This window comes from Odocoileus virginianus, chromosome 29 (assembly GCF_023699985.2).
Source record: "Odocoileus virginianus isolate 20LAN1187 ecotype Illinois chromosome 29, Ovbor_1.2, whole genome shotgun sequence".
Classification (NCBI taxonomy): domain Eukaryota; kingdom Metazoa; phylum Chordata; class Mammalia; order Artiodactyla; family Cervidae; genus Odocoileus; species Odocoileus virginianus.
In genome coordinates this window covers 11,861,281-12,004,011 of record NC_069702.1, presented here as the reverse complement: position 1 = coordinate 12,004,011, position 142,731 = coordinate 11,861,281, and the positions used below count along the sequence as shown (strand labels likewise).

At 45.7% G+C, this 142,731-nt stretch overlaps 4 protein-coding genes across 9 annotated transcripts in view; 3 read left to right on the top strand and 1 right to left on the bottom strand.

Annotated features, from left to right (window-relative positions):
• The window catches only part of ZBTB49 (zinc finger and BTB domain containing 49), a 26,243-nt gene extending 11,246 nt beyond the window's left edge, over positions 1–14,997 (bottom strand). The window contains exons 1-4 of one of the 3 annotated variants that reach the window (XM_070458123.1): positions 14,909–14,997; positions 9,837–10,007; positions 5,401–6,503; positions 1,861–1,907 (exon numbers count right to left, since the gene is read on the bottom strand). In XM_070458123.1, the coding sequence (XP_070314224.1) occupies positions 1,861–1,907; positions 5,401–6,503; positions 9,837–9,988 (1,302 nt within the window). In that variant the 5' untranslated portion in view covers positions 9,989–10,007; positions 14,909–14,997. Of the gene's footprint in view, positions 1–1,860; positions 1,908–5,400; positions 9,693–9,836; positions 10,008–14,869 lie in introns of those variants that run through there. The other 2 variants (XM_020911162.2, XM_070458124.1) reach the window with 2 other exon arrangements.
• A 39-nt stretch (positions 14,998–15,036) lies between these two features.
• On the top strand, positions 15,037–41,645 carry LYAR (Ly1 antibody reactive). Of its 4 annotated transcripts, none has more exons than XM_070458120.1 (10): positions 15,037–15,209; positions 23,558–23,888; positions 30,575–30,756; positions 32,073–32,187; positions 33,021–33,128; positions 33,252–33,335; positions 36,910–37,321; positions 37,660–37,746; positions 40,730–40,815; positions 41,319–41,645. In XM_070458120.1, exons 3-10 carry the CDS (start codon positions 30,635–30,637, stop codon positions 41,451–41,453), a joined length of 1,149 nt encoding a protein of 382 aa, XP_070314221.1. In that variant the 5' UTR covers positions 15,037–15,209; positions 23,558–23,888; positions 30,575–30,634; the 3' UTR covers positions 41,454–41,645. The 4 variants fall into 4 exon arrangements, with proteins under 4 accessions (XP_070314221.1, XP_070314220.1, XP_070314223.1 ...); XM_070458121.1 differs by lacking the exon at positions 15,037–15,209 and adding an exon at positions 16,928–23,224; XM_070458119.1 differs by lacking the exon at positions 23,558–23,888.
• Positions 41,646–56,351: 14,706 nt separating this feature from the next.
• TMEM128 (transmembrane protein 128) lies at positions 56,352–67,110 on the top strand. The gene is made up of 5 exons (XM_070458118.1): positions 56,352–56,485; positions 58,002–58,143; positions 62,251–62,409; positions 64,720–64,828; positions 66,497–67,110. The coding sequence occupies exons 1-4, from the start codon at positions 56,389–56,391 to the stop codon at positions 64,817–64,819; spliced, it is 498 nt and encodes a 165-aa protein (XP_070314219.1). The 5' UTR covers positions 56,352–56,388; the 3' UTR covers positions 64,820–64,828; positions 66,497–67,110.
• Positions 67,111–80,251: 13,141 nt separating this feature from the next.
• On the top strand, positions 80,252–127,519 carry OTOP1 (otopetrin 1). Its single transcript, XM_020908695.2, has 6 exons — positions 80,252–80,654; positions 93,668–93,804; positions 108,357–108,415; positions 116,724–116,854; positions 120,750–121,681; positions 126,969–127,519. The coding sequence occupies exons 1-6, from the start codon at positions 80,252–80,254 to the stop codon at positions 127,137–127,139; spliced, it is 1,833 nt and encodes a 610-aa protein (XP_020764354.2). The 3' UTR covers positions 127,140–127,519.
• The last annotated feature ends 15,212 nt before the right edge of the window (positions 127,520–142,731 follow it).

The window sequence follows — 142,731 nt, the reverse complement described above, 5'->3', positions numbered from 1 at the left end:
GTATAAAGGACTTTCACATCCATTTTTTTTTTTCATTTAATCCTCCTAATATCCCATGAGGTGGTATTATCTCTAATTTAAGAATTAGAAAAATGACACCCAGAGAAATTGTGATTGCTAATTATTAATGGTCATTAATCCAGTTTTTACGCTTTCCCGTTATACCAAAGCTGGAAAAATTAAAGTGGCGGGGGGTGGAGTAGGGGGGTGCCTGCCTTCGGAAGACTGGTCGACAAGAGCAGAGAGGACAGAGAGATGAGAGGCAGTGGCCACAGGAGAGGGACACTGATGTGTCCTGAGGACTCACCATGGGCCAGGCGTGACGCTGGACATCTTCAGTGGCTCAGTGGTGTCTGACTCTTTGTGAATCCAAGGACTGCAGCCCGCCAGGCTCCTCTGTCCATGGGATTTCCCAGGCAAGAACACTGGAGTGGGTTGCCATGTCCTTCTCCAGGGATCTGACCTTCTTCTCCTGCATTTGCAGGCAGATTCTTTACTATTGAGCCACCTGGGAAGCTGACCATCTTATAAACTCATTTACTCCTCACATACCACGGGGGTCAGTGGTCCCACACCCTCGCTTTACAGATAAGGAAGCCAAAGTGCCAAACACATAGCTTGTCCGAGGTCAAAGCAGAAAACCAGAGGCTGGATTCAAATCTAGACTGTCTGGCTCTAGAGGCCAAGCTCTGACCTCCAGGGAAGGCTGGCAGGAAGCAGCACAGGCCTCAGCTCGAGTGCACAGCAGGTAGACCAGCAATCCCTCCACTCAGCTCCGCAGAGGCTTACTGAACACTTAGTGGGGGTGTGCAGTCCTGCCTGGACTGGTAACGCCAAGGACCCCACTGGGACATGGTGAATCACTGCTCACAGCCAGCAGGCAGAGTGAAAAGCAGCCGGATGGCAGGTCTGGGTGTGCGGGAGCTCCAGCTCCTCCATCGAGGCCCAGCTCCAAGGTCCTTCCCCAGTCAAGGAGCATCTGGACATGCTCTTACTCCCGGATTATCATGCGTGTGTAGAAACAGTTGTGAACTGTTTCCTCAGGGCACTGGGCCTTGCGAGCAGCTTCTGGGAATAGCTACCTTCTGCTGCAGAAGGATAAGCGGGTTCCCACAGCCATTCTCCTGTGTTCAGAATTTCCTCTGAAACCTTTGCTATGTTTGGTGCCAAGATCAGTACAGAGCCCACAGGAGGAGACGACACACACCGGCCGAGTGAGAGGACGTGTGCAAGGGTGGGGAACGCAAAGGGTGTGGTCTCTTCTCCAACACCCTAACATCTACAACCCCAGTGAGAGTAAGAAGGCGTCTGCCTTGCGTCCAGCCTGGCATAAACTGACGCGTGTGTTCAGTTGTTCAGACTCTTTGTGAGTCCATGGATTGTATCTCGTCAGGCTCCTCTGTCCACGGGATTCTCCAGGCAAGAATACTGGAGTGGGTTGCCACTTCCTTCTCCAGGGGATCTTACCCACCCAAGAATCAAACCCATGTCTCCCATACTGCAGGCGGATTCTTTACCACTGAGCCAGCTAGGAATCCCCCAGCCCTCAAGTGGTGCTCAATATGGTTTTTATCATGCACAGGAAGAGAAGAACTATACTAGAATTAGACCCATCCTTAATGAGGGAAAAGTTATTGTGAGAGTTCACAGTTATGCTTCTAAAAAATGGTACCCCTCACAATGAGCTAGAAATTTTTTTTCTTGAAAATTATTTTCTCCTGATTTAGTATGAAGTCTTTTAAGTTACAGATATCATCAGAGTCTGCTCTCACAAGTCCCAAAATTATGTCTCATCTGTAATAAAAATAAACACTGGGTTTCAGGTTTCCGATTATTAACAATAAATAAAAGTATTCCCACCTGAGAGAAGTGTTTCCCACAAATGTTACATTCAAAAGGTTTCTCACCTAAAACAAAACAAAAGAACAGCGGGTAAAATCATTAGTAATACCTGCACGACAGTTTTCCATTTACAATGTTTAAACTGCCTCCTGTGTTCCACCATTCAAAACAGAGCATAACATACTTCATCATCAGGGTACGAACATGGGGAGTCTCTGTCCTCACCATCTCTCTCACCCTTAGATGACAGGCAGAGATGATGAAAGTGAGATCTATATCTGTGTGTGTGTGTGTGTGTGTGTGTGTGTGCGCGCGCGCGTGCGTGCGTGCGTGCTCAGTCATGTCTGACTCTGACCCCCAGGGACTGTAGCCCGCCAGGCTGCTCTGTCCATGGGATTTTCCAGCAAGAATACTGAAGGGGTTGCCATTTCCTCCTCCAGGGGATCTTCCTGATCAAACCCAGGTCTCCTGCATTGGCAGGTGGATTGTTTACCACTGAGCCACCTGGGAAGTCCCAGTCTATATTTACTTCTCTCTTAAAAAAAAAGAAAAAGAAATGGTTCTTCAAATTTAAAGCTGTATTGAAATTAAACTTATTTATCTGCACTCAAATTATACTTAGGCTTTGGACATAGATTTCTCCTTCAGTCGAAAATCAAATGTGAGTTTTCTTGCTGACCAGCGCAAATCCATCCTTCAGCCTGGCTCCTGCACTGACCACAGGTGAGTCCTAACAGAACCAGGGGGACTCATCCATGTCACATGCGGTATGAACCTGGAACTGCTCCGAACAGAGCAGGGCCTCCTGGGTGTGTGCAGGGAAGAAGCCCCTCCCCACTGCCTCTCAGCCTTGGTTGAAACGTGCTAACAGCAGAAAAGAAGAGTCCACCATGGGACATGTTCCCTTGCTGACTGCTTGGCCCCTCTGATTCTAGTAACTCTGAATGATCACATTTTGGGACAGAACAGATGTAGAGAATGGAACTCTACTACAAAGAAATCACAACGGTTCTGAAGACAGTCTCCAGAAAATGGTCTGTTTAAAAACATACTTCAGGTACTGCCTTTAACCTACAGAAACCTTAATAAACAAACCCTGTGAAGGCCAAGAACCTTTCACTTTCCCCATTCCCCTCAAATCAAGTGCTTTCATTAAGATCCTTTCTAAAAAATAATGCTTCCCCTCCTACTGTGTTGCTGGAGTTGGCGAGCTTTCTGGGCCTCTGCTAAGGTCCTTTTGATCTTTCCCTGAAACTGTTTAATGGCTTCCCCAAGGATGAGGGGGAGCCCCTGAGCACAAGTACAGGTGACCCATGAACCACAAGGTTTTAGCTGTGCAAGTCCACTCTTACGTGGATTTTTTTCAATAGTAACTACATCATGGAGGTTGGCTGAATCTGCAGGTGTGGAGGGACTGGTACATGGAGGACCAACTATAAGTCACACCAGGATCTGACTGCTCAGATGGTCAGCACCCCTAAGCCCTGTGTTGTTCAAGGGCCAACTGTAATTATAATCACATGAATGCTGCATTTTGAACTACATTTATGTCTGAAGTTAAAGAGATAATAGACGATGCTACATTAAAGCCCCCACTATGAGATATGAGTCTGAAAAAAGAGGTTACTAGTCCTAAGAGTCTCAGGTGACCAGGGTTAGTAACCCTACACCAGTGGTTCTCACGACCCCTTCACACTCTTAACAGTTGAGGACCCTAAAGAGCTTTTCCTTATGTGGGCCATATTTGATGGTACAGTCTGTATTAGAAATCAAAACGGAGCGATTTTTGAAAAAGACGACTAGGCACTTTTCATTGGCCACCACTGATGAGGTGAAGGCCTCATCACACATCCTGCAGCCTTGAGCCGACTCCACTGTACACTTGCCCTGGAGGAGGAAACAGCATCCCGCTAGTCTTCTTGCCTGGAAAATTCCAGGGGCAGAGGAGCCTGGAGAGATACAGTCCACGGGGCCACAAAGAGTCGACCACCACGACTGTGAGGGCCTGAGCACTGTACACTTGAGGGGGAAGACCACGACTGTGAGGGCCTGAGCACTGTACACTTGAGGGGGAAGCAGGAGGGAAGGGCAAGGAGCATCCTACATGAGGGTGCAAACAGTGCTGGCCTCACTGACCCCCTGAAAGGGTTCCCCAGGCCATACTTTGAGAACTGCTGCCCTTCTCAATCTATTTATGTCCCAGGGAGCAACTGTGCCACAGAGCGGTCTGACTGCGATTATCCAAAGACGCTCTTGCAGAATAAAAACAATCCTTGTTTCCTTTTAAAGATAAAACTGGTAAGTTTCTCAAATAAAAATTATACTGATCTTTAGGCTCCAGAAAATTACAGAATGATCTAAATTAAGCTTTTTCAGGGCAAAATTTAGTCAATGGTACTGTCTTCGTATGGAATAATTTTGAGCAACTGGTAAAAATAATTATAGTATTTTATATTCAAATACAACAAAATTTATAGAAGGCTTTCATAAATATTAATTCAGTCTCAACAATGCAATAAGGGAGTGAACATCTAAGCCAATGGGGAATCAGGAGTGATAACAGGACATCACACCAATAGTCACAATCACACAAGCACCTTGAAAGCAGTTACTTTAGAAGCCTCCTGAACATACTCCTTCTCATGCCTCGAAGATAACTGACAATAACGTGTAATGTGTGCTAGGGTCATCAGGCTTGAGTGCAGGAAAGAAAGTAATATACACGTATTATATTACAGACTGTATAAATATTGCATAACACTTTTTCTAAAGCTTTGGAAAAAATAAATATTTTGGAAAGGGGAAGAGGTATGAGCTAAGGTAATAGAACGTTGAAAATTCAGTGTTCAGATAGAAGAATTTTTCACTTGAAAATACCAAATGGTGAAAGCTGATCCTCATTCACAAATTTACCTCCTGCCTCCCAAATCACAGTTTTCAAAATCTAACATTCAAAGAGGGAGGGAACATGTACACCTATGGCTAAGTCATGTTGATGTATGGCAGAAATGAAACCAATATTGTAAAGCAATTCTCCTCCAATTAAAAATAAATAAATTTTAAAAAACACATTAAAAACTAACAAAAAAATCTGACATTCAAATTACTTTCCAAAGCTTTCAGAATTACTCAAACTAAACTACTTTGGTCTGAATTAACCAACATCATGCTTAAAAAAAAAAAATAATATAATTCTGAAGAAAGAACTAAATATTGCTTATCTATTTTAGAATTAATTTGAAAATCTGAGTGAATCAAAAGAATCTGCCATACTTTGAGATGGAAAGCTTCTGATAGAAAACCACAATTAAAAGATGAAAAGTGCACCATCTTTTTTAAAATGGCTCTATGAAAGCATTTACTAACTTGAGATTATTCTTTAAACATCGCCAAAAACACAAAGCAGAAGATAGCGAACACTCTTTGATTTTGGGGGTAAATATCAATGACATCATCAAGCAACAGCAAAACTTCTTACAAAAACGGGAGCAGGCAGTGGTGTCTGACGGTCTGGTATTATTTCCTTTCCTTCTGCCTGCAGGGACCAAATCAGTGTACCTGTATGAGACCGTCTGTGCAGCTCCAAATTGCTGGGGTGTTTAAAAGGTTTCCCACACAATTCACACGCGTACTGTCTCTGTGACTGTGGCATCTGGGTCTGGTCTTCCAGGGCCTCGGGGTCTTCGGGCCTCTCCATCTCACTCACGCCATTAAAGTTCTCAGAACTGCTGAGTTCCTCACTTTCCTTTTCTTCAGCGCTGGGGCTGTTCACTTTCTCCACAGTGTGTTCCCTGGCAGCTTCCAGCCTCTTGGTTAAACTATCATCAGGTTTTGGTTCAGAGGTTTGCTCTGCAGATTTCTGTGACTTTAGGAAGTTGAGCTTCTTAAGGTGAACGGCCTTCTTGAGCCTCATCTGCCGGGTAGGCTGCTGGCCGGTGTGGTCGGACGTGGTGTCTGGGGCATTTTCACCCAAAGGCTGGGCCAGGAAGTTGGAAGGCAGGTGCTGGGAGGACTCCAGGACACAGTCAGTGTGGCTGACCGCACAGGGCTGGCGATCTGTGGCGTGAAGGTCCGAAGAGGTGCTGAAGGTGAAAGGCTGCTCGGTCACGCGCTCATGACTGGGACAGCCAGCGTGTTTATAGTACTGCTTACTGTACAAGTTTCTGAGCTTGTAGTAACAGTTGGGCTGTTTGAAAGGCAGTTCTGTGCAGCTGCCATCGAACGGGTCGGGGGCTTGTTTGGAGGTTTCGGCCGTGGGGGGATGAAGACCAACTGAGGCTGGAGCGTGAGAGTGTGACTCATCCACGGCCCTGCCCTGCTGGACGCCCGCGGAGCACTCGGGCAGCAAGTGAGGCGGGTAGTTTTCATTGAGGACACAGTTCGTGTCGGGAGTCAGGGTGCTCTGCAGGGAGAAGGTGCCGTGACAGGGCAGGCCTGGAGGCTGGTCGATGGTGGCTGACTTCAAAAAGGTGTGACACAGATTGAGGACGTTCTGAACCTGCAAACACTGGGCTGTGTCCAGCATGACTTGGATGTTGTCCTGGTTAAGATCCAGATGCGACGTGTACATGAAGTCCAGGATCTGCCCGATGCCGCTCACATTCTTAATATCCAAATGAAAAACATCATTCTTCTGGCCTGAAGAGTTCTGAAAAAGGCTCCTGATAAAAGAAAGGATATCTGCTTACAGGGTTAACAATCCATACATTCTGATAGCTTTTTCTTTTAAGTGATATCCATGCTGAAATGTTCAAAATGACTATCCTTCAATAAATGCTAAGATTAAAAATTAAGTATGCTTTGGAGAATTCCACAGCCAGAGGAGCCTGGCGGGTTAACAGTCCGTGGGGTTACAGAGTCAGACATAACTGAGTGACTAACACTTTCACACTTCTATTTACAATAGCTCGGACACGGAAGCGGGGCTTCCCAGGTGGTGCTAGTGGTAAAGAACCTGCCTAGAATGCGGGAGACACAGGTTCGATCCCTGGGTTGGGAAGATCCCCTGGAGGAGGAAATGGCAACTCACTCCAGTATTCTTGCCTGGAGAATCCCATGGACAGAGGAGCCTGGCAGGCTATAGTCCATAGGGTCACACCGAGTCAGACACAACTAAAGCAAGTTAGCACGGCACAGGACATGGAAGCAACCTAGATGTACATAGGCAGATGAATGGATAAAGAAGTTTGGTACATATACACAGTAGAATATTACTCAGCTATAAAAAGGAATGCATTTGATTCAGTTCTAATGAGGTGGATGAACCTAGAGCCTATTACAGAGAATGAAGTAAGTCAGAAGGAGAAAGACAAATATTCTGTATTAAAGCACATATACAGAATCTAGAAAGACAGTATCATCAGTGGTACGTGCAGGGCAGCAAAGGAGACACAGACATAAAGAACAGACTTGGGGACACAGTGGGAGGAGGAGAGGGCGGGACGATCTGAGAGAACAGCACTGAGACATATATGCTACCATATGTAAAAATAGACGCCAGCGGGCGTTTGCTGTGTGATGCAGGGAACACGAAGTCGGTGCTCTGTGACAATCTAGAGGGATGAGGCGGGGAGGAAGGAGGGAGACGGGGTTTAGGAGGGAGGGGACACATGCAAGCCTATGGACCATTTATGTTGATGTATGGCAGAGGCCATCACAACACTGTGACGTAATTATCCTCTGGTTAAAATAAATAAATAGGAAAAAATGGTAACAGTTGTTATGCGACATCAATAAGCTCTAGAGATCTGCTACACAACATAGTGTTTATAGTTAACAACACTGTATACCGCACACTTAAAAATGTGTTAGGTGTGCAGATATGTTAGGTGTTCTTACCACAATAAAAAATGTTAAGTCTGTCAATTCTGAGTCAAGATCCAGGTGTGTCTGTGATATTATTGATTCTCAATGTTTTTCAGTATTTTTCTAATCACTCAAAATAAAACATGTCCTTTTTAAAAGCAAAAAAAAAAGTATGCCTTTCAATCCTTTAAAAACTTTTTGCAAGCTATTCAATAGAGCAATTTGGATGAATCGAATTTGTATGCTGAATATCCAAACTTCCAAGGAAATCTCAAAGATTTTAAAACATACTCATTATTCTTTTTTTTCAAAATGTAATTATAACTATGCATTATTCATTGCATACAGATAGATTACAGAAAACTAAAGAACACACATTTCAATATTTCATGTTTAGTCTGACAAATTATCTATCTCAAACCATAAACACATACAAAAATACTTCTGTATCTAAGCGCCTTAAAAACATCCGAAAATGAAAATAGCTATAATAAACCAACTCTAGATACAGCCTCTTTAAAACAATTTTTTAAACTCTGTTAATCATGGCCTAACACACATAATGTCAAACACCTGGCTATATGGCTCATACGGTAAATTCAGTGGCACTTTGTACATTCGCATTGTTGTGTAACCACCACCACTACCCATTTCCAGAACCTTTTCATCATCCCAAACAGCAACTCTATCCATTGAACAATAACCCCTATTGTCCCCAACCCCTCAGCCCCTGGCAACCGCCCTTCCACTTTCCGTCTCTGTCAGTCTGACTGATCTAGGTACTTGATGCTTCTCAGCAACCCAATGGTCCATAAACCAGCAGTGAGAGAGCCCTGTAAGTTAATGCGGAGAAAAGGCACCATAAAGCCCAGGCACTTTATTCTGGCTATAAGTTAAGTTCACAGTGAATGAATTTGTCTCAGTATTTGTAAAACTACTGAGTCAGGTAAGTTGCCCTGCAAGTTTGTTAAAGACATTTTATCAAGTAAACTAGCCAATGTATCACAACATCTAGACCTAACTGTCCTGGAAAGACAGAAGAAACAGGCAAAGCCCAGTAGGGGCCCATTTCACACAGGGGCAGAAAGTCCTGCCACCTCAGGGGGTCAACCCACTATAATATGACTTGCAGCACATATGACAGCTGAGACTTAATTTGATGATTCGGGATTATCAAGGAAAGAGTAAATCCTGTTCCATGTATCATTTACTATAGTAGTAAAGTAGTATGCATTTTAGGGGGAAAGGTTCTGAAAAAGTGCTTGTGTGTGTGTGTTAGCTGCTCAGTCGTGTCCGACTCTTGGCGACCCCACAGACTGTAGCCCGCCAGGCCTCTTTGTCCTTGGGATTCTCCAGGCAAGAATGCTGGAGTGGGTTGCCATTCCCTTCTCCAGAAGATCTTCCCAACCCAGGGATCGAATCCTGGTCTCCTGCATCACAGGGAGATTCCTTACCTTTTGAGCCATAGAGAAGTCCTGAAAAAGTGCTTCAGGACAGATAAATCCAGTTAACCAGAAAATGTGTGTAGAATACTTAAACGAAATACTATTGCTATTATTGTTTATAAGTAAATCTTTCATTGAAGCAAAAACCATTATAGAAATAAGTAAATTGAGTTCAAACCTGTTTTCTTAGAATAGTAAAATATGAAACAAAAATGAAAATGTTTTAATTTAAAAAAATGGCATATAGGATGTTTTCCCCTCTCAGATTTCTTATCACAGAAATGTTCTTACCAGAAACTCTATTCCTCAATCTTTTTCCCTGGAAAGCATAACAAATGTATACAGAAGTCTGATATTAATTACAACTCAAACATCAAAGACAAACTGCCAAATTACTTTCATGGCCCTAAATATATTTTAGTTAAAAAGACTCTTTCCCGCTCGTGTGTGCATGTACTCAGTCACTTCAGTCGTGTCCGACTCCTCGTGACCCCACAGACTGCAGCCCAGCAGGCTCCTCTGTCCATGGGAGTCTCCAGGCAAAAATACTCGAGTGGGTTGCCACTTCCTCCTCCAGAGGATCTTCCCGCTCAGGTTACTCTAAACACAAAAGCAAAAAAAGCCCACAGTGTGCTACAAAAGATAAGGAGAATGAAATCTGAGGAGAAAATAAAATTTAGACAAAAGATCTCCATTCCAGAAAAGCTTTGTCTCTGTACAATTAGAACAGTCTAAAACACGTACCTAAAGTACTGGCTGAAAGCTGCTAGAACGTTCTTATGGGCTTTAAAGCAGACTCCTTTCACCACCAACATACAGTCGCAGAGCAGGCCTTGAATCCGCTGCTCGTGCAGCTGCTGGAGAAGGTGGCAGCTGTGGGCAGCAACTGGGTCCATGCTCCACCATTCAGGAGACCTAGGACAAAGGGCGCCGATAAGCAGTGATCCTTGATGCCGCGACTGGACGCTAAAGGGCACCCAAACCGACCGACTGATCTGTGCTTCACTGTCATGACGTCCTGTGCAACACGGACGCAGAAAGGCGAGCACTATGTCAGATGGCGCGGTGCGGTCCCCAGTGCCGAATTCTCAAGGGCGCTGAACGCCCAAAAGACCGAGTGATCGGTTACCTACACTGTCCCACTGGCTGCCTGAAAAGAAAAGCCTTCTTGGTTTATCATTATTATCAGCTATCATTTACTGACTACTTACTACAGACCGGGCACTGTGCTAGGAATATTCCAGCCATTAACTTGAAATAATGCTACAAGAATGCTTTGATCACCATTTTACAAGCGAGGAAATTAAGGAGTGAGGCGTTAAAGTAACATGGCCATGATCAGAGAACTGTTATATTCCAAAGCCAGGACTTAAACCCTGGTTCCTAAACCCCGAAGTCCATGCTCCTATGCCCATGAGAAAAGGGACAGGAAAAACACAACACAGAAGCTTCCTCCAGAGACTTAAGTGTTAAAATACAGCAAATATCCTGAATCTATATCACACATTCTCTGATTATACAGAAGTGACATGCAAAGTTATTCCACAATTTGACTATAAAAACTGTAACTACTGTATGTTACTTAGCATAGTTCTCTAACCGCTTCATGATATCCATCCTGTACCTTCTCAAGTATGATTATAAAAAGCTGCAGAAAGAGAATTTGCATCTTACATTTTTTATGTGTCTTACAAATAACCACCACGAATCATAATATATCATATACCTCATAAGGATAATCATGATATTTATCCAATGTTTCCTTTACATCAGGCACTATTCTACACATATGTAGAATAGTGTAAGCCCTCTACACATATGAACTCATTCGGTTCTCAGAATAGCTGTGAGATAGATACCACGTACCATTAGCTTCACTGTACAGACAGATGAGGACAATGAAGCACATGGCAGATTAAAGATGGCCACAACATCTATGACCCGAGGAGAGGTGGGATCTAGGTCTCCTCTCCTTGACTCAGAGCAGCCTCTATCTCAATCAACAGAACAGGTGAAAGGAAGGGTGTAAAGCTGTGGTCTTTTCTGGGCCGAGGCCTTTGAGCTGACAGTTCCCACCTTCCATCTTCTGGACGATGTCTCTGGGAGGCCTGCATTGCCAATAGGCCTGTAAGGCGCCCAGCTGGAGCCAGTATATGGGGCAGGAGAAGGGCCCTGTTGAACCCAGCCTTCCTGTCATCCCCTCCCAGGGACCAGACATGGGAGCAAAGTCATGCTGAAGGCTCCAGGCTGGCACCACCGCCAGCTGAACCCCATTCCCCACCCACACCACTGTAGGGCTGAAGAACCACCCGGCAGAGCTCTGCCTGAATTTCTGACTCACAAAACTGTGAGATAAAACAAAAGAGTTTTTAAGGTACCAAGTGTTAGGGTAGTTTGTCACACAGCAAATAGATAACCTGGCCAGAGTTAGAGAGGACCGACATGGCTAATAATAATAGGTTAGCAACAAGGGACAGAGTTAGGATTCAAACCCAGGGAATCTGACTCCAAAGCCCACATCACATGCTTAACTGCTACTCCAAGTTACATGCAATAGCTCAAAGGGCTTCCTTGGAATCCAATCAGCACCCTCTTCAGTCTATTACCAAGGCCTGGCTGTGCAGGTGACTCCACAGATAAGCACCAGAGTGAAGCGCAGCACACAGGAGGACGAGCATGTGCAGCACCGGCTTTGCGCTACGACACAAGGAGCACGGCACGCTCTCTGTCTCTGCGGCGCACTCCCTTTCTGACAAGTAACAAACACCTACTGTCTTATCAATTAGCATATCTTTGGTACCCAGAAGAGTGCCTTGGACATAGTGGGTGCTCAATACATGGTTTTGAGCTGGATGGAGACTCTGGGCCTCAGTGTTTTAATCTGTAAAAACAGAGGGTCCCCTATTGGGTTAGATAATCTCTAAGGTATCTTCCTGTTCTAAATGCCACAAATCTACATCAAGAATGTGATGGTGGACGGAACGGCATCAAAAGGAAGGGAAATATGGGAAAAGGGAAATAAGAAAAAGCTTTGATACATGCGAACGAAGAGGTGCTTCTACTGAGAATAAAAACCAGAATGGAATTTTATCCTGTAGCAGACAGCTCCTAGGGCAAAGGCCCTTCGGTTCCATGAGGTGATTGATCAATTGGCCAAATACCATAGGAAAGAATTTGGGAAGTCTGTTCAGTGGGGCCATTGACAGATTACTTCTCCAGGAATCTGAGGTTCACACACACTTCCCTTAGTGTGGTTCTGTCTTCTTCTCTGGTTGTTACGCTTTTCAAGTGGCTTGGCCCCCAGCCCCCTAACCCAACCTTAATGACAAAAGCACTGGCTATGTGCACACAAGCCCAGATTCCTTAGCTCTACAGTGACTCTATGATGCTCTGCAGACCAACTGAGTCAAGCTGATGTTGTGTGCCTAATACGTGCAAGATATCGTGGTGAGGATGGAAAGCTAATAAACTCAGAATGGAAGGTTCCCTGCCCTCCACAGGCTGTGTCTCAGTTTGAGTCACTCACATAACTTCAGAGTGCCCACTATATACAAGGCACTGAGGTGAGATGGTAAACAACTCAGATATAGTCATCCTATGCTTTCACGAAGAGTCAGTTCAGTGGAAGTAACAAAAATAGGGCTTACTGGAGATATTAAATAGGGAAGGTACAAATTAATTTGGGGGACAAGGGTCAGAAGAAAACCTTCTGGAGGAAAGACATCTATGCTGAAACCTGAAGGTTAAGTTTGCCAGAGAAAGAGCAAAGAGAATTCACCCTGAGTTTTCAGGGGAAGCAAATAAACAAAATGCAGAAAAGCACAAACAAGGAAGAGACTCACACATGTGCTCTGCACACAAACCCACCTCGAGTACCCAGCTTTTAAACCTAGGCAACCTGTCACTTCTGTTGGAGAATATTTCCCTCTCTGTCCACCCAGTAAAGTCCTTCTTTTGTGCGCTGAATTGTGTTTCCCTCCAAATCCATATGGTGAAGACTGTATTTGGAGATTGGGCCTTACGTTGGTAATTAAGTTAAAATGGGAAACTTAGGGTAGATCCTAATCCAATCTGACTCCTGTTCTTATAGAAAAAGAGGAAATCTGGACATTAGACCCCAGGGATGCCACACACAGAGGCAATATCACCAGAAGGCATGGCCAGAAGGTGTGCGGCTGGGAACCGAGGAGAGCAGCCTCAGGAGCAACCAAACCTGCTGACACCTTGATCTTGGACTTCTAGCTCCCAAGACTGTGAGGAAAATAGATGTCTGTTGTTCAGGCCCTCCAGGCTATGGTATTTTGCTACTGGAGCCCTTGCATACACCCTCTATTCCATTCCCGACACTGCTCACCTCCAGAGGGAAACCCTCCTTATTACCCCCACATCCGCATCCTAGTCCTAATTTAGCTTCTCACAGTTCTCTGTTCACACCCCGTTCAACCTTCATTTGCTCACCGAAGCCCGACAGTGACCACCACTGCTATGTGCAGGACCTGTCTTAAGGGTTGAATGAAAGTTGCTCAGTTGAGTCCGACTCTTTGCGATCCCACGGACTATACAGTCCATGGAATTCTCCAGGCCAGAACACTGGAGTAGGTAGCCTATCCCTTCTCCAGCGGATCTTCCCCACCCAGGGATCGAACCCAGGTCTCCCACATTGCAGGCGGGAGCTAAGCCACCAGGGAAGCCCAAGAACATTGGAGTGGGTAGCCTATCTCTTTTCCAGCGGATCTTCCCAAGCGGGGTCTTCTGCACTGCAGGTGGATTCTTTACCAACTGAGCTATAGAAGCTGAAGTCAGGGCTCCCACATCTCAGGCAGACTCCTTAGCATTGTGGGCAGACTCTTTATCATCTGAGCCACCAGGGGAGCCCCAAAGTGAAAGTGAAAGTTGCTCAGTCGCCTCTGACTCTTGACGACCCCATGGACTATACAGTCCATGGAATTTCCCAGGCCAGAATACTGGAGTGGACAGCCTTTCCCTTCTCCAGGGGATCTTCCCAACCCAGGGATCGAACCCAGGTCTACCCTCATTGCAGGGGGATTCTTCCCTGAGTCACCAGGGAAGCCCAAGAATACTGGAGTGGGTAGCCTATGCCTTCTCCAGCGGATCTTCCCGATCCCAGGAATTGAACAGGGGTCTCCTGCATTGCAGGCGGATTCTCGACCAACTGAGCTACCAGGGAAGCCCCTTAAGGGTTGAGAAGAGCAGTAAGCACTCTACTGAGTGCTTTGCAGGATATCCTACAATAATCTTATCGAGTTAAGCACGGCAGTGTAACACGCGTTTACAGACGCGGATCCGAGGCACGAAGAGGTCGCACGGCCACGGGACTGGGCTGGGCTATAGAAGCTCTGGGGTCTTCAGCGCTGACTCTCTCAACTTTACACGGCGATGGAGCGAGCCGGGCCGAGGAGAGGGCACCCGCGGCTCACCGCGGGCGGTGCCCTGGGAGGCGGGAGGGGAAAGCGGGTGCGGCGTCCAGGCCGAGGGAGCTGCACACGCCGTGAAGGACGCGCTCCCGAGCCCGGCCTGGTCGTCGCGTCTCCGAGCCGGAGAACCTCACGGCCGCGGGCGGACACGCCCGACCCAGCAGCAGCTTCACGGCCCCTCACGGCGCCAGAGGGATGCGCGGGGCGGCGGCCGGTCCCTGCCCTGCCCTGCCCGGCCCGGCCCTTCGGGCGCCCAGCCCGGGGTTCCGGGCCGTTTCCATCGCCCTCAGACCCGCACGCTCTCGCGAGGCCGGCCTCCCAGTCCGGCAACCCCCACCTTACCCTCAGAGACCGCTCCCCGCCCCGTCGCCTCTTTTTCACCTGCAGCCGCCACCGCCGCCCTCAGCGCTCCGGGTCGGGCTCAGCCGGCAGCGGAACCATCGGGACAACACCGCCCCTTCCACAGCATTGGACCCAGCGGGCTCCGCCCTCTGACTTCCATTTGCGTCACTTCCGCCGGGAGGTGTGGCCGTGGTGCGCAAACGCGCCGGGCGCCTCCGAAGCGAATTCTGCGCGCGGAAGCCCTGGAGGGAGGCGCAGGTTATAGAGCCTTGAGGGAAGCAGCGGTTCCACGTGCTCCTCTCGCGGCGGGTTGAAACCGTTGGCGGGCGCTGGCTGAGAGGTAAGGGGCGGTGGCCCAGAGGTCCGACCTGGGAGGCTGGAGTTCAGGCTGTGGGGCGGGGGGTGGGGTGGGGTGGGCACACTGTGGCAGTTGCCTGCGTTTCCACCGTTAGAGAGTCTTTCCTTTGGCTTAAACGCATGGAAGAAAGAAATGCATTCAAGTTTCATTCGTGCTCTGGGGGAAATGGAAGGAGTCCTGAAGTTAGAATGATGGAATAGTCCTGGAGTTAGTTCCTCCGGATTTTAAAATGGAAAAGTCGGTGCCGGGAACCCACGGAGGGGGTTCCAGCCGGGATGGTTGTCTGGTCCCCCCACCGGACTGGGGTGTGCAGGCTTGCTGCATGTTGGGGACGAGCGCTTGTCTTCTTTGAGTCTTGGGGAGCTCGGTCTCCAAGGAGGAGGCCCTTAGGGCATAGTGGTTGAGAGCTCGGGGCTTTAGGGCCGGGAATAGCCACGTTGTGAATCCACGTTTGCCACCAACTGCACGTGTAGCTTGCTGCCAGTTACTGAACCCCTTTGTGCCTGGTCTGTCAAAAGGGAATAATAATGGAACCTAACTCAGAGGACTCTTGTGTATTACAGGAGCTAGGGTTTCGCACATAGTAGATGATCCATCAGTGTCCGGATTTTCTGCAGCCCCTGCCTTTATGGAGAGGTTAGAGGCATAAGGTGGGGTTTGAGTGCTTGCAAGCCTACCATTCTTGCAGCGTGCCTACCTGGGGCTTATTCACACAGTGCCCCCAGTGCCTAACGTAGTGCCTGACGCATTGGCTTCCACAGGTAGTTATTACACCAGTGAATAGATGCTGTTTAAACCACTGCTGTTGATGTACCATGTGGGGAGGGTGTGAGACTGGAACTTGGGGTTTGAGAGACACGGCTCAGCTTCTGCGGGCCTCGGCTCATCTGTCGAGTGGAGATGGATGTACATTCCTTGAGAGTCTTTGCAGAGCAAGGGAGAGATCCTGCCTGACTATACACCCTACAGTCAGGAGCTTCGGCGTGATGCTGTGCAGTGTGTGCTGGTTTGTCTTTCCCTTTCACCATGCCCCTGGTTTCTTGGCGTTTTCCTCTCAGGAGGGGCTTGCCTAGTTGGCCTGATGCACTGTTTCACAGCCTGGAGGACTTAAGTCCCTAGGGGACAGTGACTTGCTTCAGGTCTCAGGGCTCACAGAAGGCTGTTGACAGCTTGGCCCTTCAGGTGGGCAGTTTTGGTGGTGATGGTGTCAGTGGGGTTTAGGTCTGTGTGTGTGTATGTTTGTGAAGGAATTTTTTTTAACAGTTTTTTTTGTTGTTGTTAAAAAAATAGATGATACAAAATGTGTAAGGAGGAAGGTTAATAAATAAATCACTCCAAATACAAGCTTCCCTGGTGACTCAGGTGGTAAAGAATCTGCCCACAATGCAGGAGACCCGGGTTGGATCCCTGGGTCAGGAAGATCCCCTGGAGAAGGGAATGGCAACCCACGCCAGTATTCTTGCCTGAATTCCACGGACAGAGTGTGAGGCGAGCAGAAGTAACGCCATGGCAGGCAGCTTAGATTAGGAGTAGGCCTTCCTACTTCTAGATGGTAAGATTATCAGGCCACCTGGATACAGCCAATCAGCTTAACACCGCTGTTTGCCGATTAGGAATGGGGCGGGACCCCCCCCCCCCCCCCCCGAAAGTCCTGCGCGTGCGAAAGTTTTGAGTATGTTTGACCAATGAAATTGCTTTGCAAACTTGTAACCAATCCGCTTAAACAAACTACCAACGGCGTGTGCTCACCCTATAAGTTTGTGTAACAGCTTGGGCTTGGGGCTGTCTGACCCCACACCACTGCGTTGGATGCGGCAGGAGCCCTGACTCGAGTCAGCAATAAACTTCCCTTTTTTCGAGTTGCATTGTCTTGGAGGCCTTCTCTCTTCCCGCTCGGGGATTCGGACATCAGGCATAACAAGAGGAACTTGGCAGGCCACCATCCATGGGGTCCAGAAAGTCAGACACAACTGAGCAACTTACACATTCACTTCACAATCCTAGAACCAATTTGAGTTCGTGTTATCAGGGAATAGGGTGGTAGTGTAGGCACCCAGGGGATGGGGAGCCAGCAGAGACTGGGGTGAGTTTATGAGGATAGATGGATAGATTGAGGGTCATATTTAAAGAAGCAGTGTTTGGCGGGGACTGGGAGCAATATCATTGATGTGCAAATAAATAGACTGCAAGACATTCTCCCATTGAGTAAGGATTTATTTTTCAAATCTGGTATCTTTAACTTTCCACACAATACTGTAAGGTAGCTATTAGAGCCATTTTATAGATAAGCAGATTCTGAGAAGCATAGGTACTTCCAGGTCATTTATGTTTTAATTGGCAGATGCAGACTCTAGCTCAGATCCTCTGGCCCTGAGTCCAGGCCCAGGTCAACAGAAGGTGGCCACCAGCTTGATAAAAGGAGACTGAGGTGCCTGAATTGCTTCACAGGTTCCCAGCTTCTAGAGATGCTGTCTGCTACCCATCAGCTCAGCACTGCTGTTCAATATCCATCATCCTCTGCTGTGACATGGGTGGTCTCCTTGTTCACTGTGGCTTAGCTTAAGAATAAAAGACCTTTAGGATCGTAATATTTTTAAATGATCCGTCATGACTTACATGGCACTTAGCTGGGTATATAGGTGTCATGAAAGTCTTAATGCAACAAACATGGTTTTAGCTTTTCTAATTTGTGAAGGCCAAATGTTACCAGTTTACTAAAACATCATTTGAAAATGTGACTGTTTAAATTTCTTTCACATTTATTGAGTCCTGTGAAGTTTGAATGAGTTGTCTTTTGTGTGTAGGAGTGTGAAATGTGAAAGGTAAAATTCAAACGGCTCCATTTTAAGATAATGCCGCCATTTTGAGCTGAACTTCCCCGAAGAAGGAGAAAAGACAAAGAAATTCAAACGAGCCAATCAGGAGAGGACAGGAAGTCCCTCACCCCCTTACTCTAACCCACCAATCAGTAGCTAACAAGACATCCTTAGTTAAAGAACTAACCAATCCCTTTAAGCTCCCCGCTTTCCCCACTATATGGTATAAAAATAGATGGCCGCCATCACTCGGGGCTCTGTCGCATGGCCATTAGGTTGTGTGGAGGGAGTCCCTGCTCGAGCTTGTAATAAAATTCCTCACTGCTTTTGCATCTGTCCTTGGCTCCTGTGGTGTTTGGTGGGATTCCGAGATCCGGGTACAACATTTTGGGGGCTCGTCCGGGATTCCCCGGACCCTCCAGGACCCGCGCTTCGGAGGACAAATGGCCCTTAAGCAGTAGCAGCAGCTGCATCTGTATCTGTAAGGGGGCCCCAATCTGTAGCTGGATTTAAACCTAGGTGGATGCGCCGATAATGGTCTTCAGCAGGGAGCCGGAAGAGACGTCTTCCAGCTCTCACTTAGTCTCGTGTATACATCTGGTACATCTGATATACTCTGTACCTTTTGTTCTCAGAATTGCGCGCTCTGTTATTTGTCTGGTGTGTCGTCTTGTTTGTTCATTGTGTGACTGACTGACGATGGGACAGACCCAATCTGGATGCTCTCCACTTACCTTAATAACTGACCATTTCAAAGAAGTTAGAGCTCGAGCTCATAATCTGAGTGTAGAAATTAAGAAATCTCGGATGGTTATCTTTTGCAGTGCTGAATGGCCCAGCTTTAACATAGGCTGGCCTTCTGAAGGGACTTTAGACTTAAAGACTGTTCGGAGAGTCCGAGAAATCATCCTCAGACCTCGAAGCGGACATCCAGACCACGTCCCATATATCCTGGTTTGGGAAGATCTAATAGTCAGCCTAGCCCCTTGGATCCAACCGTTTTTACCTCCACAGGCAGCAGCAGCCATGGAGATCTTAGTGGCTGAAGAAAAGAAAAAGCCTCCGGCTGCCCCCTCTGCCCCTGTTTTACAGGAAGACTTCACTCTTCTTGATCTCCTTATCACACCTCCACCATATTCTGTCCCTGCTCCTATTCAGCCCGAACCCCCACTTCCCCAACCTTCTCCAGAAGCGGCTGGGGGAGGACCTGCAATGAACACCCAAAATCGTAGGGCCGCCTCCCCCGGGGGGCCTGCCGACTCTACTTCCGCAGCTATTCTTCCTCTTAGGGCTCTGGGTCCCCCTGATCCTGATGGAAATCAGCCCCTTCAATATTGGCCCTTTTCTACTAGTGATTTATACAATTGGAGGACCCAGAACGCCCCATTTTCAGAGAGACCTTAAAGAGCTTATTAACTTGTTAGAAACTGTTCTGTTTACTCATCAACCTACGTGGGACGATTGTCAGCAGCTACTCCAGATATTATTCACCACAGAAGAAAGAGAAAGGATCCAGCTCGAGGCGCGGAAACTGGTGCCAGGAGATAATGGGCAACCCACGGCTAACCCTGCGATGATTAACTCTAACTTCCCTTTGTCTAGGCCACAGTGGGACTATAACACGGCGGAAGGTAGGGAGCGGCTCCGGGTCTACTGCCAGACTCTGTTGGGGGGTCTCAAAGTGGCCGCTCGCAGGCCCACTAATTTGGCTAAGGTAGGCAATGTACAACAAGGGAGAGAAGAGAGTCCAGTGGCGTTCCTGGAGAGACTGATGGACGCATTCCGTCAGTACACTCCCATGGACCCTGAGGTAGAGGATATCAGGTCAGCCTTAATGATGCATTTTATTAATCAGTCTGCCCCAGATATAAGGAAGAAGTTACAGAAGATAGATAGATTAGGTGAAAAATCTATTCAAGATCTGATGGCAGTAGCAGAGAAAATTTATAATAACTGAGAGACACCTGAAGAGAAGCAGACTAGAGCCGCCGACTGGCAGACCCAAAATATGGCTCGCATTCTCCTGGCCGCCACCAGCACCCAGCCTAATGAACGAGAGAAGAGATTGAGACAACTGAGAGAATGTAAGCCGAAAACTAACCCCCAGGAAAAACCAAAGTTAGGACGGAACCAGTGTGCATATTGTAAAAAAGGACATTGCGTTAAAGATTGCCCTAAGAAGTTCAAACAAGGAACCAATGTTTTGGCTCTGGGGGACCTGAGCGACTAGGGGAGATGGGGCCCGGAACCCCTCTCCGAGCCCAGGATAACCTTGAAAGTGGAGGGGACCCCAATTGAGTTTTTAGTGGACACTGGGGCCGAACATTCTGTCCTGCTTGACGCACAGGGAGAACTCTCTTCAAAGACTTCATGGTGCAGGGGGCCACTGGTATGAAAAAATATTCATGGACTATCCGAAGAAACCTAGATCTGAGCACGGGCTGGGTATCCCACTCTTTCATGGTCATACCAGTCTGCCCCTACCCACTGCTTGGCCAAGACTTGCTAACCAAAATAGGAGCCCAGATCCATTTCTCACCTAAGGGGGTGAATGTTACGGACACGGCCGATAGGCCGGTACAAGTTCTAACCATGCAAATAGAAGATGAGTACAGATTACACCAAGGCCCCTCCGAAGTAGCCCCTGAGGCTGATATGCAACAGTGGCCTAATGAATACCCACAAGCCTGGGCAGAAACCGGAGGCCCAGGCTTAGCCAAACATCGGCCCCCAATCTATACTGAATTAAAACCAGAAGCAGAGGCCATCAGAGTCAAGCAATATCAGATGCCACAAGAGGCCCAAAGGGGTATTTGCCCTCATATACGCAGGCTGTTGGCTCAGGGCATCCTACGGCCATGCCAATCCAACTGGAATACCCCCCTTCTCCCAGTCAGAAAGCCGGGGTCCAATGACTACAGGCCAGTGCAGGATTTGAGACAAGTTAACCAATGGGTGATGGACATCCACCCCACAGTACCAAACCCCTATACTCTTTTGAGCTCCTTGAACCCCAATCACCAGTGGTATACCGTACTGGACTTAAAAGATGCTTTTTTTAGCCTTCCCATGGCACCCAAAAGCCAGAAATTTTCGCCTTCGAATGGTCAGATCCAGAGGAAGGCATTCATGGGCAACTAACTTGGACAAGACTACCACAAGGATTCAAGAACTCGCCCATGATCTTCGACAAAGCATTACATGAGGACCTGGGTGAGTGCCGTATCCAACACCCACGGGTTACCTTGCTACAGTATGCGGACAACCTCTTGTTGGCCACAGAATCCCAACAAACCTGTCTGGAGGCAACCAGAGATTTGCTATATACTTTAGGCGAGCTGGGATATCGGGCCTCTGCAAAGAAAGCACAAATTGGCAGACAAGAGGTTCATTACCTGGGATATATATTAAAAGAAGGACAGCGGTGGCTGTCCAAAGCTAGAAAAGAGACTGTGTTAAAGATCCCTAAGCCCCAGAATCAACACGGAATTAGAGAATTTCTGGGTTCTGCTGGATTCTGTAGATTATGGATCCCAGGTTTTGCTGAAATGGCAAAACCACTATACCAGGCAACAAAAGAAACTATACCATTTGCCTGAACAGAGGAAATGGATAAAGCCTTCCAGGACATTAAGACAGCCCTCCTGTCGGCCCCTGCCCTAAGTCTACCTGACGTCACTAAGCCCTTCCTTCTCTATGTAGATGAGAGCAGAGGGGTAGCCAAAGGGGTGTTACTCCAGAGACTGGGACCTTGGAAAAGACCAGTGGCATATCTTTCAAAAAAACTGGACCCAGTGGCTAGTGGATGGCCTCCCTGCTTGCGTATGGTGGCTGCTGTGGCCTTGTTAGTAAAAGACACTGGCAAATTAACCCTGGGACGAGAACTGCAAACAACAACCCCTCATGCCATAGAGGATATATTGAGACAACCTCCAGATCGATGGATTAGTAACGCTAGACTGACCCATTACCAGGGACTACTACTAAACCCTACCAAGATCATTTTTCAGCCGCCAACTACTTTGAACCCAGCCTCACTCCTGCCGGATCCAGACCTGGACGCTCCACTACATGACTGTGCTGACATCCTGGCTCAGGTATGTGGGATCCGAGCTGATCTGAAAGACGTCCCCCTTCCGAATGCTGAACTGATTTGGTACACAGATGGGAGCAGCTTCATACAAAATGGACAAAGGTATGCAGGTGCGGCTGTGACCACTGAGACAGAAGTCATATGGGCTGCCCCTTTGGCCCATGGGACTTTGGCCCAAAAAGCCAAACTTATAGCATTGACTGAAGCACTCGAAAGAGGTAAAGAAAAAAACCTGACCGTTTATACTGACAGCAGATACACCTTTGCCACAGCACACATTCATGGGGCCATCTATAGAGAGAGAGGGCTCCTGACGGCTGAAGGAAAAACTATAAAAAATAAAGAGACAATTCTTGAGCTTCTACAAGCCCTCTGGCTGCCCAAGAAACTGGCCATAGTCCACTTCCCAGGCCACCAAAGAGGCGACTCCCCCGTGGCAAGGGGCAATCGACTGGCTGATCTTTCGGCCAAGGAGGCTGCTCTAGCATCTGTTACCCCAGTTTTGGCAGTTTGACTCCCTGATCCAGGGACTATGACTCTACCTGATAGCCCCGAAGACAGCGAAACAGATATAGAATGGATTAACTTCTTACCTATGACTCAATTTAAAAATGGTTGGTGGAAAGATGCTAAGTCAGCGCCTATCCTACCTGAAAAACTGGGGACAGAACTGCTCTGGAGAATTCATAATGCAACCCATTTAGGGGCGAAAAAAATGCAGGATCTCATCAGAACTGCAAAGATTGTCATCAAAGACTAGCGGGTGAAAATAGAAAAAATTGCCTCAGACTGTAAGGGTTGCCAGCTAACAAACCCAACCAAGACTTCAAAAGCAACTAAAGGAGCCAGAGAAAGAGGAGCACGCCCTGGAGCCTACTGGGAAGTAGACTTTACTGAGGTAAAACCAGGACAATACGGACATAGATACCTGCTAGTCTTCATTGACACTTTTTCTGGATGGTAGAGGCCTACCCAACAAAAAAGGAGACAACTCAGGTAGTAACATAAAAACTCTTGGAAGAGATCCTGCCGCGGTTCGGATTCCCTGCACAGTAGGTTCCGATAACGGTCCCACCTTTGTCTCCAAGGTAAGTCAGGGACTGGTGGCGGTTCTGGGGACAAATTGGAAATTACATTGTGCCTATCGACCCCAGAGTTCAGGGCAAGTAGAAAGAATGAACAGAACCTTAAAAGAGACCTTGACCAAATTAACCCTAGAGACTGGCGGGGACTGGGTGGCGCTCCTCCCCTTTGCCTTTTTCCGGGTGCGGAACTCACCCTACACGTTGGGGTTAACCCCCTTTGAAATTATGTTCGGGAGACCTCCCCCTATTGTACCTAGTTTAAAGACTGACTTAATAGCTGACTTGCCTGTTGATGCTCTGTTTTCCTCTCTCCGACTCCTCCAACGGGTGCACAAGGACATTTGGAAACGGCTAGAAGCCCTATACCTCACCAAGCCACCGCCTGAACCGCATCGTTTTTGGCCAGGAGATTGGGTCTATGTGCGAAGACACCACTCAGGCACCCTCGAACCACGCTGGAAAGGACCCTACTCCATCATCTTAGTCACACCAACGGCCCTCAAGGTGGACAGCATCTCAACGTGGGTCCACTTCTCGAATGTGAGGCCTGCTGATCCTTTTACCAACATCCACGAGGTTCTGCCACAATGGAGAGTCTCCAAGCATCCAGACAATCCACTTAAGCTAAAACTCTGGAAACGCCCCAAAGAAGCATCTCCCTCTTAAGGTACTTTGTACTCTGGGCAGTCTTCCAGGAAATTACCTTAGCCAATCCACACCATCCGGTTAACATGACCTGGATAGTCTACAACCCTGAGATGGGAGAAATACTCAATTTGAGTTCCAACGTAGCCCCCAAAGGGACATGGTGGCCCGTATTGACTTTCGATTTGTGCGTCCTGGCAGCTGATAATAACGGCTTCCATGGCCCCAGCCAACTGAGTGACTTCGTAGGGAGCCCTCAGTTCGGTCCCTTTGGCCTTTTTGATTGGGCCTTCCAGGGAGGTACACCGTGCACAAAACCAACACCTGTGTATGTCTGCCCAGGTGGGGGGAGGGATCGGAACCAAATTGCAAACTGTGGGGGAGTTGATTCTTTTTATTGCGCCGCTTGGGGATGTAAAACTATGGGAACGGTCCATTGGCTCACCAATCCTGGCAACGACCTCATTCAGGTAAAATTACCCCAAGATTCCCCACCATGTAAGACGCTGTCGTCTAAACCTGGACAATGTTTTCCATTACAGATTAAGTTCACTGATAAAGGGAAAAAGTTTACCAGGTGGGATTTTGGCCGAGCCTGGGGCCTCCGTCTGTACAAGACCGGATATGACTCTGGAGTCTGGTTTGAGCTTAAATTAAAGCTGGGACCACTCTATTTGGCCGCCAAGGTAGCTTTGGGACCAAACCAGGTGATAGCCCCAAAACCACCTTCCCAGGTGATAACCCCTAAACCTCCCTCCCAGAACCAAAGTCGGGATACTGGACCTACTCCACACACTCCCCCCATAGCTGATATGTCCCCACCTACAGGTCCCCTTATAAAAATGATCTCCTCAGCGTACCTCACCCTTAATGCCTCTCGTCCGGACTTAACAAATGGTTGCTGGCTCTGCTATAATATTAGGCCTCCTTACTATGAGGCAGTTGCTTTTTCTTCAGGATTCAATGTGGCTGCCGATATCTCAGCCTGTAGATGGCAGCAACAACCTGGTACGGGCCGCCTGACAGTAGGCTCCATTACTGGTATAGGCACCTGCATAGGGGCTATCCCTGAGACTTATCAACACCTATGTAATCACACAGTCCCTATGGCCAACCTCACTAATTCCACCCACTGGTGGATCATCCCACCAGAAAATGGATGGTGGGCTTGCTCCGCCGGACTAACCCCTTGTGCCCATCAGGCGGCACTAAAAACCTCTCAAGACTTCTGTGTCCTAGTCCATCTAATCCCCCGGCTAAACTATTATTCAGAAGAAGAACTGCAGCCAAGGTTAGAGATGCCAGATCAGTATAGGGTAAAAAGAGAACCAGTCACTGCCCTAACGTTAGCTGTCCTGTTAGGATTGAGGGCTATAGGAACTGGAAGTGGAATTGCAGCCTTAACGCTCCAAGATAAACAGTATAACCAACTGAGGGCTGCCATAGATGAAGATATTGAACAGCTTGAAAAATCCGTTTCCCACCTCCAAGAATCTTTAAGTTCTCTGGCTGAGGTAGTGTTACAAAATAGGAGAGGTTTAGATCTGTTATTCTTACAACAAGGAGGACTATGTGCAGACCTAGGAGAAGAATGCTGTTTTTATATTGACCATTTGGGAGTGATACAGAAATCTCTACAAAACGTTAGAAAAGGCCTAAGCAGGCGAAAACAAGAAAGAGAAAATGAACAATCATAGTTTGAGTCTTGGTTTAATACTTCCCCTTGGTTGACCACCCTGATTTCTTCTCTATTAGGACCCCTCATTCTACTGTTATTAATCTTAACTATGGGTCTCTGCATATTGAATAGAATTATGTCCTTTGTGAAAGATAGATTGAATACCGTCCACCTGATGATACTCAGATCTCAGTATTCGACTGTCCCCACAGATGATATAGAAGACCCATGATTGGGCCTTCCATAGAAACAGAGAGAGGGGGAAATGTGAAATGTGAAAGGTAAAATTCAAACGACTCCATTTTAAGATAATACTGCCATTTTGAGCTGAACTTCCCCGAAGAAGGAGAAAAGACAAAGAAATTCAAACGAGCCAATCAGGAGAGGACAGGAAGTCCCTCACCCCCTTACTCTAACCCACCAATCAGTAGCTAACAAGACACCCTTAGTTAAAGAACTAACCAATCCCCTTAAGCTCCCCGCTTTCCCCACCATATGGTATAAAAATAGATGGCCGCCATCACTCGGGGCTCTGTCACATGGCCATTAGGTTGTGTGGAGGGAGTCCCTGCTCGAGCTTGTAATAAAGTTCCTCGCTGCTTTTGCATCTGTCCGTGGCTCCTGTGGTGGTTGGTGGGATTCCCAGATCCGGGTACAACAGGAGGTGCTTGCTGTTTTCATTTGGAGGGGCTCCATTTTCACAGGGGTGTCTTTCTGTAAGTTTGTAGCATGTCCACTTCTGAAATTGTCAAGCCTGCACTAATATTTGCCACATTTTAGTCTGCTGTACAGTTTGGATGGTTTTGAGCTTGAGGTTGTTTGCAGCCCCTTTCTTCCACCGCAGACACACATACCAGTGTTTACGGCACAAAAGAAAGGTACTTCCCTGGAGGGCTGGGCGAAGAGGGACGGGTAAGTTCCTTACAGAGCTTATCTCCTTTGCGGGCAGGCGGCCACACTGTCCGCGGTGCAGATCAAGCGTCAGTATGCAGCCGTGGCTCTAAAAATCCAGGGGAAGGCCCTGGGAGACTGATTCCAGCTTACTGTGCAAGCTACCATTCTATCTTTGAAAAAAATCCCAATAGATTTCTGAATGTGAGCATATGCCACAAAAGACCAAATGAAAACGATTGGAGAGGTATCTTTCTGATGTACATGCGACCAAATTCTAATTCTCTCCTCAATTGATGTTGACTCTGTGTGTGGCTAATCACCAGAGAGAAGACATGTTTTGCACAGATATGCCGAGCATCTTTTTTTGTCAACATCACTGGCTTCATTCAGTCGAGAAATTTTATTCAGTCTGAGAAATCCAGCCGTCCTTCTCAGACCTTTTAAATTTCTGACCTTCCCTGGCGGGCTGCATCTCTCAACTGGATCTCATAGCTTGCCGAAACCTTCCTCCCCTCCCCTCTCTTCCTCAAACAAGATACAGGATAGACCTCAAAAATGAAGGCTGGAAAGCTCTAGGCCATTGCTGCAGTTTGAGGGGGTATTTTTTCATGGTTGACTCTCACTGTGAAAGTACTCTCAACATTGTCAGCAGGTAATTTAGTTTGTCCCAGCTGCTTCCACCTTGTGTATAAGATGGCAGTCCATCTCTTGGTGACTATGGTTTACTCTGGTATTGAAACCAAAGTGGCCTTTGTATGCATGTGCGTTCAGTCATCTCCAACTCTTTTTGCAACTCCATGGATTGTAGCCCGACAGGCTCCTCTGTCTATGGAATTCTCCAGGCAAGAATACTGGAGTGGGTTAGCCATTTCCTTCTTCAGGGCCTCTTCTTGACCCAGGGACCAAAGCTGCTTTGCAGGCGGATTCTTTACCACTGAGCCACCAGGGAAGCTCGGCTGCTCTCGTTGCCTGCCAGCAACCTGGTCATCCTTCTGCTGAGAGCAGAATGCTGGCTTCGGGGAAGTGGGTCACAGTCCAAGGGAGACCAACTCCCCCGTACCTGTGACTGTTCTCTTATGTCTTTCACCGTAACCAGGTGAGAAGCTGCTCTTGGTTGGTGCGCATCCCAGAACAGTCAGGCTTTCTTTCCTTGGGATTTGCTGCTCAGCTGTTACTGACCCCATGTAATGCTGATGGAGAGCTGAAGAAGGGGTCCCTGGGTCAGGGGCCCACGTTTTATATGTAGCACATTAGGCAAACTGCAGGGCAAGAGACCTCCAAGAGAGACCAGCTGAGCCTCTGTAAACAATGGAGTTGCAGCCAGGATGTACATTTTCATTCGAGGCTGAATGGATGGGAATAGCCCTGCTCCTTTCTTAGGTTTGTCCTGTCTAGCAGTGACTCAGAAGGTGGGAGTGCAGGAGAGATGGTGACCTCGTGCACGAGAATTTTCCACGAACCAGGAGTAGTCTCTCATTTGTGCCAGAGGAGTCTCAAATGAAGTCTTAACCCTGAACAAACTGTATTCGTGTACTTGACCCTTACCTTCATGATGAGGAAGAACATGCTGGGTTAAACATTTGTTCTCAGTATTTCTGCTGTGAAACTTATTTATAATGTAAAATGACAATCTAGTGATTAAAAAAATCAAGATCTTAATAACCCAGATAGCCACGATGGTGTGATCACTCACCTAGAGCCAGATATCCTGGAATGCGAAGTCAAGTGGGCCTTAGGAAGCATCACTAAGAACAAAGCTAGTGGAGGTGATGAAATTCCAGCTGAGCTATTTCAAATGCTAAAAGATGATGCTGTTAAAGTGCTATACTCAGTATGCCAGCAAATTTGGAAAACTCAGCAGTGGCCACAGGACTGGAAAAGCTGTTTTCATTCCAATCCCAAAGAAAGGCAATGCCAAAGAATGCTCAAACCACCGCACCATTGTACTCATCTCACATGCTAGTAAAGTAATGCTCAAAATTCTCCAAACACGTCTTCAGCAGTACGTGAACTGAAACTTCCGAATGTTCAAGCTGGATTTAGAAAAGGCAGAGGAACCAGCAATCATATTGCCAACATCCATTGGATCATAGAAAAAGCAAGAGAATTCCAGAAAAACATCTACTTCTGCATTATTGACTTTACCAACGCCTTTGACTGTGTGAATTACAACAAACTGGAAAATTCTTCAAGAAATGGGAATACCAGACCACCTTACCTGCCTCCTGAGAAATCCGTATGCAGGTCAGGAAGCAACACGGGACCTAAAACAACAGACTGGTTCCAAATTGGAAAAGGGGTAGGTCAAGGTTGTATGTTGTCACCCTGCGTATTTATCTTATATGCAGAGTACATCATGTGAAATGCTGGGCTGGATGAAGCACAAGCTGGAATCAAGATTGCCAGGAGAAATATCAATAACCTAAGATATGCAGATGACAGACACCACCCTTATGGCAGAAAGAAAAGAGGAACTGAAGAGCCTTTTGATGAAGGTGAAAGAGAAGAGTAAAAAAGCTGGCTTAAAACTCAACATTCAGAAAAAAGAAAAAAAAAAACAAAAACAAAAAACTCAATATTCAGAAAACTAAGACCATGGCATTGGGTCCCATCACTTCATGGCAAATAGATGGGAAAACTATGGAAACAGTGACAGACTTTATTTTCTTGGGCTCCAAAATCTCTGTAGATGATGACTGCAGCCATGAAATTAAGACGCTTGCTCCTTGAAAGAAAAGCTATGACCAACCTAAATAGCATATTAAAAAGCAGAGACATCAGTTTGCTGACACAGGTCCATCTAGTCAAAGCTATGGTTTTTCCAGTAGTCAGGTATGGATGTGAGAGTTGGACCTTAAAGAAAGCTGAGTGCCAAAGAACTGATGATTTTGAACTGTGGTGTTGGAAAGGATTCTTGAGAGTCCCTTGGACTGCAAGATCAAACCAGTCAATCCTAAAGGAAATCAGTCCTGAATATTCATTGGAAGGACTGATGCTGAAGCTCCAATGCTTTAGCCACCTGATGCGAAGAACTGACTCATGGGAAAAGACCCTGATGCTGGAAAAGATTGAAGGCAGGAGGAGAAGGAGACAACAGAGGATGAGATGGTTGGGTAGCATCACCGACTCGATGAACATGAGTTTGAGCAAGTACCGGGAGTTGGTGATGGACAGGGAAGCGTGGTGTGCTGCAGTCCTTGGGGTTGCAAAAAGTCATACATGACTGAGCAACTGAACTGAATCTTGGAAAATTACAGTGATTTCCGGCACACTTTTAAATGAATTTGTGTTTTGTTGAGGGCAGTAGCACCTCCATGAACTTTTTAAACAGTAGTTATGTGTAGGTGTGGACCCACTGAATCATGGAGCAGTGCTCCGGACGGCTGGGTTTGGGAGCCCACTCCAGTAGTTCAGCACCCAGCACTGGGATACCTGGAAGGGTTCTGTGGTTTCTGATTGATCCAACAGGGGGCCACTCCTGCTCCCGTCCACTGAAACTGAGGCGCACATCTGCATTTTTAACACCTGTGGATACATGGTTATGCCTGTATGGGTGCTGTTTGTGCTTATAGGAATGATTTTTAGGCCTCTTCTCCACTTTCTAAACCTTCCATGATTCCCCTTTGGCTGTGTCCTTATTGTATTTGGGGACTCGGCGCACTTTTCAGTGCTCACATAGAGGCAGTAGAGAGAAGGAGACTGCCTGTGTGCAGTTAAAGTTATTGGAAACGTCCCCAGACTTCATCTCTAGAGGCAGCCTGCCAGGTTTAAATCCTGGTTCTGCTACTGCATGACTTTGGACAGCTTCTTTAGTCTGAGTCCCAATACCACGTGTAAATTGTGAACGACGATAGTCCTTCCCTCATAGGGTTGCTGTGAGCGTTGAAGTCCACATATGTAAAGCTCATAGAATAAAGCCCAGCTTGTGGTGAGCACATATTCAACCAGTTTTAGCCGTGGTATTGTTGAATACAGTTTTACGTATGTGATGGTAAAGGTTTATGTAGATTGCGAATCAGCTTTGATTCTATTGTGTTATTTTCATGTGAAGAGTTAGCTGTCTGAGTCATATATTTGGAAAAGAAGTTTCACATTACAATGATAATTATCTTTTTTCCTTTTTAATTTTTTTTTAGGACAGGGCTTAAAACCCATCTGGGGTAAAAAAAAAAAAAAAATTAATTATTTAGCTAAAAATGGTATTTTTTACATGCAATGCATGTGGTGAATCAGTGAAGAAGGTACAAGTGGAAAAGCACGTGGCTGTCTGCCGAAACTGTGAATGTCTTTCCTGCATCGACTGTGGCAAAGACTTCTGGTAAGTCCATGTGGATCTGTACTAAATGTCCAGACCAGTTATGTGATCGTTGGTTCCACAAAGCATTAAAAAAAAAGAGAGAGAGCAAGAGCAAATTTGAGAAAAGAAAATTAAGAAAAAAATGTAGTGCCTGCCAGGACTGTTTGCTCTTTAAAGGTGATACAAAGAGAAGACTCAGAATAAAAGGGAGTCGTGGGTTTGGTCTTAATCTGATGAGTCCATGGCACTTGCTGTCCTGTCCTTGGCACCATTAGCGCACCCAGGGAGGTGAGCATGCTGAGCAGGGTTTCCGGTGTGGTGTGCTGATAACAGGGAAGCGCTGGATTTACAGACCAGAAAATGAAGTTATTCATTACCAGTGGAGATACCTGGGAGAAGAGACTCGGTGCTCCCCCAGAAAACCAGAGGTGACGGAGGGAGTGACGCTCCTGGTCCTGAGTGTGTCAGGTGCTCCCAGGGAAGGGGTCTCTGGAGAGGGGAAGGCTGAGAGGAGGGGGTGGCATGGATCCCGCCCATCCATGTTTCTCGGGGAGCGTCGTCTGCAGTTGGCTAATCTCATTCTTGCGCTGATTGCCTTCAGCTTCAGAGGGTTCAGCTTTTGGCACGTGGGCCCTACTGGCCTCTGTGGCATTTGAGGGATATTTGCAAACAGTCTCTTTTAATTTCATTCTAAAGCAGTGATTTAAAAAAAAAATGTCTGGAAACTGCTAAGTCTTTGTTCTTACCTAATCCTAGGAGGAAGGATATACAGAAACAGGTGAAAACTGGGCTGTCTCTCCTTAAGGGACTTTGCCCCGACCTTGTCCCAGCTTTTCCCTGAGGACCCTGTAGAGCTTCAGAACAATCATATAAGAAAGAAGTGTCCTTTTTTCCCAAGACTCCCAAGATCCAGAACTTTCTCATGACCTGATACGACTATTTTATACCACCTTTTAACTTAGTCTACAGCTAATTATTGATTGCCCGCTGTATATTACCAGGAAACCCTACCGGCATTGTAATTTAAGATAAAGCCACCCTGTTGCAAAGAATTCTTTTTTATTTAGAGACTATTCGCTTGTGACTTAAAAAAAATACTGCCTATCAATATGATTTTAAGACATTTGGGTGGATGGGTGGAAAGTTTGATGGTGGGATTTGAACAGTTGGCAAGAAGGAAAATGTGATGTGACCAGGAGGTTATCAACATAGTAAGTGAAAGGGGTGGGGTGGCCGAGCAGAGCACAGATGGAAAGGTAAGTGTGGACTGCGTGCTAGCTTTACACAGAGACTCCGATTTGGGAATCACTCTAATGGTGGAACTTTCTCACTTTAAGGGGCGATGACTATAAAAACCACGTGAAATGCATAAGTGAAGATCAGAAGTATGGTGGCAAAGGGTATGAAGGTAAAACCCACAAAGGCGATGTTAAACAGCAGGCATGGATTCAGGTAACGTCTTCCTAATTCATCAAGGAGCTTCATCTGTCACCTGCTTTCTTGAGAAGCCTAGGAAGCCAAGAATTAATGCATCCTATGCAACTAAGTACATTCACAGTGTTGTACATCCATCACCATCATCCATCTCCAGAAATGTTTCATCTTTTGATAGAGGTTACATCTGAACCTTACATCTGAACATCTCTTTAAGTGGTATTGACATCTTACAGTTCTTGGACATGGGATGTCTTTCCATTTGCTTGTATCTTTTTAATTTCTCTCAGCAGTGTTTTTTAGTTTTCAGTATATATGTCTTTTGCCTCGTTGCTTGGTTAAGTTTATCCCTAAGCGTTTTATTCTTTTTGATAGTATTATAAGTGGAATTGTTTATTAATTTCCTCTCCAGTTTGTTCTTTGTTAGTGTAGGAAAATGCAGCTTGATTTTTAAGTGTTGATTTTTGTATCCGGCATCCCCTGAACTTAATTAGTCCTAAAGATTCTTTCTGTGAAATCTTTTGGGTTTTGGACATGTAAGACCATGTTGTTGGGAACAGAGGTCATTTTACTTGTTTCTTTCCAATGTGGATGTGTTTTATTTCTTGCCTTAGTCTCCGGGAGGTAGTGAAGGAAAGGGAAGCCTGGCGGGCTGCAGTCCATGGGGTCGCAAAAAGTCAGACATGACTTAGCGACTGAACAACAACAATAAATTGCTCTGGACTTCAGCACTCTGTTGAATCTGTAAACATAGACATTAACATAGAATCTGGACTTGAGGTGTAAACCCAGTAGTTTGACTTTCATGAAACTCATCTGTCGACTGTTTATTGCTTTTATCTTTTCTGTAGAAAATTCATGAATTAATAAAAAGACCCAATGTCAGCCCCAAAGTGAGGGAACTGTTAGAGCAAATTAGTGGTTTTGACAACGTTCCCAGGAAAAGGGCAAAATTTCAGGTATGTATTTGACTGGACTTCCCTGACTGGAGGGGATGTGGGCACTTCAGTGACAGCTTATGTGTACCTGTCAGCATACGGGATAAGTGGGTTTTTTTTCTTTTTTCTTTTTCCCCCATACAGAATTGGATGAAGAACAGTTTAAAAGTTCATAATGAATCTATCCTGGAGCAGGTGTGGAATATCTTTTCTGAAGCTTCCAGCAGTGTAAGTCCGATCTCACTCTAGACTTGCAGTGTGGCAAAAGTGCTTAGTAAAAGTCAAACAGGAATGTCTTATTTTTGGGAGTCAAGACAGCCTTCTTTTCCAGAGAGCCTCTTTGTGCCTTCACTAATGGGAAGGGATACACTGAGTGCAGTGCAGAAAAGATTTCCTTATTGTGCAAAGAAAGGTGTTTAATCCTGATGTCTGACAACTCCTGGCTGACATGACTTGATCGGCTTAGACATGAGGTAGTGGGATGATCGGAAAAGAACAGGTGCTTTGGGTTTCTGACAGACCCGATTTGAATCCCTGCTTTGCTGTTTGCCAGGCGATTGCTCTCGGGCATTTTATTTAACCTCTCTGAGCCTTCGTCTCCTTGTTTTCGATAGAGGTGGATCGTTAGACTCAGTAGGGGCTTCCCAAGTGGCTCAGTGGAAAGAATCTGCCTGCGGAGTGGGGGACCTGGGTTTGATCCCTGGGTCGGGAAGATCCCCTGGAGGAGGGCATGGCAACCCACTCCAGTATTCATGCCTGGGAAATCCCATGGACAGAGGAGCCTGGTGGGCTACGGCCTATGGGGTCACAAAAGAGTCGGAGGTGACTTTAGTGACTAAGCAACAACACCAAAGACTTAGTACTTACTGTGCCCGACACATGTCAAACCCTGAACAAAAATAGGAAGACAACTCAGGTGGGTGATAGTGGACAGGCTGAGGACAAGAGAGGGTGACCAGGTAGGTATTCTGGTCGGTGTGGGGTGAGGGGTCGTGTCCTAGTGATAAAGCATATGAGGGAGTACAAGCCTCCCAGCTCGTGCCCAGCAGGGCGTGGGCGCTTAGTCAGTGCTGATCTCCTTCCTTCCGGGGGCCGAAGGGATTGCTTGGAACACATCAGTAGACCACCTTCCGAGAAGATGCTTTGATCCGAGAGGCCCCAGATGTGGAACACACCTGCAGAAAGCTGTAGTGTGGCATCTTGTAGGCACGTCCTTGCTTCCGTTGTTCAACATTTTTTCTCATTAATTCAGTTGCACTTTGCCCCTACTTGGAGCTTATAGCCCATCTGAAGACATATCATTAGTGTTTCAAGACAACAGTGGGGTCTGACTGGTCTTTTATTCTCCTCACAGTTGTCAGCAGTTGATGTGCTTTATGTAGAGAGAATAGTTTTGACCACAAATTGGGATTAAAAAATGAAACTTTCTCTTGGCAGTGTATCTACCATTTGTCTCTAAACACACAAATTGGCCCTGTGAAACCTTATAACCAATCATTCAATTGGCACTTATGTGGCACCTATTTTCGTAAAGGTTATTTCCATTATTTTGGGCTTCCCTTGTGGCTCAGCTGGTAAAGAATCTGCCTGCAATGCTGGAGACCTGGGTTTGATCCCTGGGTTGGGAAGATCACCTGGAGAAGGGAAAGGCTACCCACTCCAGTATTCTTCCCTGGAGAATTCCACGGACTGTACAGTCCATGGGGTTGCAAAGGGTCGGACACGACTGAGTGACTTTCACTTCCATCATTTTAACTAATAGTCATAAAAGTTTGTGGTTATTTAGCTTAACTCCAGAGTTTAAAAAACAGAGTTTTTCAATTTCATTTTGAAGCTGTGAATATATTAAGAATTAAATAAGATAACCATTAAGCAGCTCGTGGTAAACTCTGAGCTCTGCACAATGCAGATTGTCGTTGCTTTTGGGCAGTGAACGTCCCGGCACGTGCCTGGAGTTGGAGATAGGGATGGTGCCAAGGCCCTGGGGGTGTTGGGCTGGAGGCTTTGTGTCCTTCTCAGGTGAAACACTCACCACCCCGCTGCAAGGTGCAGCTGGTCACTATGGACCCAGCCACCCTTGGACCTGGGTCCTTCCCAGCGGGGGAGCTGTATTCTGGCAGGAGAGACCGACAGTTGCTCTAAGGGCTGATACTGTGATATCAGGTGGTGACAAGGGCCAGAAAGAAATGGGAGGCAGAGGTCAGGGCAGAGAGTGAAGAAGGGGAGAGTCTCGCTGTCAGGACAGAGGCAGTGAAATCGTATCTGAAGAGACCACGTTGGAGTAGAGCCTGGAACGAAGTAGGAAGCTGATGGGGAGTAAATCTGTTCACTCATTGATTGAGTGACTGCTTGGTGGGTCAGTGTGTGTCTCCCTCCCTCCTTCCTCCCCTCCTGCTTCCCCTCTCTCCCAGAATCTGGGGCGCCGAGGGCAGGCTTGGTTAGGAATTGGAGGCAGGGCAGCAGCTGGAGACTTGGCTAAAGGGGGCAGGCCTGGGGCTGCAGTGCTCAGACCCTGGTGGGTTGAAGCTCATGACACACCATCCCACAGGACAGAACTTGTAGGACAGGGCGAGGTGGCCAGGTCTCCCTTCCTCCCGGGTCCTTTCTGAACTCATCGCCTCCCCCCGCCGCGTGTGCCTGGATGATTTGATCTCTGAATTCCTCCTGAGAAAACTCCAGCTGTTTAGTTTAGTCTCAGTACCCTAAATACTACTCTCTGAGCCTGTGACTGGGTCTTACGGGCTTCATGAGCTCAGCAGAGTGCTTCTACCGGAGTGAAAGCCAGTCCTCCTCCATTTGGTCCCCTCGTGACCTCGCCTCTGAAAGGAGGAGGACTCGATGACGGTGTCAGTCACCTGGCCGCTTACTTCACAGAGCTGGAACTTGACCGTGAGTCCAGGGGTTTGTGGAGCACCTGCAGCTGCCCCGGAGCTGCCGACGCTGACCGTGGCCCTGCCCCTGCAGACACATCAGGGCTTATGGAGCAGTTCAGTGACTTGCCTCACGTCCTCTCTTGGGAAGGGGCAGGCGTGGAGGCCGCAGCACATCTATAGTCAGAGTGCAGCTGAAGTCACTCGGTTTGAGTCAGGTGGTGCAGTAAATGGGCAGTCTGTCTGATTCCAGCGCGTGTTTCCATGGTTCCTTACTTACCGTTCTTGACGTCCCACCCAGGTGTCCCTCCCTGACGTCCCTCTCGGGGTAGCCATCCAGCTGAACAGTGATGGTGATAAGGGCACCTCTGTCTAGTACTCGAGTTTACAAAACTCTCCCTGCACATCCAGCTGCTTTCTCAAGCTTGGCTTTTCTCCTTTCTCATTTTACTCATACATAAACTGTATCGGGTATGTGTCACCACCTTTTCTTTTTATAGATGAGGAAATAGGTTTGGAGCAGATAAATAACTTGACCTGAATCACCTGGCTAGTAGTGAACAGAGCTGGAAATTGAACCCAGGCCTGCAGATGCATCAGTCTGATGGTTTCTGCCACACCCACATGCTTGTCTTCTATCTGACAGGCGGCTAGTGAGCCAGAATTAAAGGTCTGGCTTTTCCATGACATAGAGATCCTTCATTTTTCCAGTGGAATGAAAATATCTATTAAATGCAGAGAGGAATGTGGGCTGGGGGTGGTTTTTTCTCACTTTGTGTATATATTGCTACGTGTAAGCTATGGGGTTGGAGGGGTCGCAGTTATAAAATGGTAAGTAACAACAGTTTCCTTAGAGAAATTTATGCAGTAGATAAAATGATGTGTGTCTGGAATGAGTATTTATGTGTTTCCTGGTTTTGCTTAATAATAAGGAACCCGTCGGTAAGGGGCCAGATCAGCAGCCGGCAGAGCCAGCGAGCAAGCCGTGTGCAGAGAGCGACCCCGAGGCCCCGCCCTCCAAAGCAAACAGCAGCGCGGGGGAGCGTGCAGAGGCCAAGAAGGATAAGAGGGCAAGGAAGGCAGACCGGCAGCAAAGCAGGAAAAAAGAAAAGAAAGAACTAAGACTCGAAAGCCACCAGGACAATGCAGAGAGTCAGAAGCCTAAAAAGTGCAAAGCGGCGCGGGAGGCTGAGCAGGAGGCGGCCAATGGCTCCTCGGGGGCGAAGAGCCAGAGGAAGAAGAGCAAGGCCGAGCGCGCCCAGGACGGGGCGGTGGATGGAGGCGCCAAGGCGGGGGAGCAGGCAGACGCCGGTCCGGGCAAAAGAAAGCGCAAGCACTCGGGAGGTCTGTGGCTCACTTGACGCTCCGAGGGTTTGTTAAGTGTTTAAGCTGTGAGTTGGGAATGGATAAAAATCTGTCAGACCTTGCCGTTTGAACCCACTAGCAGCAAAGAGCATAAGGTTTGGTGGCAGGCCAACCTGGGCTTAGTCCACGGCAGGCAACACCACCTCTCAACTGTCCCTGGAGGAGAAGCCCCCCGCCTCAGGGCTGGGGTGCTTGGGGGCATGAGCAAGGTGATGGGGTTTTTTTTATAGGAGCCTGGCCCTGTAGGCCTCTCATTAAATGGTAGGTGCTGTTATAAATGTGAAATCTTTTTTTTTTTAATCTTCCTAATGACTTAGTTGAATCAGCTTCTAAGAAGAAAAAGATTAAGCTCCCAGAAAATTCTGTGGATGGAGAACCGGAAAACCATGAGGCTCCTGCAAAAGGTATGGCTGCTGTGCTTTGCAGCTCTGCCCTCTCCAGGTTGGGGAAGAAGGGGGAGGGTTGGGCCTGTCGGGTGGGTCGTGCCCTCTGGATGCATGGGAAAGAGTCTGGAGCAAAATCCGTGCTCCAGGGCGTGACTGCAGAGTAATAGTGAGCACTCTTGTCAGTCGGTCTCACAAGGGTCTCTCCACCTTTAAGGATATAATGTAGAGCTGTCTGGATTGGAGATGTCTATTGTCTTTGGAGTAAGCCCCTTCTTGTCCCTGCTTCTTATCACGCCCATAGATGTGCCCTGAGGTCCAGGGTGCAGGAACAGGCTGGACTGTTCCTCCTCCCGTCTCTGGCTCTATCCCTGGTGTCCCCTTGCTTGGAGCTCCACGGCCACCCTCTTTCAGCCAGAATGTGTGCTTGTCAGACTCCAAAGTGGAAGCGTTAAGTCGCTCAGTCGTGTCCGACTCTTTGTGACCCCATGGACTACACAGTCCATGGAATTCTCCAGGCCAGAATACGGGAGTGGGTAGCCATTCCCTTCTCCTGGGATCTTCCCAAGCCAGGGATTGAGCCCAGGTCTCCCGCACGGCAGGCAGATTCTCGACCAGCTGAGCCGCCTGGGCAGTCCAGGGCTCCTCTTCAATGCTGTCTCCTCTGCAGAGCTGTTCCCACTGCCCAGAGCGGGCACACTCCCCAGGCCTGCCACTGAGAACAGTCCCGAGGGCTCAAATGGGATTTGAGACTTGATTCATGCAAGTTCAGTAACTGCCCAAGGGTAGTTAGATTTCTTAGCTTGTAACTTTGTATATGTGAAGTTGTTTTTTTAACTTAAAACTTCTAGTTCTGAGGTAATTGTAGATTCACATGCAATTTTAAGAAATAATTAGACCTCTGGGATCCTTCTGTGGCCTTACCCAGTTTCTTCTGAGGCCGAGACCTCCCACAGCTGTAGGACAAAACTCCCCTGGGTTCAACACCTTGACTGTTCAACACCTTGAACAGTCAAGAGACAAACATTCCCGTCCCGGAAAGGAACGCTCCCACTGCCCCATTACAGCCACACCCACTCCTCTCGCCCCACCCACCTCTACCCCAGAGGTCAGCCTGTCCCTTACTTCCATGTACCTCTCTGCTTTGAAATTGTGTCATTTCAGAATGTGACATAAATGGCATCGTTTACTGTGTAGTGGGCTTCCCTGATATGATAGCTCAGCTGGTAAAGAATCCACCTGCAATGCAGGAGACCCCGGTTCAATTCCTGGGTCAGGAAGATCCCCTGGAGAAGGGAAAGGCTACCCGCTCCAGTATTCTGGCCTGGAGAGCTCCATGGACTGCATAGCCCATGCAGTCACAAAGAGTCGGACACGACTGAGTGACTTTGACTTCACACTGTGTAACCTTTTGAGATTGGTCCTCTTCACTCAGCCTTATTCTAGGGAGATTCATCCAGGCCGCACATCTCAGTAGCCCATTCCTCTGCTCCGTGAGCAGTGGTCTATGGTGTGAGTGTCCCACAGCTTGGTTATCCATTCATCTGTTGATGGACATCTGAGTTATCTTCAGTCCGTGGTCCTGATGAATAAGGCTGCTGTAAGCACTCATGTAGAGGCTTTCCTATGTCGTGTTTTCTGGAAGAAATGTTCAGGAGGTGCAGTGGCTGTTGGTACATCACTTGCATGTTTAGTTTTTTAAGAAACAGCCAGGTTTTTCACGAGTAGCTGTGCCGTGTTATATTCCCACCAGCAGTGTGTGAGAGATCCTGTCTTCCTACACCCTGATCAGCATTTGGTGGTGGTATTGCATCTGTAGAGCAAGTTTTTGGTCTTGATGAAGCCTCATTTGTCAATTTTTCCTTTAAGAGATGATACTTCTGAAGTCGTCTAAGAACTCCGCTGGCCCTAAATCCCCAAAGGTTTTTTTGTCTATTTTCTGTTTTTTTTTTTCTTAAATATCTTGCAGTTGCAGATTTTACAGTCAAGTCCATGATCCATTTTGAGTTAATTTTTATGAGATATGAAACTTGGTTGAAGGTTTGTTTCTTTGCTCATTGATGTCTGGTTGGTCCACACCATTTAAAGAGGCCGTCTTTTCTCTCAGTGAAGTGCCTTTGTCAAGCATCGGTGTGGGTCTGTTCTGGGTTCTCTTGCATTGTGTGTGTCCGTCCGTCCCTCCACCACACATCTCGACTAGAGTAGGCATATCCAAAGTCTGGAAAATGGGTAGCCTTATCCTCACTTTGTTCTTTTGCAAAATTAGAAGATTTATAATAATCTTGCCTATATCTATAAAAAGTCTTGCCGTGATGATAGAGGAATTGAATCAGTTTGGGAAGAATCGATCACTTTATTTACTGTGTTGTCTTCCAAGCCATGAACATGTGGCATGTCTGTTGATTTAAATCTTTTGATTTCTTTCATTAGCATTATGTATCTTCCGCATACTCTTCTTCATCTTCCCAGATGAAGCAGAGGTTCCCTAGATGAGCCCTAGCCTACTGACAGTAGTCATTGGTGGCCGTCTTCTCTGGTTCAAGGTTCAGCTCCTTTTGCTCAGTCTTTGCTTTGCTTACTGTGTTTAGACAGCCCCTTGATCCTAGCGGATCCTTAGTAAATCTTGAATTCATTAGATATAATTCATGTCTTTCTACCGGAATTTGTAGGATGGTGGTACTTAATGATCCTTAGTTTTTCTGGTCATGCTGAGAATGAGTATTGCAGACGATAGTCAGTGCCTCTCGGCCACCGTGCTTGGACAGGTCAGGTGCCTGCTACACAGTACTGTGGCGTCCAGTTCATTCTGGTCTTGTTCATTTCCTGTGTAGCAAATAGGTGGTGCAGAAATGAGGCAAGACCGAAAACTAGCTTTACAAAAGTAGCACCACCACCAAACGTTGGCCGGGGTATAGGGAGACCGGATCTCTCACACACAGCTGTTTCTTAGCCCTTTGGGAGTGCCACAAACACAGTCGTTTACAAATTATTTTCTACACTGTAGGCAAATTCAACTGGAAGGGAACTATTAAAGCAGTTCTGAAACAGGCCCCAGACCATGAAATAACAATCAAGAAGCTAAGGAAAAAGGTATGAAGGGTGTGAATCAGGTATATAAGCTGGGGAGAATCCGTTCTTTATTTTAAAATGTATGGTTTTGTTCTGTTTTCTCTACATCTGAAATACTGTAAACTTGTAGGTGTGTGTATGTCTCAGTGACTTTCCAGCTGCTGTTTTTTGGTCCTTCAGGGTGCGGGTGGGGCTAGAGTCATACCCCATCCACACCTCCTCAGCCAGGGCAGCACCAGTGTTAAGTCTGAAAATTACTGCTCTAGCTATGTTACTGTCTTTTGATTATTCCAGAACAGTGTTTTTTCCCCTCTTTGTAATTTTTTTTCACTGGTGTCTGACTCAGGCAGCCAAGTGTCACACGTGTGCCTCTGTGTGAATTGCCATAAGCAGGACCCCCCGAGTAACCAGCACCTGGGCTCTTTGAATTGTTGCTGTCCGCCGTGCTGGGGGTCAGAGAACTAACACTGTGGGTAAATTTTCAGGACAAAGACCTATTTGATCGCTGTTTTTTCTTTGTGAAGGTTTTAGCTCAGTATTATGCGGTGACAAATGAACATCACAAATCTGAAGAGGAACTCCTAGTCATCTTCAACAAGAAAATCAGCAAGAACCCCACCCTGAAGTTATTAAAGGACAAGGTCAAGCTTTTAAAATGAACATTTTTTTTATGTAATAATTGAATCCATCCTGTTGATCTCTTTCCTTTCACGATTGTTTGTAAAACATGTAGTGAATTGTAACAACTCGAGTTTTGCTTTCCAAAGGTGTATTTTTAAGTTAAGAAAAAAGTATATTTTTGGTAGAACTTCTATGAGAAAAATAAAATATATTCTTATCCCACGTTCTAATTCTGTAGCAGTGAAAATTATTGTACTTAAAATATTCTTGTATGGGAAATAGTACCAGATGTGACAAGTCAAAAAATAACTTGATCAGACTAGAAAGCATTTGTTTTTATCACGTCATTTTTTAGACATTTAGAGAGTTTACGGGGGTTGATTTTTTGTGTGGTTTAAATGTATGTGTGAGTTGCAGTGTTTCCCCCAGGAGCGGTCCAAACAGTCCTTCGTGTGTAATAACCCTTGCCCAGCCAGGACTTCTGCTCTTCACGGGGGTTCCTGTGTAAGTCTGGCCTGTCCAATCTGACCCAGTTCATCTTCAGCCAAAGACAGATTGGTCGGTGACTAGATTTGGGGGTTCTGGGGTGGCCTGTGACCAGAGCTATAGGGAACCAGCTCGTTTGAAACTGAATCCATTGTTTAGCTGTAGTACCGTTTCAGTGCCCTGGTTAGATTGGTCTCGGTCCTCGTTCACTCTGCAGGAGGAGAGCCGGGCCACTTTCTGATACCTGAGTAGGTTCTGCCCACGAGTCCCTCAGCCGCTGGTATGTAGGGTAAGAATCACTCCTTTGGGGCTTCCCTGCTAGTCCAGTGGCTAAGACCCTGGGCTCCCAATGCAGGCGAGCTCGGCTCCATCCATGGTCAGGGAACTGGATCCCACATGCCATAGCTAAATTTCCCACACGCTGCAACGAAGATCGAAGATCCTGCATGCCGCAACTAAAACGGCACAGCCAAGTAAATTTTTAAAAAATACTTTAAAATATAATAGAATAAAATTTAAAAGAGAAGAATCACCCCTTTAACCAGTGTTAACTATCATCCTTAATACCTCTTGCTACAGGGGAAGCAGAAATGGGACCTGGAACAAGTGTTGGAAGGATTAGGCCAGGGGGGTTAACAGGAGGAAGGGCAGCGGGGTAGATGGAGATATGCTGTGGGCCTCTTGAGTCTCAGATAGGCCGGCTTACCCCAGACCGTCCCCATGTTCTGGTCTGGTTGGGGACGAGCTGCTATGTAGTGGCTGGATGCAGGGGCGCTGTGTCCAGAGGAAGGAAGACTCTTGGGAATCAGGCCTGGAGTCAGGCCCTGGCTTGGTCCCTTCATTGTTAACCACTTTGAACCTCACTCTTTTCATCCAGACAGTGAGATAGTAAAGGGTGTTCTCGGGTTGTGGTCGAAGGAACTAATTTGTGAAAAGCTGACAGCACCGTACCTGGAGCCCAGAGGCATCCGTTCAGCGGTTGCCATCACTGCTGTTAGCGAGAACAACTTCTGAGCCATGAGCGGCTTTAGACATTTTGGAAGTAAAGGGGAAAAAATGGGAATGTGAAGCTTGACCCAGAACACGTGCAGGCGTGCTAAGTCGCTTTAGTCGTGTCCCACTCTTTGCAACCCTTTGGACTGTATCCCACCAGGCTCCTCTGTCCATGGGATCCTCCAGGCAAGAATACTGGAGTGGGTTGCCATTCCCTTCTCCAGGGGATCTTCCCGACCCAGGGACTGAACCCACATTTCTTACATCTTCTGCATTGGCAGGCAGGTTCTTTACCACTAGCACCACCTGAGAAAACGCAGAGCACAGTTAGGGGCAAAGTAGAGCCCTGCATCCAGCCCAGGACGTCTTCCTGTTCCAGGGCTGCAAGGAGCAGAAGCAAGCGCCACTGTCCTCCCCGGGGCAGGGTGGGTATGCAGCACTATTTCCTGTGTGTACGAGTGCCACGTATTTCAGGATTTGTGTGGATTTTTATTCTTTTGTCAGTTTTGCTGTCATGCCTTTAAGGCAGAATGTGGCAAACGTGACAGAAAACACATACTTGAACTGGGGCGGGTCCTCACTTCTGCCGTTTGTGTCAACCATCACCCAAGATTCTCCTGCGTTAGAGCTTGCCGGCAGCACAGCACATGGTTGGCTGTATCCGAACACTAGCAGAGCACGGGGCTGGAGACGGTGGTAGCAGCCTCTCAACTCCCTGGTGAAGCAAGGCCAGCAGGCGGTGACTCAGGGTCAGAGTTACGGTCATGTGTCTCTTTGTTGGAAACTGCAGTTGGAGAGAATGGCTCCTGTGTCTGCTGTTGCCCCATGTCTCTAACTGCAAAGCACGACCCACAGATCCTTCCCGTGGTGTTAGCTCAGAGACCACCCTTTGATCAGTTGCTGGCTTAACTTGAACTCAAACAACACAATATTGGAGCCCCGGGAACTTCGGAACCATCTAATGATGTTTGTTTTGGGCTTTACAGCTTCGTTTTGTCTTGAGAGTAAGATTGAATTCTATGTTCTGCTGTCCCCTTGCTGGTCTGATGGGTCTGGTACTTGGGTTTCCGCAAACCTGCCAGGGATGCATTTTGACACGTCATTAAAATTTTTTTGACTCATTTCTTTCTAGCATTCCTGGTTTTGTCAGCTGACCGTTTTCTGTGATGCTGTTTACAATCAGGATTTGAGAGAAGATGGGCTGAATTCTGCCCAACAAAAGATTAAGATGTGTTGCAGGCTGGGTCCTCCTCAATGTCAGACACGCCAGGCATCTTGCACTCTGATGAGGAAACTGAGGCTCAGAACAGAGAAGGGAGGCCACGCAGAACAGAACCCAGGGCTACTGTTGCCTCTGATCGGTTGTAGGAGCCAGACTCAAGTAATGCAGAAGTCTAAAAATTCAAATAGCTGATGACAGGGGGCATTGAGGTGGAGAATGTTTAAAAATTGCAAAAGCACTGGAGTCTCCCCAGGTTCATTTTGCTTCAGGCAGGTATAAGTGACTTGTTAACTTGGTGTGAGGTAAGATGACCCCTCTGAGGAAAGAGGCTTTCAAGGACCCTGTTCCTGGTTCTCTGTTTAAACCCATCCTAACGGGGTGATTACAAGAATAAGGTAATAAAAGTCAAGATTAATAACATTGTTACAGATCTGCAGATTTTATGAATATCCTTAAAAAATTCCTATTATCCTTCAAAATGTGTCAGTTTTCTTTTGAAGTTAAAACTTGAACTGACCAATTCCTATTAAAACAATTTACTTTGATAGTATCAAAGCAGCCTGAAATTACATCTCTTTCCCAAAATAGATTTCTAGGAGTTTGAAAAAAAAGATTAGCAGTCTTTGGTATAGATTATTATTTTCTTTTAGAGAGCACTTTTGCAGTTGAATAAGGAAAGTTATAAGAAATCAGTGGTTTTATTCAAATTCATCTCCATTAGTGAAAGCACATTAATAGTGTATCTTAGTTCTTTATTCCACCACTGAAAACCTATTTCCTCGCTGTGTTTTGTTTGTTTTGTTTGTGTGCTTTTGTTGTGTTTTGTTTGGATTTTTTTTTTTTTTTTTTGGTCTCAGTGATGAACTTGGGACTCAGCATAAATACTTGTGTATTATTGACTTTTACTTGAATACAGAACCATGATGCCATAGCACTCTAAAGATTATAACTCCTTCCCTGTGGAAGGAAATTAAAATTATGCTTATCTCACATGAAAGAAACAGCATTTTATGTATATTTACCAGTACTTTATGGTTACTGGAGGGGCTTCCCCGGTGGCTCAGATGGTAAAGAATGCCAGGAATGCAGGAGACCCGGGTTTGATTCCTGGGTCAGGAAGATCTCCTGGAGAAGGAAATGGCAACCCACTCCAGTATTCTTGCCGGGAGAATTCCATGGACAGAGGAGCTTGGCAGGCTACTGTCCATGGGGTCACAAAGATTTGGACACAACTGACCAACTAACACACACATGGTTACTGGAACAGTGTATTCAGCCTTTATCCTGTGTTTAATATGGCTAAAATAGGCCTTCTAAGATTCTGTTCTCCTTAGTGAGCCAAGAAGAGCACATTGTATTTCTCCTTTACACGGGAACAGAAGTGTTACTTTATAGGGATTCCTAAACTGTACCTGGGCAGGAGGCTGGTTATGTAGTTCATCCTTGTTCTCTCTCCAGTAAGCTGGATTTTGGCAGAAAAATTGGCCCATGTGAGAACCTTGCCCCTTTCAGCTTCAGACAAGGAATCATTGATAAGCATGTAGTGGGATTTTCCTTGAAGAGATACTGTTGGGAAGTTGTCTTGTATACACTGATTTTTGCTTTTCCTCACATGTTTGGACCTGAATCCTCCAGTACCTGTAGGTCCTGTGGTTCTGCTCTAAACTCTCTTGTTGTTAAAGTCATTCTAAGTCACAGGAACTAATGAGATAATTCCAGAGTGTCCACCCTGGACTGGGCTATGTGCTGTCTTTAGGGAAAAGGAGACAGAAGACCCTGAGGCAATCTCAGAAGTCCTGGGGGGTGAACTGGTTATTGGGTGTGCCCAGGGAGGGAGGGAGTCATTCTGCCTAGCATGGGGCTAGAGTGGTTAGGTTATTACCAGCCTCCTGGATTAAGTGACATGTATTTATTAACTACTTGCTGAATGGGGTTGTCTTTCTCCTGTCTCGGCCCCCTCACTATAACCGAGCAGGACCCTTGAGGCCTTCCCTGAATAGACCCCCACCACCACCCATGTCCTCCACAAAGGTGGCAAAGAATAAATTTTAATCAGAGGAGCAAGAAAATGTCAAATAAGACAGAATAATCATTAGCCATTAAAGTCAAGAATCTTTAGTTCTTCCTCAAGGACTATGGTCTGAGCCACGTCTTTTGAGCTGTTTTGCAGATACTAAGACCCCCACCAGGTGGAAAAGGTTAACTGTATGCTGACCACAAGCACGTAGACCCCAGTCCAGTTGGAACCTAGAAGTTGATGATACTGACTCGTAGTGACCTCACCACCAACCAATTAGAATGTCCATGAGTTGACCACGCCCTGTTCCCTGAACACTGTAACTCTTCACTAACCCCTCCAATTGGGGACATGCAGTTTTGAGGACATTAGCCCACTGTGGGCCTCTTAGCCTGGCAAAGCAATAAAACTGTTCTTTTCTGAAAGTGAAAGTCGCTCAGTCATGTCCGACTCTTTGCGACCCCATGGACTATACAGTCCATGGAATTCTCCAGGCCAGTATACTGGAGTGGGTAGCCTTTCCTTTCTCCAAGGGATCTTCCCAATCCAGGGATCAGCAAAGCAAAAAAACCATTCTTTTCTACTTCACCCAAATCTCTGTCTCCGAGTTCCTAGTTGGTACCTGTAAACATAGGCAGAATTTTAGCAACATCACTTACCTTTTACCCAACACCCATTCCTACATACATGGGAGACAGCAGGAGGTGATAAACTCTATAGACTGTTTACTTTGCCCGAAATGCACTGAAACTGAATATTTCTTAAATTTCAATCTCTGTATCTTCACGTATGCATGCTGTCGTGTCCGACTCTTTGCAACCCCATGGACTGTAGCCCACCAGGCTCCTCTGTCCATGGGATTCTCCAGGCAAGAATACTGGAGTGGGTTGCCATCTCCTTCTCCAGAAGATCTTCCTGACCCACGGATTGAACTCACATCTCCTGCATTGACAGGTGGATTCTTTACCACTGCACCACCTGGAAAGCCCATCTCTGTATCTAGCTCCTCAAAATAGCTGTAAAATTCAACACTGTCAAGTATAATCTCTGGGGGTTACCACTAGGTTATAAAACTGGAAAACATCATCTCCAAGTTTTCACAGATTTCAGCCTTGAATGATGTTAAAGATAAATCAGAATAACAGTTTCCCTCAGTTAAAGGAAAAATACATCTACTTATTAATAGATACTCTGTGACTGCCCTTTTAGATTTTAGATTTTTAAATTTCTGTAATTTGGGGCTGAACCTTCCTTCTAACTTTCCGTCTTGCTTTCAAACAGTGAGGATTTCTGAGAAAAACTGTGTTCACCAGTGAAAAAAGAAGTTTCTTTGACCACAAAGGCTAGTTGAGTTCTTTTTGTTCTGGGATCCAGGGAAGCTTTAATTTATTCCCTTTGATAAAAGTGATTAAACTGCCCCTTTAGTAGCTTAAATTGTAATTGCTGAGAAAATACATACGTTTGTCAGAGTTGAAAGGTCAGACATTGATGGGAAGGTCAGGCCATTGTTTGTCCACAGAGAAGGTATTGTGAGCTGCTGAAATATGACCCTTTGCTGCTTTGCTTGCCTTCCTGGTGACCTGGTGGAGGCCTATGGTCATCCATATATTAGATTTCTCCACTGTAGATCAAAGGTAGGTAAAGACTCAGTTTTGTTGGAAAGTTTGGACAACACTGCTCTTGGGATCTGGCATCACATTGACATCGGATACTAATGGTAACATTATAGGATTGCCCTGCTCCACCCAATTTTATCCTGAACAGAGAGAGACTTTATAGTTAAAATTGGAATGATAATCGCTCTTCTCGGTTTTAGAGAAAGGTTAAGGTAACAGAATTTTCTCATTGTTAAGCTGTCCCTGCCAAAAATTTCTTCAGCCTCTTGGCCCTTATCACCCTCCATTCTAGTTTAGATGCTGTGAGAATTGACATAAATTTTTATAGGGTGTGGCTATTTTTATTTTTTGCTTTCTAATGAGAACCAATTCATTAGAAAAGACCCTGATGTTGGGAAAGATTGAAGGCAAAAGGAGAAAGCGATAACAGAGGATGAGATGATTGGATGGCATCACTGACTCAACAGACATGAATTTGAGTAGACTCCAAGAGATAGCAAAGGACAGGGAAGCTTGGCGTGCTGTAGCCTGTGGGGTTGCAAAGAGTGGTACACGACTTAGCTACTGAACAACAAAATTTTTTGCCTCATTTATCCATATTTCATGAGGTCCCCCCAAAGTGCTTGGTACTCTGCTAATTGAGGATGTTTGAGAATACTGGGTCTAGAAAGAGAGGGAGTGGTTCCAAAGCACTGTCGTGGTAGAGGGCGAGGGTGTTGTGCTAAGCCTTAGTGTATATGTATATGCATGCATATACATATAATTAAATCTTTCAACAACTCTGGAAGGGTGATATATCCACTTCATTGATGATGAGTTGCAGGGAGCTTAAGTGACTTGCCCCAGGTCACACTGTAAGTAGCAGAATCAAGATTCAAACTCAGGTGTTTCCCTGATAACTTAGATTTTTTCCTCTTAGGTCAGGATCCCCATCTTGGCTTGCATTTGCCTTTTCCTAGCACTGATTATTTAGATCATCATTATAAATTCCACGTAGAGCTTTAAAAAAAAAAATGTCCAGGCCAAGGATTTCCAAGTGGTTTCCATAATGGGTCATGAGATCAGAAAGCCCTTTAATGGTTTTATCTAATTCAAGATACTTTGTGGTGACTGGATCTCAGAATGTATTGCCTTTATCCCTTCTACCAATTAAAGCTTTCAAGAAATGGCTAAAGTAGGCCTTCTAAATTTGTATATTTAGTGGAAATGGATGACAGTGTGAGATAGTGAGGGAGGAAAGGGACAGGCTGAGCTGACTCCATCTTGAAAAAGAAGGAAACTCCATCTTGCACTTTCAGTGAGCTTTGGACTATATGCCTGGTAGCCATGGGGATAACATACCTATGGCCAATGTGGCCTCCGGGACTGATAAACACCAGATTCCATACCAAGATTTCCTGTCGCCAAAAAGAATGCAATAATCCCCTATGTAGTCAATCGCCTTTGTAATCTTTACAGCACCCATTGGTGTAGGCTACAGTGTATACCCAGCTGACCCTTCTGATTATGAATCATGGCCGTCACCTGATTGTATCTCCCTTTAACACTTTCCAGGTGAGGTTTAAGGAATGTGGGGATGTGGGCTTAAGCAGTACACTTAAGATATATAAGGTTTTCACTAAAGTCATTCGGGGTCCCTGGCTAAGAGGAGACTCTGCCCTGGATGGGCCCGCCGGTGTAATAAACGGCACTCCACTATCTGCATTGTCCTTTTGAGTCAGTTTGTTTCCCAAAACGTGTGACTGCAACAGTAGAATATATTATTAAAAATATAGGAGTTGTATGAAAGGAAAAAAAATTGTTTTATTTGATGACATTAGTAACAGGGCAAGTTCTAGGCTCTGAATAATCTAGATCGTGTCAATGGTATGACCGGCATTAACAGCCTGGAAGATTCTGGGCACCTGGGCAGGAGAGGCAGCCAGGACACACCTTCATCCTTCTCTGGGTTTGTAAGCCTGATAGCAGGTTTCAACAGCCATTTAATACAATGGACTGTCCTCCCACAGCACCCAGTGGACCCAAATGTAGTTCCCAAACTGGCCACACAGCCGGAAATTTTAGGAGTGTTTGCAGACACGCACCGACTAGTATTCCTGCCTACCTAGCCTCTCAGTGTTAGGCCAGTTCCCGCCTACCAACCTCCTTTCTTGTTTTAGGAATGATCCTTTTCTCTGTCCTGATCTTTTGGTTGAGACCAGCACCTGTCTCTCTTCTGCCTGATGAGCTAGCAGCCACAGGGAAGTTTCTCCACTCTTCTCCCCAACACCCTGTCCAAGAAAATAGCATGCTGCATGGCCTTAAAGGGTGCCTGAGGGCTTCCTTTGCTAGTTCAGTAGACATCAGTTTGGTTTCCCTTCTGCAAGAATTCCCTCTCTCTCTCTCACTACTTAAAAAGGATGGGCCAGAGAGAACCCCAGGCAGAGTGACATCTGAGCTGAGTCAGCAGCAGGCTGGCATGCACAGAAATGCTAAGGGCCAGAGGAATGGGGGCAGGCTCACTGCCATCTGCTACAGGCTTATTCTTGTTTGCTTTCCCAGAGCCATCCTGGGTGTCACCCTCACTCAGACTTGGTTGAAATCCTATTTGTCTTTCAGTCTTGTGAAATACTTCAGAGGCATTCCACTAAGTTTCTTTCTTTTCTTTTCTTTTTTTTTTTTTGCCATGCAGGATCTTAGTTCCCCGGCCAGAGATCAAACCCATCCATACCCCCTGCCTTGGGAGCACAGTCTTAAACATTGGACCACCAGGGAAGTCCCAAGGTTCTTTTCCTTCTGCTTTTTTTTTAAAAATTGTACATGTATTTTGTAAGGATTATAATTATGGCCATCATTATTGTTGCTTAGTTATTTTCAGTTGTGGTTAACTAAAATAACTTTTCCCAGTAGTTAGTTGAGTAACAAATGGACAGGGAATAACTAGGTCCCCTTGAAGAGGGTTCAAGTTGTAGTCACTATGGAGTGAATATATATGAGCACTGCCTGGGCACTTTCCGCCTGCCTGGATCATCCATTTAGACCCCCACTGGGCAAATTCATCCAAACTCTCCATCACAGACTCTGGAGAGTGAAGAAAAACAAAACAAAACAGAGGTATGAGCATGATCACCCTCAAAAGGTAAGTAATAAACTGGAAAAATATATACTACCCACAAATTTGATATTCAGTGATATCCCTGATCTATAAAAAAAAAAAAATAAGGGATGAAAATCCCCAAAGAAAAATGATGTACACATGGCCAATTAGTGTGTGAAAAGAATTGCTAATAAAAAATTGAAATGATAGATTTTCCCTCCAACTATCAATTGGGAAATTTTTTACCAAAATGATAAAGCCAGTGGTTGGTGTAAATGATGAAGATGGTTGCTCCTGCCCACTGCTGCTACAAGTTAAGTAGTGCAGTCTGCACTTTCTGAAAGAAGCTAATTTTAAAATGTAGATCTTTCTTTCAACTGAGTGATTCCAGTTCTATTGCTTTTATCAGAGAAATAGACACGCAGAGAGACATATTTCATTGCATTATTTATATAATAAAAGGGAGACTAAAAAAAACTGCCTTTGTCTTTGGAATAAAGGATTGTGTTCCAAATGATAGATATTATCATTTACTGAGCATTGTCCACATGTCAGGTGCTTTTCTAAGAGCTTTACATATATGAACTGACTCCTGGAGGTATTTGCATTCCAGTGAAAGACCAAGGGGGCAGGTACATGGTACAAAGAGAGAACATTGTACCTGAGAGGGTGGTATTGGTACGGCCTCACGATTGCAAGTATCAGAAAACCACTCAAATTAGCATTAGTTTGAAAAAAATCTTCTTTTATTTTTGGCTCAGAAATCTATGAAATGTCAACAATGGATAGTAACAACAGCTAAGACTTATTGAATTGTAGTTAGTATCCTGTGTATGTGTTAGTCAGTCGTGTCTGACTCTTTGTGATCTCATGGATTATAGCCTGCCAGGCTCCTCTGTCCATGGAATTCTCCAGGCAAGAATACTGGAGTGGGTTGCCATTTCCTTCTCCAGGGGATCTTCCTGACCCAGGGATCAAACCTGGGTCTCCTTCATTGTGGGCAGATTCTTTAACGTCTGAGCCACCAGGAAGCCCAAATATCCTGTAATAAACCACAATGGAAATGAACATGAAAAAGAATATGTGTGTGTGTATATATATATAATATATAATATATAATACATAATATATAATATATAATACATAATATATAATATATTATATATATATATGCACATGTATATATATGTATAACTGAATCACTATGCTATACGGCAGAAACTAACACAGCATTGTAAATCAACTATATTTCAACTAAAAAAAAGAGAAAGGCATACCTAGAGCTTTCTGTAGGTTAGGCGCTATGCTAAGCAGTTTGCATATGCTAATACTTTTAATCTTTACCCAATCTTGTAGGCAATGGACAGGACCCACGGCTTGCTCAAGGCTGAAGCAGCTAGTAATGACAAACCAGTTATGACAGCTGGCCAGGCAGCTGGTTCCAGAGTTCTTATTCTTAACTATGTCAGCTAGGTCTTGGCTGGATTTGGAAGTTGAAACAGTGCTATGAGACTTCTTAGCTTGGCTTGCATCTGAGATTCCTTCCTGGGTGGGTCCTCTGTGTGTCTCCATGGTGGGTGGCATCCCCAAGCCCACACCGACCTCAGAACCATCTTCCCAACAGCCCCAAACTGAGTCCTGGGGGCTACAGGTCTGGTCTGGGTTCTGAGCCCTCCCCAAGGACAGAATCGGTCTACTTAGAATATTACAGGGCTATTACAGAAGGGAGAAAATGTGTTTTCTCAGAGGAAGACACATAGGCAGACATGTAGATGTCTATATCAAAGGCCAGAGTTAATTGTGACAAGGATCAAACTGAAAACCAGGTAATGGAATCCTTGCTACATGCCAGGTGTTTGCAAGGCAATGCTAAGATGTGACTGTAGCCCCCAGTCAACTGGGAGAGCCCAAGCAAAAGGAAACTGCAACAAAGAGAAACTGGAGCCCAAGCAGAAAGGAAGAACTGATAAGGAGGTAAGCAGGAACCAGACCCAGAAGAACTGGCAAGCCCAATTAAGCAGTGAACAATGACTTAACCTGAACATAACCCTGCTTCACCATGGGAAGCATTAGGCGAAACAGTCAGCATACATTTATCTTCACTCTGGTACCCCTGGTGTCACTGATGAAGAAACTGATACCTAGGACAATGAAACTTGCCCAAGGAATCCGGAATGATGGAGCCAGGATTTAATAGTCTATAAACACCTTGAACCTAACCACATTGCTAAGGCGAGGCCAGCAAAGGTCATGGTCAAATTTATTTTCCCCCCACAAGTAATCCACATTGGAAATAGAATTTCTTGGTTGGTAGCAATCAGATATCATGTATCTATCATTACAGTGCACAGTACACACATTGAAGAACTTACTCAATGGGCCCCAGCAATGAAGATGTGGTCATTAAACACTGGATTTTTTCCAAGCTGTTTTTAGGTAACATCAACATGGTCTGCAAGCTGTGCATTTAAAATATTAGGTGGGGGGGGGGGGAAGGCTGAAAGGAGTTCAGATCCAAATACAAAGACTCTGAAACCACCAAAGGGGAAACGGATCTGACCTGAACATACTACATATGGAAACCCTGGAATGCCTGAGATGCTCTTGGGAATATTCAATTACAAGGGAGACCCAGCGCTGACCTTTTCACAAGGAGACAATCAACAGAAGACTGTATTTGATGAGGAATTTGCTTCCTATTAACAAGGCTTCTAACCTCGTACCAGAGAGAAGAGAAGGGAGGGCGAAGACCCCAGGTGGCTTTGAAGAGGTGAACTCTGGTTCTTCACGAGTCTGAAAAGAAAAAGGGGGGAAAAGAAAGCAAGACAGGAAAAAGAAGGTATTGTGTAGAAAGGCCATATGATCTACCCAGCTGTTAAATCCTTTGCACCGAAGTGTTTGCTAGAAAGGCTGAGGAAATGATACTAATAAACCTGTAGAAACTTGACATTCTTTTCTTGAATATTTATTACATTTCTTCTGCAAATACTCAGGACATACAGAAGGTATTACAAATTCAAATTTTACATCTGGGGTTACTTTTTGGACTATCCATCCCTGTATACAACCCACCTCAAGCCACTCTGTGATCTCCACACAGCCCAGCAGAATGAAGGGCTGCCCTTTATTCATCGAGTCACTTAGTCATGTCTGACTCTTTGTGACCCCATGAGCTGTAGCCCACCAGGCTCCTCTGTCCATGGGATTCGTCAAGCAAGAATAGGGGAGTGGGTTGCCAGTTTCTTCTCCAGGGAATATTCCCAACCCAGGAATCGAACCCAGGTCTCCCACATTGCAGGCAGATTCTTCACTACCTGAGTCACCAGGGAAGCCCTTTATTCAGCCCATATAAAGTATCTCTGTCATGGCCTTGGATGGAAATTGTCTCTTCCACTAGATCTAACTTATCTCTGTCCTCAGCATTTTAGCAGATGTAGCTGCTCAGAAACGTTTGTTAACTAAATGAATGAGATGCTTTCACACATTTATAAATACTGCTCTCTACTGTAGTAAGTCTCTGTGGTCATTTTTAGCCCAGGAGCTCCTCAAGTGCAACCTCATGTCTTATCCATCTTATCTCCATTGTCTAGCAAGGTGCCTAAGAGTTCCTAACAGAAGTAGGTGCTCAGCAAAGGTTGGAAGGGTAAAGAACAAAATTTCTCAACAAATGACATGGTAGGAAGGAGGCAGGAGAATAGTAAACAGGATTATTAATTCTTTTGCTTGTTTTTTTACAACTACATAACTATAACTTCATGTATTTGCCTTTGAAATCTTTTTAAAAAATTTATTGGCCATACTGCCGGGGCATGTCAGATCTCAGCTCCCTGACCAGGAATGGAACCCCGTGTCCCTGGCATTGGAAGGCAGAGTCTTAACCACTGGACTGCCAGGGAAGTCCTGTAAACAGGATTATTGATGGAGGAAAACTTCTGAATTAGTGACAAGAGCCTTTTTCAGGTTATGAGCATGACTGATGGGAAATCTTAGTTTTCTGAATGTAACTAAGATAAAAACTAAGATTTCCCATCAGTCATGCTCCATCACTTCATGGCAAGTAGATGGGGAAACAGTGGCTGACTTCATTTTTCTGGGCTCCAAAATCACTGCAGATGGTGACTGCAGCCATGAAATTAAAAGACGCTTACTCCTTGGAAGGAAAGTTATGACCAACCTAGACAGCATATTAAAAACCAGAGACATTACTTTGCCAACAAAGGTCTGTCTAGTCAAGGCTATGGTTTTTCCAGTGGTCATGTACGGATATGAGAGCTGGACTATAAAGAAAGCTGAGCGCAGAATTGATGCTTTTGAACTGTGGTGTTGGAGAAGACTCTTGAGAGTCCCTCGGACTGCAAGGAGATCCAACCAGTCCATCCTTTTTACTAAAGGAGATCAGTCCTGGGTGTTCATGGAAGGACTGACGTTGAAGCTGAAACTCCAATACTTTGGCCACCTGATGCGAAGAGCTGACTCATTTGAAAAGACCCTGATGCTGGGAAAGATTGAGGGCAGGAGGAGAAGGGGACGACAGCGAATGAGATGGCTGGATGGCATTACCGACTCGATGTACATGGGTTTGGGTGGACTCCGGGAGTTGATGATGGACAGGGAGGCCTGGCTTGCTGCGGCTCATGGGGTCGCAGAGTGGGACACAACTGAGCGACTGAAATGAACTGATGGGAAATGGCGGGTTCCTGGCCAAATACCATGTACATGAGTTTAAGCAAACTCCGGGTGATAGTGAAGGACAGTGGAGCCTGACATACTGCAATCCGTGGGGTCGCAAGGAGTCGGACACGACTTAGCGACTGAACAACAACCACCCGTTTAGCTCCCGCGATTCTGACTTTGGGCAATTTCTCACAAAAGTCGTAAGAAGGAAGCTAACACAAACCACACACAGGTGCTTCACATTTAAACCCCCAAACATATCCACGAAGCAGGTATAACCCCTATGGTACAGAAGAGCAAACAGGCTCAGAAAGGTTTTTATTTCTTGCCCGGAGTCCGTCCAAGCGGTCAGTGCCAGGCCCAGGCTCCACCGCAGGTTCCCGAACCCGGCCCAGCGGTCCTTTCCTCCTCCTGGGCGTCCTCCAACCCTTTCGAGTCTAGCTGGGCGATTCCTGAGGAGGAGGAAAGAAGCTGACGGGCTGAGACGCTATGCGCACTTGGGAGACACGAAGGGTTCCGGATGCAGAGAGCGGGAAGCAGCTAAGTACCAAGGCAGGGACCTACAGCCCCGCCCGCGCGCATCCGCCGGCACCGGTTAAGTTTGATCCTTCTGGCTTTCCGTAGCGCGGAATAAACAAACCTTTCCTTTGGGAAAGGTCAAGATTTCGAAATTCAAATCCTGTTTGCAATTTTGAGCACGGAGACAGCGAAGCCAACGTTACCCTACGTTCTTACCAACTAAAACCTCGAAGACAACATAGTCTCTACTTTTCATAGAAACATAGTCTCTACTTTTCATAGACGGGAACCCTCCTTCCGCCAGGATGTCGCTACAGGAAGTTCCGGTGAGGTTAACGTCACTTCCGTCTCGTTTTTGGGTGGTACCAAGATGGATGCTCTACGGGCTCGGGAGCAGCTCCGGCGGCGGTACCTGTTCCCGCTGGACGCGGAGGTCTCACTGGAACGCGAGGGCTATCCCAGTCCGGGTGAGGCGCTTCCCCCGGGCACGCTTCGAGCCGCCTCGAAGTTCCCGCAGGCGAGGGGCCCGGAAACGGCCGGCCCCGCCGACCTACCGCAGGCTCACCCATTCCCGAGGGACTGGGATTTGTTTTTATCAAGGCTTACGAAGTAGTTCTGCAAGTTAGGTATTTTAGGTATCGTAAAAGGGCGTTAGAGATCAGGTAACCTTCCGCATCTTCATCTCAGCTGCGCTTCAGGATTCCCCGGAGAGCTGGTTTAAGACGTATTTGGCAGTATCCATTAAAAAAAAAAAATCCACTCTTTGTGTCTCCAAGAAAAGAAGCATATTTGTAGCAGTACACGAGGACGTATGTGCGTGTGCAAAGTGTTTAATGTCAGCAGTGCTATTGCTAGTAATAGAGAACTACTGGAAGCATCTAATTGTTCGTCAGCAGGGAGCTGGTTAAATACGGATGTACGTCACACAGCAGGCCGACTTTATGTACCAGTGTGGGTAATTTTCAAAGGGAGGCGGAGAACAAAGTATGATATACCACCATTTGGATTCAACCAGATAAGATGCAGTGTATGCTCACCTGTAGATGCATAGAGTATGCAGGAACTCAGTAGACGTTGATACTGATAGCGGCTTTGGGCTGGGGAACTGGGGTTAAGGATCGAAAGAGATTTCATCTTAGAAGTTTTTGTCCTGTATGATGTTAAAACGTTGTGTATGTATAACCTTTAAAAAAATAAACACAGAAGACTTCGTGATCAGGCTTTCTTGTTTATAAATTTTGAGGGTGTCTCCAAGAATTTGTATTATGAGTAAGGTGCCCGGGAATTCTGATGGTCAACTAAAGTCAGGAACCTCGGATGCATACCAGTGGTTCTCATGCACTGAGAGAGACAGTGTGTCAGTCACCTGGGGAACTTGTTAGACCCCATTTGACCGAAAGCCAGCCAGTTGTTCTTTCAGATCATTCCCAGATGGAAGAAATTTGACTTGTCCATCACTAGTCTAGACAGCATGGTGTTGTAAGTGTACCTCCAGTGTTACCTTTCCACTTTTGAGCTGCCTGAAAACGTTGTGTTTGTTTAAAACAAGAAAAATATGTAGTGTTTGTAAGTAGTGGTTTTGGAAAATCACAAGTCCATTTTGTGTTCTAATGTTTGTCACTTGCATTTTTCTGAATTAACAGAAATAATCACTTTGCTAGGAGATATATGAAGCACAACATTAAAATTCCTACACTACCGGATGGCATTATTGTTTCCCCAAAAGACTGTATAAGTAAATTTAGTTTCAAAAATTCATTTGGTGGGAAAAAGTTGACAATACTGAACAAGTTTCATAGCAGCTCCTATTATTTCTAAAAATGTAAACCTATTTTGGTGGTTTTAAAGAAGAAATTGGTCCTCTAATAGAGAATCTGCCTGTTAGAAAGCTCTAGGAAATTATTTTATTTGACTTGAAATAGGTGTAATTTTTCCTGTGAAGCCAATGGTTACTTGATCAGTTGAAATCTCTCTTATTTTCAGAAACCTCTACAGCTGTTGAGAAAAAGGAGAAACCTCTTCCAAGACTTAATATCCATTCTGGGTTCTGGATTTTGGCATCCATTGTTGTTACCTATTATGTTGACTTCTTTCAAACTGTTAAAGAAAACTTTCACACCAGTAGGTAAGAAAACTTGATGACTCTTATTTTTTCACATTATGTTTTGTTCGACTCTTAGCAAGCACCTGCTTTCTGCTAGCCAGGGTGCCAGAGGTGCTGGTGATACAAAGTTGAAAAAGAGTGCACGTTCTGAGCATGTGCAACAGAGTGGACATTATTTCAGTGGGCCTTTTCAGCCTAGATGTTTTGTAGGATGAGGAAGGCAGTGAATTTAAGAAGGACCTAATCGTTTGTAAAATATGGAGAGAGAATAACTAAAGGTCTTTAGGAGATCAGATCCACAAGCCCTGGGAGGAAGGAATGAGAACTATGGTGGATGAGAATCAGGTCTCAGAGCTCGTTTTTAGAGAGTAGTTCGTGGCCAATGAGGTGCACATACAGGCTGTGATTGAACTAGAGTGAACCAGAGTTCACTGCTGTGAGAAGTCAGGAGCTTTGAAGTGGGATGTCAGATAGTGCATCATTCATGTGGATTGAGATCTCTTTCAGGAGCTGACGGTGGGGATGGTGGGGGGGTTGTTGATCACCCTCCCGAGTCCTCACTGAACGTTAGAGAGTGTTCTGGAGGCCCCTAGATAACAGAAAAAGCGGGGGAGGTGTTGGTGAGCGTTAGAGCTGGCACTGGGAGGGGTGGTTCTCTTAGAGAGCAAGTGTCATTTGTCTGGACATGTCAGTCAGATTTCCCTGGTGGCTCAGATGGTAAAGAGTCTGCCTGCAATGCGGGAGACGTGGGTTCAGTTCCTGGGTTAGGAAGATCCCCTGGAGGAGGGCATGGCAACCCACTCCAGTATTCTTGTCTGGAGTATTCCATGGACAGAGGAGGCTGGCAGGCTACAGTCTGTGGGGTTCCAAAGAGTCAGACACGGCTAAACGACTAGCACGCACACACATCAGTGAGGCTAGAAAGGTGCAGACAGGACTGCTGATCGGGTGTTTTCACTGGGGACGTGGGCATACAGTTTTTCTCTGCCAAGGCCTTCAGGAGGGTTGGTGACTGCTGGAGGGGTGCCTGAGGAGAGTGAGGGAGCAGGCAGCCAGGGGACAGCAGGGGTGGGGGAGTTGATGTAAACTGGGAGGGAGAGAGCGTGTTCACTTTCCTTATCTCCACAAGGAGGAGCTTTCCCCAAACACTCCCCACCACTGCTTCCCCATCCTTCCCCATCACTGCTCCTTCCCTGGGAGGTGCTGGACCTCCTGACGAGGTCTGGGATGAAGAACCAGACTTGTAACTCAGCACCTTCTTTCTCTTCGGAGCCAGCTGCTTACAGGAAGCATGGATTCTGGGATGCTTGTCTGTGCCATACTTTTTGTTGTTGTTTGTTTTTGTATTTTTGGAGCTCTTTTTAAAAACATTTTTTTTTAAATTTCAGTTTTAATTGTTTTCGCTTTGGCTGCCCTGCGGCTTTTCTGGTGTGGTGCACGGCTTCCTCCAGCCTCAGTGCGTGGGGGCGTCCCTCTGGCTGTGGCACAGGGGCCTCTTGTTGGCGAGCGCAGGCTCTGGAGCACGTGAGCTGAGCAGTCGTGGTGCCCTGGCTCAGTTGCCCTGAGGCTCGTTTGATCTCAGTCCCCGGACCAGGGATCGAACCTGTGTCTCCTGCATTGGAATTGGAAGGTGGATTCTTAACCACTGGACCACCAGGGAAGCCCCCGCACCATCATTCCATGGGGCAACCCTAAGATCAGAAGGCCTCTAGGTTTTCATTGTGTCTTGAAGCCCAGTGGCTAAGTCTTGTCTATCCCTGGATTTCAGTGTGAGGAAGCACTCTGTGACCATTCACCAAAGCCATCTTCTTTCCATAGCTCCATTAGTTAAAAAAAAAAAAAAGCTGACACTTGATCTTCATCAGCCTGGCTTCTTTGTCTCTCTCAGTTGGCTGGGGAAAGAGGGACCATTCACTTCAAACACCACCTGAATCAGCCGCACCTCCGTTCACTGAATATTTAATGAGAACCTGAAGTGTGTCCGATTTTGGTGCCAGTGATGAACAAGACACGTTTCTCACCCTCTACCAGTTCATTTTAGACTGTGATAGATGAACAGGTCACATGGTGTGTACTGTGTTAGCGTATGAGGGTGTGGGACGCCATAGGAGTATCTTGAAGGGGCACCTCATCTTGCCCAACCTCGGGTTGTTGTTGAGTTACTCAGTCATGTCCAACTCTTTGCGACCCCATGGACTGCAGCACACCAGGCCTCTCTGTCCCTCACCGTCTCCCGAAGTTTGTCCTAGTTCATGTCCGTTGCATCTGTGATGCCATCCAGCCATCTCGTCCTCTGACACCCTCTTCTCCTTTTGCCCTAAATCTTTCCCAGCATCAGGGACTTTTCCAGTGAGTCAGCTGTTTGCATGAGATGACCAGAATCCTGGAGTTTCAGCATCAGTCCTTCCAAGGAGTATTTAGGGTTGATTTCCCTTAAGATAAACTGATTTGAGCTCCTTGCTGTCCAAGGGCCTCTCAGGAGTCTTCTCCAGCACCACAGTTCAAAGGCATCCGTTCTTCGATGCTCTACCTTCTTTACCATCCAGCTCTCACAACCATACGCCAGCCTCGGGAGGTGGGCATCTTTGAGGTTTTAGAAGAGATGAGAGGATTTATCCATTTGTGTCCTTCTCTATCCTTCCATAAGAGAATACTAAGTATTAGCAGTGAAGGGAGGTGGGAGGTGAGGAATAGCTCCTTCCACTGTGAGATGTTTGGGGGCGCCTGCAGGAGTAAGAGGCATGCCCAGGTGTGTGGCAGAGCCTGACTCAGCCGCCAGACCAGGGCAGTGGGGCACAAAAAGGAAGTGGAAGTCATAGGTCTGTCCTCGAAAAAGTGTCATCTTAGAGGAAAAGAGACAGAAACGCCCACCCAGAGGCTGAGAATTTTGAACAGCGTTGTGTCCTTGCCGAGGCCTCAGTTCGTGGGGAGTTGGAACAGCCACGGTGTGAGAGCGCTGCCCAGGGGCGGTCCGCGCAGGCTGCCTCTGTTTCCTCGAAAAGGGTTCTTTCCTCTGATTTCCTCTGATTCCCGTGACCGGCCAGGGCTGATGAGGCTTCCTCACATACTCTGAGCCAGGTCTTGTGATGGAGTTGGAAGGAGAAGAAAGCCATCGCCCCTTGGGGGAGTACTGGGAGATAGTCTCCGAACGGGAGCGTTTCATTTAGAAATCTTTTGACAGGCAGTTTAACTCCTTCCAAACTGATTTTCATTATTTCAAGAAACCATGCCTAGTTTGGATAAGTTGATGGTATCTGTTTAAATCTTTATTAATCTCACACTCAAAGCTTCAGAAACAACCAGAAAGCTGCTATTTTTCCTGTATTTTTAAAGAAAATGCAGTACTATAACGAGGTTGGTTAGTTTATGAAAGAGAGAGAGAGGGTGTATGTTTAAAGTCTTCCTTTTTCATCCTTTTTTGTGTCTCACTCTCATCTTTATCACCCATTTCCTGCTAGATCTAGACTTTCTGAAAGCTGGGATTGAGTAACTGGGTCCCTCTGTGCCCCTTCCCCAGTTGACACTCTTCTTAGAAATAGGTATTTTTGTCTATTAATGAAAACTTTAAGATCCGTGATTTGCTAAGTGCTGTCATTCAGCACTTTTAAAAACAAATCATTGCAATTTTGTGTCCATATTTGCTAAACAGTCACAGAACTTCTAGGCCAGCTTCTGGGAACTGAAGAGCCTTTGTAAGTAGTTTATATTGTCTACACCCAAGTAATGCGCACACAGTTGGGAGCAAAATTGCAGAACACGGGTTTGAAAGTTCTGATCCAAAGAATCATAGAGACACTTCCTTGCTCGAGTAGCAGGGCTGAGTCACAGCTGGCTGGGTGACAGCAGACACAGGTACAGCCAAGAAAACAGGGCAGACCCCCCAAAACCAAGCTGTCCGCCCTGTGTGTGGTTCAGGGCTCACCATTCAGCCCGCCTGTATTCAGAGATAAGCTTGTCAAACCTTTGTCAGGTACGTACACTGTTACCAATGGGCTTGCTGCCATTGGTATGGTTAGCCAGCAGCTGTCCTGTGTCACGCTTGGGATGTGTCAGAAAAGACTGTCTGCCCTTGGGCCTCAGAGATGACGTGTGAGAGGATAACGGAAGGGTGTTATCTTATCTCTGCAGTTGGTTTCTCTTCGGCAGTGCCTTCTTGCTCGTTAGCGTGTCGATTGCGTTTTACTGCATCGTCTATCTGGAGTGGTATCATGGAATTGAAGATTATGATATCAAGTATCCAGCGTTGATACCTATTACAACCGCTACTTTTATCATAGCAGGAATTTGGTGAGTTACCTGTGGAATGACTAATAGGAATAAAGATTGTTTGATCGGGTAGTGATATACATGGTACAGAATTCACAGGGGAAAGAAAAGGAATAATGAGAAAGTCTCTGCCTCTTTTCAGTACTGTCTTTCTTTACTTATATACTAATTTAAAATAAAAATGGTAACATACTGTATATATTTTGCATTTTGCTTTTTAAACAAGTTTAATTGTGAAGTTTAATACAGAAAAGTGGAAGAATCTCCATTGTACAGCTGAGAGAACTATCATGCAGTGAGCCTTTGTGTAAACCCTAACGAGGGCAGGAGGAGAACGGTGCCAGCCCTCTGTGACCCCTCCCCGGCCCCCCTGCCCCGCTCATCCCCTCTTCCTTCCTGCCCACGGGAAGACACTGTCCCCACCTTCCTGGTAGTTCCTTTCTTTTGCGTCGCTTAAACACTTATTTTTTTTGTTGTGTCTATTTTTTTGAACTCTTATATATAGAGATGGGTTGCTGTAGTATGTGTTCTTTACGTTTGGCTGTTTACATGCAACGCGACGGATGATTCCTCCGTATTGTTGTGCGTAACAGTTGCTTATTTTCATTGCTCTTCAACATTCCATCCTTTAACTGAATTCCAGTTTATCCCCTCTGCTCCTGATAGAATTTGGATTGTTTCCAGTTTGAGCTTACCACGTGTGATGCTGTTAAGTAAGACGTTGGAGACATAAACAAGACATTCTTGTGTGCGTACCTCTGCATAACTGTTGCGTGTCTGTGTACACTCATACATATGCATATATAGGTCTCTCTAGAAGGAAAATCGTTGGCCTATTGGATATGCATGCCTCCAACCTCAGTAAATAGTGCCAAATTGTTTTCCAAAGTGATCTTTTTTTTACACTGAGTTTGTATTTCTTCCATATTGGTGTGTGTAGATCTGCCTCATTATTTTTAATGGTTACATGGTTATTACTGCATGGATATATCATGATTTATTTAACCAGCTTGATTTCTTTAAAAAATTCTTTTGCCGTTATAAAAAAATGCCACAGTTAATATCCCTTTTCATAAACTAATAGGTTGTCAATGAAAAAAATGTTTCTTTTTTTATGTTTATAAAAGTATTTTATAACTTGCTCACTAAAGAAAAATCTGTGAATTACAGAAAAACACAAAGGAAGTAAATCCCATGGTTCCTGCCAGCCAGTGAGGAAACTATATTGAACACGGTGTTTGGCCTTTTAGGGTTTTTTCCCTCCACTTATATTAATGGAATTTTAGTTTGGGGAGAACCACACACCATTGCACATTTGCTGTTCAGTCGCTAAGTGGAGTCCAACTCTTTGTGACCCCATGGACTGCAGCACTCCAGGCTTCCCTGTCCTTCACTGTCTCCCAGAGTTTGCTCAAACTCATGTCCATTGAGTCTGATGCTGTCTAACCATCTCATCCTCTGCTGCCCCCATCTCCTTTTGCCTTCAGTCTTTTTCAGCTTCAGGGTCTTTTCCAGTATTAAGTGTAAATGTGTTTTTTTCTGTGATTTTTTTTTTCCTGTAGTTGAAGTTTATGGGTTTTTGACATGTTACATTGTGATGTGGTTATTATTAACTCTTCAGGAACAAGTGTAGACAGATGCGTTATTCAACAATTTCTTAGAAGGCTAACATCACTCCCAAGAATGTTATTTATTTTTAGCACAGTAGGATTGTAGCTATTTAAATTTCTACTTGTCAAAGTGTTATATATTAATCAACTCTCTGAAACACTTAATTGACTAATTTTCCTTTATTAGCTTTAGCTCTTAAAAAATGCGGTCCATAAAAATCATTTGCACTTTAGAAAGTGTTTTATTCTTGCCTTGGTGACAAGAATAGTGTTCTTCTCAATGGAAAATTTAATAGCAGCTTATAAATGATGTTTTTCATTCTGTTTTCTAATGGGAAAATACTTTAACCATCTTTTTTTTTACTGTGATATTTTGGTGGTGTGTGAGATCGTAAAAGCAGGCTGTGGTCATTTTATTTTATGTTCCTTCACAGACACTTAACTTTAAGAGACTGATGTCTCTGTTGAGCCAGCTCAGTGCTCGTTAGCGGAGCTTTAGTGATTCTAGTTCTGAGTACTTTGTGAAGAGGTTGTGATATTTCCAATATTGGCTAAATCACATGTCTGAGAAACTGTATACATATAAGTAAAGTTCCTGGCTGAATGAACTTTACCAACCTGGGTAAAAAGTGAATCTTCTAAATCTAGATTCTACAGTACAGTATATTTGTAGAGAGTACAGCTACAGTTGTCAATGGTGTGGGTTTTTTGTCCTTTTCAGCTTCAATGTTGCTTTATGGCACGTGTGGTCCTTTTTTACTCCACTGCTGCTGTTTACCCAGTTTATGGGGGTTGTAATGTTGACCTCACTCCTTGGATGACTTCTAAAGGTAAGATTTCTGAAATTGTAATTCTAATAAGGAAGTAGTCTCTCATGACAGTGTTCAGTGAAAGTGAAAGTTGCTCAGTCATGTCCGACTCTTCTCGACCCCGTGGACTATACACTCTGTGGAATTCTTCAGGCCAGAATACTGAATTGGGTAGCCTTTCCCTTCTCTAGGGGACCTTCCCACCCCAGGGATCGAACCCAGGTCTCCTGCATTGCAGATGGATTCTTTACCAGATGAGCCACAAGTGGACATAGCAATAACAGACATAGCAAGAACAGACTAGTAAATTATTTCAGCCTTGTTTACACCAAGCTGTTCATCCATGGAACTCTGCAGTGAAAGGGACTGTGATCCCTTCCCTTTTGTATTATTTAGTTCTAAGGGGCTGCTTCTTAGAGAAGTCACCCTGCCCGTCGAAGATCTCATGAAGAGGGTATCTTCCACTATAGATAAGTTCACACAGTAGTCCATTTTCTGTTGCAGTTGACTTCCATCAGCTTCTGTACAGATGACTTTTGGCTAGATCGTTCTTGCGTGCATCTTCAGTGGCTTAGTCGTGTCTGACTCTTTGTGACCCTGTGGACTATAACCCACCACGCTCCTTCATCCATGGAATTTTCCAGGCAAGAATCCTGGGTGGGTTGCCATTTCCTACTCTAGGGGATCTTCTTGACCCAAGGATCAAACTTGCATCTCCTGCATTGGCAGGTGGATTCTTTACCACTGTGCCATCTGAGAAGTCTGGATCATTCTTAGTTAATGGAAATACAGGATTAATGGGAGGTTTTACCCATTGGAGGAAAAAAGGCTGTTTTCTAATTGTCATGACTTCCCTGTAGAAGTGTGATGGATGGCACATCAGCCTTTTCCTTCCAAGTTACAGAATTTCTGCTTCCCCACAGACCACTGCATCCCTGGGCCTGCCACCTCACAGTGGGGTCTATTTGCTGATTGTCAGATAACTCATTTACTAAATAAAAATGTCCTGAGAGCACTCAGGCTTCATGCTTAGGGGCTTGGTAAAAAAGGCAGACCTCTCTTCATGTTGCTGATGTCAGAACCTGGAGGAAATCTACTCCATGTGTCAGTTTACAAGTATGAAAACGGGGCCCAGAGAAGTAAAAGGTAATACGCTCAGTTATTGGGGTGCAAGTGAAGACTGACATTTCAGCTCACAGACAGCTTGTTCTCCCTTTGAAGTTTTAAAGGAAAGTCCCTATAACCAGGTTAAGAAGGAAGGGGTGTCCTCTCACTGGTTGTCCGTCTGAAAATAGCTGCTCGCACACACGTGCCGCTGAATGGCTGAGAGACCATTCGGACTCTCACAGTCCGTCTTCTGTCCCTGGTGACCGGTCGCCACAGAAACCTTCCCTCATCTGAGCCTCTTTGCTTTGACTCTTTGGCTGTTCAGTATTGACTTTTTCGGGAATTATAAATATAGTTTAGAAAAAACACTAGATTGTTAATCTAGTAACAGAAGACTGTACCTTCTTATTTACCGAAAAAGTATGCAAAAACTGCTAATACTATGCTTTTGATTTACTGCTGACATCAAATTATACTTGGTAACAGAGCCACAGAGTGTTGTAGATGGGGAGATTGAATTGTGCTTTGAAATACTAAATCCAACAGTCTAAGATAGATTGTCTCACTTGGATTTTCTTTCAGGTGGAAGGTCGTGTCAGTGATTAACATCCTGCTAGCTGAAAGCACTGCAGACACAATGGTAAATCTACGGTGTGTTTTTGCATCTACAAAGTGAATGGTTTCCTTGGAAGAATTTTAACTTTATAACTCTATAGCTGAAATCAGAATAAATTATACTTCATTTGCATATTTCTAAATTCAAGTGATTAGCAAATTTTTCAGACTCTAGAAGTATTCTATTCAAGACAGGAATAACTTAATTTGCAATGTTAATCTGTTTGGATCATTGGAGAAACTGTTGGTATAAAAATTTAAACAAATTTTCATTAGAGATGTATAATGTACTCCAGTATTATAGAGCATTTAAGGGGTAACAATTCATTGTATGAAGTGACTAGCTGTGTATTTAAAGGTGTGATAGTGTCATGTGCCTTTAACCCAACTTCAGCAATTCCTATAAAATTTCATTTTGATAATAGTTTTGTTAGGGGGAGGACCAATTGAAAGGATTTGTGTTTTCCCAACTTGGGGTTTTATCACTGTGTAAATTATTGGGTTTTTAGTGTTTGTTTAACATAGGAACTTTTAATCATTTTAAGTACCTTAATATTTAAATAAAATATTTTTATAGCTTTCTTGTGGGTTTTGTTACTATAAACTTTGGAGTAGTTTCTGTTTTCAGCTATTAGCACTTGGAGTAGACTGTGGAAATAAGGCTTCTTTTCAGAGAAGGCTACTTGGCCTTTCCAAGACCAGTGAAAGATAGGATCCACACTTTCCAATGCAAGTATGTTTACATTAAACCTGAAATGTCATAAGCATTGTGACATCTTAAGTATCCTGCATTGGTTTCTGCCTCCCTGTCCCAACCCTGGGGGTTTTGAGGGATGGTGCCTTTTCTTCCATTGTCATTGGCTCTGATCACCATCCCCCCTTCCACCTGCCTCCTTCATTCCTAAGGGCCTGTGTGGATACATTGGGCCTACCCACCTTGGTTACCCAGGATCATTTCCCTGTTTTAAAATCCTTACTTCATTTCAGTGTTCCTTTTGCCATGTAACACAACATTTTCATAGGTTCCAGGGACGAGGGTGTGGACATCTTTGGGGCCATGACTCTGCCTATCATGGTGTTCCCAAAGACAGGAAATGGAAGCTACTGTTTAAAGCGTAGAATCAGAAGCTGAGCGTGTCACTTCCATCTGTTGCTATTGGTCAAGCTCTCACAGATCCCAGACTCAAGGGGAAGGGATGTGGCTTCCACACAGCCTAAAGGAGTGCCAAAGAATTTGAAGGTCGTGGTTTAAAATGGCCACAGTCTAGCATACACTATGGAGAGCAGTATGGAGTTTCCTTAAAAAAAACTAGAGTTGCCGTGTGATCCAGCCATCCCACTCCTTGACATATATCCAGAGAAAACTAAAATTCTAAAACATACATGCACTCCAGTGTTTACAGGACTGTTCACAAAAGCCAGGTCATGGAAGCAACATAAATGTCCATCAACAAATGAATGGATAAAAAGGATGTGACACATATGTACAATGGAATACTACTCAGCCATAAAAAAGAATGAAGTAATGTCATTTGCCAAAACATGGATGAACCCTAGAGATTATCATACTACAGTCAGACAGACAGAGACAAATGTATGATATCATGTGTGGAATTTAAAGTGTGATACAAATTAACTTACTTCATGATTCCTAGACATAGAAAACTTATGATGACCAAACGGGGAAAGAGGGTTGGAGAGGGATAAATGAGGATCTTGGGGTTAACAGATACTACTACATATGAAATAGATAACAAGGTCCTACCGAATATATGCATATTCTTTTATATATATACATATACCAGAAACTAACACAACATTGTAAATCAACTATACTTCAATTTTATAAAAGGGAAATTGCTGCAGTGTAATCTCTGTTCACAAATTATCTAGTTTCCTTCCACTTGCAAGAGTTACTTGGTTTCCTTGTTTTCCAGGGATCCCGCTTACAGCATCAGGTTTAGGCTTTAGCTCCCCGATCTCATTGTCTAAATAAAAGGGTGTGTCATCAGGGCAGGGTCCTCTTGATGTGCACACCTTTAAAGGTAAAAGTTAAAGTGTTAGATGCTCAGTAGTGTCTGACTGTATGTGACCCATGGACTGTAGCCTGCCAGGCTCCTCTGTCCATGGGATTCTCTAGACCAGAATCCTGGAGTGGGTTGTCGTTCCCTTCTCCAGGGGATCTTCCCAACGCAGGGATCAAAGCAGCGTCTTCTGTGTCTCCTGCATTGACAGGCAGTTTCTTTACCCTTTGAGCCACCAGGGAAGCCCCTTTGAAGATAAGTTACCTGCCAATTATACACCAAACACAAAGGGATGAGGTGGCCATAGGGTCCTCACAATAATGTTCCCATTCAGAAATAGGTTAACAAGTCATATGGCCTCTGGTCCCTGAAAATCCTGAATGCCACCTGGGCAAAAGTCCCCCTCTATTGATTAGGGACCAGGGCTGCCTGTTAGGATGTGCAAAGCTTTAGGCTCTGCCACCTGGGCTCTATTCCACCCTCTATGTCATCTTTTAGTGGAAGCCAGCAGTGCTGTCCACTAGGATAATTCTCAAAGAGTGAGAAATAGAATAGCTTCTTTGTAGCACTTAAAGAAATCTTTACTTTCTGGAGCTGAAGGATAGACACAGCTAAGGGTCAGCACAGAACTGAATTGTGAGGGGGTAGAAGGGCAGAAAAGGCTGAATTCTCAGTCTAGGAAACTATGTTCCACCAAGGTCAGAGCCCTGATAGGGAAGGAGCAGGACTTTGAGAACTGAGATGGGGATCCTGGTGAAATGCACTTGAGAACCTTGCACTCCTAGATTCCTCAGAATCTTCTGGATCAACAGAAGGGCCACCTCTCCTGGGTGACACAGCTGTTCCTTGCTTGAAGACCATGTGGAGGCCCCAGAGGAGGTATGTGTGTGCTTAGTCGCTTAGTCGCGCCCGACTCTTGCGACACCACAGACTGTAGCCTGCCAGGCTTCTCTGTCCATGGGATTCTCTAGGCAAGGAGACTGGTGTGGGTTGCCATTTCCTGCTCTAAGGGATCTTCCTGACCCAGGAATCGAACCTGGGTCTCCTGCATTGCAGGCAGACTCTACCAACTGAGCTACGAGGGAAGCCCAAGGGCCTATGAGGGTTCCAGAGAAGGTAGGAACCTCACAAAGCCATGCTTGCTCTCTTCGGGATTTGTCCCATGTCCCTCCTGGCCACTCAACCATTATCCTGGAGCAAATACTAAATTAGCCTTACTGGGGACGCGCTGGCCCACTGAGTGAGAGAGAGGGATCCACACATGGCAAACTTACTTCAGGACCTGAATAACATAATGCTAAGTGTCAGGAGTGTGTGATCCTGGCAGTGCTGGATTAAAAGCAGATAAGTGAGCTATCGCGGATCCTAAAAGATGCTGTTAAAGTGCTGCACTCAATATGCCAGCAAATTTGGAAAACTCAGCAGTGGCCACAGGACTGGAAAAGGTCAGTTTTCATTCCAATCCCAAAGAAGGGCAATGCCAAAAATGTTTAAACTGCTGCACAGTTGCACTCATTTCACATGCTAGCAAGGTAATGCTTAAAATCCTTCAAGCTAGACTTCAACAGTACATGAACCAAGAACTTCCAGATAAACAAGCTGGATTTAGAAAAGGCAGGGGAACCAGAGATCAAATTGCCAATATCCATTGGATCACAGAAAAAGCAAGAGAATTCCAGAAAAACATCTACTTCTGCTTTATTGACTATGCCAAAGCCTTTGACTGTGTGGATCACAACAAACTATGGAAAATTCTTAAAGAGATGGGACTATCAGGCCATCTTACCTGCCTCCTGAGAAACCTGTATGCAAGTCGAGAAGCAACAGTTAGAACCAGACATGAAACAACGGACTGGTTCCAATTTGGAAAAGGAGTACGTCAAGGTTGTATATTGTCACCCTGCCAATTTAACTTATCTGTAGAGTACATCATGCGAAATGCCAGGCTGAATGAAGCACAGGCTGGAATCAAGATTGCCAGGAGAAATATCAATAACCTCAGATATGCAGATGACACCACTCTAATGGCTAAAACTGAAGAGGAACTAAAATGCCTCTTGAAGATGAAAGAGGAGAGTGAAAAAGCTGGCTTAAAGCTCAACATTCAGAAAACTAAGATCATGGCATTGGATTCCATATTTTTATGGCAAATAGATGGGGAAATAATGGAAACAGTGACAGACTTTATCTTCTTGGGCTCCAAAGTCATTGCAGATAGTGACTATACCCATGAAATTAAAAGATGCTTGCTTTTTGGAAGAAAAGCTATGACAAACCTAGACAGCATATTAAAAAGGAGAGAGATCACTTTGCCAACAAAGGTCTATATAGTCAAAGCTATGGTTTTTCCAGTAGTCATGTTGTTATAGTCACACTTTCTGGGAAACAAACTCACTCAGAAGGACAATGCAGATAGTGGAGTGCAGTTTATTACACCAGCGGGCCCAAGGCAGAGTTTCCTCTTAGCCAAGGACCCCGACCAACATTTGTGAAAATCTTTTATACCCCATGTGTACGTGTCCAAACCCACCACCCCAAATTCCTGAGTCTTACATAAACAAAGGAAGGGTAAATACAGCTACAATAACCTCATCATTCATGTGTTATGTGTTCAAATAGTTAATAATCAATAAGCCTGCGTTCACATCCCAACCAGTTAATAATCGATCAGCCTGTGGTTACATTCCGATAGATATGGAAAAAAGTTATGACCTGTCTGGAGGCAGGGGTGATTAGGGTATGTTTCCTCTTAGGCAATGAGTAACCTGGATATGATCTTCATGATTTTCCCCTGCCCAGAGGTGGGTCTTATCCTTCCATTGTTGTTCCCATAGGCGCTAATCACAGAGCTCAGAGTCCACTGGAGAGGTGGCCGAGTACGATCAGCATGGACAGGCCTGAGATGGAGTCCAGGCCCTATGAATTCCTTCTTCATTCCCCCCTCTTGATGCTCTTAGTTTCCATAACGAGCATCATTCATTGAGATATATTGTACCTTAGCTCTCCGGCCGCCCACATGAGAGAACGCCATCAACCTCTGGGTTACAAAATTCACAAGGCACTGTAGGAAGCACGGCCCACAAAGCAGTATGATTAAGATTACTATAGCAACAGTTACAATGGTTTCCCACCATCTCCCTTTCCCCAGGAGAGGACTGAAGTCCAAAAGGGAATATTTTCATTAGACATGGCTTTCACGATTTTGCATATCCTCCAAGGCAGTAGATACATTTTCGGACAGATCAGGCATGTATACACAACATTTGACTCCAATTATGGTGCAAGTCCACCCTTGGGCTGCTGTGAGTATGTCTAATGCCATCCTATTTTGAATTACTGCCTTCCTCATTTGGATTTGCTCTTCATTTAAGGCTTGGATGGCCTTTATTCTATCTAGGAGGGCCTGTTTTGTGAAATTAGTTAAGGCCTCTACTTTAATCATAATATCTGTTGTCCCTATAGAGGGTACAAATAAGGCAGCAATATACTCATACCATTGAAATACAGATCTTGTCCACTTAGCATGTAAATAAGGTAGATTTACTGGGGCTTGTTGTAGGTTAAGCTTTTGTTACACTGGCATTTATATCAAATGTAACCCTGACCCGAGTCTATTGACTGTAGGTCTTATACCAAGAGAGCAACGAGAGGTTATGGTTGACAAGAGAGAGGAAAGTCTCTTTTTGTCATCCCAGAAAAGAGCAGAGTGGTTTAAAATCTCGTTGGTGGATCGGTGACGCCCACAAAGGAAGCCCATCCATCACAGACAGAGGCATAGTCCCACATACCCAGCAGTTGGAGGTGTTGTGGAAGTCCGCATAGGAATGTGCCCACGAGATGAAAACATTGTCCTGAGTTGAGACAGAAGTTAAATTCAAAATCACGTTGATGAGGCCAAGCAGCAGGAGTGGATTGTGCGGCTTCATCCTGAAGGGGCTCGCCCGGGATCTTCTTTTACTTCTTCTTAAGGATGGTCTTAGTCTCTCGAGGGTCAGCGGGGTCCCTCTGTGCAGTCCACTCAGCGTTTCCTGGGTCTGTGTGGTATGTTCTCTTCACCTTTGTATGACGGATCCAAGGGACAATACCTGCAACTTTAACTGCAGCAGGGGTAGTTAGAATAACATAAGGGCCCTTTCACCAAGGGGCTAGCAAATCATGTTTCCAATCTTTGACCCAAACTTGGTCACCAAGTGTAAACCATGAATCTGTTCCCCAAGGGGGGAACGGCACCCTTTCTTGTACAAACTTAGTTACCCGATTTATTACCTTACCCAGTTCCATCTGCTGGGAAATCCTATCCCCCCTTACCTGAGGCAAATTTGTTGACACCTGTTTTATTATGGGAGGGGGCCTCCCATACACAATTTCATATGGAGAATAGCCTTGGGACTGTTGGGTCATCCTGAGCCTGAGCAGAGCCGTCAGAAGTAAATCCATCCAGAAGCAGTCAGTCTCTCTGATCCACTTGGAGAGTCTCTTTAAGTGTCCGGTTGGTTCATTCCACCATCTCAGAACTCTGGGCCTATATGCAGTGTGCAGTTTACATTTGATGTTTAAAGTTTTGCTTACTTGTACTAAATCAGCTACAAAAGCCGGGCCATTGCCTGATCCAATGCTGGTAGGAAATCCAAATCAGGGAACTATTTCCCTAAGCAGGCACCAGGCTACTTCTGATGCTCTTTCAGTCCAGGTAGAGAAGTTTCTATCCATCCTGAGAACATACATGCCATGACCAGCAGGTAGCGGTAGGGTCGGTGAGGTTTCATTTCAGCGAAGTCCACTCCCAGATGTTCAAAGGGCAGCATGCCTTTCAGCTGAATACCCGGAGGTTTTTGTCTGAATACCCGAGAGGCAGCATTAACCTGTGAGCAGGCAGCATGGCCTAGGTGGGTCGCTTGGTGTGTCTGACTTAGACTGGGTGCCGGCTCCTCCAGTACCAATAATTTGCCACTTGGCAATTCCCACCATCCCTTTTCAGTCTTGATGGCCCCTTCTGCTTTGACTAACCTGACAGCCATTGTCCTTGTTTTATCAGGCTAGTGCAATCAGTATATAAGACCCAATTAGGGTCTGGAACCTTGAGCCCTTTTTAAAAACAAACCCCAGCTACCTTACTTCCTCCTTGCAGATCTGTGCCTTCTCCTTCGACACCCGGTAACCTGCTTCCATTAGCAGCTGGAGCAGCGCTTTTGTCCCTTTCCAGCATTTTTCTCGGCAGCCAGCAGCAGGTCATTCCCGTATTGTAGGAGCCGACATCCATACTCTTTCGGATGGAATGAGAGTCCAGGTCAGAAGCCAAGGCTTCCCCAAAGATGGCTGGGGAGTTCTTAAATCCTTGTCGGGGGGTCCAGGTGAGCTGTTGTTTGGTGCTCCCGAAGGGATCTTCCCATTCAAAGGCAAAGATGGGCTGTGACGCCCAGGGTGAGGCTTATGCAGAAGAAGGCATTCTTGAGATCTAGGAGAGTATAAACTTTAGTCCTCGGCGGGGGGAGGCTAAGTAAGGTATATGGGTTTGGAACAGTGGGGTGGAAAGTCACAGTAGACTGGTTGACTAGCCTGAGATCTTATAGTCCTATAGTCCTATCCTCCTTCCTTTTTGGCTGGCAGGATTGGCATATTCCAAGCCGACTGGCACTCTACTAGAATGCCTGCTTGTTTCAATCTATTGATGTGGGGCAGTATGCCTGCCCAGGCCTCCATTGGTAGTGTACTGGCGCTTTCTAACCCGGATGGTGCCTGGTTTGAGTTCTATTATCACTGGGGCGTGATGTTTGGCCAGCCTGGGGGGAGGGGGGTTTTCTTCCACCCAGACCTCAGGGAATGACTGAGTTAGCTCTCCCTCATGCTCTTCCGGCCCACCGGTTCTTCCTTCAGAGGCTCATGCAACCTCCACTCATCTTGGGGTGGTATTGAGAGAGAGGGCAAATAAGTCATAGTGCCCATCCGGAAGGTGGGCCTCTCCTCAGGGGAGAAAGTCACTTGTGCTCCTAGTTTGGAGAGCAAGTCTCTTCCCAACAAGGGTACTGGGCACTCAGGAACGTAGAAGAATTCATGAATCAGTTGGTGCCCCCCCCCCCCCACCCCCATCCGACATTTTCTGGGCTGGCAAAACGATTTAATCATCTCTCCTCCTGATACCCCAGTTACAGCGGTAGACTTTCTGGACAGCAGTGCCACAGGTTTTGTTACTACCGACAGTTCTGCTCCTGTATCCACCATGAAGTCAATGTTTTGGTCCCCACTTTTAAGGTTACCATGGGCTCTCGGGGACCTGATATCTCTGAGCCCCGGCAGCCCTACTTAATTTCCAAGTCAGCAAGCCCCACAACTGCGGGAGCTTCCTCTTCCTTCCTTGCCTTAGGGCATTCATCCTTCCGGTGGCCAAAACCTCGGCTCCGGGCACACTGGTTTCACTGGGAGAGGCGGGTATAGCTTGGGCAGTTCGGCTGGAGCCGGATCCTGGAAGTGTTGGCCAGAGGCTTCTGTCACTGGGATCGGAGCACTTGGCCCTGGATCAGGCATTAAGGCGGCTCCGGGCCTGGCGGAGCCCTGGGAGGCAGGCGCGTCATTATCCAGTATGGGGGAGGGGTCAGGTCATCCCCGTCCAAATCCTGTAGAATTTCCTTTTTTATCATCAGTCAATTTTTGTGCCATTAATATTTTTCCCTTTCCCTTCTGAATACAGAACCTTGTCCAAGTAGGAGGGTCTTGAGCTAAGCCTAGCCATGAGTCAATAGATGGACATTGATCCAGGTGTCCCGGCTCTCCTGTGACTACTGTATAGACTGCTTCCACTATTTTTGAGTTCATGGTGTTCTCTGGTGGCCATCCTACTCCCATAGGGGCCATGCAACCTCACAGAGTATGTGGAGGCGGTTAGGCTTCATCTTCACCCCATAGTCTCCTCCTAATCCCTTTAAATTTTTAATCATGCACTACAATACAGTTGCCTTAGATTCCCTTCCCCCCATCTGCTTACCTTCTCAGACTTTCTTCTACTTTTCCTTTTTGTTCTATCTACGAAGTTCTCAGAACCCTGTGTACTTCTGATATTTCCACTCAATGACACTTAAATTGCCATTCTGCCTCCTTCCTAATTGGGGTGAGAAGAGCCTTACCTGCCAGATCCCAGAGGGAAAAGGGGGATTGGCGTGTCTTCACCTGCTGGTCAGCACAGCTGAACCAGAACATCACATGGTCCAAGACTGTTTCTCTCTTAAAGTCCATTCTGCCTTGGTGGGCTTGATCAGGTGCAGATGAAAACACAGATGGGTTAAATATCCCATGTCCCAGGCCATCTCCGGAAAAGCCACTTCATACTCACTTATGTATCCCCCTCCTTCTAGCCTAACAATTCCTAGGGGGTCAAGAATTTCACAGCAGATGGGACACCTCCTGGGGGAGGGCAGAATATGAGCATACAAGGACCAGTTTCCTATCCTAAAAATCCCCTGGCGATCGCTTGGTAATAATTTTCCCCGAGACACGGCGTGGACACACCTCCTAAATGATCTTCATAAATTTCCTACCTAAACCCTAGCACACTCGTCGACCTGTGTACCAAGCAATGGCTGCTGCCTGCCTATTCCAGGCTCCTGTGGGTCCCCGCCCCTTCTAGTCCCTCACGGGGGAGGGGGGGGTGATCAGGCCCCCTCTTCCACCCTACTGGTGGGTTCCTCCTCACCTGAGCGCTCAGTTCCCCTGCTGCCATCCACTACCTGCGAAAGCAAAGAAACCGGGCGTTGAAAGGCTGAATTTTTCCAGAGGGGCGAGGCGCCTTCCCCCCTCTAGGAGATTCAAGCTACAAAGCCTCGGGGTGGCCTCAAATGAGACCTGTCTCCTCAAAGTGAGGAGTTTCCCGGCCAATGCACCAAATGTTATAGCCATGCTTTCTGGGAAACAAACTCACTCAGAAGGACAATGCAGATAGTGGAGTGCAGTTTATTACACCAGCGGGCCCAAGGCAGAGTTTCCTCTTAGCCAAGGACCCCGACCAGCATTTGTGAAAATCTTTTATACCCCATGTATACGTGTCCAAACCCACCACCCCAAATTCCTTGAGTCTTACATAAACAAAGGAAGGGTAAATACAACCACAATAACCTCATCATTCATGTGTTATGTGTTCAAATAGTTAATAATCAATAAGCCTGCGTTCACATCCCAACCAGTTAATAATCGATAAGTCTGTGGTTACATTCTGATAGATATGGAAAAAATTTATGACCTGTCTGGAGGCAGGGGTGATTAGGGTATGTTTTCTCTTAGGTGATGAGCAACCTGGATATGATCTTCAAGATTCCCCTGCCCAGAGTGGGGGTCTTATCCTTCCACTGTCGTTCCCATAGGTGCTAAGCACAGAGCTCAGAGTCCACTGGAGAGGTGGCCGAGTATGATCAGCATGGACAGGCCTGAGATGGAGTCCAGGCCCTATGAATTCCTTCTTCAATGTATGGATGTGAGAGTGGGACTATAAAGAAAGCTGAATGAACCAAATGTAGATCTTGCGTGTGTGTGTGTGTGTGTGTGTGTGCGCGTGTGTTGTGTTTAGTTACTTGGTCATGTCTGACTCTGCAACCCTTCAGACTGTAGTCTGCCGGGCTCCTCTGTCCATGGGATTTCCCACGCAAGAATACGGGAGTGGGTTGCCATTTCCTCCTCCAAGGGATCTTCCCAACCCAGGGACTGAACTTGCCTCTCCGGTATCTCCTGCATTGCAGGCTGATTCTTTACCCACGAGGCCATCAGGGAAGCCCAGTTCTTGCCTTTAGGGAGTTCAGAATAGGAAAGACAGTTAAAAGATAGATTACGCCACTTGGGAAAGAGGAATGGAGAGGTAGATAGGTCCCCAGGGGACCACAGAAGGAATACGCTGGATGTCTTATTTTCTCATGACTGTTCTAACAAAGACCACACTGGATGACTTAAACAACAGAAATTTATAGTCCACAATTCTCAACACTAGAAGTCCGAGATCAAGGTGTCGACAGAGTTAGTTCCCTCTGAGGGCTGAGAGAGAAAAATCTGTTCCAGGCCCCTCCTAGCTTCTGGTAGCCTCAAATAACCCTTGACTTGTAGATGGCATTCTTTCTGTATCTTCACATCCTCCTCCCTCCATAGGTGTCTATCTTCAAAGTTTACTTTTTAAAATGAAGATGCAGTCCTACTGAATGGGACCCACACTATTACCTTAACTTGATCATTTGCAAAGCCTTTATTTCCAAACAAGTTTCCATTCACAGGTACTTCAGGGCTTCTCTGGGGGCTCAGAAGGTAAAGAATCTGCCTGCAATGCAGGTTTGATCCTGGGGTTGGGAAGATCCACTGGAGAAGGGAATGGCTACCCACTCCAGTATTCTTGCCTGGAGGATTTCATGGACAGAGGAGTTGGGTGGGCTACCGTCCATGGTACTTCAACATCTTTTGTGGGGTGAGAGAATTCAATAGGTATCGACTGAGCACCTACCATGTGCTGGATACCACTGTTCTATGTGATGGAGATACAGCAGTGGATGAGACAGGCCATGCCTTCGCATAGAGCTTTCATTACAACGGGAGAGACAGATCCCAGAAATACACACATTCCAGGTAACACGATACAAAGAAGGAAAACAAAGCAAGGTCAGGGGCTGGAGCACAGTGGGGAGGGCTCATTGGACCCCACTCCCCCCATTAGTCTGACGAGAAGATGACGCCTGGCTTACTTATTCAGTCATACAGCCTCCATCCACGTGTGCATTCACTAACTCCTTGGTTTATTTACTGACAGCCACTTGGCTTAGCTCTGGGGACACCCAGGTGAAGGGAACACTCTAAGCTTCGGACGTATGGACATGGTCGCTGATGGTCAGTCCCTGCCTTTTTGCACTCATTTCTGTGCATGTGCTCCAGTCTCTCTCTGCAACCCCCTCTCTTGCCCTCCCACGTCACCTGGCCAACTCCTACTTCTCCCAAGACTGTTCAGGTGCTCCCTCCTCTGGGAACCTCTCACCTGGCTTGGCAGACTCAGGGCTCCTCCAGCCCTCCCCATCCAGACAGCCCTGGGTCATGGGCTCCTGCAAGACAGGGCTGAGTCTCACGTGAGATTCTCTCCCCCTTTCCAGACAGTTAAGTACTTGTCCCACGAGGGTGTCTCCACTAGAAGGTGAGTTCCATTACGATACTCTTTCAGAGCTGAATCCCCCACACTTACAGCAGGGTCCGGCAACTAATTCAGTGAAGGATAAATGAGTATACACCACATAAGTAAATGAACAAAGTGAAAACATGAATGATGGCGGAGTCCTCAGGTTGACTCCCAGCCCCGGGCTCCCTGCAGCCAGGACCCTCTGGCAGTCGGAACCAGCCATGCAATTTGCTGGATCCACTGGAAAATGAAAATGTGTGTCCCCTGGTTCAAAATGAAGAATTTTAAAACGGCAAACAACAGGATGTTAAACCAAGGGGAAGAGGGTGTCTCCGGGCCGCCGAGCACTCTGTTACTGCACTGTGGCTTGCTGTGAGCCCTGCCCGCCCTTCCTAGGTTCCATCCCCTCCCCGCCAGCGGTCCTTCCCAGCTCCCTGCTCTAGCCCGGATCTCAGGCAGGCCTGACGACCTCCGGAGAGGGGCACCTGTCGGACAGTCTCCTTCGGGCGGTGGGGTAGGGGGTGGGGAGGGAACTGAGGGAGGGGTCTTGGGTCTCGCGTTCCAGGGAGGACCCGGGGCAGCCTCCAGCCTCAGCTCGGCTCAGTCCAGAAGCAGCTCCCCAAGCTTTTGGAGGAGGGAGAGAGATGATCTTTTCTTGGGAAGTGGCTCCAGTCTTTATTCGCTTCTGGGCGTCTCCTGGCAGACACACAGGGACACCGGGCAGACGGACGAACAGAGACACGAGCAAAAAAGACACGTCATCCCCATAGTAATAGATGTAGGGACGGGCACTGCCGCCCCCTCTCATCCTCCCCGCCCCAACCAGGCACACCCAAAGACAGACAGAGAGACCCCCGCACAGAGAACACAGACAGAGACACGCAGGGACAAGGACAGGCAGACTCACGCACACGGACACCTGCCGGCTCATCTAGACTTCCGCGGGCCGCCACGCAGACGCGGCGGCACCGGAGCCGCGCACGCACCCTCGGGGCTCGCGGTTCCCGAGCTGCCACGCCCCTGTGCCCATCCTCTCCGGCCGGCTCTGGACGACCCCTCGCTCCCCCGCACCACAGCTCCGGGAGCCGCCTGTCGCCCGAGCAGGGCTGGGTCAGCCGGCGTCGGCTCAGGGGACGACAGAGCAGCGCACAGCGGGCGGGTTTGGACACGCTGGGCTGGGGAGCGGGAGGACGCGCGGCCCTCGCGGCAGGGCAGGAGCCCCGCAGAGGCATCGGGGGCGGGTGAGGGGGCGGCCCGCGTGGGTCCAGGGTGCTGGGAAGGGTTGCCCCGGACCTTGCGGAGGGAGGGGAAGTGGGCAGTGTGCACTTGGAGCATAGCGGATCTCCAAGAAGCCGGGGTCAGCGGGGTGGGGACGCGGTAAGTGGATTGGGTGAGCGCCTTGACAGAGGGCAGGGAGGCAGAAGGTGGGAGACCAGGTGTCCGCGGGTGATCAGGACAGGGGGGCTGATCGGCCGAGGCCCCTCGGGGCTAGGGCAGGGGAGGACAGGGGCAGCAGGTGGGGCGCAGGTCGCAGCCGTCCCCGAGGCGAGACTAGGTGAGGGTCACCCAACGATGCCGGAGGGCCAAGGGGCGCCTGCCGCTCCCCTGGCGGCTCCGAGCGACTCGGAAAGGGGTTTGTCCTGGCCCGCGGCCCGCCCGCCGCCACCGTTCCTGGCCCCGGGGTCCCCGGGGTCCCCGGCCCCTCGGCGGGGCGCCGTCCGCGCCAGCTTCCCGCAGAAGCTGGCCGAGGCCCTGAGCAGCCAGTACGCGCTGAACGTGTTCGTGGCGGGGCTGCTGTTCCTGTTGGCCTGGGCCGTGCACGCCACGGGCGTGGGGAAGAGGGACCTGCTCTGCTTCCTCACGGCGCTCATGCTGCTGCAGCTGCTCTGGATGCTGTGGTACGTGCGCCGCAGCGCCGCGCACCGCCGCCTCATCCGACCCAAGGACCCGTACGCCGGCGCGCGCTGGCTCCGCGGTGAGTCCCCGACGCCGCGAACAGGCGGGCGGGCGCCCGAGCGCACCGCGAAACCAGCCTGCTCGCCCGCTAGCTGCAGCCCCGCAGTATCTCTGCGCCCTCGAGCCCTTCCGCCTCCCTCCTTTAGTCTTTTCTGCCTCCGTCTTCCTGTCCATCTTTCTGCGCTCCCCACCCCCAACCTTCACGTCTTTTCTCTCTCCCTCCGCCTTCAGGCTCTTGCCTTATATTCCGACGTCGGAACTACGGTTACACAAACCTATTCACATCTTTCTTTCCTTGTTTAAAGCCCTGTCACGGTTCCACTGACCCCGTGACGGAGGCCACACTACCTATCCTGGCGTTCAAGGCCCTCTCTGACCGGGCCCCAGGTGACTCTTTAGTTTTAGCCTCTCCTTTGTCCTCATTCTGTGCTCCAGTCTCAAAAGCTTTACGTTCCCATCACGGTGTGTCGTTCCTTCAAAGATCTGGCCCCAACGCCACCTTCTCCACACACCTGGCAGGAATTACGCCTCAATCCCATGGGTCACCATGGCTCTATGTAGAGCTCTTTTGGCCCTTGTGAATTTCTGCCTTGTCTTATGACTAGTTGGATATGAGCCTGGTCATCCAGATGAGATTTGAGGTTTCTTAGGCTCAGGGACTGTGTCTAGTACATCTTGCCTTTGGAAAAACTGCAGACAACTCCAGGGTGGCCCAAATTCCTACTCTGAAAGTGGTTGTTTCAGGGAGGCTCATGGTTTTGTGACCCTATAAACGGCAGTGAATCCAGCGCCATAGCAAACAAACAGGCAAAAAGAATGGAATGTTGCTTTGAGGCTGTTGACTTAGGCTCAAAAATATCACACACAGGCTTTTGATGTATGCTTCTCTGTAGTGGCAGAATCTTCCCTTGGTCTTTCCCTCACTTCCTTCCTCCTCCATCCTTCTGTCCTTCTTTCCTCCCTTCTTCTTCTTCTCCCCTCATCCAACCCTTCCCTTCCCCTCCCTTTCCCATCCACCCTCCTCCCTTCTTTCCTTTCTCTCTTCCTCCCCCACTCTCCCTCCTTCCGTCTTTTCTTTCTCCCACCCTCCCCTCCTCCTTCCTTCATCTCTCCCTCCCCTGCCCTGCTCTTCCTCTCTCTTCCCTCCTCTTTCTTTCCCTCCTTCCAGGGAGACTCTGAGCATTGGGGTCCCAGTCAATGGGTGGGTGGTGCTGCCATGTCCCAAGACTAGGAAGACAGAGGGAGGAATAGGGGTGGGAATGCAGAATCAGGGCTCCTCCTGTGGATGTATTACATCTGAGATGTCCACTAGACATCAGGCAGAGATGGAATAAAAGAGGCAACGTCGAGAGAGCATGTAGTAGGTGCTCAGTAAATGGTGTGGCTGTTTAGACACTCAGCAAGTTGCTCCATGATAACAGAACTTTTCAGGTGAGGCATGTGGATGATGGAAGTGTCGCTGACTCTGAGGGCATGGCTTAATAACTCAGCTCTGTTACCCTTGCCTTTCTGAGTCCCAGTTTCCTCATCAGTAAAATGAGAATCCTGTCTGCCTCTCAGGGAAGGAGCTGGGAGATGTTGCCTGAAAGCGGTTTGCAAAGCACTGTCTACCCCTGTAAATGAGCTGTGGTTTATTGAAGAAGCGAGAGCCTAATCATCTCAAAAGTACACTAGGAGGCCACAGTGCCAAGGGAAGTGCCTTTAGCTGAAGCAGGGACTGAGGTTTTCCTTGGAATCCCAGCTGGAAAGACAGGTTTGACTTAGCTCTGCCCTGGGTTCTGTGTTGGTCTTGGAAGTCTGCAGCTCTGACAAAGAGCCAGCCTGTGGAATTCTGCACACTGAGGTTTTCCAGAGAAGTTTTTGGGTCTTGGTATGGGCTGTGAAACATTTCTTTGAGCAGAAGACATTCTGTCTCACCTACTGTGTATGAGAAAGTGAAGACTTTTTTGGGAACAAAAACCGTTGGCTATCATAAAAAATCAGCAGGAAGGATGAATTACTCATCCAGATCCTCTAGTTGCTGAGTAGAGACTGGTTTCTTCTGGAAGAAGTGGCAGCAGCAGGACATCTCATGCCAACCCCGATGCTCAGTGACAGGAAAACCCATGAGTAGCTGTTTCATCCTGTTAATTACCAAGGTCCTATTTCTGTTCTGTTTCTGGTCTCTTGAAAGACTGCAGTGGTGATGGGAAGTTTTTTTCCTGGTTTATAGCCTGTGTCAAGCCCAGAGAAGTGTTTTTAACACAAAATCATGGCACTGTTATTAACACAAAATCATGTCAATGACGACAGTAGGACTAATAGCCACGTTTATTGAGTGCGTTCAGAATGCTGGTTAGAGGTATTGTCCCAGTTGCTTGTCACGGTGATGCTTTCTTTGTGTGTGTGAATAGTCACTCCCAAATCTACTCCTTTTATGAGATCAGATTTTTACGTAGTGCTCCCCCCTTTTTTTCTTTCTTTTGTTTCTGTTTTTTTTTTTTTTTTAAAGCAAAGAGAGCTTAGGAAAAGAGTCATTGGTTACTTCTCTGCCCTCTCCTACACAATAATTGATTAGCTCTTATCTTCTTTTTTTCTTCCTGTTTAAAAATTGAATTGTAGTTGGTTTGCAGTGTTGCACCAATCTCTGCAGTAGAGCAAAGTGACCCAGTTATACACACATAGACATTCTTACAAAGTGTTTTTATACTTAAAATGAGGTGCATCCATGTACCCGGCACATTGCCTCTCCATCTGCTCTGAGCACTGTGGTCCTTATCTGTTGGGGCTACAAGTAAAGCGAGCTGCATCTGTAAGACGTGCCCAGGACAGGTGGCTGTAGAGATAAAGGTCGGGACACAGCGATGGATTTCAGAAAGAGGCTGTCTCCATGTGTGAGAAATTGAAGGTTGCAGAAAGAGTTGGTTCCAAGCACCTGTGTGAAGAGAGGTGGGGCCCATAGAGGGTGGTGGCAGGGAACAGAGGAGGAGGGAGAGGCAAGGGATGAAGGCTCCAGGACCCAAGGATGCAACTGTCTCTGAACCCTGGGAACCCACAGTCTGGCAGTACAGCCAGGACTCACAGAAACTCCTGGAGGATGCTTGGCAGGGTTGCAAAACCCAGCGTGCAGGCCTGCGGCAGTGTCTGGTGTGGCTAAGGAGGGAGTGGTCAGGGTGGGTCCCCATGGGATTCCAGTCCACCCTGCTGACTTCCGGGTGGATGCAACAAGTTCATGAACGTGGCGCTGGGCTTCAGGTTGTCTCCCTCCTCAGGATGCATGCTCATCTCAATCTGATCACCTCACGCCTCTGCAGACGCAGCCTCTGCAGACACCCCTTGTTTCCCTGGGCTTCTGTTCCTGCCGCGGGTATCATGAGCACATGTCAGTGTGCCCAGCAATTCTTCTCCTGTTTCTTAAACAGTAGCCCTCTTGAGACATAGTCCACATAATCTACAATTCACCCGTTAAAAGAATCTGCCTGCAGTGCAGGAGACGTGGGTTTGATCTCTGAGCTGGGAAGATCCCCTGGAAAAGGGAATGGCAACCCACTCCAGAATTATTGTCTGGAGAATTCCATAGACAGAGGAGCCTGGCAGACTATAGTCCATGGGGTTGCAAAGAGACACAGCTGAGTGACTGACACATACATACACACACACAAAATGTACAAGCTGCTGCTGCTGCTGAGTTGCTTCAGTCGTGTCCGACTCTGTGCGACCCCATAAACGGCAGCCCACCAGGCTCCATCGTCCCTGGGATTCTCCAGGCAAGAACACTGGAGTGGGTTGCCTTTTCCTTCTCCAATGCATGAAAGTGAAAAGTGAAAGTGAAGTTGCTCAGTCACGTCCGACTCTACGTGACCCCATGGACTGCAGCCTACCAGGCTCCTCCGTCCATGGGATTTTCCAGGAAGAGGACTGGAGTGGGGTGCCAGTGCCTGCTCCGGCACAAGCTGATGGGTTGTGGGCTATTCACGGATATGTGCAACTATCACCACAGTCAGTTTTTAGAATGTTTTATCATCTCAAATAGAAGCGTGTGCCCTTTAGCTCTTACCCCTCGATACCTCTTACCCCTGAGACCCCTTACCCAATACCTACCCCAGGAACAGATAACCATGAATCTACTTTCTATCTCTAGATTTGCCTGGATTGGACATTTTTTTTTTTTAATTTTTATTAGTTGGAGGCTAATTACTTTACATCATTACAGTAGTTTTTGTTATACATTGATATGAATTAGCCATGGATTTACATGTACTCCCCATCCCAGTCCCCCCTCCCACCTCCCTCTCCACCCGATCCCTCTGGGTCTTCCCAGTGCACCAGGCCCGAGCACTTGTCTCATGCACCCAACCTAGGCTGGTGATCTGTTTCACCCTAGATAATATACATGTTTCAATGCTGTTCTCCTGAAACATCCCACCCTCGCCTTCTCCCAGAGTCCACAAGTCTGTTCCATACATCTGAGTCTCTTTTTCTGTTTTGCATATAGGGTTATCGTTACCATCTTTCTAAAGTCCATATATATGTGTTAGTATACTGTAATGGTCTTTATCTTTCTGGCTTACTTCACTCTGTATAATGGGCTCCAGTTTCATCCATCTCATTCGAACTGATTCAAATGAATTCTTTTTAATGGCTGAGTAATATTCCATGGTGTATATGTACCACAGCTTCCTCATCCATTCGTCTGCTGATGGGCATCTGGGTTGCTTCCATGTCCTGGCTATTATAAACAGTGCTGCGATGAACATTGGGGTGCATGTGTCTCTTTCAGATCTGGTTTCCTTGGTGTGTATGCCCAGAAGTGGGATTGCTGGGTCATACGGCAGTTCTATTTCCAGCTTTTTAAGAAATCTCCACACTGTTTTCCATAGTGGCTGTACTAATTTGCATTCCCACCAACAGTGTAAGAGGGTTCCCTTTTCTCCACACCCTCTCCAGCATTTCTTGCTTGTAGACTTTTGGATAGCAGCCATCCTGACTGGCGTATAATGGTACCTCATTGTGGTTTTGATTTGCATTTCTCTGATAATGAGTGATGTTGAGCATCTTTTCATGTGTTTCTTAGCCATCTGTATGTCTTCCTTGGAGAAATGTCTGTTGAGTTCTTTGGCCCATTTTTTGATTGGGTCATTTATTTTTCTGGAGTTGAGCTGGAGGAGTTGCTTGTATATTTTTGAGATTAATCCTTTGTCTGTTGCTTCGTTTGCTATTGTTTTCTCCCAATCTGAGGGCTGTCTTTTCACCTTGCTTATAGTTTCCTTTGTTGTGCAAAAGCTTTTAAGTTTCATTAGGTCCCATTTGTTTATTTTTGCTTTTATTTCTGAAATTCTGGGATGTGGGTCATAGAGGATCCTGCTGTGATTTATGTCGGAGAGTGTTTTGCCTATGTTCTCCTCTAGGAGTTTGATAGTTTCTGGTCTTACATTTAGATCTTTAGGGATTGGACATTTTAGTGAATGGAATCACCTAGTAGGTCATATTGGTGATCAGCTTCTTGCACTTACTGTAATATTTCCAGTCTCACAGTAGTTCTTGAGGTGGATATTATCACCTTCATCGTCTGGACCAAGAAGTTGAAAGGGCATCGGGGGAGAGTTGAGCCCCTGTCACTGGAAACATTCAGACAGAGCAAGAAAGAGAAGAGGGCTGAGCTCCTTGTGATATTAGAGGGGACAGAGGGGGCAAAATCCCTCACTGCATGTGACTTCTGTCCTCTCCACCCAGCGGAGGGATCTTTGGAACATGCAGAGAATAGCAGAGCCCACAGCATGGGGACACCTTTTGTAGTGGCTGGGCAGAAACTTTGATCTGGTTTGGTTCAACAACCTGGACCGAGCTCTGGGGCACTGGTGGACTCTGGGGACAGCAGGATGCTCAGCTGTGGCCCCTGTATGGAGAGCTGCAAGAGGGGGCAAGGATGGGGCAGACAGTGAGGGGCCTCAGCGCATGAGGGCTAAGAGCTCCCTGCCCCACCCCCTGCATATAGCCTCACTTTTCTGCCTCAGTTTCCTCATTTGTTAAATGGGGAGGATGATGCCCCAGTGGGGGAGCTTCCCTGGTGGCGCTCAGCAGTAAAGAGTCTGCTGCAATGCAGGAGATTCGGGTTCGACCCCCTGGAAGAGAGCAGGGCAACCCACTCCAGTGTTCTTGCCTGGAGAATCCCATCCCCTGGACAGAGCAGCCTGGAGGGCTACAGTCCATGGAGTTGCAAAGAATCAGACATGACCGAACATCTGAGCATGCATGCATATATAGGGAGAATATGTAGGGTCTCAGGAAGCTACCTTGAATTTAAAAAAGGATAAAAGAATACACAGAATATAGAGAACTGATCATGACAGTGACACCCAGCAAAACTCTGGAGCTAGTGAAGATGCAGGGGTTTTGAGAAATTTCCCCAGGAAAGGGAACAGCGATCCCTTAGGCTCAGCCTGGGCTCACTGTGAGAGAGTTTTGCCTAACTGCATGCATTCTCTCACATGTTTGTCTTTTGGATGGGATTTCCGCTCTAGTAGAAAATACAAACCTCATGTCAGGATTTCAGCCTTAATGATGCAGCTGCCTAAAAAGCTGATGGTGGTTGGGCACTGATTGGAAAGGAAGTCAGGCTGCAAGTGGAGAGTCCCCCTTTGAGCCTCACATGGGTGCCACTAGGGGGTGGCCCCAGGAGGAGTGAAAGGGGTGTACAGACGGTCCAGGAGAGAGAGGATGTGGAGATGGTAGGAAATGAGAGTCATTTTTTCAGGGAAGCCTTTCATGTTGCCTTCAGACCAGGTGGGTCTTCTGGGTTGTGTGTTCTTATAACACCTTGTTCACTTTCTTCCTAGCATTTCTCAAGCAGGAGATTGTGTCATTCAGTTTGTTGATCTAACCAGATGGTGAGCTCTTCAAAGCAGAGACCCAGTTTGAATGTGCTTCCCTTTATAACCTGAGCTCTTGGCACAAAGCCTAACATGCAATGAGTGCCAGCTGATATTTACCGAATCATCAAATGGATGAATGGATAGTTGAATGGATGGATGAAGGAATGAGTGAATGATGGCAGAATTGCCAGGAAAGAGGATGGTGGTTCTGGGGGTGCTGGCTGAAGTTCCATGTGGGGAAGAGCATTCTAATCTAAGCAGCAACTGGTGATGCAAAGAGTGAGCCTCCCAGCCCTGGGCATGTTCAGGTGGAGACCAGACAGGTGCTGGTCATGATGCAATGGGAAGCATCCTTGCATGAGATGGGGGATGTAGACTAACTCTGCAGTACCTTCAAACCTCTAAGAGTCTATAGTTTAAGGTTCTAGACTCCTAGGAGCGATCTGGGCACCTAACATAGAGGAGGGGGTCTCCCTTATGCCAACACTAAACATTTTAGGATTATTCTCAAGTAGTGTAACTGGGGAACCTTCTAATTCAATTGTGGATTCAGTTCCTCTATGTCCTGTCTTATGTCTGCTAGATCTGTCTGGTTCTGAAATCTTTCACTCTGTTTTTTTAAAGTAGCAGTTAAATACACAAAAATGATTTTATTTGGGTTATTTGATTATTATATCTTCCTCATACATGATTTTTTTCCACATGTAATGATAAGGATGGAGGAATTCTTCTTCCTAAGTATTACAGTGACTCTTAAATCCCGTGTGGTCTGACATGAACATCGCTCTCCCTCCCTTCTTTGAGTTTGCATTGCCTACTTCCTTTCTGTCCACCTCCCTGTTTTCCACTGTTGTCACTCAGTTAAAAGTGTGTTTCATGTAAAGATCGTATAGTTAGGTTTTGGTTTTAATTCAGAATTCCCATCTTTGTTTACTAACTCATGGGAGACTTAGGTCATTCTAATTGTAGTGATTTATATTCTGGATTTTGTTGTTTTTGTTTTACTTTGGGATGATTATAATGATTTATTTTACATATTGTTGACTTATTTGCCTTTTACAGTGTTTGCTCTTTGGAGAACTTGAACATTCTACTGTGTTTTTCCTCTCTATTGATCACTAACTTCCCTTTCCTTGTTCTCATAACCAGACATATCACTCCATTCTCACACATTGCTTCCCACTCCAAGACCCTCCCATTCCTCTCCATTCCAAAGAGATGAGACCTTTAGAATGCATTTGTTTCCCTCTTTTCCCCTAGTACCCGTCTCTTTACCATGAGAACTTTGAAAGGTTGTTCTGCTCCTCACTCAGTCCATCCCCAGCTTTAGTCTTTAAAGAGCATGTAAATTACATATTTCCAGACAGTTTATCTTCATCCATTTGGATATAACTTCTATCATCTTGTTCTTATTTCAATTAATCTGGACTATTCATCCATTCACTCATGCATCCATCCATAATCCATCCATCCCTCCTTCCATCATCCATCATCCCCATCCATCCATCCATCCATCCATCATTCACCGATTTACCCCCTCCCTCCCTTCCTTCTCTCTTTCCTTCCATTATACATTCATCTACCCCTTCAATCTGTTGCAAAGCTTATTGCTCATTGTTTCTCCCTTTCTTCTTCATCTTCCTTCCCTAAGAGGGCTCCTGATTGTTTGGTTAAAGCCCTTTGTCAGGTGAGTTCTGTGGATAGTTTTCTCCCATCATTTTTTTTTTGTAAGTTCAGCTGTCACCTTCTCAGAGAATCCTTTTCTGACCACCATCATCAACCTCATGCACTTGTCACTTCTGACATTTCTTCTGGTTTATAATTTATTTGCCTATTTTCCTGTCCTCCCCACTACAAGGTTAAATTCACCAAGGACATCTACTTTATTTTATTGATGTTTTAAAATCCCGAGTACCTGGATCTTATTTGAACAACAAAGAGGTATCAAACAATTATATTCGGCATATCTTCACATATCTTTCTGTCTTTTGCCCTGACCCGTGGGCACCATCTTGCCTGGGAATAGGGTTTCTCAACTGCAGTTCTTCCTTTGCAGTGGACTCTAGCTACTCTTCCACTGGTTTCTGATTTCACACTATGCAGATGAGACGTCTGGTGCCAGCTCTCCCCTCTATATCTTCTGCACATCCCAATTTATGCAGTGTTATATGCGTGTGTTTTGTTTCTCCAGTGATCTTATTTGCTTACCTTTGAGCGCCTGGCAAAACGCCTCATGCCTAGTGTGTGTGTGCTCTGTCGCACAGTCGTGTCCGACTCTTTTTGACCTCCTGGACCCCCAGACCCTGCCAGGCTTCTCTGTCCATGGAATTGCCTAGGCAAGAATACTGGAGTGAAGTGCCACTTCCTCTTCCAGGGGATCTTCCCCACCCAGGGCTTGAACCCATGTCTAACTGCGTCTCCTGCATTGGCAGGCAGATTCTTCACCACTGTACTGGGAAGCTCCTCATGTATAGTAGGAGTCCCTAAAACATTTGTTGTAGAAAGAAATGGTTGGGAGGATGGATGAAAGAAGGAAGGGCTGCAGGAGGTGAGAAGGCATGTGGTGTTCTTATCACAACTCTTGAAATGTCGGTGACAGAGATGTTCCAAGTCAATGGTTCTCCAGGTGTGGTCCCAGGCCAACAGCATACACTCTACCTGAGAACTTGTTAGAGATGCAAATTTGGGCACCCCACCCCAGACCTATTGAATCAGAAACTCTGAGGGGGGGTGGAACCCAATACTCTTTGCTTTAACAAGTCCCCCAGGTGATTCTGACCCAGACTCAAGTTTGAGAACCATGGCTGTGGACCAGTCTCGGTTTATAGATGGGAAAACCAAGACTAGGAGTTTGGGAATGACCTGTCTGAACTCACACATTTTGTCCATGACACAGCCAGGTCCCCAGAGTTACAGCCTCTGCCCTTGCCACCCAACCAGCCTGCCTCACTTCATCTGGCCATTTCTCTTTGTAATCAAAAGGAACCATGCATTTGTCTAACTGTTTCAAAGCCCTGGGATTGAATCTCCACTCCTGTGAAGTTTCTGATTTCACTGGGGGTTTTCCAGAATTTGGAAAAAAAAATGTGGCTTAGAGTTGTTTCTCTAAGGCTTTGAGCAGTGGAAAGGAGCCAGGCGATTGCATTACTCCTCACAGGAGGCCTCTTAGGCCAGAGCTGTAATGTTATAGCTCCCTGTGATGGACCAGGCCCTCCTCTCTCTCTCGCCATAATCCATGTCACACACGATCTGGTTTCCTGCTTTCGTGGGAGAGAATGTATGAATGGTGATTGATGTTGGCCCATAAGAGGGACTAGGGACTTTGGCCTTGATCAAATCCCCACGGTTATGATGCTTTTGTTGCCAATTTCTTCATTTGGTTACAAGTTCCCTTTTTTAATGTATTTTGCATACTTCTTTACAATCTTATTCATATGCCTGTTTTGTTTGTTTTCATTTGTTGTCAACCATGCTGGATATACCATCAAAGAGTGTTTCCTTTCTCCATGTCACTAGCACAGCACTTTACATGTCACAACTATAGACACGTCCCTGTCATTCTTAAAAAGTAAACTTTCTATTTCAAAGAAGAGTTGCAAAGATAGTACAGCAAGTTCCTGTATACCTTATACCCCTTACTTTTGTTCTTTAGCGAACAGGCTTTTAGGATCAAAGAACTGAGATATTTTGAGCAAAACAATGACGCTCTTAGTTTGATCATTTTGCGTGGGAAAAGCTTCTAGAGGACTTCTTTTGTTTTGCCCAAATTCTGTTGAATGTACATCATTTGTCAGACCCCAGAATATGCCTGAGGCCCATACAATGGTAAACAAGGCATAATGTTTTCTTCTAGTTTTAGCTCCTGAGGCCAATATTAGAATTTGCTTCATATATATTAAAATTTTTTAAAATTGTGATCAAATAAACATAGCATACAATTTACCAGCTTAATCATTTAAAGGTACAGTTCAGTGGTGTTAAATACATTCATTTTTGTGAATTAATTGCAGTTAATGTTCAATACTCTCATCTTGTTAAAATGAGAAGTCTGTATCATTAAATAACTCCCAATTTCCTCCTCCACCCAGCCCCTGGCAGGCACTGTTTTACTTTTTGTTCCTGTGAGTGCAACTACTCCAAGGAGTAAGTGGAATCATGCAGCATTTGTCTTTTTGTGACTGGTTTATTTAACTTATGGACGCTGAGCTCCATGATGTCCTCATGGTTCATCCAGGTGGTATCACGTGTCACAACGGCCTTCCTTTTCAAAGCTGAATCACATTCCACTGAATGGACATGCCACATTTTGTTTATCCGTTCATCCAAGGATAGACGCTTGGGTTGCTTCCTCCTTTAGGCTCTTGTGAATGATGCGGCCGTGAACGTGGGTGACCACGTATCCCTTTGTGTCCCCGCTTTTGATCCTTGTGGGTATAAACCCACAAGTGGAATTGCTAGACCATGTGGAGTTATTGTTTTTAATTTTCTGAGCAACTGCCATACTGTTTTCCACAGCGGCTGCACCATTTTACGTTCCCATCACCAGTGTATAAGGATTCCGGTTTCTCCACATCTTTGTTATTATTTCCCATCTTTCCTCCCTCGCTCCCTCCTTCCTGTCTTTCTTCCTTCCCTCCTCCTCTCCTCTCCCCTCCCCTTTCCCGCTCCTTCCCCCTGGCCATCCTTTTTCTCTCTCTTCTTTTTTGAGTAGTGGCAATCCTAATGCATGTGAGATGGTCTTTCACAGTGATTTTTATTTTCCTTTCCCTAATGGCTAGTGCTGTTGAATATTTTTTCATGTGTTAAATGTCCATTTACATATGTTCTTTGGAGAAATGTCTAGTCTATTCCTGTGCTTATTTTTTTAAATTGCTTTTTTAATAAAATGGTTATATTGTAGTTCTTCATAGAATCTGGATACTCTCACCTTATCCGATATGTGGTCTGTGAATATTTTCTTTCATTCTGTGGGTAGATAGAGTCCTCTGATGCCTAAGTTTTTTTTTTTCATTTTAATGTGGGCTTCCCCTGTAGCTCAGTTGGTAAAGAATCCACCTGCAATGTGGGAGACCCGGGTTCAATCCCTGGGTTGGGAAGATTCCCTGGAGAAAGGAAAGGATACCCACTCCAGTATTCTGGCCTGGAGAATTCCATGGACTCTATAGTGGTGGCAAAGAGTCAGACATAACTGAGTGACTAATGTAACTATTTTTTACTTTTGTGGCTTGCGCTTTTGGTGTCATATCCAATAAATCATTGCCAAACCCAATATTATAAGGATTTTTTCCTATGTTTTCTTCTAAGATTTTATAGTTTTAGGTTTTAGAATAAGTTCTTTGATTCATTCCCTGGGGGCTCAGATGGTAAAGACTCTGCCTACAATGTAGGAAACCTGGGTTCAATCCCTGGGTTGGGGAGATCCCCTGGAGAAGGAAATGGCAACACACTCCAATATTTTTGCCTGGAAAATCCCATGGACAAAGCAGCCTGGCAGGCTATAGTCCATGGGGTCGCAAAGAGTGGGACATGACTGAAAAACTAACAGTTTTCATTTTGAGTTAATTTTTATATATGCTGTAAGGTGAGCATCCAGCTTCATTAAAAAAAAAATTATTCATTTGGGCTTCCCTGGTGGCTCAGATAGTAAAGAATCTGCCTGCAATGTGGGAGACGCAGGTTCAATCCCTGGGTTGGGAAGATCCCCTGGAGAAGGGAATGGCTTCCCACTTCAGTATTCTTGCCTGGAGAATTCCATGGACAAGGAGCCTGGTGGGCTAAGTACATGGAGTTGCGGGGTCGGACTGAACAATTGAACAACACACACACACACACACACACACACACACACACATTTATTTGGCTGCCCTGGGTCTTATTAGATGCAGTATGTGGGATCTAGTTCCCTGGTCAGGGATCAAACCTGGGCCCCCTGCTTTGGGAACACAGAGTCTTAGCCACTGGATCACCAGGGAAGTCCCCAGCTTCACTCTTTTGCATGTGGATACCCAGTTTCCGAGCGTTAGTTTTTGAAACAAATGTCATTTTCCAGTTGAGCCATCTTGGCACCCTTGTCAAAAATCATTTGAATGTATATATGAGGGCTTAATATAATGTATTTTGAAATGATGTCAGTGCATATTAACACATGTGTGTGTTTCTACCACCTCCCCACCCCATTCAGGTAGTGTCACATTGTTTGCAGTCGTTACCATCATCCTGGGATGCCTTAAAATGGGGTACTTCATTGGATTTTCTGAATGTTTATCAGCCACTGAAGGAGTTTTCCCTGCCACCCACGCGGTGCATACTCTGTTGCAGGTAAACCACAAGATGTTTGTTTATGTTGCTTTGATGTCTGTCAAGTGTATCCCAGGGTGTCTAAGACGGTCTTTCGGCCACCTCCTCTGTACAGTGGGACTATGTCCCTGTGGCCACTTTTGTGGGAATCTTAAGGGGCAGAACTTACACTGATAAAGAGTCAGGAAATTCAGCCAGGCTGGAGTCCATGTGAAAAGGCTTGGGGAATTTTAATTAACAGTTTTATTGAGATATAATTCACATCCCACACTGATTTAAATTGTACAGTTCAGTGGCTTGGTATATTCATAGGGCTGTGCAACCATACTCATAATCTTTAGAACATTTTCATCATCCCCCCAAAAAACTTCAGGCCATTACAGTCTCTGCTCTGAGTCACTGAGACACTTGTCTTTTTTTGGTGTGTTTGCTCACTTGTGGATTAAAATCTTTAGAAAAGTATGAGAATTTCTTTCTCTACCTTGGTCAACTTGGTGTGGCTAAGAAAGGAAGGACTTGATATGTAATTTAAATCTGTAGCTTAGACTCAGAAAAACCTCATATTTGAAGAAGACCCAAGATGAGTCTCCAGCATAACTTCCATTCTTGGCCGAAATCCCTGGTGATGGCTATCAGAGTTGACATAACCGCAAAAGTAACAAGTAGTGTTTTTATTGGACTTTTGCATTTCACTTCGTGTAGTGCTTTCAACATCTCCACAAGCACAGCTGTTGGATCATCACACTAAGGACAGAGGGGACAAATGACTGGCCCAAATTCACAACCAAGATGCCGTGATTATTTTTTTTAATTGCAGTGTGGTTGACTTACAATGTTGTGTTCACTTCTGCTGTGCAGCAAAATGATTCAGTTATATACACACACACACACACATTCTCTACACGCACACACACACACACATTCTTATGTTGTTGTTCAGTTGCTAAGTCAGGTCCAACTCTGTGTGACCCCTTGCACTGCAGCATGCCAGGCTTCCCTGTCCTTCAGTCTCTCCCAGAGTTGCTCAAACCCATGTCCATTGACTATACATTCTTAGACATGTATACATTCTTTATACATACACAAACATTCTCAGATGGTTTGTCTCCACAAAAGTCACCCTGAAAAACCACGAGCTTGATCCAGGTATACTGTTATTGCTCAAAATGTTTATGCATTCCCCATTGAGGAATGTCCTTTAGGACAAATGTCTCACTTCTGAGGGCCAATGATGCCATTTTTTAAATCTCCATCTTTTATTAAAAGTGGCCTCCACCTGCATCCAGGTGACTGACAGTCAGTTCTTGGTGACCTTACGATCTTGAGATCAAACACATCCTCACAAGTGAAGCTCTTTGAGAGGATGTGCCAGGCGAGCTTGGCAGAAGTTTGTCTTCATGGGGGCATCTCTGGAACGGGGCAGGCGCTCCAAGGGCAATTTGTTTGAAGGGGTCACCTTGAGTTTTGATAATTATTATGGGGTGAATCGTGTCCCTCACATTCACATGTTGAAGCCCTAAAGTCCAGGACCTCAGCCAGTGATTGTTTGGAGACAGAATCTTGACAGAGGTAATTAAGGCTAAATGAGGTCATCTTGTTATTGTTGTTCAGTCACCAAGTTGTGTCCAACTCTGCGACCCCATGGACTGCAGCACGACAGGCTTCCCTGTCCCTCACCACCTCCTGGACTTTGCCCAAGTTCATGTCCAGTGAATGGGTGATGCCATCCAACCATCTCATCCTCTGTCACCCCCTTCTCCTCCTATCTTCAATCTTTCCCAGTATCAGGGTCTTTTCCAATGAGTCTGCTCTTTGCATTAGGTGGCCAAAGTATTGAAGCTTCAGCTTCAGCTTCAGTCCTTCCAATGAATGTTCAGAGTTTATTTCCTTTAGGATGGACTCATTTGATCTTGTTGCAGTCCAAGGGACTCTCAAGAGTTTTCTCCAGCACCACAGTTTGAAAGCATCAATTCTTCAGCGCTCTCCCTTCTTTATGGTCCTTCTTGGATGTCGCTAGGGTGGGCCCTAATCTTGCGGGACCGGTGTCCTTGTGAGAAGAGGAGAGGAGGAGACAGACTCGCAGTGTGAAGGTACTGAAGGGAGGTGGCCGTCTGCAGGGAAGGAGAGAGGCCTCAGCAGGAACCAACGTGCCAGTACCCTGATCTCAGACTTCTGGCTTCTACACCTGGGGGCAAATTAATTTCGGCTATTTAAGCCACCTAATCTGTGGTATTTTGTTCTGGAAGTGCCAGCAAATGAATGCAATTCATTCCAGGGGTGTGCAATTTATCCCATCTCATGAGGACAGTCTTCTAGAGATTCCAGTGACAATGCGGAAAGCCTTAGGGGACCAGAAAGAACTTCCTTCTGCCCTCCCACCTTCCCTTCCTCCCCCCTCTTTTCCTTCCTTCTTTCCTCCCTTCGCCCCCCACACAACAAGCCCTGTGTTCAGTACTCTGAGTCCAGGGGTGAAAAGCCATGGTCTGTTCTCTGTGGAGGAGTCAGTCAAGGGGGAGACAATCAACAAAACAGACACTGCCAGCACCAGGGCTCGATGCTTCGACAAAGTCACCCAGTAACGAGGGAGTGCCAGGGAGGCCTCTCACTAGTTTTGGGATGAGGGGTGTTTGTCAAGGAAAGAGGGGTGTGGTGTGTCAGACACCATAGCAGAGGACATTTGGGGGTATGCGTCCTCTCCACACAATGGGGAGGAGATGTGTGGGCTGTAGGGTTAGGTGAGCTAGGACGATGGCCCTGGACTGGAGCTGTGGTTTAGTGTAGGGCTTACAAGCATGGACTCTGGCTTTGGTTCACACCAGCAGTGTGACCCTGAGCAAATGTCTTAACTTCTCTGGGCCTCACAGTCTCATCTGTGGAACACCTCCTTCATGGGGTTGTTGTGAGAATTAAAGGTGCAGTGTGTGTACCTAGCATGTTGCAGTGTGTGTACCTAGCATGTTGCAGTGAGTGCTTGGTCAAAGCTGGTGCCCACTTTGGAGCTTTGACTTTCCCACAAGGGCAGTGGGGAGCCATCGAAGGTTCTGGGCAGAGGAAAGACCTGGACAGACTTTCCCACAAGGGCAGTGGGGAGCTATTGAAGGTTCTGAGCAGAGGAAAGACCTGGGCAGATGTGTGTTTTCAAAATATCACTCTGTTACTTGGTGGCTTGGGGATCTCTTCCTTCCTAGTTTAAGACATTTTGTCAGTCAGTCAATTAATCAATTTTTCTATCCTTACCAGATTCTGACTGTGTGCATTTGCTACATTAGATGATGGAAGAATGAAAATCATTACTTTTTATTGTTACCATCTTTTAAAATTCCATATATATGCGTTAGTATACTGTATTGGTCTTTATCTTTCTGGCTTACTTCACTCTGTATAATGGGCTCCAATTTCATCCATCTCATTAGAACTGATTCAAATGAATTCTTTTTAATGGCTGGGTAATATTCCATAGTGTATATGTACCACAGCTTCCTTATCCATTTGTCTGCTGATGGGTATCTAGGTTGCTTCCATGTCCTGGCTATTATAAACAGTGTTGCAATGAACATTGGGGTACACGTGTCTCTTTCAGATCTGGTTTCCTTGGTGTGTATGCCCAGGAGTGGGATTGCTGGGTCATATGGCAGTTCTATTTCCAGTTTTTTAAGGAATCTTCACATTGTTCTCCATAGTGGCTATATTAGTTTGCATTCCCACCAACAGTGTAAGAGGGTTCTCTTTTCTCCACACCCTCTCCAGCATTTATTGCTTGTAGACTTTTGGATAGCAGCCATTCTGACTAGCGTGTAATGATACCTCATTGAGGTTTTGATTTGCATTTCTCTAATAATGAGTGATGTTGAGCATCTTTTCATGTGTTTGTTAGCCATCTGTATGTTTTCCCTGGAGAAATGTCTGTTTAGATCTTTGGCCCATTTTTTGATTGGGCCATTTATTTTCCTGAAATTGAGCTGCAGGAGTTGCTTGTATATTTTTGAGATTAATCCTTTGTCTGTTTCTTCATTTGCTATTATTTTCTCCCAATCTGAGGGCTGTCTTTTCACCTTGCTTATAGTTTCCTTTGTTGTGCAGAAGCTTTTAAGTTTAATTAGGTCCCATTTGTTTATTTTTGCTTTTATTTCCAATATTCTTGGAGGTGGGTCATAGAGGATCTTGCTGTGATTTATGTCGGAGAGTGTTTTGCCTATGCTCTCCTCTAGCAGTTTTATAGTGTCTGGTCTTACATTTAGATCTTTAATCCATTTTGAGTTTATTTTTGTGTATGGTGTTAGAAAGTGTTCTAGTTTCATTCTTTTACAAGTGGTTGACCAGTTTTACCAGCACCACTTGTTAAAGAGGTTGTCTTTTTCCATTGTATATTCTTGCCTCCTTTGTTGAAGATAAGGTGTCCGTAGGTACGTGGATTTATCTCTGGGCTTCCTATTTTGTTTCATTGATCTATATTTCTGTCTTTGTGCCAGTACCATACTGTCTTGATGACTGTGGCTTTGTAGTAGAGCCTGAAGTCAGGCAGGTTGATTCCTCCAGTTCCATTCTTCTTTCTCAAGATTGCTTTGGCTATTCGAGGTTTTTTGTATTTCCATACAAATTGTGAAATTATTTGTTCTAGTTCTGTGAAGAATACCGTTGGTAGCTTGATAGGAATTGCATTGAATCTATAGATTGCTTTGGGTAGTATACTCATTTTCACAGTATTGATTCTTCCAATCCATGAACACGATATATTTCTCCATCTATTTGTGTCCTCTTTGATTTCTTTCATCAGTGTGGTATAGTTTTCTATGTATAGGTCTTTTGTTTCTTTAGGTGGATATACTCCTAAGTATTTTATTCGTTTTGTTGCAATGGTGATTGGTATTGTTTCCTTAATTTCTCTTTCTGTTTTCTCATTGTTAGTGTATAGGAATGCAAGAGATTTCTGTGTGTTAATTTTATATCCTGCAACTTTACTATATTCATTGATCAGCTCTAGCAATTTTCTGGTAGAGTCTTTAGGGTTTTCTATGTAGAGGACCATGTCATCTGCAAACAGTGAGAGTTTCATATCTTCTTTTCCTGTCTGGATTCCTTTTATTTCTTTTTCTGTTCTGATTGCTGTGGCCAGAACTTCCAAAACCATGTTGAATAGTAGTGATGAGAGTGGGCACCCTTGTCTTGTTTCTGATTTTAAGGGAAATGCTTTCAATTTTTCACCATTGAGGGTAATGCTTGCTGTGGGTTTGTCATATATAGCTTTTATTATGTTGAGGTATGTTCCTTCTATTCCTGCTTTCTGGAGAGTTTTAATCATAAATGGATGTTGAATTTTGTCAAAGGCTTTTTCTGCATCTATTGAGATAATCATATGGTTTTTATCTTTCAATTTGTTAACGTGGTGTATTACATTGATTGATTTGCGGATATGAAAGAATCCTTGCATTCCTGGGATAAAGCCCACTTAGTCATGATGTATGATTTTTTTTTAATATGTTGTTGGATTCTGTTTGATAGAATTTTGTTAAGGATTTTTGCATCTGTGTTCATCAGTGATATTGGCCTGTAGTTTTCTTTTTTGTGGCATCTTTGTCTGGTTTCGGAATTAGTGTGATGGTGGCCTCATAGAATGAGTTTGGAAGTTTACCTTCTTCTGCAATTTTCTGGAAGAGTTTGAGTAAGATAGGTGTTAGCTCTTCTCTAAATTTTTGGTAGAATTCAGCTGTGAAGCCATCTGGTCCTGGGCTTTTGTTTGCTGGAAGATTTCTGATTACAGTTTCAATTTCCATGCTTGTGATGGGTCTGTTAAGATCTATTTCTTCTTGGTTCAGTTTTGGAAAGTTATACTTTTCTAGGAATTTGTCCATTTCTTCCAAGTTGTCCATGTTATTGGCACAGAGCTCCTGGTAGTAATCTCTTATGATCCTTTGTATTTCAGTGTTGTCTGTTGTGATCTCTTCATTTTCATTTCTAATTTTGTTGATTTGGTTCTTGTTCCTTTGTTTCTTAATGAGTCTTGCTAACAGTTTGTCAATTTTGTTTATCTTAAAAAAAAAACCCAGCTTTTAGCTTTGTTGATTTTTGCTATGGTCTCTTTAGTTTATTTTGCATTTATTTCTGCCCTAATTTTTAGGATTTCTTTCCTTCTACTAGCCTTGGGGTTCTTCATTTCTTCCTTCTCTAGTTGCTTTAGGTGTAGAGCTAGGTTATTTATTTGACTTTCTTCTTGTTTCTTGAGGTAAACCTGTAATGCTATGAACCTTCCCCTTAGCACTGCTTTTACAGTGTCCCATAGGTTTTGGGTTGTTGTGTTTTCATTTTCATTCATTTCTATGCCTTTTTGATTTCTTCTATGATTTGTTGGTTATTCAGAAGCATGTTGTTTAGCCTCCATATGTTTGAGTTTTTAATAGTTTTTTTTTTACCCTGCAATTGAGATCTAGTCTTACTGCATTGTGCTCAGAAAAGATGACTGGGATGATTTCAATTTTTTTGAATTTAGCGAGGCTAGATTTATGGCCCAGGATGTGATCTATTCTGGAGAAGGTTCTGTGTGCACTTGAGAAAAAGGTGAAATTGATTGTTTTGGGGTGAAATGTCCTATAGATATCAATTAGGTCTAACTGGTCCATTGTGTCATTTAAAGTTTGTGTTTCCTTGTCAATTTTCTGTTTAGTTGATCTATCCATTGGTGTGAGTGGGGTATTAAAGTCTCCCACTATTATTGTGTTATTGTTAATTTCCCCTTTCATACTTGTTAGCATTTGCCTTACATATTGCAGTGCTCCTATGTTGGATGCATATATATTTATAATTGTTATATCTTCTTCTTAGATTGATCCTTTGATCATTATGTAGTGTCCTTCTTTGTCTCTTTTCACAGCCTTTATTTTAAAGTCTATTTTATCTGATATGAGTATTGCAACTCCTGCTTTCTTTTGGTCTCCGTTTGCATAAAATATTTTTATCCAGCCCTTCACTTTCAGTCTGTATGTGTCCCTTGTTTTGAGATGGGTCTCTTGTAGACAGCATATTTAGGGGTCTTGTTTTTGTATCCATTCAGCCAGTCTTTGTCTTTTGGTTGGGGCATTCAACCCATTTACATTTAAGGTAATTACTGATAGGTATGGTCCCGTTGCCACTTACTTTGTTGTTTTGGGTTCATGTTTATACAACCTTTCTGTGTTTCCTGTCTAGAGAAGATCCTTTAGCATTTGTTGAAGAGCTGGTTTGGTGGTGCTGAATTCTCTCAACTTTTGCTTGTCTGTAAAGCTTTTGAGCTCTCCTTCATATCTGAATGAAATCCTTGCTGGATACAGTAATCTGGGTTGTAGGTTATTGTCTTTCATTACTTGAAGTATGTCCTGCCATTCCCTTTTGGCCTGAAGAGTTTCTATTGATAGATCAGCTGTTATCCTTATGGGAATCCCTTTGTGTGTTATTTGTTGTTTCTCCCTTGCTGCTTTTAATATTTGTTCTTTGTGTTTGATCTTTGTTAATTTGATTAATATGTGTCTTGGGGTGTTTTGCCTTGGGTTTATCCTGTTTGGAACTCTCTGGGTTTCTTGGACTTGGGTGGCTATTTCCTTCCCCATTTTAGGGAAGTTTTCAGCTATTATCTCCTCGAGTATCTTCTCATGGCCTTTCTTTTTGACTTCTTCTTCTGGGACTCCTATGATTCGAATGTTGGGGCGTTTCACATTGTCCCAGAGGCCCCTGATGTTGTCCTCATTTCTTTTGATTCTTTTTTTCTTTTTTCCTCTCTGCTTCATTTATTTCCACCATTTTATCTTCTACCTCACTTATCCTATCCTCTCTCCCTGTTATTCTACTGTTGGTTCCCTCCAGAGTGTTTTTGACCTCATTTATTGCATTATTCATTTTTAATCGACTCTTTTTTAATTCTTCTAGGTCCTTGTTAAACATTTCTTGCATCTTCTCAATCCTTGTCTCCAGGCTATTTATCTGTAACTCCATTTTGTTTTCAAGATTTTGGATCATTTTTATTATCATTATTCTAAATTTTTTTTCAGGTAGATTCCCTATCTCCTCCTCTTTTGTTTGGCTTGGTGGGCGTTTTTCATGTTCCTTTACCTGTTGGGTATTTCTCTGCCTTTTCATCTTGTTTAGATTGCTGTGTTTGGAGTCGCCTTTCTGTGTTCTGGTGGTCTGTGGTTCCTTTTTATTGTGGAGGTTTCTCCCAGTGGGTGGGGTTTGTCAAGGTTTCTTGGTTAGGGAAGCTTGCATTGGTGTTCTGGTGCATGGAACTGTATTTCTTCTCTCTGGAGTGCAATGGAGTGTCCAGTAGTGAGTTTTGAGACGGGTCTCTGTGTTTGGTGTGACTTTGGGCAGCCTGTATGTTGACGCTCAGGGCTGTGTTCCTGCGTTGCTGGAGAATTTGCATGGTATGTCTTGCTCTGGGACTTACTGGCTCTTGGGTGGTGGTTGGTTTCAGTGTAGGTACGGAGGCTTTTGCATGACTTCTTATTACTTAATGTCCCTGTAGTCAGGAGTTCTCTGGTGTTCTCAGGTTTTGGGCTTAAGTCTCCTGCCTCTGGCTTTTGGTCTTATTCTTCCAGTAGCGTCAAGACTTCTCCAACTATACAGCACTGATAATAAAACCTCTAGGTTAATGGTGAAAAGATTCTCCACCGTGAGGGACACCCAGAGAGGTTCACAGTTACATGAAGAAGAGGAGAGGGAGGAGGGAGATAGAGATGAGCAGGAGGAGAAAAGGGGGACTCAAGAGGAGAGAGACAGATCTGCGCAGTACTCTGTTCCCTAAGTGTTCTCCGTAGCCCAGCACACCCCAGAGATTCACAGAATTGGATTGAGAAGAGAAGGGGGAGGGAGGAAATAGAGGTGATCTGGGGGAGAAAAAGTTGCATCAAAAGGGGGAAAGTGTAATCATCACACTCCTGAGTAAAAATGGGTACTGAATATTGGGTTCTTAAATGTCCAAAATTGATATCAAATATTGAAAAACAAAGATTAAAAATCTAGAGTAGAGGTTAGACTCTTAAAAATACAATATTGAAAACAAAAACAAAAAATTTAAGAAATATATATGAAGTTTGCCTTAAAAATAGGGTCTTTTTTTTTTCAAGGTTATAGTGAAATGAAAGTGAAAATTAAGGAGTAATAGAGGACTTTCAAAGAAAATAAAAGAAAAAATGTTTTAATTAAAAAAATAGTAAAAATATATGAGAATGAAAATGAAAATTAAGGAGTAATAGAGGATAAATAGAAGACTTTAAAAGAAAATAAAAGAAAAAAGGAAAAAAAAATTTTAATTAAAAAATAGTAAAAATATATGAAAATGAAAATTAAGGAGTAATAGAGGAGTAATAGGGAATTTTAAAAGGAAATAAAAGAAAAAAGTTAAAAAAGAGAGAAAAAGATTTTTTTAATTAAAAAAATAGTAAAAATATATCTAGGAATTTCTCTGGAGCTGTTTCGGGCAGTGTGGGTTCGGTTCAGTTTCAGATAGCTCCTTGTTCCAGCTTACACTTCTCGATACCTATAGGCCCCTTCCAGTGTAGTCGGTGTTAACTACAGGGATTTTAATCTGTTGCACCGGTCACTTCTGAAGCTGTTCCCTCTGTTTATTTGGCTTCTGTTTGCCGGTCTCTTCAGTGTCTAGTTTCCGCCCTGACATAAGCGGGTGTAGGTGGTCTCTTGTTTGAGTTCGCTTGTTCAGTGGTGCTGTGGGGAGGGAGGGGCTCTGCAGACAAATGTCACTGGCGTGTGTGGGGAGCGCTCGCAGTGTTCTGGCCATACTGGGTTTGCCCCCGCTCACGGCGCGTGTGCTACACTGCTCAGGCTCCAGGCTGCTCTATAGGGAGCGGGCCTGAGTTGCGTGTGGTTTCAGTTTTCGGGTACTCCACAAAAGCGCAGACTTGGTTGGGCCTGCGTTTTGTGCCTTCCCCAGCCCTAGCAGCTCAGCCAGCCAGGAGCTTGTCCCGGGTGCAGCACCCCTTCTCCCCTCTGCAGTCCCAGCCTCAGTCTGCGCGCGCCTTGTGTCTGTTCTGGGGAGCTGGTCTCTAGCCGCGACCCTCCCGGCGGATGTCAACCATCCAGAATCTCAGAAAGTCTTTGGTTAGAAACTGGAAGTCTGTTTGCAGTTTGGTAGGGGATGCCGCCTCTGGGGCCGAGTTTGCCCCTTTCCCCTCCCCCCTGCCTCCTGCCTCCGGCGGGGTATGGGCCGGTCCGCCGGCTAGCTCTTCTCTGGAATTGCTCAGTCTTTCTTTTGTTTCTAAGCAATGCTGCCCGCCACTTGCTGGTGGCGGATGCGAGTGTCTGGGGTACTTTTCTGCTGGGAGTTGCTTTTAGGCATGTAATCTGTGGGTTTTATTTATTTTTCCTCCCAGTTAGGTTGCCCTCCAAGATTTGAAAACTTCCCCCAGACCCGCCAGTGAGAAGGTTTGCTGGTGTTTGGAAACTTCCTCTATTACGACTCCCTTCCTGGGACGGGTCTCTGTCCCTAGCTCTTTTGTCTCTCTTTTTATCTTTTATATTTTGTCCTACCTCCTTTTGAAGACGATGGGCTGCTTTTCTGGGCGCCTGATGTCCTCTGCTAGTGATCAGAAGTTGTTTTGTGCAGTTTGCTCAGCATTCAAATGTTCTTTCGATGAATTTGTAGGGGAGAAAGTGGTCTCCCCGTCCTATTCCTCCGCCATGTTAGCTCCTCCCCTCAATCATTACTTTTTAGAACAGACTTTTTATTTTCAAATTGTGGTAACATGTAACCATAACATTTGCTGCCTTAGCCATTTTTACCTTGGTTCAGCAGTGTTAAATATATTCACATTGTTGTGCAACCAGTCAACACAACTCTTTCATCTTGCAAAAAATGTCCCCTCAGATACTAACTTCTGATTTCTACCATTCCCAGTGCTGGGCAACTGCCATTCAACTTTCCAACTTATTCAGCTTTCTATCTCTTTGAATCAGACAAGTAGAAATATAGGGTGCTTGTCCTTTTGTGACTGGCTTATTTTGCTTGGCATAATGTCCCTAAGATTTATCCATGTTGTAGATGTGTCAGAATTTCCTTCCTTTTTGAGGCTGAAAACTATTCCATTCTATGGATGAACCACATTTTTTTTTTTTCCTGTTCATTCGTTGATAGACCCTGGGGTTGCTTCCATCTTTTGGCCATTGTGAGTAATGCTGCTGTGAATGTATGTGTGCAAATATATTTTTGAGACTCTGCTTTAAAAAATTTTTTTAAAATTTATTGGCTGCACTGTGTGGGCTTTCTCTAGTGGTGGTGAGTGGGAGCTACTCTCTCCTTGCGGTGTGTGGGCTTCTCACTGAAGTGGCTTCTCTAGTTGCAGAGTGTGGCCCTGGGGTATGCAGGCTTCAGTAGTTCTAGGCTTGTGGGCTCTAGAATTCGGGTTTGGTAGTTATGGTACCTAGTTGCTCCACGGCAGGTGGCATCCTCCCAGACCAGGGATCCAACCTGTATCGCCTGCATTAGGCAGGTGGATTCCTAATCACTGGACCACTAGTGAAGTCCCAAGACCTTGCTTTCAATTCATTTGGATATGTACCTAGAAGTCGAACTGCTGGATTGTATGGTGATTTAAAAATATTTATTTAAAAAATGTAACATTACTGAAAAAAATTGAAAAAGAGTCTAAAAATTCTGTAAGTCCTCAACGGGAATATCTGTTGCTGTTTTTATGTGTTCTCTCTCCTGGTACTCAAGTGTATACTCTAATCAAAGTTTTACATATAAGGTGCAGAATTTTCTGTGTACAATTTTTCACTTAAATCATAAACTTCTTTATTTTTCTATGTAGTCTATTTTTAAAAGTATTCTTGTTAAGATATTTATGTATTTACTGGCTGTGCTGGGTCTAGTTGCTGCAAGGCTTCTCCCTCGTTGTGGAGAGCGGAGGCTACTCTTGAGTCGCAGTATTTGGGTTTCTCCCTGCAGTGGCTTCTCTTTCTGCAGAGCACAGGCCCTAGGCACAGGGCTTCTGGAGTTGTGGCCCTTGGGCTCGAAGTTGCGGTTTCCGGGCTCTAAAGCACAAGCTCAGAAGTTGCAGCGCTTGGGCTTAGTTGCTCCTTGGTATGTGGGATCTTCCCGGACCAGGGATCAAACCTGGGTCATCTGCATTGATAGGCAGACTTTCCACTGCTGAGCCACCAGCAAACCCCTGCTATATAGTCTTTATCAAAGCATCAGCTTGGTAGCCATCTAGCTTAGAATTCATAGACAAAAACTAATTTCCTTTAGCGCTTCCCTGTTGTTGGGCTGAATGCCATCTTTACCAGGAGCCACTGCTCTCTGTTTTCCTGTTTTTTAAGTTGTTAGATGTTTCACGAATCATGCCTGACAGTGTTTTCCAGAGCAGGATAGTAAATCTTAGGTGAAATGATGTGGATGAGAGAGTATGTGTGGTGTATTTTTGAATGTATGTCGTCTGATTATCTTTTAATAGCACACACTTGCAAAACGGAGGCTGAGACAAATTTATGAACTTCCCAGCTGTGTCTGACAAGTAGTAGGTGCTCAACGTGTGTTTGTGTCTAAAGTATGTAGTCGCTCAGTCATGTCTGACTCTTTGTGACCCCATGGGCTGTAGCCTGCCAGGCTCCTCTGTCCATAGGATTCTCCAGGCAAGAACACTAGAGTGGGTTGCCATTCCCTTCAGGGGATCTTCTTGACCCAGCGATCCAACCCAGGTCTCCTGCACTCAGGCAGATTCTTTACCATCTAATAATAAGGCCCCAAATGTTTTAGGAGCTCAGATTATGCATAGGACAGAGGAGTAAGTTGACAACAGAGAGCTTTTACTGGAAACATACCTACTGCAGGTGCTGTTCTAAGTAGACATGGATTATCTTATTTCAATGCACACAGCACCCTCCAAGGTAAGTTTCATTATCACCCTCATGTCACAGATGAGAAAACAGACTTGTCCAAGGCCAAGGGAGTTGGGATTTGCACATGGGTCCAATACAGCCTCCCCACATTTAGCCTGTATCCTGATTTGCTTCTAGTGACCGCGTGGCCAGGGGCCTGGGCGGCAGACATAATGTAGTACATATATGTATATAATCACCTACATAAGAATGAGTTCTGTTCTGAGAGCCCATTTGTAATTCAAATTTTTTTGTAAGTCCAACAAAGTTAGTCTAGTTACCCAACTATCACAGTTAGATATGTAGTGCTGTGCTTTCGTCGATCAGTCATGTCCAGCTCTTTGCGACCCTATGGACTGTAGCCCGCCAGGCTCCTCTGTGCATGGGCTTTCCCAGGCAAGAATACTGGAGTCGGTTGCCGTGCTCTCCTTTGGGGGATCTTCCCAACCCAGGGATCGAACCCAAATCTCCTGCATTGCAGGCAGATTCTTTACCAACTGAGCCACCAGGGAAGTCAGCACTGTACTGCAATAGGTTTATAATACTTTTTACATAAATAATACATAAAAAAAAACAAACACAAAAGTATAGCATTTAAAATCTTACAGCACAGTACCTTGGGGGGCTTCCCAGGTGGCGCTAGCGGTAAAGAACCCACCTGCCAGTGCCGGAGATGTAAGAGACGCAGGTTTGATCCCTGGGTTGGGAAGATCCCCTGGAGGAGGAAATGGCAACCCACTCCAGTATTCTTGCCTGGAAAATTCCATAGAGGAACCTGGTGGGCTACTGTCCATAGGGTGATGAAGAGTCAGACACGACTGAGCAACTGAGCACACAGCACACACATCTTGAAAAGTCAAGTATTACAGTACAGTAGCTGGCATGCAGGGGCTGGCATTGAGCGGACAGGTGAGAAGAGTTACTGACTGGAGGAGGGAGACGGTAGAGCTGAAGGATCATCAGCAATAGGAGACGGAGGGGAAGCTGTGGTTTCATTCACGCTTGACTCCTTGGAAAAGACCCTGATGCTGGGAAAGATTGAAGGCGGGAGGAGAAGGGGATGACAGAGGATGAGATGGTTGGATGGCATCACCGACTCGATGGACATGACTTTGAGCAAGCTCCAGGTGTTGGCAATGGACAGGGAAGCCTGGTGTGCTGCAGTCCATGGGGTTGCAGAGTTGGACACGACTGAGTGACTGACTGAGGTTGATAGAATGCATGCTTGCAGCTCTGAAAGTTCGCAACTTGAGGGTTCGTATATAGGGGACTTACTGCAGAGGAAAATAAAAGACCAACCTGAATCACTTCTGTTCTTCATTTAAAGCACTCAAAATTTGGTTTCTGGCCACAGATGTAGTAACAGTTCAGTCAATATATCTTGAATGAAGCCCTGTAAGGATGGTAGAAACAGGTGAACAGGCATCATGGCAGGCAGGCTGCTGCTCCCCAAGGCCCGCCCCATAGCACACAGGGTACCATTGCCTCCTAAACCTGGAGACCTCCCTCCGATTCTTACGGCAGTGCCTCCGGAGCAGTGTCTCCCATGAGAAATGGCACCATCACTGGAAATGACTTGCCATTTTTGGACAGAGTGGTCACTGACATGCCCAACACTTTCCACATCCTTCCCTTAGGTTTTATAACTTCTCATGATGCAGATGTAGTGATGGCTTTCCCATTGATGTATCTTTATTTTCTTTGTTTCCATTTAGGTGTACTTTCTCTGGGGGCACTCAAAGGATATCATCCAGTCTTTCAAAACACTGGAAAGGTAAACACTGTGGGTAATCGCTTACATGCTGAATTTAATGTTCGTTTAGAACAAACAAAGCTAATCACTGCTGTCTTCAGTCAGTCAGTTCAGTCACTCAGTCATGTCCAACTCTTTGCGACCCCATGAACCGCAGCTCACCAGGCCTCCCTGTCCATCACCAACTCCCGGAGCTTACTCAAACTCGTGTCCATCGAGTAGGTGATGCCATCTAGCCATCTTATCCTGTGTCGTCCCTTTCTCCTCCTGCCCCCAAACCCTCCCAGCATCAGGGTCTTTTCCAATGAGTCAGCTCTTCGCATGAGGTGGCCAAAGTATTGGAGTTTCAGCTTCAGCAGTCCTTCCATTGAACACCCAGGACTGATCTCCTTCTGGATGGACTGGTTGGATCTCCTTGCAGTCCAAGGGACTCTCAAGAGTCTTCTCCAACACCACAGTTTAAAAGCATCAATTCTTCAGCACTCATCTTTCTTCACAGTCCAACTCTCACATCCATACATGACCCCTGGAAAAACCATAACCTTGACTAGATGGACCTTTGTTGGCAAAGTAATGTCTCTGCTTTTTAATATGCTATCTAGGTTGGTCACAACTTTCCTTCCAAGAAGTAAGTGTCTTTTAATTTCATGGCTGCAATCATCATCTGCAGTGAATTTGGAGCCCCCCAAAATAAAGTCTGACACTGTTTCCACTGTCTTCCCATCTATTTCCCATGAAGTGATGGGACCAGATGCCATGATCTTAGTTTTCTGAATGTTGAGCTTTAAGCCAACTTTTTCACTCTCCTGTTTCACTTTCAACAAGAGGCTTTTTAGTTCCTCTTCACTTTCTGCCATAAGGGTGGTATCATCTGCATATCTGAGGTTATTGGTATTTCTCCAGGCAATCTTGATTCCAGCCTGTGATTCATCCAGCCCAGCATTTCTCATGATGTTCTCTGCATATAAGTTAAATAAGCAGGGTGACAATATACGGCCTTGACATACTCCTTTTCCTATTTGGAACCGGTCTGTTGGTCCATGTCCAGTTCTAACTGTTGCTTCCTGACCTGCATATAGGTTTCTCAAGAGGTGGGTCAGGTGGTCTGGTATTCCCATCTCTTTCAGAATTTTCCACAGTTTATTGTGATCCACACAGTCAAAGGCTTTGGCATAGTCAATACTTGGGTTTAAAATATGAGAACCACTCTCTTCTCTATTCTGACAAGCAAAGTCTTCAGTTGTGGCCTGGAGAGGGGACCCTCTGCTTTCGGCCTCTTCTGGGACAGCCCTAAAAGTATGGTGATGTGAGTCGAATTTTGCCTCTGCTGTCTTACAAACTTCCCCTTTGTGAGCCTCTGTTTTCCTCATCTGTAAAATGGGGATAATAGCACAGCCAGCCTCTGGGGACTGAATGCAGTAATTGATGTAGAGCTTGTTCCTGGCACAGAATAAGGACCCTGAGTGTTGGGTCTGTTTATGTCTGCCCATCTCTCTCTTGATATGATTGTGAGGATCAAGGGAGAGAATCTGTAGGCTAATGAAGGGAATTTCCTAAATGTAGGCAAGAAAGCCTCTGTGCACACCTGCAGAGGCATCAAGGGATCACTGTTTGCTTTCTAGAAAGATCCCTCATCATATAAACTGTCCAAAATGCACAGATAAATCTCCCAGTATCGTTTGAAATGAAAACTGCTATTTAAGAAAGTGACTTACATATGACCACTGGTTCGAACTATTTTATTGAAGTAGAGGGCTTCCCTGATAGCTCAGTTGGTAAAGAATCCACCTGCAATGCAGGGGACCCTGGTTTGATTCCTGGGTCGGGAAGATCCGCTGGAGAAGGGATAGGCTACGCACTCTACTATTCTGGCCTGGAGAATCCCATGGACTAGAAATAACTGTCACCAACCTCATTATGCAGAAAGGATCTGCTCATCCAGCAGTGAGGCATCTATTGTGCTCCGACTGTGTGCTGAGCCTGATGCCAGGCACTAGTGGTGATATGCAGAGGTAATGGGTCAAGGTACCCAGGCATCTGAGCATCATTGCAGGAGTGTGTAGACTGTCTGTTCCCCTGTGCAGCCCCGATCAGTGGCCTTGGCAGTGATCTTTAACTCCTGTCTTAATTGCCCCTTGTGTTCAGTTGCTCAGTTGTGTCCGACTTTTTGCAAGCCTGTGTAGCCCACCTACATCTCTTGCGTCTCCTGCAGTGGCAGGTGGATTCTTTTCCACTGAGCCCCCAGGGAAGCCCCCAGACTGCACTTGATCTTAGCCAAAAGTGAATTGTCCCTTAGGGCAGGACAAAGACTTCCCCATCCATCCTCGTGTTTCATCTGGGCTCTGTCAGCTTAACTATGGTAACTATTCTTCTCTGCCTCAAATGGAGGTGGCAGCAGGTTCTAGCAGGTTAGGGGACTTACCTGGGTCTCCAGAGTGCAAATGGCCAGACAGGGATTTTCATCCAGTGTCTCCTGTTTCGTGCACTGGGCAGTGACGGGTGTGTGTGTATCACCTGCTTCTTTTTCCATCAGTGAGGCTGGGTTCAGCTCACAGCTTGAGGAGAATGCTTACTGATTTTGTTCTGGAGCATGAGTTTCACTGTGTCTACTCCATAACATTCTTCTTAAAAAATGTAGTTTTGTTTCCTGGTAAAACTTGTAAGGACACAGTGGAATTTAAAAATCACCATAATGCCACCATTATGGACTGAACGTCTGTGTCTCCCTCAAATTCATGTGTTGGAGCCCTAACCCCCAGTGTGATGGGTATTTGGTGGTGGTGCCTTTGGGAAGTAATTAGGTGGTGAGTTCATGAGGGTACAGCCCTTCTTATGGGATTAGTATCCACATAGAAAAGAGACAGGTGATTTGCACCCCCTTGCCCTGAGTGTACCTGTGAGGACACAGTGACAGGCAGCCCTCTGCAAGCCCAGAAGAGAGGCTTCACTAGAAACCAAGTCTGCTGGCACCTTGATCTTGGACATTGAGCTTCTAGAACTGTGAGAAATAAATGTCTGTTGTTTTGTTGCAGCAGCCAGAGCTTACCCAGACAGCTGCTGCCCAGAGGTAGCTGCTATTCATATTTTGGTCAGTTTCCTTCCAGTCTTTTTTTCAGTGAAGAGGTAGGTAATTTTTTTTCTTTTTACAATTGTGGTCCTGCTCTTCTTGCCTTTTCTTTTCATTTTGTTATTAACATTTCCCCTGACTTTTTCTACTCCATGATCTTTAACTGATTGCATAATATGCCATTGGTATAGTTGGTCAAATGATACAACCCTGTTGTATTTTTCTCGGGCTGCCGTGGTTGAGTACCGCACGCTGGGCAGGGGAGGAGGAGCGTAAACAACAGAAACGTATCTTCTTGCAGTTCTGGAGGCTCCAAATCCAAGGTCAAGGTACCTGCAGGTTGGTTTCTGGTGAGGCTGTCTTGCCGACTTGCAGGCACTGCCTTTTCACTTTGTCTTCACCTGGCTTTTCCCCTGGGCAGGGGGAGAGAGATCGCTGGTGCCTCTTCCTCTTCTTATAAGGGTACCAGTCATGTTGGATCCGGCCCCCACCCTTATGACCTCATTAACCTTAATTACCTCCTTATATGGGCTTCCCAGGTGTCTCAGACAGTAAAGAATCTGCCTGCAATGCCAGAGAGCCAGGTTAAATTCCCGGATCGGGAAGATCTCCTGGAGAAGGGAATCGTTACCCACTCCAGTATTCTTGCCTGGAGAATCCCACGGACAGAGGAGCCTGGTGGGCTACGGTCCATAGGGTGGCAAAGAGTTGGACACGATTGATGTGACTTGCACACACACAGTTGACTTATAGTGTTGTGGTAATTTCTGCTCTATAGCACAATGATTCAGTTATGCTTGATTATACATTCTTTTTCATATTCTTTTCCATTATGGTTTATCACAGGATATTGAATATAGTTTCCTGTGCTATATAGTAGGACCTTGTTGTTTATCCTCTGGTTATTTTCTTGAGTTAAATTCCTGGAAGTAGGATTGTTGAGATAAAGGGTGAGATGCCCTCAGTAAGTGTATATTGGGCCACTTGTCCTACCAGGAACTCCTGACTGAATAAAATGGGGTTTCTCATTCATAAAGCACTTTATCTTACACGTGTTACTTATGAGAGTGTCTCACGATAGCCCTGTCAGTTAGGGACAGTACCTACAATCATGATCCTACTTGGCAGGTGAGGAAACCGAGAAAGGAAGCGAATGTCCAAGGTCAGGCAGCTCACCTGTGCATAGCTGGGCGGGACCTGGATGCTGACTTTAAATCCAACGCTATTTCCGCAGCATCACAGTGGCTCAGTGGCCATCGGGGTTTACTGGGTGAAATCTTTCTTTTTGATTAGTTGACATCGTAGTATATTAGATATACTGGGGTTAACAAAAAAAAAAAATTATTTTCACCTGTTCCTTTTTACTGTTCTTTAAATGTGACTACTGGGAAATTTAAAAGTCTCTTTTTAATTAAAAATTAAATTTAAAGTAAAAATTAAATTTAAAAAAAATTTAAATTTAAATTAAAAATTGCCTCAGTGTCTTACATTCTCTTCTTTGGGATAACGCTGTTCTAGGCCATGTACCCAGATACTTCCCACTGAGATTTTTCACCTAAAGGAATTCCAAAGGACTGGAACCTGGTCCTGCCTTGACCTTGTTTGTTGAGCAATTGGAGATGAATCTCCCTGTCTTGGGCCTCTTTCCTAAACTGGATAGAATGTAGTTTGAACTAGATATTCTCATAGCTTGATTTAGCCTGTTTTTTTTTTTTTTTAAATAAGGCAAAGCGTTAACCATTTTTGAGTTACTCATCAACTTTTGGTTTTAGATTTTTTTAAAAAATTCTTATAAAACCTTTATGTCATGCTGGGTGGCACATGGAACCTTAGTTCCTTGATTAGGCATCAAACTCGTGCCCTCTACAGTGGAAATGTGGAGTCTTAAGCACTGGCCAGCCAGAGAAGTCCCCAGAATTAGAGGTCTCCAGAATAATTGGAAGGTTTGATATTCCAAAATGTGCATGGCAGCAAAGAGCTAGGGCTGAGTTGGAATTGTTCCCTCCAGATGGGAGCTGGCCACTCATTTAGCTATAGTCCCCACCGTAAGATGGAGTGCAGAGGAAAAGAGAGTGACCTGGACAGTCAGGCAAGAAAAGGGAAATTTATTAGAGGGAAACGAGAAGGTGACTGGCCCTTACGGAGAACCAGCGTCCTCCCTTCCTGATGGGGTCTTTCTTATATACCACCAATGAAAAATTCTCTGAAGGAACGGTTAATTTTTAGCCTGTAGCTGAGTCCTGTCACATAGCCAGAGGTCTGGAATCCGGGGGTCTCGTAGCCTTGAGAAGGTAGGCACCAGTGGGGAAAACAGAATGTCATTTGGGCAATTTGGTCTGTCTCAAGGGTCACTGTGATGTTATTGTTTGTTGGTGAGGTCAACATAATCAGCCATTTCAACCGTGAGCCCCTCTGTAGACCCTATTACCCACCACTCCCTAATGTGTCCCAGGCCTGCTTTATTCATTGACACTTCCTGCCACACCCTGGAGGTTTCAGAACTTCCCACCCTTGGACTTACCCGTTTCTTCTGGTCTTTTGAGCCAATACTCCACTATCCATGCTTTTAGTACCTACAGGGACTTTTCTCCTGATCTGCTAATTCTTACAGGTTTGAATGTTTTTCTTTTCTCAAGAGTGAAGTTTAGAGAAATAGCACTTCTGAAAACAGCTGGAAAGATAAACTGAGGTAAAAAAAATGGCTCATGGAAGCTTTCTCTTTATTGTGGTCTGGGGTTACTGGATCCACGTATGAGCAAGGCAGCCTGGCATGAGGAAATGATGTTTGCCGTTAGTTTGTAGGACAGTTTCCAGATCAACCAACCGGAAGTTGTCAGCTCCTGGGGAACTTGCGTGGCAGAAAAATGCCTGCAGCCATGGGTGGGTTCTGTGGAACTGGGATTAGGCAACGTCATTTGGACCAGGAAAGAGGAGAGGAAAGAGGAGCTGTGTGCATTATAAATAAAACAAAAGCCAGCCAGCCAGCCGGAGGCAAACAGCATTGTCTGCATTTGTCAAAGGCTCTATACATACAGTGCCTCCCAGGTGCCCTGGCGAAGACTGACCACAATCTGGAGCAAATGGACAAGCACAAGGGGCGGGCAGATGGGGAAGCACCTGACTCAGACTGCCCACCCACGGCCTTCTCCACTTGCGCCTGGACATTGTGAAGCGGCCAAAGGAAGCAAGAGTTCAAATAAGGAAAGACTTGGCTTTCAAGTGTTTGTGGGAGCCCCAGAGGAGTCATCTGGGTTAAACTCAGAGAAGCAAGGTCAGGGATGAGGATCCAGCTGTACCATTTTTCCTGGAGGCAGATCATGGACAAGCATACTCTTGGTTACGGGGGCTTGCATCCTCTGGGCCTCTGCTCTGCCACTGGGAAGTGATCTGTTAGAAGTTTCAAGGAATGTCCTTCTCAAATCACCTGTATTTGCTGCACCTGCTTCATGCATGGCCCATTGTTAAGCACCCTAGAAGCGACCAATGTGAACACATGTTAAACTGTCAGCCATGCAGAGACTTTGGAGGCTCTGAAACAGACCGTGACTCCGTTGGAACCATGTTACCCTAGATCCCTCCCCCGTCCTCCAGAGTCCAGAGTCATCCTTTTTCTTCTTCCTTAGGAGGCAGTGTGGTCGAAGGCAGGGCTAGAACTCTGCTCAGACTAGAGTAGCCTTGCGCTTACTAACTTTCAAACTCCAAATGTGTCTATTTACTCTATTTGTGAAATAGTAGTGTAGTGTAGTGTTAGTTGCTCAGTCATGTCTGTCTCTTTGCGACCCCATGGACTGTAGCTGGCCAGGCTCCTCTGTCCATGGGATTCTCCAGGCAAGAATACTGGAGTGGGTTGCCATGCCCTCCTCCAGGGGATCTTCCTGACCCAGAGATCAAATCCGGGTCTACCATATTGCAGGCAGATTCTTTACCATGGGAGTCAGTTCAGTTCAGTTCAGTCGCTCAGTCGTGTCCGACTCTTTGCGACCCCATGAATCGCAGCACGCCAGGCCTCCCTGTCCATCACGAACTCCCAGAGTTTACTCAAACTCATGCCTATCAAGTCGGTGATGCCATCCAGCCATCTCATCCTCTGTCATCCCCTTCTCCTCCTGCCCCCAATCCCTCCCAGCATCACGGTCTTTTCCAATGAGTCAACTCTTCGCATGAGGTGGCCAAATAATGTGGCATAATTCCTAAACCTGGGCTTTCCTGGTAGCTCAGCTGGTAAAGAATTCACCTGCAATGCAGGAAACCTTGGTATGATCCCTGCGTTGGGAAGATCCCCTCGAGGAGAGCATAGCGACCCACTCCAGTATTCTTGCCTGGAGAATCCCATGGACAGAGGAGCCTGGTGAGCTGCAGTCCATGGGGTTGCAAAGAGTCAGACACGACTGACAACTAACCACAGCAGCGTTCCTAAACCTATCTGAAACTCCAGCTGCTAAACAGTGTTGTCACAGAATAGGCTTTTTGAATGTTTCTGCCTCCCTCAGTGGCTGAGGGTTTCATCCCGTGTTGGTTGCTTCATGGTTACAAGATAGCTGCCACAATTCCAGCTTTCGTGTCTACATTCAAGGCTGGGAAAAAGGGGGAGAAGGGGACTAAAGAGGCTTTTCTCATTCTGTTGTCTTCCATCAAGAAACCGAAAGCTTTTCAGTAGTGCCCAGTAGACTTCACCTCACATCCTATTGGCCGGAATGGCCATGCCTCATTGCAAGGGAGGCCAGATATCAAGTCTGTGATTTGTTTTGGTGTCTTTGAAGTAAATGGCAAGACAGAGGATTGATAATGACCACTGGGTTGGCAACCCAACAATAAGGATGTACCGAACTCTCCAGATGTCAGTGTAGCCCTTTTATCTTTTCTTAAGTGTCCTCTTCCCTTATGGAAGAAAGGGTTTGAGGTATGGTGGGGTTGGTTGCCTGCTTTTAGTAAATTTCCATCCCTGTATCCCTCTTTCAAGACGCAGGGCTTTTTTTTTTTTTTTTGTCCTGTAGACAATGAATTGAGTCCTGGCAGGTTCAAGATTAAGGCAGAGTGCCAAGACTGGGGTTTTGGAAGGTTCCATGCAACTGCTTCTCCTAGCCAGACAGGGGACCCACCCAGAACTTGAGTTGCCAGATGAAACCACAATCACTGCTGAGAAAGAGGCGTGTGTGTGTGTGTGTGTGTGCACGTGTGTTCATGCACAGAAAGTCTCCACCTCATCTCTTGGGCTCAGAGCTTTCCAGGGCTGCTCAAGCAGTGAGTCCTTGTGTTTTTCAGGTTTGGAGTGATCCACTCAGTGTTCACCAACCTGCTTCTGTGGGCTAACAGCATCCTGAATGAGTCAAAGCACCAACTTAATGAACACAAGGAACGACTCATCACCCTGGGCTTTGGGAACATAACTATAGGTGAGTGGTAAGAGTTGCCTGGCTGCTACCTTGGAACAGCTGGGAAATCTCAGAGATGGAGGGATGGGTTTCAAAGACCTGCAGGGTCCACCCAACTGAACATTGGCCAGACAATCCCCTGTTGTTGAAAATCTTTCAAAACCTCCTAAGTCTTTCATCCTGCCTCCATAAGTAGGGTGTGCTGAGCATAATTAAAGGGTTCTTCAGTGACTCGTCAGACCCAAGGGTCATCATTTTGATCACCGTTTCTCATGGTTCAGTTTGGTATGGAGGTGAATGTCTTTGTTTACAACTGCAGAAGGTTGGTGGTTGTTACCGTTTGTGTTTTTAATTAAACTTCTATGAGCAGTTCTTTCTACTGCAAGTATAGCTTTGAAATATCCATAGACATCTAATGGTATGTTGTGGTTAATTGGTTTTTGCTCATTTGAAGTTTTTATTTAACTCTATTTGGTTTATAATTTTGGCCCATCTTTATTCCCCCTTGTACCTATTTGAGCACCTGTCGTGTGAAGCTTTTCATTTTCTTCCAGAATTCTCTTTTGGAATCTATCTGTTGATTTGATCTCAGAGCACTGGAGTTGAGAAGAATGTGGGGTAGAGGAATGTACGGGAGACTGAGGTCTCAGGTTTGGGTCCTATGTCCATGATGGCATGTTTTGGCTCTGTGACCTTTGGATGCCATTCAGCCACTCTGAGCCTCTCTTTTCTCATTCATAAAGTGAGGGGGCTTGAACCACATACTTTCCATGAGTCCTTCCAGTGTTAATGTACTGCACATATATCCTTTCTGTACAAACCCAGATCAGTCACAAAGAGAACTTTAAACCTGTTTCCTCACCAGTGGGGTGAGAATGACAAAATCAGGGGACACGCTATATTTCTTCACCACCCCCAACCAGCAGCCTACTCTTGGGAAGGTCATGCTCCTTGGGCCTCATTTCCTCACTGGAATCGTAACAGTAACAGCAATGAGAGCAATAACAACATGTTTTGGTAAGCATTCTCTGAGTGGCTGGCACATTAAACTCTTGTCCCCACACTTGGAGGTAGGCAACACTAACCTTGTTATATGGATGAAACGACTGGGCCACAGAGAAGTTAAGTGACTAACCCAAGATCACACAGTGAGCAGATGATTGAGCCAGGATTTGAATCATAGCAGTGTGGCTCCAGAGACCTTGGTGAAGATGGGATTAATTTATAAAAAAGGAAACATTGTCAACTCTAACATTCTATTAATCTGAACCTTTTTCTTCTGAGTTCTTCCTTGTCTTTTGCATCATACAGTCTTAGGTTACAAGTGGTAGGGAAACTCCTTGTGTATTGAAGATCGTAGTGCTCTGCAAAAGTAAGGCAGATTACTCCTGGGTATGTATGTGTCTGTACACACACACACACACACACACACACACACACACACACACTCAGACAAAGCTATAATTCAAAAAGATACATGCAGCCCTATGTTCATGGCAGCACTATTTACAATAGCTAAGACATAGAAGCAACCTAAATGTCCATTGACAGATGAATGGATAAAGAAGATGTGGTACATATATATAATGGAATATTACTCAGCCATAAAAGAATGAAATAATGCCATTTATAGCAACATGGATGGACCTAGGGATTATCATACTAAGTGAAGTAAGTCAGCCAGAGAAAGATGAATATATATAGCTTGTATGTGGAATCTAAAATATGACACAAATGAACTTATCAACTAAACAGGAACAGGTTCACAGACATAGAGAACAGGCTTCTTGTTGCCAATGGGGAGGGGAATAGGGGAGGGAAGGACTGTGAGTTTGGGATTAGTAGATAAAAAAACAAGTGAGGGTAATTAATGCTACCATAAAGGCTTTTTTGCCTGATTTTATATGTAGTATATGCATACCATAAATTAAAGCAATGGCAAAATGTAAAGAAAAAATCCACAATAACACCTACAGCTAATGTAGCAGCTAAATGCTACAGCTAAATGCTGTTAACATCTGGTTAGTTTTTGGTAGTGTGCTGTGTATTTATTTGTAGTTGAGATCATACAGTATATATTCAATCATTTTTTCTACCACCTACAGTAAGAAGTAGATTTTACACTGCAACCGAAATGCCCTTATATCTACATGTGTGTTCCCATGAAATAATAATCATACTATATCAAAGATGCCCAAATTTCTATTGTATTTGATTCCATTCAGTTAATCCTATTTTATTCCATTGCAATGCATTAAAAAATATTGGCTGCTATCCTTTAAACTGAGCTCACAACTGAATTCTGGGTTGTGGTATGCATTTTGAAATACTAGATATACAATTTGTTCTTACTTTTCCCCTCATTGTTATTGTAGCGTAATTATTTTCTTATATCATTAAAACACACAATTGTTATTTTTTTAATCTTTAACAATCTTTAAATTTATTTTTAATTGAAGGACAATTGCTTTGCCGTTTTGCGTTGGTTTCTGCAGCACATCAGCATGAATCAGCCACAGGTGTACATGTGTCCCCCCTCTTGAACCCCTCTCACCTTCCACCCCACCCCACTCCTCTAGGTTGTCACAGACACAATTATAATTTTTAATGGCTGCCTACTATTCCATTTCCTTCTCCAGGTGATCTTCCCAACCCAGGAATCGAACCCTGGTCTCCTGCATTGCAGGTTTGATTCCTGGGTTGGGAAGATCTCCTGAAGAAGGAAATGGCAACCCACTCCAGTACTCTTGCCTGGAGAATCCTCTGGGCAGAGGAGCCTGGCTGGCTACAGTCCATGGGGTCGCAAGAGTCAGACACGACTTGGCTACTAAACCGCCACCACTATTCCATTATAAAGATGTATTATAGCATTCATCTAATTTTATAAATTCATCTAATTAATCCATTATGAAATCCATCTAATGCTTTCTAATTGTGCCACATTGAGTGTTTCTGTTTCTTTCTCAGAAACACACAACAAAATTTTACCTAATGCTTTGATTATATTTTTGACTTGTTCCCTAGAATAGATTGGAATTATAGGCCAAAGAATTTATACCATCTTTAAGGCTTTTTGTTGCCTATTTCATTATTTACTTACAGCATTTCCCCTCCTTGTTATGAAATGGTCCTTTATACAATCAACAAGTTTCTTCCAGAATATGGGACTTGTCTCTTGCCACACTTGCTGGCTTCAGATATTCCCAAGAGGAAAATCTTTACTCATAAGAGGCATTTTCCCTCACAAGGTTGTTTTTAAAAAAGTAATTTTGAAATAATACATGTCAATCATATTCATATAGAAAGTTTAGAAAATACAGTGAAGCAAAATCTAAAGGAAAACTTACACAATAAGTCAATTATATCTCAATAAAACTGCAAGAAAGATACTTTGAGGTGTTTCTTTTACTGAAAGAAAGAAAAGAGAAAAGTAAACCAAATAAAAATCACCTGCTGTTTTTCCACCCAAGGATAACCATTGTTAACATTTTAGTTTGTGGCCTTCCAGACTTCTTCTACATCTGTCTATCTCCCTGTCTCTCTCTGTCACCTTTATATCTATAACTTACAAAAATAGAGTCATGCTCTAGCCTCTTTGGCAAGCTGCTTTTGTTCAACAGTATCTTCTGAACATCTTTGTATGTTGGTAAGTAGGTTTCTACAATACCATTTCCAATGGTTGGACAACATTCTGATGTCTGGAGAAGATCTAATTCATGTAATTAGTACTCTCTCGGGGACATTCACGGCTGTCAAGTTAGACAGGATATTCAACATGACAATAAGCCATGACATAAAGCTTTTCATTCAATGGGCAAACCCAAGCACACATCCAGAGTGACAATATTTCTTTGTGGTTTTCCATGTCATCACATGAATGTGCTAATCGCCCTCCCCTGTGATCTGCCTCCCCTAGTTTTAGATGACCACACGCCTCCGTGTAACTGCACGCCCCCGACCCTCTGCCCGGCCATCTCCCACGGGATGTACTACCTCTATCCTTTCAACATAGAGTATCAGATCCTGGCCTCCACGATGCTCTATGTCCTGTGGAAAAACATCGGGCGCAAAATCGACAGTCACCAGCATCGGAAGATGCAGTTCAGGTTGCACGGGGTCCTGCTGGGCTCGGCCCTGGGCCTGACCGCACTGGCCGCGACCATCGGGGTTGTGGTGGTGTATCTGATCCAGATCGGTCGTTCCAAAACCAAAAGTGAGGCGGCGCTCATCATGTTCTACCTGTATGCCATCATCTTGCTGATGCTTATGGGGGTGGCAGGGCTGGCTGGGATCCGGATTTATAGGCTAGATGAGCAGTCACTAGACGAGTCCAAAAACCCAGCCCGCAAACTGGACGCGGACCTGCTGGTGGGTACCGCCTCTGGCTCCTGGTTCATCTCCTGGGGTTCCATCCTGGCCATCCTTTGCTCTGAGTCCCGGCCGCCATACACCTGGTACAACCTGCCCTACTCCATCCTGGTGGTTGTCGAGAAATACATCCAGAACCTCTTCATCATTGAGTCCATTCACCGAGAGCCAGGGAAGCTCTCTGAAGACATCAGAACCCTGCGGGTGGTCACAGTCTACAGTGGCAATGCCACGCGTCTCCCTTCTTCCTGCCTCAAGAACGGACCTACGGCCGCGGACGTAGCTCCCCAGGCCAGTGAGATGCCGCCTGTGGCCAATGGAAATACACATCTGAGAGAAGTCGGTGGTGGCAAAGAGAAAGAGGATAAGAGCTGGGAAGGGGCCCCAGGCCCAGCCTGCCACCCCTGTTTCCTGCAGGGCAATGCCCAGAGAAGAGTCTTGAGGAATATTGCAGCTTTTTTGTTCCTCTGCAATATTTCGGTAATCTGTATCATTGTTTCTTTATTTTTTAAAAAATCGATCAATCTATTTTCCCTGCTGTTTTTGAATGAGGAGTGAAGGCAGCTTATAATCGAAATAATTTAAGTGTAAGGTTAAAATATTAGGCTGGAACATAGGCTTACATTCTGTCTATATAACTCCATGTACTGAGGGTCTCTGTGCCAAGGGATGGGGTGGGAACTAAGAATTAAAGGTGAGAAAACTCAATCTCTTTCCTCAAAAAGGTCATAGTGTTTGTGGGAGAAGGAGACAAGGGAAAAATATAATGTAGTGAAGATGGCAAATGCTGGGACAGGTCTATGTGCATGGTGGAATGGGAGTGTGGATTCAGGCAGGGACTTGAATGAGCAACGGACGCTTAAGGTCAGACACAGTCTCAACTAGGAGTGCTTTTGGCTGTTAAGTAGTAGAAAGCTTGATAAGCAGTATTTTCTGTCTTAAAGACAATAATTCTGGAAGTTGGCTGCTCGGGGTTGGCCTGGCAGCTGAACCCTATCATCAAGGGTCCAGGCACTGTTCACCTTTCTGCTTGACCGTGGCTGGTGTGGTGCTTGTTGCCACATGGTCATAGGATGGCTGCAGCAGCACCAGGCATTGTGCCTGCATTCAAGACAGGAAGACAGAGGGAGGACTGGTGCCAGGCAATGTCTGTGATTGATGGGAGCACCCCTAACTGCCAGGGAGGATGGAGAAGTGGATGCTTTGCTTTCTAGCCCCTGTGATGGAAGGTGAAAAGGTAGATGAAGATGTACAGACAGCCACTCAGTACTGCCTGTCTCAGCCTCTATGAATGGTTGGAAGTCTGCCAACTGTGGTCAAGGCAAGGAAAAGCCTTGGGGGCAGATGGCACATGATGTGCAAGGCACAGAGGCGTAGGACACCATGGCCTATTTGGGGAGCACTAGCTGATTAGCATGAATTCCATCCATGTGAAGCAGAGCAGGAAACAGGATGGAGTGTGTGGTTAGATGGATCTGGCTTAAGCAGAGCTTCATAAGCCTGCCTGAGTTCGGTCTTCATGCTGAGGGTGGTAGAGGACCTTCTCAGACCTTTATGTTTTGGATTGATGTCCTTGTACCAGTGTGCAGGAAGGATGGAGAGAGATAAGGTCAAAGATCAGGGAAGCTGGAACAGAAGCCCCCACAGCTACCCAGAGAGAAAATGATGGGAACTTGAACCAGGGCAGTGCCAGTGGGGATGGGGAGGATTGTATAGGATTTATCTCACTTGGTGTGAGGTGAACCATGTCCAGGTTCATCTGACTTGAGTTCCTGGGTAGACGGTGATGCTATTTATGGAAGTTGAGGGTCTCTGGTCAGGGAGGAGGCTAGGGAGGGGGCTTAAGGAGAGGGTGAGCTTAGTACTGAACAAATTCAATGGTAAAATCTCTCTAGATATTACCAACAGGCAGATTTTTTTTTTTTGTTTGGTTTTCTATTGCTGTGTAATTAGTGACCCCAAATGCATGACAAAAGCAACAACCATTTCATTATATCTGATGACTCTGTGGTTAGGAATGTTGGCAGGGTTTGGCGGGACATTTCTGTTCCTCACTGTGTCAACTGAAGCTGGTGGTAGGGTTGGGAAATCCACGATCTGGTGCCTTGGGTGGGGGAGGCCGAAAGGCTAGATTCAGCTGGGACTCTGGTTGCAGCGCCTACGTGGGGGTTCTCCAGCACGGTGGTCTTGGGGGAGGTGAACTTCTTAGCCCCAGAGACAAGCTTCCAGGGGACTGCAAGTGCCAGTCTTTTTTTTTTTTTTTTGTAAATTAATTAATTTATTTTAATTCGAGGCTAATTACTTTACAATATTGTAGTGGTTTTGCCATACATTGACATGAATCAGCCATGGGTATACACGTGTCCCCCGTCCTGAACCCCCCTCTCACCTCCCTCCCCATCCCATCCCTCAGGGTCATCCCAGTGCACCAGCCCCGAGCACCCTGTCTAATGCATGGAACCTGGACTGGCGATCAGTCTTTTAAGGCCTGGTGTGGACACTGAACAGCACCATTTCTACCGGATTTTATGAGTCCAGCAGTGACAGCATCCATCCAGACTCAAGGGAAGGGGGCAGAGGTCTGCCTCCCAAGGGGATGAGTAGCAAGATTTGCAGCCAACTTCACAGCAGATGGAAAGGTCTGGATTTCAGGAAAGAGGCTTATAATCTCTTCTTCTTATTTTCCCTCCTACCCTCCTTCCCTTTCTTCCCTTCCTGAAAATAGAGCTGTGGTTGCCTACTGAGGGCCAACACTACTGTGAGTCACAAGGGTACCATGTGCCCCAGAGTGTTGGTCTTTCTCCTATGGGGCTTACAAACCAGATGGCAGGACTAGCAACAACAGTCAAGTAGGAAAAACACCCATAGTGACGCGTACCCTGCAGAGAACTACGAAGGGAGGGTGTGTGCAGTGGTGCTTGGATGCCCGAGGTTGATCAGAAGGCTAGGCTGGTGGGAAAGGCTCTCTCAGGCTGTGGGATTAGGGCCCCGGGCTGAACAGCAGAAGGACCCATGGGTGCTCCAGGTAGAGAAGGCAGCCATGCAAAATCCTGAGTGGGAGGAGCTTGCCTCCTTCCAGAAGAGGAGGAAGTGCATATGATCACGTGGGTGGATGGGGGGGCAATCTGGGCAGCAGGATTGGGGGCTGGTAAGGAATCATCTAACAGAGGGCTCTGCCATTCTGTGTAGGGGTGGATTATTATTATTTTTTTTTTTTGGGGTGGATTATTTTTTAAAAATATGCTGTGAAGCCTTTGGGAGTTTAACCAGGAAAGGGACACCATCTCACATAAATAATTAATCTGGTGCTGAGTGGTGAATAGACTGTGGGCTGACAGCATAAATGGGGCGGGGGGCCCACTGACGGTCCAGCTGAGAGATGGGGGTGGTGGCCTGGCGGGTGGAGTAGGGAGAGATGGGTGGATTGAGGATGCTGTTTTGGAGGCAGAGTCGTCAAGACTGACTGATGGATCAGATGGTAGGTGGGTGTTTTTGAGAGCAAGTCAGAAGGCCAGGATGATATTGGAGTTTTGTTGAGCTCCTGGGAAGAAGGTGTTGCCAAGGAGATGGGGAAAAATGGGAATGTAATGTCGAGTTCGAGGTATGTTGTAGACAGCTGAGTAGCCTGTGAGATATATGAGCCTGGACTTCTGAGGGTGGACCAGGCTGGTGATTTGGATTGCGAAGTTGTGGGCCCACAGCTGGTGTTTACAACCCGGGCTGGGTGAGATCACTGGGGTCACGGGGGTAGGGAAGAGAGGACCCCAGAATGAATGAGCCCTGGGACCAGCCAACATTGAGAGATAGCAGAGGAGGAGGGGCCAGCCAAGGAGGCGAGAAGAGTCAGCTGGCAGGGGATGAATACCTCTAAGGACCCAGAACCCAGAACCCAGGGCTAGAGTTATAAGCCTGAGAGGTTTCTTTGTGGAGCTGTGAATGAAAGCCACTTGTATCAGTTACCCACTGCTGTGTAAGAAATGACCCCCAACTCAGCAGCTTAACACAGCGACATTTATCATTGCACAGCTCTTCTGGGTCAGGAAGCTGAGTGTGGCTTAGCTGGGTGACTGCTCAGGGTCCCTCGCAGGCGGTAGTCAAACTGTCCACTGGGGCTACAGTCATTTCCTGGCTTGGTTTTTTGGGGGAAAGGGGTCTGTTTCTAAACTCATGTATGCGACTTTGAGTTTATGTGATGCATATATGTGGTTCGCATCAGTTCCTGGTGAGTTGTTGGGCTGAGGGTTTGAATTCCTTGCTGGCTGCGAGCCTGAGACTCACCTGCCCACAGTTCCTGGCTATGTGGCCTCTCCATAGGGTGGCTCACATGGGATCTGGCTTTCTCTTGTGGCTCACACAGCAGCTGGTTTCTTCTTGTGGTTCGAGTGGCAGCTGGCTTCCATTCTTGTGGGAGGGGGTGAGCAAGATGGACTCCAGAGTCCTTTTGTAACCTAACCTCAGAAGTGACATCCCATGACTTGTGTCATATTCTTTTGGATCAGTCCAACCCAAAGCTTTGGAGGGGGCTCCACGGAACGTGAATCCCAGGAGGTGGGACCCTTGGGGGGGTCACCTGAGAGGTTGCCTGCCCCAGTGTGGGGATGGAGGAAGTTGCAGAAATGTTAGTGTGAGAGAGAGAAGCAGGTCTAGGAGCCTGAGAATTTAAGCAGAGAAGCTGGAACAGGAAGGCTGAGAAGGGGAACCAAGGTATAGGTTCCATAAGCAACAAATACGATAGGTAATTGCTTCATGTTTTGCAGATTTAGGTGACATCTTATTCTCATCTGTGCCCCCTGAGACAGATGTTAGTATTCCCATCTTACAGACGAGGAAACCAAGGCTTGGAGAGGTTAAATCATAGCCTGTAAGTGGCAGGAACCCACGGCTGGCTCCAAGGCAGTGCTTCTGCCCCTTGTCAGGGGGATGTGGGCAGAGCCTGGGCTGTCTTTCTAGGCCAAGGACAAGCCGGAAAAAAAGACCATCAGCCCAGACACACGGGCCCAGGATCTGCAAGCACCAATGGTGCTATGTACAGAAAATGGGTGTGGGAAACAGCAAGCACCACTGTAGGAAAACACAGTGGGGCTGTGGGAAGACAGAGGATGTTCCTGCCTGACCGGTTAGATCAAGGAGGGCTTCCTGCAAGGGGAGGTGTCTCCAGACTTGGAAGAAGGTAGGACTTAGCAGAAGAAGGAAGACAGGGAGTCCCTGACAGAGGAAGAGGCGGGAGCAAAGCCCTGAAGACTGGGGAAAGAAAGGCATTTGGAGACTGCACAGTCCGGTGGGGCAGAGTGAAATGGGTGATAAGGGATGTGAAGACGTGGACAGGTGTCTAATTATTGAGATTTAGACTTTCTCCTGAAGGCATATGGAGCCCTGGTGAGTGACCCGCAGAGGAGTGACGAGGTCAGATGTGTGCTTTATAAAGATCATTCCTGCAGCCACATTGCAGGGGTCAGGGAGATGGATGGAAGGTGTCCCCTGGAGTGGGGGGTCTTGGGAGGCTTTGCAGCAGTCCAGGTGGGGAGACCAAGGACCAGGGACTAGACCAAGGTGAAGGCTGAGGATGGAGGGAAGCAGGTGAGTTTGAAGAACATTCATGCCGGACTGGGGCTCAGTGCTCTGGCCGGCTGCATGGAGTTGGGAGACAACGGGTGGGGGCTGCTTGGCCCTGGCTCGGGTGTGACTCAGTTTCCCTGGGTCCAGGTCAGCACCAGGGTTTGTGTGGGACCCCCGGCAGCCGCTGGGACCGTCTCCTCCTCTCTTGCAGCTCTGGATCCCGCCTGCCTTCGGCTGCCGCCCTGAGTACGACAACGGATTAGAGGAAATTGTCTTTGGCTTTGAACCCTGGATCATTGTGGTCAACCTGGCCATGCCCTTTTCTATTTTCTACCGAATGCACGCAGCTGCCTCCCTCTTCGAGGTCTATTGTAAGATATAATCTGTGTCCACATCAGAGATGGAGGGGAGCGCTAACAAGAGAGTTCAGCGGAGCCACCTGGGAATGGCGAGGCTGGGCAAATATTGCCTTAAAGATGCGAGAAGGGCCCCCCTTTGTCTGTGATAATTGCTTTTCCCATGAGCTGGAATTGCCCGTCACCCTGGATGAGTGTAAACAAGTTAGATCAAAATCGATGAGGTGGCTGAAATCTGCCCTTGGGTAGTTAGTTCTAATCAAACCCAAATTTGATCTTCAAAATGACATCCTTTGTTTCCAAAGAATGTGATTGCAGGTTGAAAAAGAAATATCCAGTTTGTTTGTCATTAAAATCATTTTCTGTTATTATGTTACAATATACAATCTTTTTCTGACCATCTGCATGGTCTAATCACCCTTAAATTTTACCCTTCTCAGAACTGTGAATGTAGCTACAAATACATTTATTTTATATTGTACTTTTGAAGATGTTTAAATTTAAAATATTTTATGTTTAATTTTTTGAACAAAGTTATTTTATCATCTGGATGGAAAACTGTGTATAGATCAATATAAAGACATTTCTCACCTGAAGTTTTGGCACATTTTCATTTGTAATCATTCTGAAGTTGTTTAAAAAATATATCTTTACATTTCTCACCTGAAGTTTTGGCACATTTTCATTTGTAATCATTCTGAAGTTGTTTAAAAAATACATCTTTACTGTCTTCCTCTCACCATAAAGATATATATGCCTATTTTAGAAAATTTGGATATTTCAGAAGAATAGAGAGAGAAAAATCACCTAGGATGTTTAATTAATAATAATTTTTTAAATTGACAATCATTTTTAATGTTTAATAGACATTTTCCCCAGTTTTATTGAGAGGTAATTGACATACACTACTGTATTAAGGTATACAGTAATGATTTGACTTACATACATTATAAAATGACTATCACAATAAGTTTAGTGAACACCTGCCATTTCGTATAGATAAAAGTTAAAGATAAGGATCTTGACATTTTTCTAACAACTTGATTGATATATTTCTTTTAGTTGTTTGAAAGCAGAGGATTCTTTTTACTGCTGTTTTGTTATACTTGCTAGTGATGATGCAACATATTCAATTTTGTATGCGTTTCCCCTCACTTAACAATATAGCATTAACCTTCTCCCAGGACTGTTATATCTCTTTGTAGATAATCATTTTCCTGCTGTTGTAGTCTATCAAGCACTGTAATTAACTTCATTTTTATTGTTGTTGGTTTTAGAGTGTTTATAACTTTTTGTTTTTATAAGTGACTGTGCAAAAATCAACCATATATGTAAAACAGTTTTTATATTTAGGATTGCTTCTTTAAGATATATCCTTGAAATTGAGAAGCTTATCCAAAGTTTATAATTAGTTTAAAGCCTCTGAAGGAAATAGTGACATTTGGGATGGCTTTGAATATGCTTTTTCTTAAGTCTTTTAAAGTCACAATAAAATCAGTTTACTTCCTGTAAATACTAATGTGAACATCTTTTCATCTGAGTGGTTTTTTTTTTTTCTTTTTGGACAGCACAGACAGTGGGACATTAAGAAACACTCAAAATTTTACATGACGGAAATACTTTATACTAATCTTAGAAAAAACTAAGTAATAGAGATACTAAGTAACAAAGTAAAACATTATCTATTATACCTTCCATCTACAGCGGTGATTCTCAACTGGGGCTGATCTTGCCTTCCGGGGCAATTTGGGCAATGGCTGGAGGCATTTTTGTTCACCACTAGGGGGCGATATGTCTCCCTCGTTCGCATGCTGGTGAGTACCCGGGCATGTCCCAAGCGGCTCAGGTGACAAAAAACCCACCTGCCAATGCAGGAGACATGAGAAACTTGGGTTCAGTCCCTGGGTTGGGAAGATCCCCTGGAGGAGGGTTCCAGTATTCTTCAACTCACTCCAGTATTCTTGTCTAGAAAGTTCCATGGACAGAGGAGCCTGGTGGGCTACATACAGTCTATGGGGTCACAAAGGAGTCAGATCCGATTTAGCAACTGGATAATAACAACAATAGCAACAAAGTCAGATAAACAGCACAAGTGACTAGCGGATGTTTTGAGTGGTTAATTTCTAGTGCTACAGAAATTATAAGACTGATTCAAGCAGAGAAATGTCCAGATAGTCTACTTCATTCTCAAGAGTCTGCTGCAGGAGACAAACTTGCAAACAAACAGCCCTGCATAAATGGTACTTCTCATTCTGCAGTTCCTTTTGCATTCAACGGCAGGGGGCATTACTGCTGACTAATGGGTAGAGGCCAGGAAGGAGCTAAACATCTTCCAATGCATCAGACTGCCTCCATCACAAAGCATTACCCGGCTCCAATTGTTAATAGTACCTGGGCTGAGAATTTGCAATCTAGAGGTAGTTGCTGTTAATTTTTTGTACCTGGGTACCCATTGTTGCACACAGACTCACACTTGCAGTCACACAAGCACAAACAGTATTGTTTTTATACGTGTTGTATTTGCATGTGACTTTCTTTTTAAATCTCAAGACACCAGGATGTTCCAGCAATCCCATGGCACTTATTCTCACACTATTGAGTGCATTAGAATCATTTAGGCAGTCTGTTAGGATTCCTGCCTCCTCAATGGAAGGTCAGCTTCCACTGGGCTGGAGTTCGATCCTGGATGCATAAATAAGCATCTCAGGTGATGCCGACCCTTTTCCAGAAGCATCTTAGGAGCCCAGGAACCTCAAGTTAAGATTCCTAAAGGGCATTCGTAGACACTATGTTCTCTTCTGTAACGTGATGTTAGACAGCTTCAAGGTACATTCCTTGGAGGGCTGTGCCATTGCTGATTTAGTCAAATGCTTGTGTTGGACTTTTAGAGACATTTATGTGGTTTGCTTGCTTGTTCGTTGGCTTTTATACATGACACCCAGGCGAGCGTCTTCTCCTGAGTCATTGGGCGTATTGGTAAATGATCCTGTGTGAGACAACTCTATGTGAATGCTGGTTTCTCCAAGGGATCCCATTTTGGTTGACATTCATTTCTCTCTATCAGTATCCATCAGTACAGCCCTAGGGCCTCAGCCTGTGAATTGTAAGCCCTGCCAAAGAGATACAGGGAATCACAGTAGTGCCGGAAACAACCAGTCCAGGCTTGGCAGTTTTGAAGTAGACACAGGGCACCATTAGTTCAGCTCAGTTCAGTTCCGTCGCTCAGTTGTGCCTGACTCTCTGTGACCCCATGGACTGGAGGACGCAAGGCCTCCCTGTCCATCACCAACTCCTGGAGTTTACTCAACTCATGTCCATTGAGTCGGTGACTGACTCATCCTCTCATCGCATCCTCTATCATCCCCTTCTCCTCCTGCTTTCAGTCCTCGAGGTGATCCGTCTCAGACCATGAGATGATCAACCATCTCATCCTCTGTCACCCTCTCCTCCTCCAGCCTTCAATCTTTCCCAGCCTCAGGGTTTTTTCCAATGAGTCTGTTCTTCACATCAGGTAGCCAAAGTATTGGAGTTTCTGCTTCAGCATCAGTCCTTCCAATGAATATTCAGGGTTGATTTCCTTTAGGATGGACTGGTTGGATCTCCTTGCAGTCCAAGTGACTCTCAAGAGTCTTCTCTAACACCACAGTTCAAAAGCATCAATTCTTTGGTGCTCAGCTTTCTTTATAGTCCGACTCTCACATCCATACATGACTACTGGAAAAACCATAGCTTTGACTAGATGGACCTTTGTCAGCAAAGTAATGTCTCTTCTTTTTAATATGCTGTCTAGGTTGATTATAACTTTTCTTCCACAGAGCAAGTGTCTTTTAATTTCATGCCTGCAGTCACTATCTGCAGTGATTTTGGAGCCCCCCAAAATAAAGTCTCTCTTTCCACTATTTCCCTATCTATTTGCCATGAAGTGATGGGACCAGATGCCATGATCTTAGTTTTCTGAATGTTGAATTGTAAGCCAACTTTTTCACTCTCCCCTTTCACATTCATGAAGAGAATCTTTAGTTCTTCTTCACTTTCTGCTATAAGGGTGGTGTCATCTGCATATCTGAGGTTATTGATATTTCTCCTGGCAATCTTGATTCCAGCTTGTGATTCATCCAGCCCAGCACTTCTCATGATGTGCTCTTCATATAAGTTAAATAGGCAGGGTGACAATATACAGCCTTGATGTACTCCTTTTCCTATTTGGAACCAGTCTGTTGTTCCATGTCCAGTTCTAACTGTTGCTTCCTGACCTGCATACAGTTTTCTCAAGAGGCAGGTCAAGTGGTCTGGTATTCCTATCTTTTAAAGAATTTTCCAGAGTTTGTTGTTATCCACACAGTCAAAGGCTTTGGCGTAGTCAATAAAGCAGAAGTAGATGTTTTTCTGGAACTCTCTTGCTTTTTCGATGATCCAGCGGATGTTGGCAATTTGATCTCTGGTTCCTCTGCCTTTTCTAAAATCAGCTTGAACATCTGGAAGTTCTTGGTTCATGCACTGTTGAAGCCTGGCTTGGAGGATTTTGAGCATTACTTTGCTAGCGTCTGGAGATGAGTGTAATTGTGCAGTAGTTTGAGCATTCTTTGGCATTGCCTTTCTTTGGGATTGGAATGAAAACTGACCTTTTCCAGTCTTGTGGCCACTGCTGAGTTTTCCAAATTTGCTGGCATATTGAGTGCAGCACTTTCACAGCATCATCTTAATAGGATTTGGAATAGCTCAGCTGGAATTCTATCACCTCCACTAACTTTGTTTGTAGTGATGCTTCCTAAGGCCCACTTGACTTCACATTCCAGGATGTCTGGTTCTAGGTGAGTGATCACACCATCGTGGTTATCTGGGTCATGAAGATCTTTTCTTTATAGTTCTTCTGTGTATTCTTGCCACCTCTTCTTAATATCTTCTGCTTCTGTTAGGTCCATACCATTTCTGTCCTTTATTGAGCCCATCTTCACATGAAATGTTCCCTTGGTATCTTTAATTTTCTTGGAAGAGATCTCTAGTCCTTCCCATTCTACTGTTTCCTCTATTTCTTTACACTGATCACTGAGGAAGGCTTTCTTATCTCTCCTTGCTGTTTTTTGGAACTCTGCATTCTTATGGGTATATCTTTCCTTTTCTCCTTTTCTTTTGGCTTCTTTTCTTTTCACAGCTATTTGTAAGGCCTCCTCAGACAGCCATTTTACTTTTTTTGCATTTCCTTTTCTTGGGGATGGTCTTGATCCCTGTCTCCTCTACAATGTCACCAATCTCCATCCATAGTTCATCAGGCACTCTGTCTATCAGATCTAGTCCCTTAAATCTATTTGTCACCTCCACTGTATGGTCATAAGGGATTTGATTTAGGTCATACCTGAATGGTCTAGTGGTTTCCCCTACTTTCTTCAATTTAAGTCTGAATTTGACAATAAGGAGTTCATGATCTGAGCCACAGTCAGCTCTCAGTCTTGTTTTTGCTGACTGTATACAGCTTCTCCATCTTTGGCTGCAAAGAATATAATCGATCTGATTTCGGTATTGACCATCTGGTGATGTCCATGTGTAGAGTCTTCTCTTGTGTTTTTGGAAGAGGGTGTTTGCTCTGACCAGTGTGTTCTCTTGGCAAAACTCTGTTAGCCTTTGCCCTGCTTCATTCTGTACTCCAAGGCCAAATTTGCCTGTTACTCCAGGGGTTTCTTGACTTCCTACTTTTGCATTCCAGTCCCCTATAATGAAAAGGACATCTTTTTTGGGTGTTAGTTCTAAAAGGTCTTGTAGGTCTTCATAGAACCATTCAACTTCAGCTTTTTCAGCGTTACTGGTTGGGACATAGGCTTGGATTACCATGATATTGAATGGTTTGCCTTGTTATTTACCTGGGGCCAAACTATGGTGGAGGTAATGAAGATAATGGCAACCTCCTTCAAAGCACGTCTTCTGAGCACCTTTAGAGCTCAGAAAAGTCAGCATAGTCTTCTGGGGTTCAGGGTGTTTGAGGAGTGCTCTTTAAAATGGTCATCTCTTGTCCCTAAACAGGAAGAGCCCCCAGCATCAGGAGTGGCAGTTCTAGCCAGGCAGTTTCAACCCATCAGTAGTCAAGCATCCTGACTCAACCAGCTTAGGCACCAAGGAAAATTCATTACCTTAATATCAATGCAATTTCCAGAATAGGAAGCAGAGTGTGCAGTTAACAAGTGTCCAGATCTCAGGGCTAGAATGAGAGCAATACAAATTAGAATAATAATGAGATACCATTTCCTGTTCATCAAAAGTTGTCAGCAAGATATGAAAGAAAGGGAACTCACGGACACGGGCGGTAGGAGAACAGATTGGTAAAACCAGACTAAAGAACAACTGGCAATAATGACTAGGGCTGAAGATGCACACTCCTTGAGACCTTGCAATACCACTCCTCTGTGGGTATGTGCCCCGGAGGCACCCTCACCCACATGTATTCATCACACATAGGAAATGTGTTCGGAAATGTTCACAGCAATAGCCCTTGTCATTGGGAAAAACTGAAAACAGCCTAAATGGCCATCAGTTAGGAGTATGAATAGATAAATTATGGACTATACCGGCAATGGAATACTATACAGGAGTGAAAAATGATTAAGCTAGAATGTGTATCAACCTGGGTGATCCCACAAAACAATGCTGAGTTATTAAGTAGCAGGATTTCCCTGGCTGTCCAGTGGTTAGTACTCCGTGCTTCCACTGCAGCATTGCAGGGGGCCAGGGTTCAATCCTGGTTAGGGAACAAAGATCCCACATACCACAAGGCATAGCCAAAAAAAGAGTGAAATAGCATAAAACTATAACTGGTATGATACCATTAATATAGTGTTTTAAAACAGGTGAAACAATTTCTGATATTTAGGGGCTACATCCGTAGACAGTAAAGTTGTAAACACATATAAAGAAAGGAGGCACTGAAAGTTCAGTGTAGGTTCAGTGTAGTGGTTACCTGTGGTCTGGGAGGAAGTGAAGGGACAGAACTGAAGTGGAAACTAACCAGTTCTGTACTTGCACCCAAGTATATGTGCTGTCTGAAATGTCTGATGTCTTTGGCAGAGTGACTGGTATAGAAGCATTCATATGTTTTCTTCTGTGCTTCTTGATATGCATGACATATTTCATAATAAAAACATTTGAAAGAGAAGGAAAAGAAAGTCAATATAAGGAAGATGGACTAGAGTCCTCAAACAAGGTGAACTTGCAATATTCACCCATCACTGTTGGGAGAAGGGTGTCAAGGTCACCGCTGTGTGGTCTCCTTGGCAGCAGGTAGATCCCAGAGGTGGAGTAGCTCAATGCCATTAGCTTGTAAACATCACCCAACTCACTCCCCAGGGATGAGTCCACGTCCATCAGTGGACATGGGTCTGACATGGGTTTGTTTTTCCACATGGTTCTTTACTGTGAGGACTGATGTCTTGAGCACTCAAGTTACCAGAAAAATCTCTCACTCACCTGTTCTCACCTATTACAGCCAGACTGGGGAGGAGCCTGTGCATTTGGCAGCTTGAGCTCATCCATCAATGACAATTTTAACTTGTGATTTTTGGGTGCCATGGTTGTTGGTGAGGCCAAGTGGGAGAGCAAAAACTTTGGGGTTGGACACTCAGGATCACAACTAGCCCTGTGGCACGTGGATGTGCCTTAGAAAAGACATCCCTTCCACCAGCATCTGTCTAGACACTGGTATCTGGAGGTCACATTAGCCTCCTGTCTCCATAGGGTGAATATTGTTATGAAGTCCAGTTGGAGTAATTACTACTCCCATCTGCCTAACTGCATAACCCTTCAAGTTCACCAAGCACCTCCAGCGTCTGTATACGAGGTCTCAGAAGCTCCCTAACCTCGCTGGGCAAGAATTCCTGCTCTATTAGAAGGAGGGGAGCCTTTGATCACACCTGCATCACAAGGAAGTTGTAGCACCAGGACCAATAAACCTTTAAAAAAAACTGTTGCTCTTTCCTCTCTTAGACATATCATCTCACGAAGAAAGGCAATTCGGTGAAAATAACCATGAAACAGTTGCTTAGGGATGTGTGTGCAGACCACTACATTCACAGAATAATGTCTCCCTTTTCACCCAGTTGTAAATTGCTACGGTTCAGTTCAGTTCAGTCGCTCAGTCATATCCAACTCTTTGCGACCCCATGAACTGCAGCGCACCAGGCCTCCCTGTCCATCACCAACTCCCAGAGTTTACTCAAACTCATGTCCGTTGAGTCGGTGATGCCATCCAACCATCTCATCCTCAGTTGTTCCCTTCTCTCCGTTGTCCTGCCTTCAATCTTTCCCAGCATCAGGGTCTTTTCCAATGAGTCAGCTCTTCACATCAGGTAGCCAAAGTATTGGAGTTTCAGCTTCAGCATCAGTCCTTCCAATGAATATTCAGGACTGATTTCTTTTAGGATGGACTGGTTGGCTCTCCTTGCAGTCCAAGGGACTCTCAAGAGTCTTCTCCAACACCACAGTTCAAAAGTATCCATTCTTTGGCGCTCAGTTTTCTTTATAGTCCAACTCTCACATCACATGACTACTGGAGAAACCATAGCCTTGATTAGACGGGCCCTTGTTGGCAAAGTAATGTCTCTGCTTTTTAATATGCTGTCTAGGTTGGTCATAAGTTTAAACGGTGAAGCGGTGAAGGGGACGCTGCTGGAAATAGATGGTTCAGTGGGATTGTGGGCGTTGCCGTAGAAGAACACGGCCAGCAGGGGGCGCTGGTGCCTTTCCTTCTGAGTTCACTTGCACTTCGAGGCCAAAGTGTGGGGAGAGAGCGGTGGGACCAGGCTCTAGGGTAACAGGTGCCCCAATTGGACTCTGTCCACAGCTCTGGGTTCCCGCGATGTCTCAGAGGTGGCTGTCAGCATCCCAGGGGAGGACCGGGAAGATTTTGAGTTCTCACAGGGAAGCTGAGAGAGCTATTTTGTTTTAAGAAGGATGTTTCCTGTATATTATCTATAGTGAAACAGATCACCAGCCCAGGTGGGATGCATGAGACAAGTGCTTGGGCCTGGTGCACTGGGAAGACCCAGAGGGATCAGGTGGAGAGGGAGGTGGGAGGGGGGATCGGGATGGGGAATACATGTAAATCCATGGCTGATTCATGTCAATGTATGACAAAACCCACTGCAATGTTGTGAAGTAATTAGCCTCCAACTAATAAAAATAAATGAAAAAAAAAAAAAAAGAAGGATGCTTCCCCCATCTGCCCTCACCACCTCTCACTTCCCGGGGCGGGGGCGGGGCATCCTTGATCCATCGAGAGGTCTGGAGGATCAGGGTGTTTGCTGCAGGCTCCCGCAAGAGGAGAGTCCTCAGCATGAGGCCGGGGTGGGACCTGTCAGGGCAGCTGGTGGGGAGGGTGCTCTTGGGATCTGATGAGCAGACCTCAAGGGGACGGTGGGAAGGGGCAGGAGAAGGGTGACTAGTGTTTCGATGCTCAAAGGGGCGGTACTTCTGGTGTGGTGTTTCCGCTGCACTAATAACACATGAAACACCATGGGGAATAGGCACCTTAGTTGTCTAAGAAAAGTAGATAAAGTTAAATCACCTGCTAAAACACTTCCGTGACTTCCGGTTGCTTTTAAAAGAAAGTACTGTAGGAGACCTGGGTTCGATCCTTGGGTTGGGAAGATCCCCTAGAGAAGGGAATGGCAACCCACTCCAGTATTCTTGCCTGGAGAATCCCATGGACAGAGGAGCCTGGCGGGCTACCGTCCATAGAACTGCAGAGAGTCGGACATGATTGGGTGACTTTCACTTTTCACAAACTCCTAATGGTGGTCTGTCGGGGTCTTCAGGATCTGGCCTCCGTGGCTCCATCCTCTTCTCCTGCTGGTCCCTTCCTCTCCTCCAGGCACCCCCACCTGCACTTTATTTCTCTCTGCTTCCCTCCCCTCCCCACACCCTCCCTCCTTCCTTCTTCCGCTGTCTCTCCCCTTTCCATTGACATCAGTCTAAATAGACCTGCTGTGATGCTTTATCTTGGCGCCCTTGGCCACTGCTTACTAGCGGTCTCTTTTGGATGGGACCCTCTGCCTTGGGAGGGCGGGGCTTTGCCTCTTTCTGCCCCAGGGCCTCACCACACGGGCCGCATGACCAAGTGCGCTGCCCTCAGGACTCCAGACTATTGCAGAACGTCAGCAGGTGCTCAGTTCAGTTCAGTTGCTCAGTCGTGTCCAGCTCTTTGCAACCCCATGGACTGCAGCTGGCCAGTCTTCCCTGTCCCTCACCAACTCCTGGTGCTTGCTCAAACTCATGTCCATCCAGTCGGTGATTCCATCCAACCATCTCACCCTGTGTCGTCCCCTTCTCCTGCCTTCAATCTTTCTCAGCATCAGGACATTTTCCAATGAGTCAGTTCTTCCAGCAGGCACTGGGAACTGTACAATTGGTGCGTTTTAGACCTGGTAGAGCTGCTCTGCGGAGAAGGCAATGGCGCCCACTCCGGTACTCTTGCCTGGAAAATCCCATTGTCGGAGGAGCCTGGTGGGCTGCAGTCCATGGGGTCGCGAAGAATCGGATACGACTGAGCGACTTCACTTTCACTTTTCACTTTCATGCATTGGAGAAGGCAATGGCGACCCACTCCAGTGTTCTTGCCTGGAGAATCCCAGGGACGGGGGAGCCTGGTGGGCTGCCGTCTATGGGGTCGCACAGAGTCGGACACGATTGAAGTGACTTAGCGACAGAAGCAGCAGCAGAGACGCTCTGCGGCGCTGCTAGTCCACAGCTCCGGGCCGTCGTTCACCTTTAAGGCACAAGAGGGCGCCTTAAGCCTGGCTGTTAACACAGAGTGCAGGCTGAGCGGCGCTCTGCCCGCTCTGGATCAGGAGCCAAGCAGGGAATCCAGCTCGGAGGTCTCCAGGTGGGGTCTGCTCTCCCCCTCCGTAGGGAAAAAACCAGCAGCCAATCGCTTCTTCCCCCTAGGACAGGAAGTGATCCCACTGTCTCCCTGGCAGCCGCCAGGGCCGCCTACCTGTCTTGGCGGATGTTTCTAGAATACTCACTTTTGGGTGATTGGTCTAAGACAGGTATAGTGAACCCCCTGCCCCCAACCTTTGCTGGGCATCGGAATGGAAGTGGGCTTGTGAATAGCTCTAGGCCGCGTGTGGGTAACCTACACTTGTGAGCTAGAATGGTTTTCACATTTTTTAAAGTTTTTTTTTAAAAAAACTGTTTCAAAAAAGAATGTGCTGCAGAGACCGTACATGGTCTATAAAACCTAGCATATTTACTCTCTGGCCCTTTATAGGAAATGTTTGCTGACCCCCTGGTCTTAACCATGAGAGGTAAGAGGCCTCTGATGGATAGCCCTGGAAGGATTTGGATCCCTAATGAGAAAGAGATGAGGAGCAGATCTGCCTCTCTTCCTGCCTAAAATGTGACTGTAGGAGGAAGTCAAGCCTGGAGCCATGGCAGCCAGTTTGTGACCATGAAGCAACAAGCCCAAGAAAGAGAGGCCAATATATAGAGGAGGGAGATGGAAGGAGGCTGGTTCCTTGAATATATTTCTGTACCCATGTCTGATCCTGGAGCTGTCTTCCTCTGGACTCCTTGTTTTGATAAGAAATTTGAACTTTTTTTGACAGTTGAAAATATTTGTTGCAATACAGCTGATTCACAATGTTGTGTTAATTTCAGGTGTATAGCAGAGTGAATCAGTGATACATATACCTACATTCACTCTTTTTAAGATTTTTTCCCCCCATATAGACCCTTACAGAGTATTGGGTAGAGTTCCCTCTCAGTAGTTGTCTGGACTTCTTATGGGAGATAAACATTATTGTTATCTAAGCAGAGTGGGCAAACGTTTTCTGTAGAGGGTCAAGTAGAACATATCTTAGTTCTCTATGGCAACTACTCACCTTTGCCCCTGAGGCATGAAAGCAGCCACAGCTGCTTCATCCATGAATGGGTATAGATGTGCCAATAAAACTTTATTGATCCAAACAGGAAGTATGCTGGTTCTGGCCTTGGGAGCTTGCTGTGCATTGGGTGCTTTGTTACTTGCATCCTGACTAGCACTCCCTGAAGTTGGCTTCAGCTCTAGCATGGAAGGATAAGCCTGAGAGTGGCGGGGTCTGCAGCACTGGTTGGTGGTGGGAAATTAGCACATAAAACCCACCCGCTGACACATCCTTTCCTCTGCGTCCGTATCATGCTGCCCACCGCTTCCTCCAATATCTTCTTACAGTCCTAACAACTGTCCCGAGAGCACCTGACTTGACAAAAATGGTTTCACCTGTTCCAGGAATGCGATCTAGGGAATGGCAGGTGTTCCTTCTTCCCCTCGACACCCCAGTCTGGCCACAGTCAGCCCTTTACCCACCCGACCTGGACGGGGATGATGTGGCCTGCTCTCTGGGCAGAACTGAGCCTCCAAGCTGTGTCCACCGAGTCAGAGAGCCAGAGAGTGGCCGGAGGGGGAACAGGGCAGGTCACCTTCCTGCACAGAGCACTTCCCCCAAAGTGCAATTTCTCCTACAATTTAAAGGTGGGCATGGCAACCCACTCCAGTATTCTTGCCTGGAGAATCCCATGGATAGAGGAGACTGGCGGGGTACAGTCCATGCGGTTGCACAGAGTCAGACATGATTGAAGCGACTTAGCATGTACAGGCATGATGACACTGGTGTTTAAGACCACAGCCATCACCGTGGCCACGGGTGAACTGCAGAAACAGGTGAGGGCTCTGTCCTTGATGCTAGAATTTGGGTGTTCTTTGGGTGCTATGCTGGATGGTCAAGAGATGGAGCCTTCTGGGAAGGGGCCCCGAGTCTACCAGCTCAGGTGCATGCAGAGCTAGAGCTGCCCTGTAAGAGGTCCCTGGGGACTGGTGCTTCCCTGGCAGAAGGACACACCTTGGGGAGATGGACAGGCTTTGAGTCCAGGTTCAGGTCTCCTCCACTGCAAGTTACCTTCCTCTCCCTGCACCTTGGTTTTCCCCTCTGTAAGACAGTGGGGACCACCTGACGTACCTTAAAGAGTCACTGAAAGCATGAACTGAGATGCTGCGTGTAAAGCTTGAACCACAGCGCCTGGCTGGCAGCAAGCGCTTTTCAAGGCTGCATGGACAGTTTCAGGTCTCTGTCTCCAGGGGTGCTGTTGGGTGTGGACCAGAAGTCTCTCTTTGCTCAGGAGAAGAGCGGCTCCAAAAATTCTCAGACCACTGGTCCTTTACATGGCCCAGAGAGCCCGTAAGAGGACAAACAATGCCCCCTAAATATGTCCACATATCCCAATCCCTGAACCTCTGAATAGGTCACTCAGAAGCAAAAGGGACTTTGCAGAGGCTGTCAAGGATTTTTTTTAAAAAATAAAGCCTTTATTGCATTTGTTACAATATTGCTTCTGTTTTATGTGTAGGCATATGGGATCTTAGCTACCCAATGAGGGATCGAACCTGCACCCCTCTGCACCGGAAAGTGAAGTCCCAACCACTGGACCATTAAGGAAGTCCCAAGTCAAGGAATGTAAGGTGGGAGATTCTCCTGGAATATCTGGACGGGGCCTTAATGCAACCACAAGGAAGATTTGACATATGTGAGGAGGAGGCCATGTGATTACAGAGGCAGAGACTGAAGTGACGTGGCCACAAGTCAAGGAATGCCAGAAGCTGAAAAAGGGAGGAATGGGATTTTCCTCCAGGGTCTCCACCGATGCCTCTTCCAATGCCTTCATTTCAGTCCAATAAGACTCATTTTGGACTTCTCATGTTCAGAATGATAGCATAATAGATTTGTGATGTTTTAAACCACTAAGTTTGTGCAGTTTGTTACACCATCCATAGGAAATGCTTTTTCCCTTTACCCTAGAAAAAGCTGGGTGGTCCAGGGCAATACCAAGCTGTCTCTGTCTCAGTTTACCTGTCTGCAGATGGAGCAGGTAAGCAGTGTGAATCAGGTCTTGGCTTCGATGACACCCTCCCTCTGAGTTGGTTCCTTCTCGGAGCTGTTGGCAGGCTCATGGCCCTCTTCTTGGCTATTTGGTGTTGGAATTTCTGGCAGGGAGCTATACAGGATCCACTTGGCTTCTCACTGCTCTCCTTGGTGGCCAAGGGCTTACCTACTCTTTAGATACTGTTGGTTCTGAAATTTGCATTGTCAGCCTGACCTCTGAACTGCAGGCTGGTTATTTCCGGCAGCCTACTTGGATGTTTCAAAGGCACTTTAGACTGATTGCATCCAGCACCAAGCTCAAGATTTCCCACTCCTCTGGCCAGTTCTCCTTCTGTATTTCCATCCCTATGGATTGTACCAGCCTGTCTCTTACCGAGTCAGACATACAAGAGCTGTCTTTAAACTGCCTTTATGCTTCATTTCTAATCAATGGCCACATCTGTCACTCCTACCCCCAAATACTTTGGTTCCATCCACTTCTTCCCACTTCCAACACCACCACCTACTGCAAGCCACCATCATCTCCATTTTGAACTTCTGAAGTAGCATCCTCATTTATTTCTCCAGTTCATCCTCACCTCTCTTGGTCTGTCCTTCACGCTGAGGCTGGAGTGGAGTTTGAAAAAGGCCAACACGCTCCTATCCCTCCCAGGTCTAACACCTTCCCGTGACTTCTCCTCAGTGTTGAGACAGAGAACCTTAATTTGGCCCTGGGTCCTGCAAGGTCTGTCTTGCCCACCTCCCTAGCCTGATCTCATGTCACTTTCATTGTGCTTCTGTTTCTCTTTCCCTCTGTGTTCCATCACACTGACCAGCTTCTTTATTTTTTTGAGTATGCTATGTTTCCTCCTGCCCTAGGGCCTTTGCACCTGTTGTTTCCTCTTCCTTTCAGTTACTTATTTCCTCCTCATCTTTCAGATCTCCATCCGAACAATGATTTCTCAGGGAAGTCCTCATTCAGCCTTGGACCAGGTCTGCTGTCCCTATTACAAACCTTCACATCATTTAGCTTCCCTTTCTATGTCTATTTATCTTTTATTTTATTATTTTTAGTTTATATATATTTTTAATTTTTTTTCCCAATTATTTTTATTAGTTGGAGGCTAATTACTTTACAATATTGTAGTGGCTTTTGCCATACATTGACATGAATCAGCCATGGATTTACATGTGTTCCCCATCCTGAACCCCCCCTCCCACCTCCCTCCCCATCCCATCCCTCTGGGTCATCCCAGTGCACCAGCCCAGAGCACTTGTCTCATGCATCCAACCTGGACTGGTGATCTGTTTCACACTTGTCTAGTTATCTTTTAATCCTACATTTATGTATCAGATCGTTGTAATGGTGGTCCTTTTCTTTAGCCACTTAACTATAAGTGTTTCTCCCAAGAGGGAGAAACAGTGTTTTTTTCCCCCAACTGTGTTCCCAGCTGGGAGAGGAGGAACTCTGTTGAGTGAACAAATAAATGAATGAATGCTTAAAGATCTTTTAAGATAAAAATGGGCAACTAGAAGATAGTTTCAATGCTATGGAAAGCTCAGTAAGAAAGTGTGCATTTATTTGATATTTGGCTATGAAGTTTAAAAAGTTATGGCGGGGGAGGGGATGAGTTGGGAGGTTGGGATTGACATATATACACTATTGATACTTTGTATAAAATAGATAACTAATGAGAAAACACTGTATAGCTCAGAAAACCCTAATCAGTGCTCTGTGGTG

Excerpts from the sequence above, each read along its gene's own strand:
- LYAR (XM_070458119.1), top strand. The coding sequence starts at position 30,635 with ATGGTATTTTTTACATGCAATGCATGTGGTGAATCAGTGAAGAAGGTA. Across the intron at positions 33,129-33,251 it reads GGAAAAGGGCAAAATTTCAG|AATTGGATGAAGAACAGTTT; the intron begins GTATGTATTTGA and ends TCCCCCATACAG. Across the intron at positions 37,322-37,659 it reads AAAGCGCAAGCACTCGGGAG|TTGAATCAGCTTCTAAGAAG; the intron begins GTCTGTGGCTCA and ends CTAATGACTTAG.
- TMEM128 (XM_070458118.1), top strand. The coding sequence starts at position 56,389 with ATGGATGCTCTACGGGCTCGGGAGCAGCTCCGGCGGCGGTACCTGTTC. Across the intron at positions 56,486-58,001 it reads CGAGGGCTATCCCAGTCCGG|AAACCTCTACAGCTGTTGAG; the intron begins GTGAGGCGCTTC and ends TCTTATTTTCAG. Across the intron at positions 62,410-64,719 it reads TTTATCATAGCAGGAATTTG|CTTCAATGTTGCTTTATGGC; the intron begins GTGAGTTACCTG and ends TGTCCTTTTCAG.
- OTOP1 (XM_020908695.2), top strand. The coding sequence starts at position 80,252 with ATGCCGGAGGGCCAAGGGGCGCCTGCCGCTCCCCTGGCGGCTCCGAGC. Across the intron at positions 108,416-116,723 it reads TCTTTCAAAACACTGGAAAG|GTTTGGAGTGATCCACTCAG; the intron begins GTAAACACTGTG and ends TGTGTTTTTCAG. Across the intron at positions 121,682-126,968 it reads TGTTCCTCTGCAATATTTCG|CTCTGGATCCCGCCTGCCTT; the intron begins GTAATCTGTATC and ends CCTCTCTTGCAG.